This window comes from Populus nigra, chromosome 5 (genome assembly GCF_951802175.1).
Source record: "Populus nigra chromosome 5, ddPopNigr1.1, whole genome shotgun sequence".
NCBI lineage: Eukaryota > Viridiplantae > Streptophyta > Magnoliopsida > Malpighiales > Salicaceae > Populus > Populus nigra.
Window position 1 is genome coordinate 14600387 of NC_084856.1, and position 124449 is coordinate 14724835.

Consider the following 124449-nt stretch of genomic DNA (forward strand, 5'->3'; position numbering starts at 1 on the left):
AGAAACTTAAAATTGCACAGTATATGAAACAGTGGACCATCTTGCTAGAGCTTAATAATGCATCGAGAGCTCAAGTTTATACTTGTTGTCATGAATTTAGCATTTGTGAATCTCATGCTCATTCGGGATTTTAGATTTGCCATTTTTTTCTCAAAAAATATATATAAAAAGACACCTTCTGCATAATTGTTGCTGCCAAGCAATTAAAATCTGCAAAATTGGGAGCAAAAATTCTCACGAGGGCCCTTATAACTCTTGTGATTGTACTTTTTGTGAATCAAAAAGAGATTTTCCAGTAAGCTGTACTGCTTGGTCACTGAAGGAAGTTAAAGCTGTAGGCAACCAATAAAATCCAGGACGACAAGGCTTTGTCTTGCACTCTGCAACTTGGTAAACACAAAATCCACCTTGGTGAATTGACCTGCCTTGTATTTTCTCCGTATTTACATGCCAGTAGGCATGACGTCACCATGTTAGACCTCTTGGAGTTCTCACCCCTGCAACCACGCCGTACCTCCCCCAGCAGATTAATAATTTAAGTAAGGAAAGCAGCCAGATCCATAAACCAACCTATTTTAAAACCCCACTTTTTTTCTCTTCTATTTTCACGGACTTCGACCCCGCAGCTCTATTAGATTCTGATTTGGGTATGCCATTAAGATTATGTTTTAAAGTGTTTAGCATTTTTTATATATTAAAATATATTTTTTTATTTTTTAAAATTTATTTTAATTTCAATACATCAAAAAAAATTTAAAAATACTAAAAATTAATTTTAAAATTTTGTATAAACAGTGTTCTCACCGTGCCACCAAACACCACCTTGTTGGGATAAATACAAAAATATTCCTAAGATGCTAATTAGGATTAAGGATTGTCCCTATGACTTTGCTTTGTAATTAATTTATATAAAAATAATTATTTTTCAAGAAAAAATAACAAAAAAATATATATAATCCATTAGACTGACCAATTATCAGAATCCACCGAACTTATATTGATGGCATGATTGATTTTTCTTGTAATTCATTTCTGTAAGTTTTTCTTGTGAGATCACATATTCTATAAACAAACATAATTAGATTAACTTACAACCGATTATTTGATGCTAATCATTTTTATTTTCATCATTAAAATTAAAAATTTTAATTAATTAAATACATATTATTAAAAAATAATATAAATTATATTTTGAAACCTTATCTAACAGTTTAAACTATTGAGTAAGGTTTTAAAATATGATTTATATTATATTTTAACAATAAATTATATTTTGGGACCTCACCTAATATAAATTGTCATTTAAATCGTATAAACAAATGTTGGTTTTATATGTTGATGGTAAGAAATAATACAAGTCGCTCTAGGCAAACTATCAAATTCAACCATAACGAGAACTAAATAGAAGAAAAACAAATTTATAGGATTCAGATATAAAATTAAGTCATCTTTTGAATACTAGTATCCATGCAACGTTTGAATTAAAGAGAATTCTTTTTAATTTGTATGAATTAATATTATTTATTTTTTATTTAGAAATATATTAAATACATTTACTATACAATATCAAGACAATGAATAATCTGATAGTATTCAAGATTTTTTCGAAAAATATCTATGCAATCCGATCTATAGTGAATGGCACACGGTAATAAAGACAATTATTTTCTATTTTTATTTTATTTTTTAATCTACGTGATGGGCGATTCTATTTCTATCAGAGCTCTCACTTTTAATGCAAGGAGGACCGAGAGTGAATGTGCTTGCTGACGTGGAGAGGCAGCTGTAACGGTCGAGTGGTCCTGCAGTCTAGAGACACAAACGTAAAGGAAGTGACCTCTCCACTCACATTTTTTCGTTTTCTTAACTTGACAGTAGTTAAGTTATAGACTTGAGGAAGACTAGCCGAGCCCCACCAGCACCCTTCTCTGTCTCAACAGTACAGTAGTAGTAGGGTTGCAGCAGATCTCTGGCTTATAATTCTCCTTTTTAAATCCACAAAGCACGTTGGATGGGTTAAGCTCATCTAGCGCCCATTTGTACTCTAGGCTTGGTCTTTGAGGGGGGAATGGGGGAGTTGTGATTGATGTTTGTAATATGAGATGTGGCTTGGTAGTTTTGAAATTTGTTTTTTTTTTTAAAGTGATGTGGTGAACTGTCCATAGTATGTTTGTCGTATGATATTTTGAGTATGTTGGTAAATAAAGTGATCATTTCTTTACCTAGTGGTGAGGATGCATCTAGGCATCTAAATCTTTTCATCTCTTAGCATATTCTTTTATGCTTTATTTGTTTAGTTTTTTTAGATTAGACAAGTTGGTTCTGTCTTAATCAATATTTATATTGTACTTGTATTACTTGATAAAAACATCTACCAAATTCTTCGAATGAAAAGTGGCAATGGTTGTATAACAACAAAACTCCCCTCTTTGTTGTTTTTTTGTTGTTGTTGAAATGCTTCGTGCCATGACATAAATCACAATCTTTGCAAGAGCAAGGTGTGAGTTTCTTCAACTTAATCATGTTTACAATGTAAAAATAAAAAAAAAACAAAAACAACCACGTCAACTCACTTAACCATAACCTAAATTATAAGCCATAATCTAAATTATAAGCTCTACAAAATCAAATTAATTTTTTATTTTATTATATAATAAAACAATAAAATTTAATTTATCATGAAAAATAAATTTTAATAAAAAACCCCATACCAAAAATAAATTAAAAAAAAAGACCAAAAAAAACTGCTGCATCACAACTCAAGTGTGTGAGCTTGAGGGAGGCCCACACCTTACCCAATTTTTTATTTTTACTATTACTTGTTTTTAGTAATATAGGGAATGATTTCTGGAAATGCGAAGAACCACGCAATTACATAAGTCAACTTGTCCACACCATATATTTTCTCATCACCCACAAAACAACGTGGCAGAAAAACTTACGGGGTCCGTTTCACGTAGGTCACGACAAAGGCTGGTGAGAACCCAAATGATGAAAATGGGTTTGTTTTTAATCTTGGCTGGTGATTGTAGTAGTAAATTGTTGTTTTTATATAGCTAGCTAGTCTTATAAATTTTGGTTTCTTGTATAAATTTAAGTTCCATGCCTTTTGTTTTTGGTTGGCATGTAAATTAGGGATTTAATAAATAATTGTTTTTTTAAATTAATTTTTTATATTGTTTTAATATGTTAATATCAAAAATAAATTTTAAAAAATAAAAAATATTTTTAAAAATATTTTTAAATAAAAAATATTTTAATAGGCAATTGACAATATAGTATTAAGCAAGCGCTTAATCACTCAACGATGCTTATACATGTAAAGAGTTGTCAATTTTTTAAATCTTTTTAGGATGAACTTAAAAAATATATTTTTTTCCATTTTATCATATTCCACATGACTTAGTTGTTAGCACTATGTGTTTGTTTTAACCTTAACGTTGGTATTGTGAGGTCTATTTGAAAATATAGTTTTGATTTTTTTTAAAATATATTAAAATAATATTTTTTTTATTTTTAAAAAATTATTTTTGAGTTTATCATATTAAAACAATCTAAAATATAAAAAATTAATCTTTTAATATTTTTTTAAAAAAACACGAATTCACCGGTGTTTTCAATCTCTTTTAATGTTTCTTTTAGAATTTTTATTTGCACCAAATGGTAAAAATAATGAATAGTTAATTGGGATAGGATAGCACGAGCATTGTTTTCCCCGTCTTTAATTCAACAATTTGTACGGTGATTGAGACTTTTTTGCCCTAAGAATTTTCTCCACTTGATGTATACCCTAAGTCCCGTTTAATGAAAACTAATTTTTTACAAATAATTTTTTAAACTTTTTTATATTTATTTATCATTAAAAAAATTAATCAATAAAAAATATTTTCTAATTAAAAACAATTTAGCTTAGTTTTAGAAAAATATTTTCTTTTTATTTTGAGCGAAAAATGTTTTATAGAAATTATAAAAATTTTAAAAATATCATGTTATTTATTAATTATATCAAATTTGATCCTTAAACTTTTTTAAAAAAATTGACTTGATTTTAGGCAAGTATTTTCCTTTTATTTTGGAAGGAAAATATTTTTTTAAAGTTGTGAAAAATTTAGAAAGATCATGTTATTTACTGATTATATCAAATTTGATTCTCAAACTTTGATTGTTATATATTTTGTTTTGATTTTTTTTAATTTTATCCCTTAGAATTTGATTTAATTTGATTATTATATTAACTTCGGTCCTCATTTTTATGATTGTTATTTGTTTTTCTATTATTATTTTTTTAATTGAAATTTTTTTATCTATCATTCTCATTCTTTTAATTGTTTATTTTATTTTATTTGAAATAATTTATAAAATTATAATTTTTTTAATTTCATCATCTTTCATCTTTTTTATCCGTTAGATTTGATCTTTATTATTTGACTGTTATTTATTTTATTTGAGATAATTTATAAAATTATATATTTTTTTAAATTTTATTTACTTTCAACTTTTTAATTTGTAAGATTTGTTTCCTTTTATTTTAATAAACTTGAATAAAATATTAAAATTGATTTTTCAACTTATTTTTTATGATATAATTAAATACTGGAAAATATTTTTAACTTATTTTTTATGATACTATCAAAAATCAAAAAGTAATTCACTTTCTATAAATTTATTTTTTAAAAAATATTTTTTAGGAAACAAACTATTCTAAAATTCAATGTGATGAATTAATTTTTAATTATTTTATTTTAACTGTGATTTAACAGTTACAATTTCATCATGAATTTCATTTGTCGTGCCTGGGTATTGCTAATTATTTTTTTTAACGGTTAGGGTATATTTTAGTCCAATCATAATTTATTTTAAAATTCAAGGTTTTTACTGTGATCACTGCATTGCTAAACACCCCTAGATCTACAATTATCGTCCCCAACAAAACAAATCGATATCTCTTATGATATTTGAAATAATACGGTGGGTGGACTATACTGTGGGATCTGCCAATATGAGCATTCACAAAAATAATTCATGCTTAGCCCAATGGGCCTTAATGAGTCCTTGTCTTTCTAGATCTTCTTCCTTGTGGTGAACATCTTCACACAATGTTGCCAAACGTTGGAAATCGTATTTTATAAAATTTTATTTTTTTATATATTTTTAAATTGTTTTAATTAGATGAATGTTAAAAATAACTTTTTTAAAATAAAAAATATTTTAAAAAATTATAATAATCTCTCCAAATTTAAGATTTTAATACACACTACGATGTTTGTTTATATGTCACCATGCTTAAATAAACAATGGTAACTATCAATAGATAAATTAAAAAACCATCTAGTAGGTTGTCCAATGATAAAAGCTTAAGACCAAGAGGTTTTTTTTTATTGTGACCTCAGGTTCGAGCCATGTAATTTCTAATATGATGACACTGGAGGTTTACATGATCATTAACTTCAAGGCCCGTGAGATTAGTCGAGGTACGCTCAAACTGAGCTGGACATCCACGTTAATAAAAAAATAAAAAAATTAAAATATTCTCTGATAACCCACATGACTCTGTAGAAAATAATCTTATAAATGTGTTCATATTATAAAATTTAAACCAAGGTTGCCAATTCCGTTCTGTTTCGTCCGGAATAGCCGAAACATTCCATACCAATTCAAAAAACGGAACAAAACGGAACAAATTTCATCTCATTTTAAATCTCGGTCCGTTTCAGATTTTTCAGCTAAATTCCGCCCGGAACGTTCCGGTTTCATTCCACATGTTCCGTTCCGCTCTTGAAAAGCAATTGAATCAAATTGAACCTTGTTCAATTTAATTAATTAAATCACCCAGTTATAAAAAAGCTATTTTTCATTACTACTTTCAATAACAATGATATTAATAATAATATTAAAAATTATTATTACTATTTTCATTACCAATGATATTAATTTTTTAAAATTAGATTTATCACTAATATATATGGTTTATATTCATGTTGTTTTTTTCATGTTTATACTTTGTAGGAATTTGAGCAAAAGAAGGGATGCTTTAGATTCCATTAGCCTTGATAACATTAACCTAACTTTATATTTAAAATATTTGTGTTAAAAAATTTTACTTTATAATATTTTAATATTTTATTTAAGTTGAATTACTTTAAGTTAAAGATCTATTTAATCTTAACTATTTAGAAATATTTTAAATTTTGAAATTATATTTGTTTGGCATTATGTTTGTATTGCATAATTTATAATTAATTTATCTTGAATTTAAATTATATTTGTTGAATATATATGAACAGTACAACTTTGAAACGCCACGCCGAAACACTTCAAAACTAAAATATTTTATTTTAATTAAAAAAACAAAATACCTATCAAAATAAAATGTACAACCTTGATTTAAATAGCTGTAAGCAGCCTGGTTGCAGATAGAAGGGTTTTGTCTTCTCAACCAGCGAGGGAAGCCAAAAGTTGCAGGTAGACGTGGCACAGGGCGTGCTGGCAGAAGTGGATTTAACAAAGATCAAATATGAAATAACAGAGAGTGAATTTTGTTTTCAGATTTTTAGGGTTTAGGAGAGAGATCTCGTGAATTTTGTGAGCGACAAAGAGAGTGTTGAATGTGGGTATCTCATGAATTATATATGAAGATAATTTTATTTTAAATTTTTGTTTGAATATAAAGCGTGATTTATTGTATCGTAACAAAAATAAAAATAAAAACATCATCAAATTTTATAAAGATTTTTAAAATTATTTTTAATTTGTTTATGTTGAAAAACATTTAGCTATACACTTGTAATCCACTCTTGTTATGAGCGACGATCACAGAAAAACAGAAATGTGAAGTAAAAATACAAAGAAAGTCACAAAATCACATGCGTACACCAATCAATCTAATTTTATAACTGTCGTTCTTGTGGAATTATTTTTTAAAATATTTTATTGTTTATAAATATATTTTTTAAAAAAAATTTATTTTTAATGTTGAATATTAAAATAATCAAGAAAATATTAAAAAAATAATTTTAATTTTTTTAAAATTATAAATGAACGGTGTTTAAACTATCCACCTGTTTGGGATTGTGATAATAGTTACGATTTAAATTGTTTTTTATTTAAAAATATATCAAAATAATATTTTTTATTTTTTAAACATTATTTTCAAAATCAAAACATCAATTTTTTTTAAAATATATAAAGAATTTTTGAACAAAAACAAAAATTTAAAAATTTAAAAAAACATAACAAAAGGTCTCGTAACATTCTTGACTAATTATAGAATATTCTAAAACGCGTGGGTTTTTCACTGTAGCAGTAGGTTTTTTTTTTTTTTACTTTTGTTTCTTCTGTTTTTTACCTATAATGTATCACTGTGCACATAGTGCACAGTGAAACACTTGACTTTTTCTTTTTTTTTTGTTTTTTTTTTCCGTCTATGGGTTTTTTTTTGCTTTTTTCTTTGTATTTCTTTTCCTTTAATGATTTTTTTTTAATTTAGTTTGTTAATGTGAATTTTTTTTATTTAGTTATCATATTTTTATTACACGAATCTCGGGTTTGACGAGTTAACTTGAATTTTTTTTGTTTTTTTCCTTTTTAATTAATTTTTTTTGTTTGACCTATCGATTTTTTTTCCTATTTAGTTATCAAACTTTTATGACACAAATCCCAGGTTTGACGGATTAACCTGATTTGACGGGTTAACTCAGTTGATTCAGATTTTTTTTTCTTTTTCCTCATTGGTAATATGCTTATGTCTTTTGTTTGTTTTTGTTTTTTTTAATTAATTTTTTTCGTTTAGTTTAGATTGTTAATGTTTATTTTTTTTTCTATTTCTTTTAATGAATTTTTTTGTTTAATTTAGTTTGTTAATGTGAAAAAAAAAATTTGTTTAGTTATCATACTTTCATGACACGGATCTCGGGTTTGACGAGTTAACCTGGTTTAACGAGTTAATCTGATTTTTTTTTTGTTTTTTTCCTTTTTAATTATTTTTTTTGTTTAGTTTAGTTTGTTAATTTTTTTTCGTTTGATCCATCGATTTTTTCTCTATTTAGTTATCAAACTTTCATGACGTGAATCCCAGGTTTGACGGGTTAACCTGATTTGACGGGTTAACTCAGTTGATTCAGATTTTTTTTCTTTTTCCTCATTAGTAAAGGCTTATGTTTTTTGTTTGTTTTTTTATTATTATTTTTTATTAATTTTTTTCGTTTAGTTTAGGTTGTTAATGTTTAATTTTTTTTCTATTTAGTTATCAGACTTTCATGACACGGATCCCGGGTTTGACATGTAACCTGGTTTGACGAGTTAGCCCGGTTAATTCTGGGTTAACCCGTCAATTTTTTTTTTTCTATTTAGTTATCAAATTTTCACAACACGAATCCAAGGTTTGACAGGTTAACCCAGTTAATTCAGATTTTTTTTCTTCATTAGTTTTTTTCTTTCTATTGGTTTTTTTTTTTTTAATTTATTTATTTAATTATTATACTTTTATGACATGACCTTACAACCAGATTCACATCCAAGACTATTGGATCTGGTATTAAAGCTAGACCTAGACCTACTGGGTCATGTAAGTTTAATATTATTATTATTATTATTATTATTATAAATATTATTTTTGGATTAGATGTTATAACTAAACCCAAAATTTTTAGATACAGTTTTATAAAAAGACCTGACATTTTTAAATTTTATTTTATTTTTAAATTTTTTATATAAAAAAAATTAATCCGCAGTATTGTGCGTGACTAGTGTATCTTAACCAGCGTGATTATTACGAAAATGATGAAGTCAATATCTTGCCAGCTCGTCTATACCTTCATCGCCACCTACTTTTCAAACAAGGCAACCACTCAACCACGTAAACTAAATCTCAGCCCTCAATCATTCAACTAAACTACCAATCCTGTCCGTCTATTCTCCCAGATCCGCTATATAGTGTCACACCCGCCCTTCAATCTTTATCTGCCTCATCAGCTAATCCCTAATATTCGTAGATCCACTCTACATGGTACCCCATTCGATCTTTTCGATTCTAGCTTCGCCTAGATCGCTCTGCGATCTATATATTGATACCAGATTTGATATTCGAAGCTCATCCGATGCTTAAACTCTATGATTTAACGGTCTGCTATCTGGTTTGATCGGAGATCGATGTACGTATCAGTATTTTTCTTATGTTTTCCTTTGCTAAAACTGATTTAAACTGTGCTTCCGAATTATTGATTAAGCTATTAATTTGATCTTGTTTTGTAGATGCAGCGGAGATCTGTTTCTATGGCTCTAATTTTCAGGGGACATATCCCGTCGGTGTGTGAGCAGAAGATGACTCGAGATATCATTTGAAGGTGGAGCGATAAGCAGTTACAGAATCTCCGTTGCTTGATCATGTAACCTGAGCAGTGATTTATTGATTGATTGAGGAGTGATGGAAGGAGATAAGGGGTGGGGCTGTGTGTTTTGTTTATGAGGATGATGTATAAGATACATATATCGGGACTAGAAGGCCAGGAGGCTGAGAGGTCTTGTTTATTATCTGTCATCCGACCTTTGCCATGACAGGTGCGCTTGCATGGCAGGTCACCCATCATCTTAATAAAACTATTATTTTCGTGTTTTTGAGGGGAGATCGCACGGGGAATTGCCCGGGTTCTCCCCTCTGCTGTCCGTGTCCTGCTTTCTCTTACTTCTCGTTGACTTACGATCCTTGCCTGAGATCACGCGGCCCTTTCACGAGGAACTCCAACTCCAGCTTAGCAATCAATTCACATCTTCTGCACACTGTTGCAATTTGTGAAGCTGTCTCTAAGGTATTCTCTCTTTTATAACTCCAATACGAATTTCTTATTTTTAGAAACAGCCAGTCATATTTCCTAGACTTAGAACAAACACAAAACAAAAGAAGAATCATATTGTTTTTTATTATTATTATCATCGCAACCTGTTTTTCATTTCTTATCGGATATTTGGTCCCGTCAAATATAAATCTTTGATACAGTGGGCTATCAAGATAATGCACAACCAAAACTGGTTTCAACGCAAGATTGGCAGTTACTATATAGCACCAAAACTAAGAGGTACTGAATCTTAGGTTTGATTTATCAGGGTTCATTTTTAAGTCTGTAATACACGAAAGCACTTGCTCATTACAACAACCCGTTGTTGCGTGGTAACAATCAAGTTTATTTCATTAACAACGCGACCACTGCAACGCAACCTAAGCATATCTGTGATTCTTACAAACCAACCATGGGCATGAGGTTTGTTATTTGGATCTAGTTCATCGGTTTCCTTTTCCTGTTATCCTGTGCAAGACTATTGTATAAACAGCTTTGCTTTCGCCATTTACAATTAAGATCTGGTTTTCAAGTATGTAAATTAGAATATTGTGCCCTGTGATATCCTTACCTTGGAGCTGTTTTCAAGTGTTTCTACTCTGTATTGTTATTTGCAACTGGCTCCTGTTGTTTGGTTCATTGGATCTCAAGTGATGTAGCCTGAAGATTGTGGTGTTGAAGATGGGATCTGTAGGCCCCATTGGATGATTGTTGGGCTGCTCGACTTCAATGACCATGGCTTTTAGGGAAAAAGAGAGAGCGCAGGACCCTAAACAACATTCTTTATGAAGCTGCATCACGCTAAATCAGCTATTGAGGTGATCAAGTTTTTCTCAATGGTTCAAGATTTGCGTTGCTACTTTTTGATTATTTTAGTTTGAGGTTGTTTTAATGCAATTTGCAGTTGGACATTAATATATTAGATACAGACCTCGTTCTAGTCGTCATAATGCTAGTTTTTGGAAGCTGGAAATGCCTTGTTTTCTCAAGCTTTGACATTAGTTCGAGATGTTTTATCCGACGGTGTTTTCTTTCCTTGTATGTGTTTGCTCTCTAGACGTCGCTGTTTTGTTGAAAATGTGTGGAATTATCTTCCCTTTGATCGATTTGAAGAAAGCGGCCGTTCTTTTTGAAGCATTTCCTGGAATTATGTATTATGTCCAAAGCTTTATCGTTATCTTCTCTCTTTACTTGTTTGTCAGGTTTACAATCGATCCTGATAGTCTTGAATTTGGCAGTCAAGAATTGCGTTTCTTAAACCACGATTTTCTTACAGGAGTTGGAGAAATCATTTGTGTAAATTCACTTTTATGTTATATATGCACAAGATGTTGGTTCCAGTCATTTTATGGTCATTCCCAGGTGGGTTGATGACGAGTTGTGTTCTAGGTGTTGAACGTGCTTGTAACTTCAAACATTTAAACATGGTTAGCGGGTAGGATTTCAATGGCATATAGATCATTTCTTTAGACATTTTGTCAAAAGCAGGGGGGGGGGGGGTGATTGTCATCTTCTACCTAATATTGCTTTTGTTCAAGCGCCATATAAAAATGCCATTAATAATTGTTGCGGTCATGTTTCATCTTGAAATCAAAGATCTCTTTACATTCCATTGGGTTTTTACGTCAAAGAGCACTTTTGAGAATTTTTAAGATTTTTAATTTAAATTATTTTTTATGTTTTTTTATTGTTTCCGTATGAAAGTAAAAAAATATTATTTTTTCTATATCTAACAATAATTAATATGCTGACCTTGTTAAATCATTATTAAATTGATGTGCGTGTGTGTATATATATATATATATAAATATTGTTATGTATATATATAAAAAATATTAAATTAATATTTTATTTTAATATATAATTATTTGGTAACGAGGTAGCGGTGGATTTGTGGATTAAATTAAAAAATGACGAAAGGAAAATAAAAGGAACGGAACTTGGCTGTTTTTCGGAAGGCCACTCTTCAATGTTGAATAGATCTGTAAGCTCAAAATGGTAAGAGCGCTCAAAGTCCCATTATGATGGTGTTTTGAGAGGTTGGTGGTTCAAATCCACCCAGGTCTTATTAGTTCATGTGGTTCGTTCTTTTCTGCTGTTTTTATGTTTGTTTTGTCTTTCTGTCTAGAATTTTTTACATAAAGACGCTTAATAACGTACGTAGTCATAGAATTATTTAATTTATTTTTTATGGTAGCGATGTATTAGTTATTTTTTAAAATTTATTTTTAATTATAAAGACATTACTTTAAGTAAAAAAACAAAAAAATTAATTTTTATGAAATACTGTTGGGGTCAGGGTTAAAATTTTAAAATGACATCATTTTCCATGCTTTTTCTTAAAAAGTTAAAAGCAATTTAATGTGAAGATTTTACATGATGTTCATTATTATGCAGTTCCGCTGCTTTGTTTAAGATCAAATCAAGGGCTAACAGGCTCTTAGCTGAAAGGCCCTCCTTTTGGGCGAAAATCGTTCTATAGAACAAGGCATTGCAATTGTAGGGTGACTTGGTAAACAAATGAACAATTTTTCTTTTTTCTTTTTGAGTTTTTTAATAGAAAATTCAAAAAAGGACAAATTCTTTCATCAAGAGAAAGAATTGCAGTTATTTTTTCATAAAAGATCAAAATCAATCACTTTAACAATCCTTTTTAATTATAGAATATTAATTTTATTTCATTTAAATTGAATTAAGTCTCCTAGAAAATTATAGAGGGTCGGAAAAAAATTACATGATTTTATCACTATTTTATACCGATATAATTATTAACAGGCTAAATCCAGTTCTAGAAAATTAAAAAAATTATAAAATTTTATCATTAAAAATTTAAAAATGAAATTTGGAGGGTGCTAAAATAACTTTAGTGTTGATTACTAATAGATTTATCACCGGACTAGAAAAATTATTAAATATTCAACTCATCGTTTATAATTTTATTGGCAATATTAATTATACTATAAACGGACCCCGCCAAAATCATCCCTAAAACAGACATGAACACCTGAAACATCAACATGACCGAAAACCCATCATTTTTCAAGTCGTCCTTAGGTTCCAGCAACAACGTGTAAGGAGAATGGGCCGCCACTGATTTTGGGTTCAAATCTAACATTGTTGCCAAGATTATCTTATAAAATATAATGACAATTATATAAATAAATTTTTTTATGTGTATATATAAAGATGAAAAATATTATGCATTCTCCCCGTATCTCGCCAGCTCAAATGTGCCGTCCATCTCTTCATCGACACCTAATTTTCAAACAAGGTAAGAACTCAACCACGTGAACTAAATCTCAGCCCTTAATCATTCATCTAACCTACTAATCCTGTCCGTCTATTCTCCCAGAGCCTCTATATAGTCGCACACCCGCCATACACCTTTTTCTGCCTCATCGGTTCAGCTCTAGGATTCCCAGATCTACCCTTCATGGATTTCCCTTCGATCTTTTGGATTCCAGCTCCACCTAGATCGCTCTGCGATCTTTATCCTGATATCAGACTTGACAATCGAAGTTCAACACCGTGATTTCACGGTCTGTTGTCTTATTTGATCGGAGATCGCTCCTGAGGTATGTATCAGTATTTTTATTGCGTGTTCCTAGGCTAAAGATGATTTAAATTCAGTTTCCGGATTATTGATTAAGCTATTAATTTGATTTTGTTTTGTAGATACGGCGGAGCTCTGTTTCGAAAGCTCTAGTTCTCAAAGGATATATCCAGTTGGTGTATGAGCAGCGGATTATTCGAGATTTCATATGAAGGTGGGGGCGATAGAGCAATCACAGAATCTCTGTTGCTTGATGATGTGACCGTGGGCTGTGATTTTGTTGATTGATTAAGGAGTGATGGAAGGAGATAGGGGGTGGAGTTAGTGTGGTTTATTTATGAGGATGATGTATAAGATATATATATCGGGACTAGAAGGCCAGGAGGCTGAGAGGTCTTGTTTATTATCTTTGTCATCCGACCTTTGCCATGACAGGTGCGCTTGCATGGCAGGTCAACCATCATCTTAATAAAACTATTATTTTCGTGTTTTTGAGGGGAGATCGCACGGGGAATTGCCCGGGTTCTCTCCTCAGCTGTCTGTGTTCTGCTTTCTCTTACTTCTCTTTGCCTTACGATCCTAGCCTGAGATCACGCGGCCCCTTCACGAGGAACTCCAACTCCAGCTTAGCTACCAGTTCATCAATTGCACAATATTGCAATTTGTGAGGCTGACTCGAAAGGTATTCTCTCACTTATATCTCCAATGCGAATTTCCTTAATTTTTAGAATCAATCAATCAGTCATACCTACATAACTTAGAATCAGTCATTTGCAAGAGATCATGATTGTGACTTGGGTTATTCGTTGCTTACCGGTATTTGATCCAATCCAATGTTCATGTAGATAATATGGGATCCCTAAGAGATTGCGCATCTAAAACTAGTTTCAGCTTTGGAAATTAACGGTTCTTGGAAAAAAACGCCACACACACAACACACATCCTGGAAATTGATTTTGATATTTTATCGTGATAACTCTAGTCTCCGATCAGGAGTTTTTGCTTGCACCAAGCATCTGTTCATTCTAACGCCCCACTATAACTAGTAATCATTCTTTCCCGACAGTGCAGGTTCATTTCATTTTCAAATGCCTTGAAATGCAAATCATATTATATTTTGTATCCACTGAATCTGTCAGATTTGCCATTACAGTGCTGACCTGGGCATGAGTTTTATTACTAGATCTAGTTTCTCAATTTCTAGCTCTTATGATACTCTAAAATCCCAGTTCCTTTCTTAATCAGGTCCTTTTTACTACCATAATTGTGGTTGCAATTATGTATTATGGAATATTGTGCTCTTGATATCCTTGTAAAACCTGTGCTCATGGATGATGCTGGTGTTTTGTACTTTGCAATTGGCTCTGTTGTTTGGTTCCTTGGGTTTTAAGTGATTTAGCCTTCGGATGGTGGTTTGGAGCCGCCTGACTTCCATAACCATGGCCTTCAACTCTCTCAGCTGTGCCAGCTCAGCAGGTCTTCACGACATTCTCAATTGAGCTGTCCATGCTTCGCCAACGATTTAGGTGATCAAGTTATTATTCAATGGTTCGCTCTTAAATAAATAACTCAATATGATTTTATCACCCAGTTACATTAGTTTTGAATTGTTTCATCATTCTGCGTAATTCGTTACGTTATGTTTAATTCCTTACTGTTTGCCGGGGGAGATGAATTTCATATTGTTAATTCATGATGGTAGCAGAAGGTTTCTTGTTTTCTCATGTGTTAATGGTATTTCGATATTTGAAGTAATTTATCACTGAACAATTTGAAGTTCTTACTGTTTAAATATGGCCCTTAATTTGGTCTTATCAAATATTGTTTGCTTTCATGACTCAAACCATTTCTAACCAAATTCAAAGCTCATTGATGTTTTTGAAATGGTTCAAATAACGGAACAGAACAATGACCACGTGGACCCTCGTCCACCATGATTTCTTGAAGAAATGGTATTACAAAGTCTTGAAGAAATAGAATAGGCAGAAAAAGAAATTGAAAAATAGCATGGCTAACGTAAAATCGCGCCTGCGGTTTTTTAAAATTTGTCGGTGAAAACTATGATATTTTAAATAATTTGTGAAATAGGCTACAATAAATTTCAAACAGGGGAGAGATTATGGGTGCATCGAAGCTTTAATGATGGCTGCTTCGAACATGAGAAAGGTTATTTATTGAAAAGAGCTCTTTGAACATCAAGTAAAAGTTAAGAGACGATGATCGGTGAAATTCAAACTTGTTTAGAGATGGTGGATGTTTATTTGGCTTTAGGCAATGTGTGTGGATCATTCGGGATTTTTGTCTTCAAGTTATTTTCTTGATCCTGAGGTATGTTTCAATATCGTTCTCTTGTTAAATCTTTATTATTTGGAATTTGTAGCAATCTATTTTTATTATTTTTCTAAATATTGTAATTTCTAATTGTGGTTTTTTGAAATGCATGGGAATTGAAATATATTTTTTTCAATTTTTTTCGCTTGTATTAGTGTGTTTTTTTTTATAAAACAATTAGCTATTATATATACATATTCTCATATGTTAAATTTATATAATAGTTTCCATAAACACAACATGCTTTATAAAGGCTTTCTTTATCGAAGTTTACCTGGGCTACCAGCTAGTTTACTTTCTATTTTTTTATCTAAAATTTGAAGGCTGCAACAATATTGTTGAAGTCAGTAAAATCTAAATTGTTGCGGTAATTATGTTGCTGTCACTATTGAGTGGTAGTTATGTTGGTGTATTTTTTTTCCCTCGTCATGCCATGACATTTGCTGTAACAAAGAGAAATGTGTTTGTTTTAATAAATTTTTAATTGTGCTATTTTTTTAAAATGCGACGTGCTAGTTCTAAAACCATGATTATGGGTAGGTTGTTCAAGGGAAATAATGTACATATGAACATTGCAAGCATATCTTATTTTTCTCGTATTTTAATTTTTTTTATTGATTTGTTTTTTAATTTGATGATTTTGAATATATTTTTATAATTTGTTATGTTTGTTTTCTATTGAAGTTATAGTGGTCAAACATATTGATATTTGATCAATACTTAATTTTACAAGTATTTGTTTTATTATCATGTAATTAAGTAAAATAGAATTTTAAAAAATAAAATTATTAAACCTAGTGGCTTACATATGGAGTTGATTCAATATCATTTTGGAAGTTTATTTTTTTAAAAAACTAATCCATGTTTTTACTATTAATCCTAATAGTTTTTAGACTTGACAAGTTGATTGAGTCATCTTGAAATATTTTAATATTAGCAAAAAAAAAAAAGATAGTGTATTTTTTTTTAAAAACCAAATTATATTTTTTTTGCAGTCATTTAATTTTTTTTAGGTCAAATTAACCACTTAACCAAGTTAAGGGAATTTTTACATGGTTTAGTGTCTTTCTCAAAGTGATCTTTAGAAATGTTTCAAAATAATTATTTTAGATTTTTTTTATAATAATTCATTAAGGATTAAAAAAACATCAATTTAATTTTTTAAAAAGTAAATACACTAAAAATGCAGTTGGAAACACATTCTAAATAGACACTTTATTCAAAACTTGAGTTAGTCAACAAAAGTTTTTAATATTGACTTGTTTAGCTAGATTTAATAAAAAAAATCTTTAACATGACTAGAAGACTAAACTAGTGCCTCTTTAAATAATTTGGTATCCAACTCTTTGAATTTCAATTGTCTCGAGTCATATGGAAAAACTTGGTTCTTCTGTTAGAATATTTATTCACGCAACAGCATGCACGAATGTGCGTATTATTGTAAATTGTACAGCAATGCAGAATCTTTACTTCATTTTTTTTAACGCTTTGTTTGATTCAGAGTCAATTTTAATGATGCCTCTTGATGAAAAGGTGAAATATAAAAGACTTGTGAGGTTGATCTAATGTGGGTTAATGCAGACAATTTGTTTTATCAGTTGCCTGCCCATTCTTTTTATCAATCCATGAGGTTCTGTTCCGACTTCAAAATAAAAATAAAAATTAGGAGTGATGGTGGACTTTTAGGTACAATATTTTTTTTTAAACAGTGAATGATTCTTCTTGTCCCTTATTCGAGTCCATTCTTCTTTGATGTCCACAAGATCTATAAGCTCATAATGGAAGAGCGCTCGTTATCCCATCATGGGGTTTTGAGAGGTTGGTGGTTCAAATCCACCTAGATTTTATTAATCACTTATTACTTTAGCTTGATATGTTTGGTAGCTTCTGTGCTTTATCAATGGCGTAGACTGGTTGTTTAACACAGTTAATGTAAGAAAAGGCTGTTTAAGTGTATACCTATTTCATTTTACTTTGATATTTTCTTCAAAGTAGATCGAATTCCACCTTCCAAGTTGGACATTTGGAGGGAGATACGCACTCCGGTAGTTTTGGGCCGGATTCATTCCGTGCAGCAGGGGCATTGCAAGTTCAAATTGCACAAGGATGGACATACTTTTGTCCTTGAAATGTATTTGGAAAACTAGCTTGGTGGACTCGAAGCAACTTTGCTAAAGGAAGATCCAAGTATTATTTAAAGTAGAATTAATTAATTTTTTAATGTACTAATCTATATATATTTTTTTATCTGTCATAGGTCCAAACTACACACTAAATGAAGTAGCAATGGGCTTTGGACAACACAAGGTTCAAAGTTGCCTGACATGGGTATTGTGGCAAAGTCTCGGAGTAGAGTTTGCTAAAGAGAGGCTTAATTGCTATTTTACCCTTTGTTAGTAACTTGAAGTAGTTTGGCCTAAAATAACCCAGTTCCTTTTACCTAGTTTTGCTTCTTTTTTTTTTAATGTGTCTTCCTTTTATCATATAAGGAGTACAACACATTATCATTCGATTTATTTTTCTGCGTTCTACATTTCTTTCCTCTTGGGTCCAATTTCCAATAACAGACTATAAACAAACATATAAACGATATATAGTTATTGCCCACCAGGAAATATTGATTGGTGTTAGATGATTAAGGGACAAGGAATGGTGGCATTATATATTATTGTCAAATTGCCTGTTAATATGGGTAAAAGGGGGGTAATTATGTGATCCTTGAATTTATAGATCTAATTAATGGGGGCATTATATTCAAGGTACATTACTGTCATGTTAATTGCTCATTGAGCCTAACCAAGTCCCATATGACAAAAAAGGCTCAATATGCTAAATTGTGATGAAGAAAAACACAGATGCGCAAATGGTTGTATTAGAGGGTTTACTCCTTCTAAGAAAGGATACATAGTTGGTCTATAAAGAAGGGGAGTGTATAGTTAGTCTGCCAAGAGGTAAGGTTGGTCCGGATAGGTAAAGCAGTGAGGTCATCCTGACATCTAGTGAAGAAATGAGATTAGTCTAAATATTTATTACATAGGTGAGGTTTGGCATCCTAATGAGAGGTGAGGTAAGGTATGTCAAGTTTGGGTATCATCAATTTAGAGACATATCTCTCATTAATTGTTTAATTCAAAGTAGCTAATTTGGTTAGAGAAACATGTTAAAAAGTGATTTAGAAATTATTAATAACTAGGGAGATGCACCTCTAATTTTAAAATGAGGTTCACTTGGTTTGAGATAATATGACTTTCTTATACGTGTGATTTGAGTAGATCATGGCCTTGGAGATGTTAGTCACAAAGTTTGAACTATTTGGACATATTGTTTAACAAGCCAGTGCTTTCTAAATTGGTTATAGAGGAGTGTTATCTTTATATTTGGACAATACAGGTGGCCTGTATAATTAGGTAAGGTGATTTCTTATAGACTGTTTAGTTATTGTGTTAGAAATACATGTTACATTGGTCTATATAGAAGTGTCTTTCTTGTTATGTTTGGGCTAGGTTGTCCCTCGATGTCAATTTTAAAAATCACTGTTTTCGAGACATGTGTTGTCTTATCTTGAATTGAGAATGAAGAACACATTATACCTAGGCAAAGGTGTTCTTTCGTCCTGATTGTAAATTCATATAGAGTAAATACTAATTGATGGATATTTTATAGAGATCATCCTTGGCAACTCACATGGATGTTTTCCACAAAGACTTTTAGTTGAGATTTATCATGAAGTTGTCATGTGGAGATTTTATGGAAATTTATTATGAAGGTTTTTATAAAGATTTATCATAAAGTTCTCATGTGAAGTTTTTCATGGAGATTATGTAGGGAGATTATCATAGATAAGTGGTTCTGTATTTAGGATGGAAAAAAACTTTGCTCTCAGGTAATATTGTGCCTTATACATGAGAGTGGAAAATGCTTTAAGCTTAGGCGAGGTTGTTCTTGTACCTGAAATGAATTTTTTAATAGATATTGTATTACACCTAGGTGGACAAGAGAAGCTTTAACAACCAAGTAAAGAAGAGAAGTTTTTGCCCATGATAGAGAATCTCATGGGGAACATGTCATGGTAAGTACTCTATGAAGATCATTGTACAAAGACTATTTTATGGAGATAATGCTTAGAGATTTACTATAAAGGTCATCGTATAATGACTATTTCATAAAGAGCATTTATTGAGGTAGCTTATTAAAGAATAACATATGAAGACAATTCTATCTCTTTTCTATCTAAATATGGTTTTTCATAATCTGTTTCATCTATACGAGGGTCTTATCAGAAAAGGATTATAACTTCATCCATAATGTTAGAACATGGACCCTATTGGCTTTAGTGGTGACTAGTTCTAAAAGGCTTTCTATCTTCAACATTTCTTCACTTAATCTTTTTAAATATGTTATAATGCTCGCATTACTTTCCTAGGTGATGGTGGATAACTCAATATAGTTTTGTTTGGCTAAGATATTTGTGTTAAAATAGATTATGAGCTTTGAATAGATATCCTCGAAACTAAAAATAGATCCAGGATCTAAATGGCGATATCGTATTTGGGCTAACCCTTAAAATGTGGTTGGAAAATATTACACATGACATTTGTGTCTTGTATGATCAATTCTAGATTGTTATGCATGTTTTGTGCATCATAGCCCTTTAGGTTCTTTTTTGTGGCGATGAAGCTTTTAGAAGACGAGTTTTCAACACTTGTTTGGTCAATATAAAAACCTTTACCTAGTGAAGGCTATACACCACCATATTAGAGGGCCCATATAACCATGGATCTAGCTTATCTTCAGGCTCTTTGTTTTTTTGTTCAGGATACGAGAGGATGTCCTTAATAAGAAGTGATAAAGGTGACTATTTTGATAACTACAATTATATGTTGGTTTGTCTTTTGTGTTTTTCTAATCATGTTTGAAGTTTCCACATGGAGAATGCTTCTTTTTTTTATGATAAAAACATATTTTATGAGGGTTATAGGAGTGATGGTTCTTTTTTTATTCACTTATACGTTATTTTAACTTACTTTTATCTTAAAATAAAGCTGTTTTTTTTTCTTAGATTACTTTATCATTTTCAAGAATTAAAGAACATGCATTATAAAAAAAATTATAGCATTTATCACATAATTGACTAATGCTAAGCAAATTATGCTTTAAGCTATTAACAAGAAAAAAATTCAATGGAAGGAGAAGATTTACCTCCAAAATTGTCAACTCCAATTATTTTTCCTTTTAAGTTATCTCCAAAAGTGACATCTCCTCCATTTATTTTAGTAATGCTTGAGAATGATGGGTTATCTCTGGTCATATGTATTAAGCAAGTGCTATCCAAAAACCATTAATCATACTCTCTTGATTCTTACACATAAAAAACAAGTTGAGGTTTTTGGTGCCTATACCTTCTTGAATCCTTTGTTGTTAGAGGTGATTCCTTTTGGAACCCAAGTCATATTATAAACTTTATTCTTCTTAATAGGACACACCTAAACTAAATGACCTATAGTTCTATAATAAATGCATTTATAGTTAGGGTCATTTGATTATTTGGCTTTAACAAAATAATTGCTTAAATACTTTTGGTTCTTTTTAGGTTAATAACCTAAACCTTTTTTGTTAAACACATATTTTTTTTTCTTGAAAGCATTGTTTCTAGGATTTTGATGCTTTATGTGAATTTTGTTAATGTCGTATTTAATTTGTTTATGTTTTCTTTTAAATAATTATTTTTATCTTAAGTTGATTTATCTTATTACTATCATCAATCATAATGCAAGCTTTCTTTTCCAATGCTTTTTTCTCTACAAGTAAGCATACATATTTGTTTTTTCAATAAACTATATTTTGAATCTAATTTTTTAAATTCATCATATAATGACTTAAGTGTATCTTGCAACTCATTATAAGTAAGGTTAGATTCATCATCTAAAGATTGTACCTCATTTTCGCTTTTGATTGTCATAAAACACATATTTGCTACATGCTCTTCTTCACCACTTGAGTTTGAATCTAAATCATCACTTCAAGTGGCTTCCATTTCCTTCTTGTGATGATGACTCTTCTTCTTGTTTTGAAGAAGTGGACAATCTATTTTGATATGCCTTGTTTTGTTGTATTTGTAGCATCTTAGAAGTTCCTTACTTGAATCTTCCTTGTTCCCATATTTCTTGAAGTTTGAGAATATTTTATTACCTTGCTTCTTTCTTAGAAAGCTCTGGAATTGCTTTGTAATTAGGGCAATGCCCTCTTTAATGCCTTCATGATCTTCATCGTCATTATCATTATCATCATTTTTAATATGATTAATGGTTTTGAATGTCAAATTTTTCTTTGGCTAATCTTTTAATTCTTGTTTCACCATAGCAATCTTATGAGTTATTAAAAAACCAATGAGGTCATCCAATAGAAGTTTGGTGAGATTTTTAGCTTATCGAATTATCGTTACCTTTGCTTCTTAAGTTTTTGGTAGATGCCTAAGAATTTTGCTTACAATTCCCGTATTAGTATATGTCCTATCAAGTGCATCCAAATTATTAGTTATGGTAGTCATTCTAGTAAATATGGTAGTTATAGACTCACTATGAAGCATTTTAAACAATTCATACTGGTGAACTAACAAATCAATTTTAAACTCTCTAACTTGGCTAGTTCCTTCATGAGTTACTTCTAAAGTATGTTATATATCTCTAGCATTTTACATGATGTAATTCTATTGAATTCATTTGGTAAATATTAAAGTTGATTTGTTGTGAAAAGATTTAGACAACCAAAAGGTTTGAATTATTTTGATACATATTCACCTATATTAAGAATAACTTTTATACTAATATTAATAGATATTACAACTATTAACAAGCTTAAAATACATCAAATAGATGTAAAAACAACTTTATTAAATTGTAATCTAGATGAAAATGTCTATATGGAACAACCCGAGAGGCTTGTTGTTAATAAACAATAAAAGAAAGTCTATAAGCTAGTTAGATCTTTATATGATCTGAAATAAACTATGAGTAGCTTTACTAATAATATGAATTACACAATAGCTAATATTGTTTACTTGGTTAGCAAAATGAGTACCTTTACTAATAATTCAAGTATGAATCATTAGATAGAAATAAAAAGGGTATTTAAATACATTAATGTAATGAAAATAAATGCTACTATGAGTAATTCATGAACTATAAACATTCATCATAGTTAATAAAAAAATTATTAATTATAAAGATTAATTAATTATGAGTATCAATGTTTTTGTTTCCAAGTCCTATAAATAGATGTCTTGGACAAGTGAGAAAAAATCTAAGAATTTTCTTGAGTTTTTTTTTTCTCTTAGTTGTTGGTTTTTCCATTCTTTCTTTTTACTCTAGAACTTAGATTCAGTCTTTGTAGAGAGATATTGAGTATTATTGCTTTGAGTTTGCTAGACCTTATTTAGGATTGCATCTAAATAAGAAGGAGTTGTTTGAATCTTTGAAGGCTTATTGAATAAAGTCGTTGTGAACCAAATAAGGAGCAACAAAGCCTTAAAAACAAAGGATTAATCATCAATATTGACAAAATTTTAAATTAAATATCTTCTAAGGACTTCAATAAATATTCTAAACTAGTTTTGTTTAAGTATAATTTCAATATTTGTTTAGTTTACATGCTATGATTGTTTTTCTTTTTTCTTTTACAAGTTTATATACTTGTATAGTATACATGCTAGATTTTTGTAATGATTGCATAATTATCATGTTTTTTTTTTACGTTTGCATGATCATAACTAAACATAATTTTCTTACTTGTCTAATCTTCACTTATAAATTTTTTAAATAGCACAAGTGACTAATCTTGATTATCTCTAAAGATAATTCTCATCCAACCAGTCTTGTTTGATAGTTCCAAGAAACATTAACATTGCACCTAGTTTTACTACTAGGAAGAGGATACTAACAAGCACTGGAATTAGAAATGAGTAAAATATCATATTTGATTCTCTTATATCAAATTTCATAGATTAAAAGCACCAAAAAAGCCTAAGCAAGGCAAAGGAAGGATCTTTTTTCAAGTTTCTTGGTCATATGTTTTTTTTCCTACTACTAGGTTCTTGATTTCTATCTGTATAAAAAGGCAAGCAAAAAACACTTAACATTTAGGGTTAAGATTAATTAGATGTAACACTTTCATTATTCAGGTTTGATAAAGATAAATAAATAAATCAAACAAATTGATATAAAGATTAAAGATACAGGGAAAAAAATTCAAAAAATCGTAGAATAAATGGCTAATAAAGCCGACCAAAAAGTAAAAAAAGTATCATTGTCTTAAATAACACTTGTTTACTTGTTTATATTATGCTAGAAATCGGATCAACATGTTTTTTTAACATAAACAAAAGTCACAGTTAACAAGGAACTATTTGATATTGTTATTAAACCCGATCCAACAAGTCAATTTTAAAATCTCATGATCCGACTCTTTGTTCAGCTCAAATTTAAAATTAAACTACACGGGAGTTGGCCATACATGATCTAGTTAACTTGGTCGATCCAAAAACAACTAGTAAAAAACTTGATTTGACTGAAAAAAATTCAATATGATATTTTTTTTAATATTGAGGCGGTGACATATTGGATCGATATGAACTTCGCTGTTTAACCCGTCAAACCAGCGACTTAAATCAATGTTCATAAATCAAAAGTTAAAAGAATCACTTGAGGAAAGCAAATCAAAACTTACATTTATTTAAGTCAAACCATTTCTATTCAAATATATTCATCACTTATCTTTGATTAAAAATAAGTCAAAAAATAACTTAAGTTGGACCAAACAAACCTTATTCATCATATGACATAACAGGAAACACTAGACGGTCTCTTTCTAAGAAAAACAAACTTATTCATAACAAACTATAAAAAAAATTTGCCAACAACAATGCCATGTCATTTATAAATCTATTCTTTTGGAGGGGTTAAAATGGAAATAAGTACAATATTACAAGGGTAATTTTAAATAAATAGTCATACGTGGCCCCCACTTAAGTTTCGCTCTTATAATCAGCCGGTTGAATTTTATAAAATATGTTGAATGATGACCTTCCCTCCATCACTCACAAACAAAAAAGACACCAGGAAAGCCGAAGAGGGTATTTGAGAAAATAATAGAAGTTTTTTTATTTTAAAATATATTAAAATAATTTATTTTTTACATATAGTGCATCAAAATAATTTTAAAAAAATAAAAAATAATTTTTTAATAAAAAAACATTTTTTTATCTCTTACCAAACATCCCAGGACAGGCCGACAGGGAGGATCTTTTATCTGCAAGTCACTTGGTCAAATATTGCTACCGTGTTAGTTTCAGTGATGTGCGTAGGCAGGCAGCGAAAATAAAGAATTTTCAGCGGATGTGCTTGCTTCAAACAGGACATGTGAAAAGAAATCCTATGGGGTCTTTGGTCGTCGGCTTATTCAAAATCGCCGGCCAAGAAAGTGAACCACAGAGACCTCTAAACTCTGATTAATTCTCCCGCCCTCTTGACCCTCCGAGACATCAGAACCACAGAGCCCAGCTTGGATGTTAATATTTTTAAGTCGACTTGTCATGTGATATTTTTTTAGAAAGGAAGAAAAGACTAAATTATTAAAGATAAGAATTACAATAATAATAGAAGTTAAAAATAAAAAAATCATTAATGTTAAATGACATTGCAGCATTTGAATATTTAAATAACTTTTACTTTAAAACTTTAAAAATATTTATTAGTATCTAATATTTTAAAATAATTTATTATATATTATTCATTGACTCATTCAAGTCCAAATAAAAAAAAAAAACTCCAATCACTCGCACAATGACATGTTGGGATGTTAACTCATGTTCTTCAATATTCATGTGAATAATAAAGGTGGATGTTTTTTTTTCTTTATTTTTTTTAATTTATTTTCTACGATTTTATTGCAATATCCAACAAGCATCCCGATATCTAATTTGTGTTTGATTTGTTCTTGATTTTACAAATATCTATTTTTGTTATCATATAATTAAGTAAAAAATAATTTTTTTTTTAAAAAAACAAAGTTCTTAAAACTAGTGGAATCTATACCCGAATCACAGATTTAAAAGGTTAAGCAATGAAACCTGAGTTGATTTAATATATTGTTATCTTAATATTAAAAAAAATAAAAGTCATCTTGATTTATTTTTTAAGAAAATGCCAAACCACGATTTTTATAGATTATCCAGATCATCTTGGGACTCGTCAAGTTGATTAGATTATATCGAGACAACTCATACATGGTTTAATTTTAACCTAGACTCGGTAAGCTGTTAGATCGGGAGATTTCAAGATTAATCTACTGAATCGAGTTTAATAATAATACCAAATAATTTCATGCAGCTCGAACATCTTTTCTTCTTTCAATATTTTTTTAGCTCGAGCGTAGCGTAACCAACCCGTAAACCAACAATACTAATTTACCTAGATAAATTTGTGTCCGTTTGGGAATGCGGTGCAAACCGCGTTCCCAAAAAATTTAATTTTTTTTTGTAAAAAAATAATTTTTTTATATGTTTTGAATCGTTTTGACGTGCTGATCTCAAAAATAATTTTTTAAAAATAAAAAAAATTATTTTAATATATTTTGTTATGAAAAGTTATTTAAGAAACAATACCACCCGCCCGATTAAGAAAGAAAATCAACACAACTCAAGCGTGGTTTGATGCGGTACCAGTATTAGTTGCTTTCAGAAGGACAATAATTTTATTGACAAAATAGTACGAAAGGCACGGCTTATAAAAATATATGGTCGAAATCTCTTCGAATTTCCAAATGAATGGCACAAAATTCGGGTCAAGTAGAGACCGGATGATTAATATATGGGCCAATTATTGTTTCCCGTTGTGAGGTTCTGATCGGAACTGACCTCAATCTTGAAAGGTATTTCTTTCCTTCAAACTGTGTTAAAAGTTAATTGCCCCAATTGACCGTCATGTAGCTAGCTGTCAAGAAAGAATTTGAGCACAAATTGAGGAGAACCCGTCGCGCCCTGCTTGGAATTCTTATTGGTTTAGGGCTTTTTTTTTCCCAACTTTTCTCCCATAATCCGCTACTTGTACTCGAATATATCTAGTTAGTCTTTAAAATTCTAACAATGATTTTTTTAAAAAATATATTATAATAATATTTTTTATAGTTTTTAAATTTTATTTTTGATTTATGTACATTAAAATAATTCAAAATCACAAATAAGATTTAAAACAAATACACTCTAAAAAATTAACCATACTTGTATAACAGTGTTGTTTTGATAAAAGAAAAAAGATGATAAAAATGACAATTGAAATATATTTAGATTTTTTGTTCGAAAATATAGTTTTTCCTTGAATAATATATTTAAATTTATATAAATATTCAGTTCCAGATATGGTACTGAAATATTGGGATGATTGGATGAATAAGTAGTAATTAATGAAATATATTCATGCAATTGAAATTATTATTGCACCATCTATCTCTGTGGATTGAGCCTAATTTAATAATCTTTTTTTAAAAAAACTGATTTAATATTTTTTTTGTAAAAAAAAAGAAGAAGAAAAAAGTCCGGCTTCCTCTCGGAAGATGGTAGAAAATGTGGCAAAAGGTCCCTTCCTCGCTGCCTTCCAAAAGAATACCAAGTCATGTCTAGTGGCTGTTGGCTGTTGGCTCTTGTGCTATTCCTACTATAAAATTGGAAATATCTAATTCCACTGAACAAATCTCCCTCTCTTTCCCTTTCTTGCGTGCTATACCTTTTACTCTCGAGGACCATTAAAACATAAAAGTCACACCTTCATTGCCTTCTCCGCAGAACTCGAGTCATTTCCCTTTGCCTGAAACAGTGGCTTTTTAACAAGCTCACCAGTACAGAAACTGAGAGACCTCTATTTGTTTTTCTTCATCATTCACCAGGTTTGTTAAAGTCTGCATTTCATGACCAAGTGGCTTTTTGTTCACTTCGGGTTTTTTGTGTATGAATTTGGTGGAGATATGTTACTCATGAAAGGCTGTATTTGTGGTCTTTTTTTGTTGTTTTCTATGTGATATGGAAGCTCAAGATTCTAGCTTTTTTCGGGAATGATTAGGTTATTTGAGATCTGCTGAATTATTCTTTGGTGGGATTTCCATGTTTTGATTAGTCATTGAGTTTGGTTGAGTTTTAGGTTGTACATTCTGTGCTTGATAATTCCTAAGATTGCCTGTGAAGTGTAGATGTTTGGATATGCTGGACTTTCAAATAATTCAGAGTTTTTGGTTCAAGGAACTGAAGTAATCTGAAATCTCTTTGTGTTTATGTTAACACTTATGTTTAGAAAAGGTTTGGCTGGATTGGGGGGTCAGCCATCGTGTAGTCTTAGTGATCAGTGTTTGATTGAGTCATGGATTTTGTTCTCCCTTTGTTTTGCTGATAGATAAAATAGATCAACACACCGCTAACAATTTTTTACGAGTAGGGTAAAAATAAACAGAAGAAAAAGAAGTTTTGACCAAAGATTTTTATCTTGTCTGCCATTAATTTGATTATGTGTGGTGGAATACAGCCTATTGTTCATGAAAGTCTTTTTGATGTCAAGTTTAATTTTTATGTATCAAATAAAGAAAAAATATTCAATATTGTTGGCCTGCCTATGAGTTTGCTACAAATCCTGCACTTTTTAGGTGTTGGTTGTCTTTCCATTGCACTTATGGCCTTTCAGTGGTCTTTTATTCGGCGTGCTTAATTGATTATGATAGAGGCCATTATTTCTGCTGCAAAATAAACTGGCGGTAATAATTTTCCTCAACAAAACTTTTCTGTTGAAGATTACTTACCATAGGTTGAACTCTGTTGGCAGTCAACATGTTTCGAAGAAAGCAGTCTCAGAATCATCAGGAGAATGGCATTGAAGAACAAGAAGCGAAGGTAGTGTCAACATCTTCAGACATTTAAGTAGAAAGCTTTGTTTTTGTTTCACCCTGTAATTGTCATGTCATCAAGAAATGAATTTATAAATTTGCAATCATTCCAAAGCAAAGTTTAGAGGACAACAAAGGAGAAACACATTTCACACGTGGTTTTGTCTGAACTAGATAAGATTTCCGAGTGATTTTAAGACAGATGCTGAAAACTTTATCTGCAAGCAGGTCAGTGAACTCAGGGCTGCCCTCGGACCTCTTTCTGGTAGAAGTCTGAAGTACTGCACTGATGCATGCCTGAGGAGATATTTAATAGCACGGAACTGGAATGTTGACAAGGCAAAGAAAATGCTGGAAGAGACACTCAAGTGGAGAGCAACTTACAAGCCTGAAGAAATCTGTTGGGTGTGCTTTATTGCCTACATATTTTAATAATTTCTATAATGTTTTTCCATTCTTTATACCTTCGATACTTCATTTTATGATATCATTTTCATTCCATTAGATCAATTGAATCCCTTGCTATTGTGCAGCATGAAGTAGCTCATGAAGGTGAGACGGGTAAAGTCTCCAGAGCAGATTTTCATGACCGCTCTGGGAGGACTGTGCTCATATTGAGGCCAGGAAAGCAGGTTTGTTCAAGGATTTTACCTTTTATCTTTATTGATGTCTTCTTATTGGCCTTTTTCCCCATTAAGAAAGTTTCCGTGACATATCATAGATTGACCTTCGACTTTTTCTTTCATTTTGGCAGAACACAACATGTGCAGAAGACAATATCCGCCATTTGGTTTATCTAATAGAGAACAGTATTCTTAACCTTGCTGACGGCCAAGAACAAATGTCATGGTTGATAGACTTCACTGGATGGGGTTTGAGCGTCAAGGTCCCCATCAAAACTGCTCGTGATTGCATCAATATCTTACAGAACCACTACCCTGAGAGACTTGCTGTTGCACTTCTTTACAACCCGCCTAGAATTTTTGAAGCTTTTTGGAAGGTGCGTTATGCTTCCTAATGTCCATTGCAGTCCATTTGATATTTGAACTGACCAAAAACTCAGGCAAAATCTTATAATAGGTTGTTCGCCCTTTAGGACCGGGCATGTCTTCTAGATATATTTCTTAGGTAGATTTGAAAATTCGTCATAGACTAGAGTTTTTTCAATTGTATGATGACATAAGTGCTGCATTTATATTGCTTGAGAATTCTGACACCGTTATCTTTCGTATGGTGAACCTTGTATTAATTACTTCATTTCTATAGGTCGTCAAGTACTTCCTAGATCCATTAACTTTCCAGAAGGTGAAGTTTGTTTACCCAAAAAAAGAAGATAGTGTGGAGCTCATGAAGTCTTTCTTTGATGTTGATAACCTTCCAAACGAGTTTGGGGGAAAAGCCACTCTGAATTACGACCATGAGGAGTTCTCAAGACTGATGTCCCAGGATGATGTAAAAACAGCCAAGTTCTGGGGATTAGATGAAAAGCCAAGCCACATTGCTAACGGTCATTCAGGTGCTCAGGTGGCACCAGAGCCGACACCTCTTGCTCTGCCAGCTTGCTAAGTCTGGCTTATGCTTGGACAGGTAGACATGGACAGTGTAGCCCGGATACAAACTTTATTACCAGATCCCAGAATGGAACTTGAAAAAACGTTGAGTGAATAAGCATCAATTTGTTAAGCTAATTGTTATTTCTAACTATTAAAAATAATAGACATCCTCTGCCTCTTCTTCTCCTTTTATCCTCATGTTCCCCCACCTCATTGCTCTAAACCAGAAAAGAAACAAGAATACTGTTAATGAATTAAAACTATCCTTGATCACTACACTTCTTCCCGGTGGATTCTCTCGTCGATAATATGAAATTGTTACACCTCCATTGCCTTGTGATCTAAAATTAGGCAGCATCGAGGGTGCAATTTTTTATGTAACAACTAGAGTGTTCATAGTTCGGTTTGGTTTAAACTCAATTTTTTTTTAAAAAAACTAGGTTTAAGCTCAAAAATTTTAAAAAAACTGAGAAATCTAATCCAATCATATAAGTGTTTTTTTTTTTGTTGTTTTTAAATTGGCTTAGCCTTACATTAAATTGAGTTTAAATTTTACAACAACTTGATAGCTAATTTCTTTTAATATGAATTAAAATCTGGACAAGAATTAAATCTTAAAGATACTAATTCCTGATCAGCTAATTTCTTTTAATATGCTTCCCAAAGTGATAAATCAATGCAAGATGCATGATCAAATTTAAACATCTCAAATTAAAAGTTTGTTCGCACTAGAAAAGTTAACATTAACAAGCGAATATATTGGCAACCAGCAATAAATTATCATAAACATCCGGTATAGTTTGAAGAAAAAAACCCAGCAACACCAGCATCCAAAAATTCTAGCAATGACAGCATCCAAAAATTCCAGTAAGAATAATGCTATAAAAAAACATTAACAAATTAACAACATATTAGAGTTCTAACTATGGAAAGAATTAAATATGCAAAATGTTAAAGGGGAATTAACAAGGTAAAGTAAATTAATTACCCAAAACAATTATATTCCAAGATTGCACCAAGCCACCAATACTACTTACAAACAATTAGTTGAAATTTTTAAACTTTCACCAAATTCTACAAAGTGTTCATTATCCATCTGAAATTAAAAAAACAACAACATGAATCAACATTTGACTACAATCGAGAATTAAGCAGAAGTTGAGCATCATGTTAGGTTCATATAATTGCAAAAAAGCATTTGTCACCTCTGTATTCTAAAAAACCTGGATACTGTAAGTCTGGAATGAACCTAACATGAACCTAACATTCTGACTATGCAAAATGAACCAATGGTTTATAACAGATCATACATGAATGGTTTACAGTGTAATGAACCAATTAACAGATTGTAACCTTTACATTAAACTCTACACATTACACTGTAATGGACCAATAAACACTGTTCAAAACTTCAAATCCATTGAACAATGAACAGTTATAACAATTAACATATCAATAGATTGATACATCAGACATATATAATAATTAAGATATCAACAAATTCATCCGACAATAGATTCACTTGAACAATTGAACTTATTATTGAACAATGAACGGATATAACAATTAACATATCAATGAGATCATCTGTCAGAATTGATATAACAGACAACATATTGATAGCTAAATAAAGCAATCAAGATAAAATAGATTGATAGCTGATAATACAGATAAAAAAACTGATAATACATATCAAATCAATCAAGATAAACCAATACATATTAAAGTTATCAATGCTAAACAAAGCAATCACGAACTCAATATCAACACAAATCAACAGAAAGGAGAGAGGGCCAGGGAAAGGGGAGCAAACCTGAAAAAAGATGCAAAAACCCTAGCTGCAAGATGATAGAGAAAGGAGAAGCAGAGATCAGAGAAGCATCAAAGTTTGAAACAAATGTTACAAGTATAACTTACAAGCACATGAAGGCTAGAATTAACACATGGATAAACAGTAAACGTTACCTTGCTGTCTTTTCTTTAATGGAGGAGCCCTTTCTTTCTGCTACAAGTGAAGAGAGACATCAAGGGGTTTTTTTCGGGTTGCAAGTATACTAGATGGATGTGAACATGTGGGTTATTTACTTATTGATCGGCTAAAAAAGAGACAGAATCACAAATACAGAGGACAAGACACAAAGAGGATGAAAATTGAAGGGGAAAGGAAGAAGGCAATAAGACTCTGGTCTGGTGTGGGTGGCGGCTTCACATGTAATGTCATTTAGGGTTAGGTTTTACTGTACTATTTATACCAGGTCATTTTTAACTTTATTTTATGGGTGGTTCAGTTCGGTTCACCAGTTTCAGTGGTAAAACCGAAACCGAACCGAACCGGCGAGATTTCTGGTTTAAAAAATCAGTTTAATTGGTTTTTCATCTTGGTTCGGTTTTCTCGGTTACTCGGTTTTTTTGAACACTCATAGTAACAACAACTTAGATTGAAGGGAGATGCAGCCACCTTCACAACACAATCTTTTGTTCTACCTTGGTAAAGGCATGTTGCTAAGAGGTGTTGTTTTCACGAATGGACACAAGAAATGTCAGCTGGAACTAGGTCATCTTTCAGAAACCAGCCTGACTGTGTGATGAAGGAAGCTGTAGGTGATTACAATCTTAATGACCAAACAAACCAGGACAAAGTTATGCCTGCTCATGTTTCTCCGAGTAAATGAACACAATCATACCAAAATGCTGCCAAAACTTTCCTACCTCTTAACGAGACGGAAGTGATCGAAGCTTTGCTTAATTGACCGAGTGCAGAGATTGCTTGGAAGATTCGTACTGCTCTGTATCTCAGCTGACAGAGAGCTATCAAAAAATCCTTCCACGGTATTAAATTGCTAGCTTTCCATTCAGAAGCCATGACTGCGAAGTTGGAATGGTAACCAACTTTACAGACACCCAACAGACCTGAGCCCCAAGTGGCGTACATGCCAAAAGACAGCCGATTACTTCACCTGAATTGCTCATGTGGCTAGCATACCTTAACCAGGAGCCAATATTACAGTCATGAGCTCGGGTTCAATTAGGTGTCTACAAGATGATTGACCCGTGTTATTATCCTGGTCAAGTTAAATTTTTTTTGAATATAAAAAAATATTTAAATATTGTTAATGTATTTTATTTAACAGGAAAAAAAATTAAATTATGTGAGAGTTTACCCGATATAACTCAATTGACTTTATTAGTTCAAAAATAACTCATACAACCCATGCAAATAATATTTGACTAAACAAAATTTCAAAATTATATCTTTTTTAATATTAAAATAATAACATATTGGATTAACCTGGGACAACCTAGGATAACGTGTCAAATTCATGATACAGTATATGAGATTATGATAACCCTATAAAAAACAAATCAAAACAAATTACGAATTCAAATCCTCAACCAGCCCAAAATTGAAGGATGAGATTAACAAATAAATTAATTAAAAAAAGAACATAAAAAACAACAGGGGTTAATCTACCAAACTTATGACCTGAGTCATCAAACCAAAATGACCTTATAAAAAAATAAAAAAAATGATTTGATTTAACCTGGATTAACTTTTCAAATTCACGACTTTGATCTTGAGACTGAAATAACCTCGTAAAGAGAAAGTCAAAACAAATTATAAAGCTCGATTCTCAATCACTCATGTCGGATCTAATATTGAACAATGAAATTTGTAAAAATCTTAATTAAAAAATGATATAAAAATAAGCCAAGTCAACCCTAGTTAACCGTTAAGAACTATTTTCGGGTCATGCAACCAAGATAATCTGATGAAAAACAAACCGAAACAAATCATAAAACTTAATTCTCAATGAAACACAATATTAAATAAAAAAATTGAAAAAAAAAGTCAATTAAAAAAAGTTAAGAAAACCAAGTCAATTGGGTTAACCTGTCAAATTTACGACTCAGATCATAAGACAGGGACAACCCAATAAAAAAACAAGTTCAATGTTGAAGGATTCGTGACTCGGGTCATGAGACCGATATAACCTTTTAGAAAGAAAATAAAAAAAAAACAACTTGATTTAACCAGGGTTAAAATATCAAAACTCGTGACCTTGATCTGGAGACTAAGATATTCTCATAAAAAACAAAACAAAACAAATTATGAAACTCAATTCCCAACCAACCCAATATTGAATGATAAAATTAAAAAAAAAATCAATTAAATAAAGGACACAAAAAATAACCCGAGTCAATTCAGGTTAACCCATTAAGTACTATTCTTGGGTCATAAGACCAGGATAACCTAATGGAAAGCAAACAAAACAAATCATGAAGTTTAATTCTCAATCAAATCAATATTAAGGAATGGAATTGAAAAAAAAATTAAGAAAAAAAAATGAGTCAACCGGATTAACCCGTCAAACTTGAGATTCATGTCATGAAAATACGATAACTAAATAAAAAAAATCTAATAATAAATAATAAAATTAAAAAAAAATAGTGATGGAAAAAAAATCAAAGAAAAAATGAACAAAGTAAAACACTCCCAATAAGTAGTATTTCATGGGCAAAGGTACAGTCCTCTTTAAGTTTATAGTTAATAAATTACCAGTTCTGCGATATCTGAAATGCCCGAAAGAGCTTAAATATCAGGGACAAAAGCTTCCTATCCGGCATGAAATGCCAAGATTTAACTAAATCAATACAACTTATCACTAGAAAGGAATAAGATGCAGCATACTGCATCACAAAGTTTCTTTGTTTAAAACTGAGCCTCCTAAATACATCCATGCAATTTATCGAAAGAATCACAGCATTCAGAAGATTCAGCAAAAGGTCAGTTTATTGCATTCAACCACCAACTGAAACTGTACAAAGTCTTTTGAGCATGCGAGTGTACTTGGTTAAAGTTCATTGGAGTAGAGGCACTCATCCACAAGTTGACGGAGATTGGGATTCTCCAAGGCAGCAGCAACTCTTTCCTTGTCATTTAACTGCTTATTAACTAAAAAAATTGCAAATTTCAGAAGTGATATTAGTCGGGGAGGCCTAGAAGAATGGAAGGGATCAATATATGCTCCAAATATGGACTCTCATATGCTGAAAGCCAGTATAAAACATAGGTAAAATCATAAACAAGACATACACTTCTATTATCTCCTACATTTATCAAGGTTGAGATACATCAGTCATGGATATAGTTCTGAAAATATTCGATGACAATAACTAGAATGGTTGGATGTACTAACATCATGCATCCATTCTTGCATAGGAAGTGCATAAACGGCCAAGACCAAAGATACATGGGCTAGGTTAGACCCATAAGAAATCAGAAAACATAGTACAGCAAGATGAATTAAAGTAAATGTCAAAATCAGCTTCACCTGCTTCTTCATCAGCATGAGATCCAGGAGCGACTTTAATGTCAACCTGTGGAGAAGTATCATCAGACCCGTGAATGGGTGAGAAATTATCTCATTGAGTATCATTTATATCTTGAAAATTATAAAATGTTGAAGGCACGACGCAGATGAACTTGATTAACCAAATATCATAGCACTTCCAGTTTTTTTCTCCAAGGTACACTAAAGATGAAAAGCCAATCATTAATGGAAGTCGATAGAGATCCAAGGCAGCTAGCCATCCTGAATCACGAGCGAGCCGTCTATGACATAACCACATGACAGCAAATCAATTGGCCACAGATTCAAATACAACCTATACTCTTCAAGGTTAAGTATAATATCATCCAATCTTGGCATTGTAATTATGCAACAATTTACAAGTCATTCAAGGAAATCAATAGTGTTTCCAGCATCCACGATAATAGCACATGAAGATACAGATCAGGAGGTTGAGTAGCAGAGCTTTAAGTAGATGTTAGTTAACATCATCTACATAAAGGATCCAAACTTGAGCCTCTTCCTACAACTTCAAGAGTAGTAGTATGGGTTTTCCAAAGTTTAAGACACTGGCATAAAAGTAACATTAAAAGCCTTGTTCATATTGAAGTATTCTATCAATTCGAAATGAATTAACGCTTCTTCACACACACAAGAACAAAGTAAATTCCCGGTTCAATTAAGTATCAAACATAGTAGATGCTTATTACCAACTAATAATCTTCTAGGAAACTATATACTGCCATATTTACCATAAAGAATCATATGCAAACCAAATTCTTCAGTTTTCGGCCAAGAAATTATATTCAACTCCGGCATTTGAAACAAAAACAAAAGCCTTCAACTTTAAGAAGAAATTAAAAAAAAAAATGAATGAATTCACAAATAATCTAAATCAACAGTGAACCACAGTAAGATATTATATAACAGAGAGTGAGATAAAGAAGAAAATAGCCGTACTTGAAATCCTAACCTTATAATGTGGAGGGAAACACTCTTGTAGTTTCACTCTTAGACACAGACCAATAACTGTGGCCATACTGCAATGTTGTATTGTCGGAGTAAAAGTAATCCTAATAATAATAATAAAAACGTCCATTACATTAAAAAAAAATAAAAAAAAAATTGTAATTCAAGCCCCCATAATTCGGTCCAATAAATAAAAAGCCACTGGCACGAACTATATTGAGCTAAAAAATACTTACAAAATACGACCCAGTTTGTCATCGACGGTGATAGACTCCTCTGATAAAACACTAAGCTGTTCAAGTGAGTATGGATGCTCTGGATCTCTTATATCTCTGACAAAATTTGCTAATTGAAGTCAAAGAATACATTTCTTTAATTCAAAACTTCATTGGCACATAAAGATTTCAAATACATATAAATATAAGAAAGATCAAAAAACGAGGGAAAAAAAGAAAGAAAGAGAAAAGGATATCATAGATATCGAGTGGATCAACAGAATCATCACAGTGAAGATCTTCAGTACGAGCAACCCTTTCTTTCTTGGCGTGAACCACTGGGTTTGCATTAACTAGACCCAAAGTCATCGGTTTCTCTTTGGTTTTCCGTTCGTGTATCTTCTTGTGTTTTCGCTTCTTGTTGCTTTATTCACGGGCTATTTGTCTGATATAGAAAATAAACAGGTGGTGTGATTAGGAGGATTATTATTATATTATTATAATTAATTTTTGTTTGTATAGATTTTTCCTAAAGATTTAGGAATATAAATTATATTTCTCATGATAAATTATACATTAATGATTAACAGCAAAATTCTCTATCAAATGAATGACGAATAGAAAAAAAAAAGGTAACAAAAACATACAAATAAATGAAGAAATAGAGAAAAATAACTAATAAAAAAATTGAATGTTTGTCAATATTATAAAAAGATACCCTTTAAATATTTTTAAATAGTCTTAATGATATTATTTGATAACAAAACAAAAATTAAAATGAGAACGGGATAACCTCATAAAGAAAAAAATAAAAAACAAAATTTGAAACTCAATTACCAACATATCAAACACTAATGGATAAATTAAAAAAAACAAATCAATTTTTAAAAATTATAAAAACAAATTTGATTCTAGTCAGTATGTCGAACTCGTGGCCCATTTGCGAGGTTAGGATAACCTCATGCAAAAAAAAACAAATAAAATAATAGAAGTCAACTCTCAAGCAAACTGAGTAATGAAAGACGAAATTGAAAAAAATTAATTGAATTTTTTTTGAAAAAGACATGAGTCAATTGAGGTTAACTCGAAATATTTGCGACCTGAGACATGAGATTGAGATAATCTTATAGAAAGAAAAGTAATAAAAATCATGAAGTTGAAAGCCCCATAAACTAATGTTGAATGAAGAAATTGAATATATATATATATATATATATATATATATATATATATATATATATATATATATTAAAAAAAAACAATTTAAAAAAACCGAAGTCAAATCGAGCTAATTTTCAAAACTCGTGATCTAGGTTATGATATCAGATTACTCTATAGAAGGCAATTTGTAAAAATCACGAACAAAATTCTCAATCATCCAAAATTAAAAAAAAACACACAAATAGCAATAAAAAAAACAAGGAATAAATATGGTATAAAAATTAAATGAATTAAAACAACGAGGAACAAATTTGAAAATAAAATAAATCAAGAAAAGGGTAAAAATGCAAAAAAAAAAAAGAAATAAAAATAATAAGGATCAAATGTGATAGATAAAAAAATTGAAAAAAAATAAAATTGAAAAAAAATCCAATTTTATAAATTACTTTAAATAAAACAAATAGTAATAAAAAGAACATTGACCAAAATCGAAGAGAAACTGAATTAAAGATATGGATTGAAAAAATTAAAGGGTTTGGCGTGAGAATAAAGAATGATAGAGAAAAGAAAGAAAGAAAAAAGGTTGTTGGCACCAAACCGAAAGTCCATTACCCACACGCGTCATCAAGGAGATCCTAACACCGCCCTAGAAGCAGGCGTTTGGTCATCAGGCAACATTGTACACACATTCCAAAGTGCGCGAGCACTGCCCACACACTTACATATACAATACAACCTCAACCACCTTTTTTTATAATATTTATATTTATTAAAATAATAAATTGTCCTTAAATGCACCTGATATAAGTTAATCATTTGACGTTGTATTTATTTGAGATTGAACTTTATAATTTGTTTCGATTTGATTTCTATAAAATATCACAAACTCAAAAAAATATCTCATCTTTGGGTTGATGCTTGATTTTATGGGTAAAAATTTGACTTTATTGAGAGATTGAGAATTAGGGGATCAAATTTGAAAAAAAGAGAAAAATAGTAGCTCTTTTTCTTAAAAAAAATAATTTATATAAACACCTTTTAGCCTTAAGATTTGTTGAAAAATCTTCTCTACCCTTTAGTTTAAAAATTATATGTTTTGGTTCAAAACTTTATTTTATTCACATTGTAATTACTAAGTTTGAGTGAGAAGCGAAAGAGTTGTTGAAAAACAATAAAGAAAAGAGAAAAAGATTGATTGGTCGAATTCTGCTGATAAAAATGCCAAATTTGGCATCAAAGTGTTCTCATTGAAGAGAGTGATGCAATTTGTGGTGTTTTTGGGCTTCCATGTTGCAAAATAAAAAAAGGATGAGGGTTGAGATAGTTTTTTTTCCTTGAGTTAAATTTGTGTTTCTTTTACCGATTGTTTTTGAGGTTATATGAGTGTTTTTAGGTAAAAATAGATTTAAAATTGAGTTTTTAGGTAAAAACTTATTGAGAGTGATTTTTTTACCATCTATATGGTTGTCAAAAATTAGGTTTTAAGGTCAATTTCTTTTTATCATTTGATTTTTTTTTAATTTAGTCATTTGACACTATGTCTATTGGATATTTGTCTTTATAATTTGTTTTACTTTAGTTTTTATAGGGTTATCGCAACTTAAAAAAAATATCATGACTTTGGATTGGTGCTTTATTTTGCATATAAAAAATTGTCTTTATTGTTTGTAAGAGATTGAATGTTAGGGGACCAAAACCAATAAAAAAAAAATCATAGCCTTTTTTCTAAAAAAATAAATTATGTAGCGCTTTTTAGCCTTAAGATGTGTCCAAAAATCTTTTTTAGTCCTTTTAGTGTGAAAATTATATGTTGTACTCCAAAACTTTATTTTGTTTACATTTCAATCCTTGAATTTGAGTAAGGAGAGAGAGAAAAAGAATCACTGAAAAACAATAAAGAAGACAAAAAGAGAGTTAATTGGTTGAATTCTGTTAACAAAAATAATCAAATATGATATCAAAGTATTTTTATTGACAAGAGAAATGTGATTGTGGTATTTTTAGGCTTTCATGTTATTGAAAAAGGAGATTAAGGTTGAGAGAGTGTTTTTCCCAGTTGATTTTGTGTGCATGTGGTTTGTTTACTAATTTGAGGTTTTTGTGTTGGGGGATTAGTTTTATAAGTTTATAAGTGTGTTTTAGATGAAAATATATTCAAATTTGAGTTTTGAGATAAAAAATTACCAATGATGATTTTTTTTTTATCACCTCAGCGATACGATGATAAAAAATTAGGCAAATAAACAATACATTGTCTACTATGGTAGATGATGTGTTTTTTATGTTATTTTTTTCAAAAATATTTGAGGTCAGGATTAAAAAAATATAAAAGGCTAAATTTATATAATTTTTAATTTATTTAATTAAATGTATGTATTAAATTTTTTATTCAATATTATTTTGTTTATGTAAAAAAATGCATTGAACATGTCTGCGCATTTACCTTTTCGTGTTAAATTTTTTTAATCCGACCTCCAACAAAATACGGGTAGAGCGTTGGTCGTATGAGCCGGCGCGGGTTGAAGCCCCACCGATACCGCTTGGAGGTTATATTCCACGCAGTGTTTTCCTGGTCCAGTAACTTTAATCTGCAATGAAGCAAAATAAACTAATCAATCTCCAGGATATATTTATATTTTTAATTTCAATTGAATCCTTAAAGTTTAAAATTAAACAATAATAGCGTAAAAGGAACATAAACAGATAATACTATCATGCTCCAATTATAATGGCAGATGCTAAGTAATATCACGTACATTTGACGATATTTAATTTTATTTCTTTGCATAAGATTCTTGAAAATCATGTGAATATGATTTTATTTTTTCTCATTCACTGGTAATTAGAATTATAATTCTAAATTAAATTTTGTTGCAGTCATAATAAAACACGTGAATCCATATATAATGGTCGTAGTTATGTTACATATTGTTTTTTAAAGAACTCAAGTATTTATTAATATACATAAATTAAATAATATAATCAATATGCCATTGAAACCTATATTTGTATAAATATATTAAACAAAGATTATTTTTTTTGCAAAATCATAACATATATAAAATTTAAACGATATAAATACTTTCTGAGTTATTAGTTATTTAAATGACAAATCCTTTTTTTTTTATTATTGTTTATATTGACATCTTTTTTACTATATTAAACTATTAATATGCATCTTTTTTTTTTTAATTTGGATTGACTTCTTTATATATTTTTTATGTTTGGATAACAACCTTTTTTATTATCATTATTATTGAAACTCCAACTTTATGAACACTAAATCAATCTAAAAAAACAACTAAAATAATTCTTTAGACCTTCCAAATAACATTTTGATATTAAAATTTATTTTTAAACTCAACTCAAACTCAGTTTATTTTTTAATTTTTAAATATTCAAACTACCCTGGTTGTTTTTGAGTTTTAAAAGTGTTTTTGAAAAAAATTAATTTTTTTTTATTTTTTTGCTTCAAATTAATATTTTTTTGATGTTTTTAAATCATTTTGATGTGCTGATGTCAAAAATAATTTTTTAAAAATAAAAAAAATATTATTTTAATATATTTTTAAATAAAAAATATTTTAAAAAATAATCGCAATCAAACGCCCAAAATTTTTAATTTGATAAAGATATCTTACTAATGTTGATTGAAACTTAATAAAGGGATCTCCAATCATGGTTCATGTGTTCAAATTAAAAGAAAAATTATAAATAAAGGGTTTCAATTTAAAAAAAGATTTATTACTCGCTTAACATAGTAAAAAGAGTGTAAATTAAAAAAAAAAAAAATCTGCATTCAAATGATCAATAATTCAGAAAGTGATAGCATGTCTTATAAGATGATAATTTACAAAAGAATAGAAAACTATTTTTTTTGAATATTAATGATTATTATACAAACAACTAAAAAAAACTAAGGTTTGTTATGAATTTTTTTTTTCATCTTTAGAGTTTTTTTCTTTTTAATTTGATATGTTTTTAGTTCTAATTTTATAAGATAAAGTTTTAAAATTTAAAATGAAATAATTACAATATAAAATACAAAAAAAATACATGATTAATCTCAAACTTTTTAAAATTTTAATCCACTTAAGTGTAATTTTTAAAATAACAAAATAAAAAAATGAGCAAATTATATTTAATTTACTCTTATATTTATAAATGGGGATCAAATTGTAATTAACCGATGTGCTCTATTATGGAACTCTTCTCTGTATTCGCGGAAACGATCAAAAGCTGAAACCCAATAATGGTACACAATGCCTACGATTCCTTCGAGCTCCTCACAAATTGCCCAGACAAAATTGATGCAATCGAATCCTACGGTTCAAAGCTCCTCATCGCTTGCTCCGATGGAGCTCTCAGAATCTACGCTCCAGTGTCAACTATCTCCGACAAATCTCCACCGTCTGATTACCATAACCACGGTGATCAACTTCGAAAGGAGCCGTATTCACTGGAGAGAACGGTAAACGGATTCTCTAAAAAGCCGATTTTGTCAATGAAAGTATTGGCTTCAAGAGAACTGCTCCTATCGCTCTCTGAAACTATCGCGTTTCATCGATTGCCAAATTTGGAGACCATTGCGGTGCTTACTAAAGCTAAAGGTGCTAACGTGTTTGATTGGGATGATAAGCGAGGGTTTCTGTGCTTCGCCAGGCAAAAGAGAGTCTGCATTTTTAGACATGACGGTAATTAGTTCAAAATTTGGTGTGTTTTCTTTCGTTGTTGTAAATGATCATGAAAGACATATAAAAAAACTAGGAGGATTTATCCTTTGTTAAATTACTCGAAAATTTAATGTTATTTTGGCTAATTATAGTGTAAATGTTAGTGAAAGCAATGGAAAGTAGGATAATTTAGTGATTCTTGGAGTTAATAAAACTTCTTTAAAATTTGATATTGTTTTATATGATTATATTGCTACTTAGATAATTAAGGTTTTAGTAATGGTTCTAATTGATTTGAGTTGCAGCCTTATAGTTTTTTAGATCGTAAATTGGATCACATTATTTTTTTTATAGCGGTTATCAACTTTGATTTTGATTGTTGATATTAAGGTGGTAGGTAGTTAATTTGATTGTACTTTTTGCCAAGTAAGGTGCTAAATGTCTTCAATTGATAGTTTTAAGTAGACATTAGGTTACTTGGATTGGAAATCGAGTTGCATGATTCTCTTTGTTTCTTTCATTTCTCATTAACTGATGGGATGTTTTTTCATTAGCTTTCATTTTGAAAGTATATCTTGTGATGTTAAACCAGTATTTTGTCTCAAGTGGAGCTCATTGTAGTGCTGAATGATTGGAACTAATGTTTCTTTGTTAATAAATGATTGGAAAAATACATTTATAAAGTTAATATTAGGTTATTTGGATTGTAAATCGAGCTGTGATACCAAATTTGATTTTGCTAATGTGATAATGGGGTGATAATTTTCTCTTTGGTGGAGCTGAATTCTGAGTTTATTTTTCAGGTGGAAGGGGATTTGTGGAGGTGAAAGATTTTGGAGTTTCAGATACAGTGAAGTCAATGTCATGGTGTGGTGAGAACATATGTTTGGGAATTAGAAAGGAATATTGGATATTAAATTCAACAAATGGTGCATTGAGTCAGGTTTTTCCTTCAGGGAGACTAGCTCCTCCATTAGTGGTATCTCTTCCTTCTGGGGAGCTTCTTCTTGGGAAGGTACTCTCTCTCTGCTGCTGACATTTTCTTGGTTTTATTTGGCTTTTCTTTGTTAATAGTAACTGTTTAATTCATTCATTTCTGCCTTTTAGTTGTTTAATTCATTAGTTAATTATGTGCTTATATTGGTGACTAGATACTCCTGCTGATTTGAAAAATGAGTATTTGTTTCCCCTTTAAGCTTGCCTATGGCTTTCATCTCATGTTTTGATGGCAAGGGTTATGCTGTTGGCAGTTATCGTACGTAAAGCAGAACTGTGTCACAATGAACTTGATATATGTCAATAAGCTACTACTTCTTGAATGTTCATGTTGAATAATGAAGGAAAAATATTGGAGTTACATCACTTATTTTTGGGCTGTCCTGCTTGATTACTTTAATCTCCTTTCTAGTACAACTTTTAGGAACTGCTTAAGTCGGAACATTATTGTTGTTTTTTTTGAAAAACATAGCGATGATGGACTTTAGTCTTTAATGAGCTATGTCCTGCAAGAACACCTGTGCATCATGGGCTTTAGTCTTTAATCAGCTGTTGAAGGTTTTCAATTATCATTGCTATCTCATTGCATTAACAAATGGAATGATTTTTATAACCCTGGACATAAGGAACTTCTTTGCTTGAGAGTTGCAGGTATAACTCTTAAGGGGTTATACATGCGCAGGATATACATAGCCCGTAATATGTATGTCCTGAGCATATTTTCTGTTCTCCCTTGTGCTATTTATTGTCTTCTCTTCCTACACAACAAGAATGAAGCTAGAAACTTTTGTTTTTGTTGCTGCCGCAGGATAACATTGGAGTCTTTGTGGACCAAAATGGCAAGCATCTCCAAGCAGAGAAAATTTGTTGGTCAGAGGCTCCATCTCTTGTTGTCATTCAAAAGTCCTATGCAATTTCTCTGCTTCCAAGACGGATTGAGGTAGCTTAACCACATCAGACACAAAATTAAAATGGAAATCCTCCCTTTCTTTTTTATCTATGTGGCTGTGGATTTGTTCAGAATTTGCCATTAATGTTTGCAGATTCGGTCTCTCCGAGTTCCATACTCATTGATACAAGCTTTTGTTCTTCAAAATGTTCGCCATCTTATTGAAAGCAACAACGCGATAATTGTTGCATTAAGCAATTCTGTCTGTGCGCTGTTCCCTGTTCCTCTTGGTGCACAGGTATTCCCTATTCCTGTTTGTAAAATATTTATATGCTATCTTCTAGTTACTAGCAGTAAAGACATACAAGGTCCACACCTTCCCATTGCTGTCAAGTCCAAATTTTGACAGTTTTTAAGATTTTAAACAAACTGTACAAGACATCTCTCTAAATCTTGTATTCTTATGTGCAATAGCCTTGTCTATAATTGAATCATGCCTTTTTCCATAGCCTTAGCTTAAGAACTCGAAAAGATTATGAGGACATGGTACTTTGGACATAGAACTAAGGGCTGTATTATAGTGCAGATTGTACAGTTGACAGCATCTGGAAATTTTGAGGAAGCCTTGGCCTTGTGCAAACTGCTTCCACCAGAAGATTCAAACCTTCGAGCTGCTAAGGAGGGTTCAATTCACATAAGGTAGATGTTCCATATAGGCTTTTCAAACCAGCATTAGAATCATGATAGTTCCAATCTTAGTTTTACATTTGATTTGAATAAGCTCATGGCATTGCCTTGCAGATATGCGCATTATCTTTTTGATAATGGGAGCTATGAGGAGGCTATGGAACATTTCTTAGCATCTCAAGTAGATATCATCTATGTGCTTTCTTTGTACCCATCCATTGTTCTCCCCAAAACATCTTTGGTTCCAGAACCCGAGAAACTAATTGACATTTCTCAAGATGCTCCGTATCTCTCAAGAGGTTCCTGTGGATTGTCTGATGTTATGGAACCCTCACCTCCAATCCACCTATCAGATTTTGATGAGCATTCGGCACTAGAGTCCAAGAAGATGAGCCATAATACTCTCATGGCTTTGATCAAGTACTTGCAGAAAAGAAGATTTGGCATAGTTGAAAAGGCCACTGCTGAGGGAACAAATGAGGTTGTTTCAGATGCTGTTGGAGATAATTATGGACCTTATGAATCTAATAGGTTTAAGAAATCCAACAAGGTAATAATAGTTAGCTTTTATTCTTTGTTGTTTCATGATTTTGGTGTTACTGTGTTCTAAATATGGTATCAAATGCAATACATTGGCCTTGAATAAGTGTTATGCAGAGATCATATAGAGGGAACTACTTATCTTTGAAAATCTTATTTCTGTGCACGCGTGCATCCCTGTGTTTGGGGGCTTGGGTGACTGAGTAGGAGAGACTAGAGAACCTTGAGCATGTTCGTTGATTTTTTACAGAGATCGAATTCCTACATAACAGATGGTGTTTATCTATCATCTATCATTGTTGTTTCATGCCAATCTACATTCATTCTTTCCACGAATACACTTGTCAAAGCAAGTCTCGGTGTCATGGCTACTTACTGAGTTTAAGTTTACAACCTCCTTCTCATATTCCATTTGGCCTCTCAGGGTCGTGGTAACATTGCCATTAACTCAGGTGCCAGGGAAATGGCAGCAATATTGGACACGGCTCTTCTTCAAGCTCTTCTTCTTACAGGACAGACTTCAGCAGCTTTAGAATTATTGAAGGGTCTTAACTACTGTGACCTAAAAATATGCGAGGAGATTCTTCAAAAATGGAATCATTATACTGCTTTATTAGAACTCTACAAGTGCAACGCCATGCACCGTGAAGCTCTTAAACTTCTGCATCAATTAGTTGAAGAGTCAAAATCAAACCAGTCAAAGCCCGAGCTAAACCCAAAATTCAAGCCTGAATCTATTGTTGAATATCTCAAGGTAAGATCTCGCATTTGGTTTTCTAGCTTGGGTGCTGTTTTTTGTTTAACTGGCGAAACAAGAAAATAGCATTAGACATAAGATTGGATCAACTGCATAAAAGAAAGATCTGGTGTTTTGTGGAACTGATATGTAAAAGCATGGATATGACTGTCAAACATATCAGACAATGTGTTTCTCATTTTATTGTTCCTGCATATTCCTTCAGATGGTTTTGACTAGTTCAACAGTTATTTATCAACTAAAACATGTTCCCTGGCATCTTTGTTTTTACAGAACTTTCTTTTCTAGTCTTAAATTTTTGTTTGTCTTAGCATCAATATTATTATCGTTTTGTGCTTTTAACCATTTGTAATGACGCAAGCAATCTGATGTTTTGCACTAGGAATATCATAAAAGTAATTTTCGGTGTTTCTTTCTGTAACCAGATTATTACTTGAATGAATGAATTAAACCTACAGCTTCTATATGTTCAGTGCTGAATGGATTCTGATGGATTTCTGTATGCAGCCTCTGTGTTGGACTGATCCCATGCTTGTCTTGGAGTTTTCAATGCTTGTTCTCGAAAGCTGTCCCACACAAACTATTGAGCTACTTTTGTCTGGGAATATTCCTGCAGACTTGGTCAACTCTTATCTGAAGCAGCATGCTCCAAGCATGCAAGGCAGATATTTAGAACTGATGCTTGCGATGAATGAAAATGGGATCTCTGGAAACCTACAAAATGAAATGGTAAGAACTCTTGCATTTATCTTTTTTCTTATTCATTCTAATTCACATGGCAAAACAGATGGTGCTGCCAGCCTCACTGTGTTTCGTTGGGTATTGGCAGTGCTCCTGGTAATTTTACTATAAATAGCAGTATTTATCTAACAATTTATTTTTCACAGGTGCAAATCTATCTCTCGGAAGTGCTTGATTGGCATGCCGAGTTGAATGGTCAAGAAAAATGGGATGATAAGGCTTATTCACCAACACGGAATAAATTATTGTCTGCTTTGGAGAGCATCTCAGGGTATAACCCAGAGGCTTTGTTGAAACGGCTTCCAGCAGATGCATTATATGAAGAGCGGGCACTTTTGTTGGGAAAAATGAACCAACATGAGCTTGCCTTATCTCTGTATGTTCACAAGGTATTCTGCATTAAAGATCAATCTGCTTGTTCCTTCTTTTTCATGCATACAAATAATGTGATTCTTTGTTCTTGATCACTATTGGTTGAAAAAGCTACCCAGCTTTAACTAATTTGGGATTTGAGGCTTTGTTGAGTTGAGGTTAGTTCTTACAAGTTCCTTTTACCGTACAGCTTCATGTTCCTGATCTGGCATTATCCTACTGTGACCGTGTCTACGAGTCTGCAGCTCATCTACCATCTGCAAAATCTTCTGGCAATATATACCTAACTCTCTTGCAAATTTACCTCAACCCCAGGAAGACAACCATGAATTTTGAAAAGCGAATAACAAATCTAGTATCCTTTCAGAATACTAACGTTCCCAAGGTAAGTTCTGTGACCGCAGTAAAAGCTAAAGGAGGTCGTGCTACAAAGAAAATTGCTGCTATAGAGGGTGCAGAAGACTTACGAGTCAGTCCCAGTGGCACTGACAATAGCAGGAGTGATGGTGATACAGATGAATTTGGTGATGAAGGGGGTTCTACTATTATGCTTGATGAGGTCCTCGATCTGTTGAGCAAAAGGTGGGACAGAATCAATGGAGCTCAGGCCCTCAAACTCTTACCAAGGGAAACTAAATTACAGGTAATTAATATATGGAAATCACCTATCGACCAACAATTCCATCTTGCTCTTCCATTTGATATTTATTTGCTTTAAAATCTCCTTTGCAGAATTTGCTTCCCTTTCTTGGACCTCTTCTAAAAAAATCCAGTGAAGCATACAGGAATCTCTCAGTAATCAAAAGCTTGAGGCAGAGTGAGAATCTGCAGGTATCCACAATATAAAACATATGCATTCAACTGGAGAATTATCCGTACCGGGAATCTTAACCAATCATGGGTTTGATATAAGAAGATCTAATAACTTGAAGGAAGGTTATATTTATGAAAGATGATGGTAGAATTACGCCATTTAGCTTGCACTGATCATAACTTCTGTTACAGAGGCAATATTGATGCTGGGGTAATGCTTCTACTGTTGCTATAAATCAATGCTCACTGGCATGGCTGTTGAAAAGCAAAACATAATCGACACATTGAAATAATCTACAGAACAATTATTGAAGCATCAATTTGCATAGCTTCTGTGCAAGAGTCAATCTTTTCTTACAATTTTCAGCATAACAGTTGCTATGATGCGCTTGTTTGCATATTGTTGCTTGCCGAGTGCCACTTTACATCAAACCAAGTTTTTATATCAAATTTCTTTGTAAGAGGCAATTTCAATTAGCTTCAAACTGAAGTTAATGTTCCTAATACATTTCATTCTCAAATCAGCGTGATGGTCTTTATCTACAATTGCTTAGTTGTGTATTTTCTTTATGCATTCATTATCCATTCTCATGTTGTTTAATTGGTTCTTTTTTTTACAGCATGGTTGTTGCATCCATGTACTTGGAACAACTATCTGCTCACCGTTCTATTTTTCTTCACAAATCATGTAAACAGGTGAGAGATGAAATGTACAACCGTAGGAAAACAGTTGTCAAGATCACCAGTGATACTACCTGCTCTCTTTGCAAGAAGAAAATTGGAACGAGCGTTTTTGCAGTCTACCCCAGTGGGAACACAATCGTTCACTTCGTTTGCTTCAAAGATTCACAAAGTATAAAAGCTGTGGCCAAAGGATCGGCTCTAAGGAAGCGATGAGGTATTTTTAAGTGGCAAAATGAAATATATTCCTTTATGAATGAAGCTCGGGAATGGCAGTCTCTTTTGATCAGTTTTGAGCACATGTAAGCCTGCCATTGGTTTGCCTCCTGTCCATTCCCAAATCATGCAACTTGAAAACTGCAAGGTGACTTCTCATTCGGCTGCTAATATTTATATTTGAATGTGGACAAGTGTAGACGGCGGCTTGCAATTTGAAGGGCTTGAGATGATTCATATTTACTGACAGGAGCATTATAAACCCTTACTGAGGGTTTCTCTGCTGTAAAATAGTTGTGAAAAAATGGCTTCATGTGACGTGGTATTATGATAGCCTCGTGTAATTCTCCTATGACTTTGACAGTGATGTGCTTGTGAATCATCTGTTTTGTTTCCTGGAATGACAACATGGTAATGATAGCATTGTGTAATTTCCCGTGGTCTAAAGATCATTCTTCGATAGTACTGCAATTTCCCTTCTGAGATTGATGTGTTTGTTGAATGATCTGCTTTCTTTCGTTTCTCCTTTATCCTGCAGTTTGCCTTTCTGGTTCATTGGCTGATGGAAACTGTATTAACTATTTGACTTGTGTGTGGGTTGATTTTTTTAAAAAAGAATTATATATATAGGTGTTTTTGTTAAAAAAATAATCCCAAGCAGAATTTAAAAAGTCCATGAATATATCTAATTAAGTAAATTGAGAATTATTTATATAACAAAAAAAAAATTATGAAGCCTGATCTCTATTTAATTAAAGTTAACTACTTAAATTTATGACCTAGATTATAGACTTAATAGGATTTAACAATTTTTTTTATATAAATTTTTTAAAATTTAAAATAGATATCTATAAAATTGAGAATTAACTATATATTCAAGAGATTGAAAAAAAAAAAATCAAACCAAAATAAATTACATTGCCTAGTTAATAATCAACTAAATATTAAGTGTTGAAATTAAAAAAAAATAAGCAAGAAAATTTTTAAAAATCCAATTATAATAGATAAAAATGAGAAAAGAAAAAAGACCCTAGGGTCTCGAGTAGCCCACACATTTGGGCCTTATTGTTTTTTTAATTTTCCAAGTTGATAATTAATTTATTTTAATCATCTACCTCTTAATTGTTTTTTAAAAAATTAATAGGCAATGCGTACCTTGCCCCACTAAGGCAGAAGACACTTCAGCTATCCTACTTAGGATATTTTAGACCAAGAAAAATAAATTTTTAACCATACTCTGATCCATCAAAATACAGTAAACATATTGTAAAACATATCTATAATCTCTAACAACTCAAAAATTAGCTCCAAAACCTACAATCAACCAAAAAACAAAACATTTCGGGCTCAAATCTACAATTTCAGGCAAGATTAAGGGTGCGTTTATTTCCTGGAAAGTGGTTTCCGGGAAACCATTTTCCAAACTTTCCTGTGTTTGTTTGCATTAGGAAAGTTGATCAACGAAAAACAGTTTCCTGTCAAAGAAAAATTTGGCTTGATTTTCATGAAAGTGTTTTCCTTTTATTTTGGGCGGAAAACACTTTTCAGAAATTGTGAAAATTTTAGAAATATCATATTATTTGCTAATTATGTCAAATTTGGTCCTCAAACTTTTGATTGCTATATATTTTGTTTGAAACTTTTTTTTTCAATTTCATCGCTTAAAATTTGATTTTTATATTAACTTTGGTCCTTATTTTTATTATTGTTATTTACTTTTCTCTTATTATTTTTTTAATTGAAATTTTTTATTTATCAAATTTGGTCCTCATTCTTTTGATTGTTACTTATTTTATTTAAAATCATTTATAAAATTGTAATCATTATTATTTTAATTTCATCATCTTTCAATTTTTTTTATCTGTCAGATTTGATCTCTATTATTTTGATTATTATTTATTTTATTTGAGATAATTTATGAAATTAGATTTTTTTCAATTCCATTCTCATTCAACTTTTTAATTTGTAAGATTTGTTCCTTATTATTTTAATAAACTTGAAAAAAAATAAAACATTTATAAAGTATTTTTCAGCTTATTTTTCATAACATAATCAAACACTGGAAAATATTTTTCAATTTATTTTTCATGACACTATCAAACATCGAAAAACAATTTACTTTCCTAGAATTCACTTTCCAAGGATACCACTTTAAGAAAAAAAACTACTTTCCTGCAAACAAACGAGGACTAAGAAAAAAAAACACTCAGGATAAACTTTTCCCATCGAAAGAAACTCATTGACACTGAAATCAATCTTTTTCATGGTTGGAATTGGTCACAACTGAGATTTTCTCTCTTTACCACCAGAATCAACCTTTTTTCCTTTCAATTTGGTCCTCCACAATTTTTTCCTTTGTCCTAAAGTGTTACAATCTCTTCATATTGCATGATATCACGTGTTCTAGGTGTCTATAATTGTTTTGGAATTGAATGAAATGTTGATTTTAATTGGAGAATTTCTAGTAATTTTTTCAAGAAAAACAAGGATAAGAATAGATGTTGATAGAAAATGGCAGCCCATTTAAACCTACACTTTAGTCATTTGATATTTTTTTTACATGTAAATCTACATTTATTCCTTCTATTTTTGCATTTTTATTTTATGTCCTAAACTTCACTTATTTTATGTTTCATCTCATAGATCTTAAGAAACGAGAAAAAAAAATCATCGAGAAAATTAGAGAAAGAAAGCTCTCGAGTGGTCAGATTTCAGTCATTAATAACTTTGATTTTGGTTTCTATGGGTTTGTCTTTGAGACATGAACTTAATGAAGGTGGTTTCTATCTTCAATGGTGTTAGAAAAAAGTATATTAAAACTATGAAGTTTTTCTTGTTTGATTTGATTTTAAATTTTTAGGCCGATTAGAGTTTGCTTTGTTATTAAAAATAGGATTATAAAAGTTCATGAAATGTTTTTTTTTTTCAATGTGATAGGTGAAAAAATGGTTGGAATCTCAGTTTTTGAGACCTAATAACTTGAATCTTGATTTTCCAGTCATCAGAGTCCCCTCTAGTGATCATAAAAGATGGTAAATAGATGACACATTGTCTACCTAGACAGGTGACGTGTCATTTGCTTAAAAAAAAAAACCAGGCTCGTGGGCTAAGCGTGCATGTCTAGCCCATGTTTCCCTGACCCTTCATTTTTTTTTTTATCTCATTTAACATTTTATAATTATATTATGTTTAGATAATTATCCAATTATGTTATTATGTTCATTTTTTTTACTTTCTAATTTTCAATTATTTTTTTTCATGATGTTAGAAAATACATCACAATACCTATACATTCTTCCTTGCATTAGAAATTAACTTGGAATCCTATTTGCAGCCTGTGTTGAGCGGATAATTGGATACTATATACTATATAATTATACTTGCATATTGAAAAACTTGGGATCATATTGATTAGTACTTAAAAGTGTATTTTTATCAAGGTTTTATATTATCATTTTACACTTGAAGTATCAATAACTCATTAACTAGAGCATGTTTTATAATAACATGTCTAATAATATAAGATACCTTTAATTTATAGTAAATGTTCATCTTAAATGTAGGCCTATCACATAAATCAAAGGATTGATTGATGAGTTTAACTACTGAAATTAAAAAGACAAAGAGAGGGTTAAGCTTAGAAAAGAGATGCTGATTCAGTCCAAACTGGAACACCATTCGGTTATTGAATCATAACTGGAGCTGTAGAACTTGGACTTAGGTTTGGTTTATATGTATTTAAAGCTAAGACATAAGCCTAAAACTTTCATGAAGAGTCCAAGATTTAAAAGTGTCATTTTCAAGTTCAAATGGTAGTAACAACGGAGAAGTCAGAATTTGTTTTGCAGCCGAGACACTGTTCAGTGTTGAGTCCATATCTCGAGTTCTAGAATTCCAAATGCACCAATTCTTGTTTTGTTGAAAAGCTGAGACAATTTCCTAGAACATATATGAAGACTATCTGTTCAAATTCTGATGTTAGCAAAAACATTTTGTTTAGACAAGAAGATAAGGATTGTCACCAAGTCAAGATGTGACCACCCACTCAACAATTAGTCATCAAATCAATAGTTCCGAATATTGGCCTATAAAAGGAGGCATTTGCCATGCATTTAGACATCTTGGTTTTTAGATTAAGATCATTTCCTTACTTGCTTTCTTTCTTTGTAGTTTTAATGTTCTAGTTTTATTTCATGTTATAGTTTCATTAATCTCTTGTTTATGCCTTTCATTTCCTTTACTATACTTATATAATCATGTTCTCCTCTTATTTATTTATGTTTCTCATCTTCATTATGTTTAGCTAAGTTTATTATGTCAAGGTGAAAAGGTTTCACTAATGGTGTTAGGATAAGTATAATATAAACTCAATATAGACTTCAATGATTATATCCTTAACAACTTGCTATTAACATGTCTTATCATTTTTTATCTTATTAATTCTTAATACCTTACTTATTAAATGATTAATCTAGATTTGTGTTGTATAACACTTGGTACAACAAATGCTTGACACTTTCATAGCCAACTGTATGGTATAACCTACACTTGTGCTATGAAAAGAACTTGATTTGTTGTTAACATAAGTTAGCATCATGAATTCCTGACAATATTTAAAAGTGTTGTGTTACTTGAATAAGATAATTAATATGATCATGTTAATAATTTATAATGAGCTATTAATGACAAATCATCCGATTGGAACCTTCTTTGTGTGTGGTTTCCAGTTGAGTAATAAAAAGAGTTTATATTATACTTATTTGAAATACCATTAGTGGATCTTCTAACATTGATAATAGTTTTATATTTGTTTAAATCCTTACATCAATATCACATCTCAAAACTCTTTTAAACTCATTTTCTGTTATTATCTATTTCTTTATTTGTAGTTTATACAGTTAACCTTTCTGTGGTTCGACCCCGGTCTTGCCAGGTTATTTATTACTTTGACACTCCTACACTTGGGAGAAGACATCAATATTTTGATCGTGTCATATACACTCCTGCTTCACTGTTCATTGAAACCAATTTTTTTTTCCATTTCTTTTTTTTTTAATTTCAATTTTCTCTTTTTTTTCCTCAATTTTATGCTCAGATGTTTTTAACTGGTCGTCCAGGTCGCCTTTGAGCTAGAAAAGTTGATTGGGTCACGTCAGACAAATGTCACATGTTTAATTTTAAACTTAAGCTAGGAAAAGAGTCTAATTAAGAGTTTTTTTTTTCAATTTCATCCTCACATATTTTTTACTGGTTGTTCGGATTGCTTTTGGACCGACCAAATCCATTAGGTCATGTTTGAGAAAATTTCACACGTGTAATTTTAAACCAAGCTAGGTAAGGAGTCAGGTCAAGAGATATTTTTTCTTTCAATTTTGTCATTTTTTTTCTCAATCCTCAATTTTTTTTAACAATTATCTGGGTTGTCTTTGGATATATCAAGTCAACTGGGTCACATCAAAACAACTCTTACATTGTTTAATTTTAAACTTGGGCTAAACAAGAAGTTGTGCTAGTAGGTTTTAAGATTGATCTACTGGACTAAAAAAAACAATGCCAAATAATTCTCTACAACCTAAATATTTTTTGTTACATTTTTTTAAATCTAGCTAGTAGTATAACACGTGCCTATAAACTAATGGTTACTAATTTTTCTGATTTAATACAAATTCTATAGAATCCTTCCTTCTTATCCTTATAAATAAGTACATTGACATACATGTACATATTCTTTTCTCTCTTTTTATATTTAAATCATGAAATTTAATGAAATATTTTATATTAAATATGATATATTAATGAGAGTGATGTAAATCTCTCGGATAACAATCTTGAAACCCATAATTAAGTTGTTAGACAACCCAATAAAGTTGAAATTCAGGTTTGGATAAAAACCTTGATCCAGAGATAATTTTGTGCTTAAGAACCAAAGATGTTGGAAAAGAACTTGGACCCGTTTCTTATAGCAAAACAAGAACCCGAAGCATGTGAAGATGTTACAAGCTCAATTATACCTTGATAAATCTATTGTTAATCCATGTCTGATCAAAGAAAAAAAATGTTGCATCACACAAAACACAAGTTTATTTAAAATTATCATGGCTGCTAAATTTTGCATCAAAGTAATCCTCCTAAATAACCTTAATGAAGCCTTATTGGGTTGCAAATCATTAGGCGCAAGCTAATAATTAGTTAACACAAGCCTGATGCCTAAAACAGTAATAAAAAATTGATTTTGGGCCAAAACAAACCCAAACTAAAATACAAGCCTAAACTGAATGTAAATATCTAAATAATAAAATAGAAAAATAAATAAAACCTTAAAATAATTTAAATTAATACAAAGAAATAATTTAGCCTAAATATAATCTACGATTAAATATTTTAGCCCTCATTTCTTTGTGTAGCTAGGATAAATAAAGATTGTATGCATAAATTATATCGTTATTGAGGAGACCTTAAAGATAAGTTTGATTTTGATGAGACATGCTCAAAGGATGAATCAAGATCAGCTCTAAAAACTTTTGAAAAGAGGGAAAGAGCCATTAAAGATTAGAGGACTTGAAACAAATAAATTTGGGAATATAAGAGGATCAATGACCAACCTTTATTAGTGTTTTATTGATTCTAGAAGAAGAGGCATGATACTTTCAACTTTTAAAAGACTACAAATATGTGATTGTATGGTCTTATAATGAGAATTATGGGCTAGATTCAAGGATTGTTTTCCATAATCTTATTGTTAAAATGAAGTGTGCCTAATAAAATAGTCTTAGTGTGGGATTCATCTTGATTTATTCCACAAACTAAAGCAAAAGTTAACAAATATTGTCGATGTTGTATTTATTTGAGAGGTGTATCCAACATGGATTACAAGCATCATGCTTGTAAGAAAAGAAAAGAAAAGAAAAAGAAAAAAAAAGGTTTGCATTGACTTTTAAGATTTAAATCAAGTACATCAAAAAGATGATTTTTCATTTTCTATCGATAAGTTAATGATTGGTGACTCTATGGATCATGAAGTTTTATCCTTTATAGATGGTTTTGCTAGTTATAACTAGAGAGATGAACTTACAATATTTTGCACTTTAAAAAGCATTTATTGTTAGAAAATGATTTCATTTAGCCTAAGAAATGATGGAGTAATATATCAAAGGTACATGTAAAGGATTTGGTTATAAAGATATTTCATATATAAAGATTGAGTGTTTTGTAGATGATTTGGTTATTAAAATTGTAGGGATCTTTAGACAAACTAAAAGGTTAAAATAGAAATAAAGGACTCTATATAATTTTAAAGCTAACTTAGGTATATATTATAAGATAAGATAATGATTATACCAAGAAGAACTTAAATATCACACTTAAATATCATATCTAAGATAAGTTGTAAGTGTTTTTCTAACTTAAAAAACCATGTTGAGTAGTAATAAATCAATTTAATGAATAATAAGCATATAATTTGATAATATAAACATGATTGTTAAATATAGATAATATTTTGAATTATATATATATATCACTAATAATTTACTAAGTCATATATATCATTTCATGACATGATTTGCTATTTTTAAATTACATATAGTACATAGTTATTAAATTTGGCCTAGCAGGTCGATCTGGGACCCGATCGACATAGTGGTTAGATTGGTCCGAGTAAAGCAAAAGACCGGGATGGAAAAAATAACTCGACAAAACCTGGTTGACCTACCGTATTGACCTGTGACCTGGACGACCCAATAAAACCCGGTTGAGACATGTTTTTTTTTCAAATGTGTTTTTTCTCCTAGCCAGAGACCCTTTTTTTTTAATATTTTTTAGTTGGTTATTAACCATTTTTAAAGTTCACTATATAAATACTAGAAGAATATTTTATTTTTTCAATGTGAAATTTGAAACCCTTTTAATATATATACTCTATATTCACAAGAAAAAAATTATTTTTTCAATATGGGATTTGAATCCCTTTATATATATACTCTATATTCACAAGAAAAAAGTTATGTTTTTTAAATGTGGGATAAAAAATCTTTTTGTTTTAAATACCTCAATTTAAAAGGATAACATACTAACATAATATTTTTTCAATGTGGGATCAAAAACCTTTTGAAATAATCTTTTAAACTTCATTATTTATAACATGTATAACATATATTCACACGAATTGTTTTTTAATTTTTTCATATAAAATATTAAAACTTCAAATATTTTTTTTTTAATTTTTTCTGGCTAACCCGGGTCAACTCATGTAACTCGAGACCCGATTTCTTGGATGGATCAACCCTCAGATTGGGTCTCATAACTATGATATATATAGTATTAATATTTTTAACTTGACTTAAAGAAAAAGATAATTAAGTATAATGGATTTTTTATATTATTTTATTAGAATGTAATTTCATGAGATGTTATAAAAACTCCTCCAATTTCTCTTGGGTCAAAGGCGAGAGTAAGTGAAAGGATCACTCTTACCATCATATTTTTATTATAAACCCTATAAAAATCCAATTATCCAACCATTAATTTTTAACCTTTTACTTTATATAAAACACAAAACCAATCCTTTAAAATGTTTTAGATCTAAAATTGTTATTATAAAATTATATTTCAAACCCTATAAAAATCAATTCAAGTTTCCAACTTTGCTTTATTATTTGAGTTTAATTATAATTATGAATATATGATAATAATGATAATTTATTATTATCAATAAATTATATAGTGTTAGCATCTTTTATTATTATATACAATATCTATATATCATGTAATATAGTTGATGTATTACCTTTTTTAAGTACAACAATATAAATTAATTTAACAAATAACAAGGATGCAATTCGAGAACATAAACATGATTCTAAATATAAAAATATTTTGAATTGTTCATGTATGTAAAAGTACTAATTATTTATTATTTATTATTTAATAGTTAATAAATATTATTTGATGACACAATTTTATAGTTTTAAAATTTCATCTAGTATTAATATTTTAAATACAATTTTAAAATAAAATAATTAGATATATGAGATTTTTTATATTATTTTATTAAGATGTGATTTTGAGAGATATTGTAAAACATTTAAAGAGAGATGTTTTTAAAAAGGATTTAAGTTTGTTCAAATGAGTTCCACGCTAGATATATTAATTAATTAATTATTAATAAAAAGACTAAAAGAGAAGAGGGTTCAATATTAGATTTATCATGAAATCAACTTTATATTTTTTTCAATTTATTTTTTATAAGATTATCCTATATTCATGATTCAAACCACTAGTTTGATAGATTAACTCAGGTGACTCGAATTTTTTTCTCCTTTTCTAATAAACTTTTTTTTTTTAATTTCATTATTCAATATTGAGTTAATTGAGAATTAAGTTTTGTGATTTATTTTGGTCTGCTTTCTATAAAGTTATCCTCATCTCATGACTCGGATTACGAGTTTGGCGGATTGTTTTTTGTGCTCTTTTTTAATATTTATTTTTCAATTTTATCTTCAAATGCTGAGTTGATTGAGAATTGAGTTTCATAATTTAGTTCGATTTGCTTTCTATTGGATTCCCGATGTCATGACCCGAGTTGTGGGTTTGAAAGGTTGAACCGTATTGACTCATATTATTTTTTTGGATAATTTTTTTAATTGATTTTTTTTTCAATTTCATCCTTAAACATTGAGTTTATTAGAAATTGAACTTCGTAATTTGTTTTGATTTGCATTCTATTGGGTTATCATAATCTCATAACTTGATAAATAAATTGATAGGTTAACCCGATTTTACCCGAATCGATCTAATATATTGTAATATCAATTTTTATTAAAAAAACATCATCTTAAATATTTATTTCGAGTTAAATTATATTTTTACTGATTATTCGGGTTGTTTTTGGAATCGCCAAGACAACCGAGTCGTATCAAATTAATTTTTATATGATTTAATTTTTTTATACTAAAAAATATATTAACAACATCAAAATATTTTTTTACATTAAAAAAAATTAATCCTACCCATAACTATCAATTATCTATTTGGATCTATGCGATGTACAAAAACCGTATTTCGACCCGACGCCTTACCATTCGTGCTTCTCATTGCCGGAAAACTGTAGGCCCAAGTATAAATAGTAAATTCTCCAAGGACATAAACGAAACACCTCTTTTGGATATATAACAAACTTTATTTCGAGAGGGAGACAAAACATTAGATACAAATCACAGGAGCAACAGGACTCAAGCTGTAGACTCAGAGATCAAGTATGATAAAAGCTGTGCTGATCATTAACATCCAAGGCAAACCTCGCCTTACCAAATTCTACGATTTTTTGGTAATAATTCCTCTCTTTAACAACAATTCAATCCTTCTTTTTCTCACATAGGTGCTTATCGACCCAATTGCTTACAAAAGTTTTTTGCCTTTTCTTCTCAACGAGAACAGACTGTAGAGAAGCAGCAAGAACTTATACGCAGTGTATCTGGAGGTTATGATTGATCTGATCACTATTTCTTTGCACTTCTGTTAATGATTATGTCATTTCTAATACCCAGTTTTAATCTTTACATGCCACAGTGTTATGTAGGAGAGCTGATAATGTTAGCAATTTCATGGAGGCTGATTCAATCTTTGGCCCAGTAATTTTTCTTGTTTCGTTTCGTTTTGGAATCTTGATTTGATTTACTTGAGGTTGATCGTCTTTGCATTTGAGAATTTCTATGATTTTCTTGTTCTACGTGGGCAGGGTAGTCGTCTTGTGTACAAACATTATGCAACATTGTACTTTGTCTTTGTGTTTGATAGTTCTGAGAATGAGCTTGCGATGCTTGATCTCATACAAGGTACTACCTTCACTCACTATTATCATGATTAAAATGATATTACAAAAATGGATTATTGCAAAATGGTTGATTGATTGCTCTAGTTATTATCAAGTGGAGGGTAGATGATAGAGAGGCTCGTAAATTTTGAAAGTTTTGGAATATTGAATAAACTTATGATTCAGGTGAGACAAGGATGGAAGGAGATGGAGCTGAATGGAATTGAGTTGTATAGAATTGTGGACAAAGGCAAAATCACTTAAAAAAATAAAACTGGATGTTTTGATATATTGAACACCATCAACTGATTTAGCTTCACTTTTTGTTAATTTGGTAGGCTGCTTTATGCTTTATGGTCTAAAGATTTGTTGTCATTTGAAGTGGGTATTGTTTTTTAGATAATCACAAGGCAGTTGCTCATTTAACCCTTGAAACTGTTCGGTTGATAACTTTTAGCACCGTTTTTAAATTGTTATTTACTTTTGGGACCCTTTTAACCTGTGTTATGAAGGACAGAAGATTAAGTTTATCAGTTATGTTCCATCTGATTATATAAATAGTGTGCAGGTCAATTCTTGTCACAAATGTAAGTGCTTCCTTTGTTTTATTATTTCATTGCTTGGCGGATTTTGCTAATGTAAACCCTCCTGCCTTCAGTTTTTGCGGAAACACTGGATAAATGCTTCAGGAATGTATGCGAGTTTGATGCAGTGTTCAATTACAGCAAGGTATGTGGATTCCCTATCCCCTCTATGCACTTGAGCTACATTTTCTACCAATAGTGCCTGGAAATTTAGGTTTTCTACTTCTGAGTGGGATAAAGAAAAACTTTACGATATACTCAACCAACATCATTGTTTATTATATTTCACGATGCATAGCTTGAAAAATCTCCAACATTGGATCAACTTGACTATTTTTTAGGAGTTTTCATTTGATCATGTAACCTGAAGCTCTTAATGTTCTATTTGCCACTAATGTAGATGCAAATAATTTCCATTGAACTTTTTTTTATGAAAGATGTTTTTCCAGTAAACTAAACTTCCTTCATTCTTTTTCAGCTCCATACTATTTTAGATGGGATAATTTTTGAAGGTCAAGTGTTGGAAACAAGTTCTGCAGAAGTTATAAGGGCCGTTGAGGAAATATCAAAGTGCTCTCCCTCCCTCCCTCCTGTATGTGCACTTTCATATTATATTTTCTACAATGAGTTGATGGATTGTACCTCCTCTAATGCAGGTTAGAAGCAGCCTCAAATTCTATCTCATTAGTCCCCAAAACAGTTTCTAGTTGGCATCGCCGGTAATCCAGTCATTAGAACGATGTTGGAATAACAACGGGTGCAATCTTCAGAATGCTATTGTGGCCGTCAAACTCGAAGTGTTTCCCAAGTGTTGTATTAATTATGCAAGCTCTTACAGTATTTGGAGTTTGATGCACTAGCAATTCTTTCAATGCTACAAACAAAACTTCAAAATCAAGAGTCTTACACTACGCACGGGTCAACAATACTATGAATCTAAGAGGTACCTCTCCGAACCAATATGAATAGTGCCCACTTGCGGAGGCCAGCATCTGGATGATTCAACTTGCAGCATTGAAATTGGGGAAGTTATTCAACAACTATTTCAGTGAGCGGAACAAAAGGATTAGAACTAAACTACATCCTTGACATATACTACGCTATGGGTCATGTTTTTTTTTTTGCATAAAAAACATTTAGGAATTGTTAATAGTTTTTTAATAAATATTATTTTAAAACTATGTAAAAATTAATCTGATATGACTCAATTATCTTAATAGATTAAAAAATAACCTGAATAACCAGCTAAAAAAAAATGTGAGTCAAAATAAGTATTTAAGATGAGATTTTTTTTTAATAAAAATTAAGACAACAACATATTGGATCGATTCAGGTCAACTCGAATTAACATGTCAATCTGCATACCTTGTTATGAGATCATGATAATCTTATAGAAAACAAATCAAAACAATTTACGAAACTGAATTTTTAATAAATCCAATGTTGAATGATGAAATTGAGAAAAAATCAATTAAAAAAACAAACAAACAAAAATAACTTGAGTAAACCCAGGTTAATCTGTCAAATCCACAACTCAGATCATAAGACCAAAACAACCCAGTATAAAAAAAATCAAAATAAATTATGAAGCTCAATTCTTGATTAATCTAGTGTTGAAATATAAAATTAAAAAAAAATTGATTAAAAAAAGAATAAGAAAATGACTCGAGTGTTAACCTGTCCAACTTGTGACCCGAGTTATGAGATAAGACCTCATGAAAAGTAGACCAAAACAAATTATAAAGTCTATTTTCCAATCAACCTAATGTTGAAGGATGAAATTGAAAGAGAGAAAATGAGACAATTAGGAAAAAGGAAAAAAAAAAAACTTAAGTCAACTGAGTTAACCTGTTAAAGTAGCAACTTGGGTCGTGAGTTTCGGATAATCTCATAAATAAGTAAATTGAAAAAAATAATGAAACTCAATTCCCTAATAAACCTAATGTTAAATGATGAAATTAAAATTAGAAAAAAAAAACACCAAAGGAATGAAAAAAACACTATTATAATAATGTTATGTGAGAAGGGATTTAATAAAAAAAAAAACTCCCTCCATTAGTTTTTGTTAAATAGATTTGTGGGTTCGCGTTGCACTGCGGGCTAGAATATTTTTGTTATTGGTAAAGAAAAGATACTCAAGAGATGCAAATGTGTTTTAAGAAACTAAGACTCGGCATAGACCGACCAAGAAAAAACAATGGGAAACCTATAAGAAACAACAAATAAAGATAAACCAAGTTGTTTTGAAAATTTGCAAAAACATCATATAAAAGGCAGATAAAGAAAAAAAAACAGAGCCTAATCACTAATAACATAAATAATGAATGATGAAATTGAAAAATAAATAAGTTTAAAAAAAGAAAAAAAAAATAAATCAAGCATACATGGACGAACTTTCTAAACCTTGGTTAAAGTGTCAAACTCACAACCAAAAAAATAAGGAATAAATTTGAAACATAAAAAAAAATAAAGGGGGATGAAATTGAAAAAAAAATTAATTTTATAAATTGTTTAAAAAAAATCTTCAAATATTAAAGGATGAAATCAGAAAAAATATCAATTAGCAAAAAAAAACAAAAAAACCCAATATAGAACCACAAATAAAAAGATTTGAGATAACTAGAGTCATTTTCATGACCAACAAAAAATTCTATAGAAGCAAATAAATAAAAAGAATGAACTCAGTTTCCAATCGAATAAATGCTAAAGGATAAAAAAAAATTAGCATAAACAATGGAAAATAAAAACCAAGCAAACCCGATGCAAACTTCCCAAACTTTGTTTAATCTAGAACTTTAACTTGTGAAATCTTGGATTTGAGTTCAATCAAAAAACTTAATTCTCAACCAATTTATTGTCAAATGATGAAATTGTAAAAAAAAATATTAATTTAAAAAACCTGCTAAAATAATATAAATAACTATCAAAATAAAGAGGATTAGATTTGATAGGAAAAAAAATCCTTAAGGAGAATGAAATTGTAAAAAAATAATTTAAAAATGATCCCAAACAAAACAAATAACAATAAAAAAAATAAGGACCATATTTGAAAGATGAAAAAAACTAGAAAGGGGTAAAATTGAAAAAAAAATTATAATTTTATAGATTATTCAAAATAAAAAATACTAATAAAAAAAATAGAAACCAAATGTTAAGTAAAATAATTGAAGAGATTGGTTTGAAATTTTAAAGAAGCTAATGTAGAATTCAAAGTGGATTGAGAGAAAAGTGAAAAAAAAATCCAGAAATTACTGATGGTGCCAAGCTGGAGGTATGTTTGGAGCATGCACTACATTATTGCAGATAAAGCGTCAAGACCTTTCAGATATTTTTGAAAAAGACAGCATTTAGGAACCATACAAATCCTCATATGCCACCCAAAAAGCACGTGAACTCCCCATCTACTAGCGTCTGTATGACAAGCGATATCAAAGTTTTTTTTTTAAATATTAAACATGTAGTAAAATATAAATTGCGCATGAGTTAACTTGACATTAATAATAATAATAATAATAATAATAATAATAACATGATGAAAAGACCTAAACATTTATGTAAAATAGTTTTGTTAATTTTGAATATAGAGGTAATTAAGTAATTTAACTTTAATAAAAAAAATTAAAAAAGACATAAAATCCCTTACCCTTAAGCTACCTTTTTTTTTTATTCCCGTTGTATTTAAGTAATTTAACTATTTAAAAAAAAATAAAACAACTAATATACCCCCAAACAATCTAAAAATGATATTGAATTATGATAAAAGATTATTTTGCCCCAAATCCTAGTTCAATGGTTTTTTTAGCTAACATAAATTTTTTTCAGAACAATATTCCATTATATAGTGTTCATTGGCCATCTTGCCTCCAAATCCTAATTGAAAACTAATTGCTTTTGATTTTTTAGGCAACAGTGGAATTGAAAGGAAAGGGACTCAAATGAAAAGGTGTTAAATATAGGTGGCGTGTCATAAAATTTTTTAAAAATACACTTTGATCCTCAAACTTCAAGAATAACACAAAGTATATAGTTTAGGTACCTTTAGATTTCACAAAAATCAATTTTGGTATAAAAATTTATTTATAGTATTTTCCAGTCTCTGATTAGAGAGAGGAGAGAGATAAGAGTCGTTAGATTCCAGCGATGAGATAGAAGGTCATCGTTCAAGCCATTCCTAGCCACCAAAATAGTTTTTTTTGGTCCACAGGTTCCATGAGATGAGATGAGCTTGATAGTTGTTTAAAACCTCAATGTTGCCTGAACAAACATATCTAAATCAAGGAAGATAAATCTACCCTAGTTTGATTTCATGTTTTTGGATTTTTTTTTGGTATTATGAGTTGATGAATTGGTTCATGGGTGTTCCAAGAATGTTGGTAAAGTGTTTTTTTTTGTTTGAAATGATTTAAAAATTAAGTTTATTTGGACAAAAAAGACGTTGCCCCAACACGTCATTTGCCTTGGCAGGCGATGTGTCACTTTCATATTTTTTTCTCTAAAAAAGGGATAAATCCCTTTAAAATATATAAAAAATAAAACCACGCTCCGATACGAGGGCATGAGCTTGAACACCTACCCACGCGCCTAGGCTTTCCTTGCAAAGGCCTAAACATGTTGGGCCATGGAAAGCCTCCTCTTTTGTTTTTTTGAAAGATTAAATATAATTTAAGAAAACAAACTATTGAATCCGGTTGAGTGCATGCCACATAGTATAAATTTGAAAAGTTATGCCACAATATCTGGATTATTTTTTTCTAATTTTACTTTTTTTAATTGATATATTTTTTTAAAATCCCTTTTCTTAAATAATATTTGAATTTATATTTGAATTAATATCCCTCCTCTGTGATTTTTATTTTCTTATTTAATCTTTTTTTTTAAGATAGAGATTGTTTTTTAATAGTGTTATGAGTATTTAGTTTTTAAAAAGATTATTCTGATTTATCTAGATTTTTTTTTATCTTTTATATATATAAAATTTATTTTTTAAAATAAAAATATTTATTTTTAGATAATGTTTCTAATATATGCAGCCTTACATAATTTTTTTTTCTTTTATTTTATTCAATCAATTTATTGTATGTCTATTTTTTATTATCGTTTGATTGAATAAAAAATTAATTTTAATAACAATTTCAACAACCAGGTAAATATTAGAAAAAACCGTGACGTTTTCAATTTCAACCAGGTAAATATCTCGTCTTGTGAAATTGAATACCGTGATTTATATCTGTCTCTTAATTTTTTTAATTTTATTTTTAGTTATAGTTAATGATTTCTTTTTCTATTTATTAACAGACATAATTTTTTATTCATTTAATTACATATATGCACAAGATTTTTAATTTATACAAAAAGTTAATATATATAATCATTATATATATATATATATATATATATATATATATATATATATAAATCTCGTCTGCAATGAAGCATGGATTAAATAACTAGTTTTATCTCTGTTTGGTAACAGAAAAGAGCTAGGTATACATGCACCTTTAGCCATACCAAAACGGCAAGATCTCCAAGAGGAGTTAAGGCCAAGGAATTGTGCAATTTTTTCAATTTCATCTTAATCGATAAGATATTAAGTTTGAAAACTTGATTTTTTTCTTGATGGTAAGAGAATTTCTGACTAGTTTTTGTGTCAATTGAGAATAAGTATAATCAGATCAACGAGAACGACAACATGGACACGTTAGAGATTTTTCGGAAAAGCAGAGAGCTGAGGGGAGTTTGTGATGTTTTTAAAAAATATTTTTTTTATTTAAAAATAGGTTAAAATAGATTTTTTATATTAATATATTAAAATTATAAAAAGAATATATTAATTTAATATTTTTAAAGTTAAAAATAGTTTTTAAAAAATTAAAAAATACAACTAAAAGCTGTGCTAAACACCGAAAAGTGTGATCGAATTCTGGGCTGCCGACTTGCTTGTTTCCTCGAACCAGCAGCCTCCGAATCAATCTAAGAAACGGTCAAACCCCAACAAAATCAACCATCAAACAAGAAGGTCAACAAACAGCCTCGTACAATCGTTGTTGATCAAAATCAAGCCTCCCGAAATAATAGAGAGAAAGAGAGACAGACAACAAACCGCATCTAGGAATCACAAAAAAAAATGGGGCTATTCTCAATGACTTTAGCTGGTAGTGGTTTTATTCTGATAGGTGCATGGGAATCTCTCACATCCTCAACCGCAAGCCAAAACTTGAACTCAGTTTCAAATCCATCTTCACCGCTCAAGCAAACACCAAAATCAGCGACTCAAAGAAACTCAAACTCATCTTCCTCTTCTGCGAACTATATCACTGTTTCCATCTTCTCCCTTCTCTTTATTGTCAACTCTCTAATCTCCTTCTTCAACGCTGTTAACTCACGAGATCAAGTTGGCTCAGCCCTCCAACTACAAATCCTAGCTGTTGCGGCTCTTTTCTTGTTATACTCAGTTTTGGGTCTTTTATCGAATTTTTCAAGTTTTGTTCGGTTCCCTTCTTCGATCCTTAATTTGATTGTTTTGTTCGCATTTGTTGAAGAGTTTCTGCTGTTTTATATGCAAAGAAAGGACCCAAGCGGAATAGAGAACAGGTATTTCGATCTTATGCTTGTGCCCATTTTGATATGTGTGGTTTCCACGACTCTTGAACTGAAATCACCATGGAAATCGAATGATTATCCAAGAATAGCACGTGGGGTTGGGTTGATTTTGCAAGGGATGTGGATTGTGCAAATGGGTCTTTCGTTTTACACCAATTTGATTGTTCATGGTTGCTCTTTGCACGAAAAGAGTAGAGGGAATTACAGTATCAAATGTAAAGGACATCCTGAGTATCATAGAGCAAGAGGAATCGCTACTCTTCAATTTAATTGCCATCTTGCTCTGCTAGTGATTTCCGCGATGAGTGTCTACTCAGTCATGGCTAAAAATAACGGGGCTCGCGGTGATTCGTATAAACCTCTTGGAGCAGAGATGCAGCAAATGGAGAATCATGGCCTGTTCACTTTGGATTCTGATGATGATGAGATTAGAGAAGAAGAGGATGTTACTATGAAGAAAGGCGCTGTGGTGGCTGTTAATGGTTTTGGATCTCATGAATGAGGTAATTTATTTAGATTTAGGTAGAGATTATTCGCTCATGTTCTCATCATCTTTGCTGGTTTGTGGTTTCCTTAGAAATATATTGTTGTCCTTGTTCCTTTCATGATGTCTTGTCATTATCTTTTTTTCTAAAGGAAATTTGGATATGGAGAACGTATTCCTTTTCTTTGTGATTGATGTTTCAATTCAACATTGGCATTGAATAGTTGTTAATATTATTTACGATTGTTAGAATTCCTAATCTTATTTGCTAATGTAGATGGTTTTGCTTAAGATAAGTAAGGAAAATCATGGTGTTGTTCATTTGAACATCACTAAAATTGAACACCTAGCTCCATTGAAAATGTCAAATTTGCCTGCGAGGAAAATGATATTAGGATATCTGAAGAAAAGGAAAAGCTATTAGGATACAACTCATATAACTGCTGTGAAAGATGAACAGAGAAATACCAAAATCGAAGTCAAAAGAATTGAGTAATGCTTAATTCCTGCATGAGGACATATTTGTTCAGCTGTACACCTTTATTTTTATGCTTATTTTACATACAATGTGGCCATCTTGTTGACGAAATGCTTTCCATGGCTGAGAACCGTAGATAGTCCTCTTATCACGGTAACCAACCTGGCATGTAAATTGTCATACTTGGGCCAGCAGTGACCACTGCTATAGTGTCAGGCTGATATCTGCAATTCAAAATTAATTTGTGTTGAGATGAATTCAACTCATCCTCTTAGTAAAACAGCAAGGAGTAGACAGAGCAGACATATCCAAAGGATGAAAGGATCCATCACCTTGGGGTTGACAATGTTATCGAGCATAACCCACATCTGCTGCACTTGGATTCAACTAGATTGAATTTACTTGGTAGCTTCCAATCAACTGCAAATTAGCATATATTCACCAATTGTCATTATATTGATGCTATTATTCATTGGGGAGATCAAATCGATTGGACTAATTTATGTTCAATCTGTGAAAAGGAACTTAATGTTTAGCAGTAATTTAATTTTAGGGGTTTCTTGTTTATAAACGAACTTCTTCCCACCTAATTAGGAAATGCAACATACTATTTTTCTCAGGAACATTATCTGCAGTTAGAATGTGTTCCCGCATGTAATGTTGGGGTTAAATATAAAGAGCTAGAAAAGAAAATCAATGGACAACATGGAAGCTCCAGAAGTTCTGATACCTTTTGCTGTAGATCATTGAGCTGATCAATCATGTATTGGGTCTGTAAAGCAGCAAGAGGAATTATGAAGTTGATATATGTACTGCTGAGTGTCAAGTGTTCTTTTACATATAAAAGTACTTGTGTGCGATGAAGTCAAATTTATAACATGTAACCAGTTTTAACTGCAACTGTCTCTGCGTATTTTCCTCAGAATTAAGAATGCTAACTGCTTGATTTGATAACATATATGCATCCTTCTATCTTCAAAATATACTCCATAAAATTCCCTTGTTGATCTGATCTGCTTCAATGACATACGAGCTTCCTTTCAAGTGATTTAAGCTCGTTGCTGCTCCGAGGGCCGAGGGCCAAGGGCCAAGGTCCCCTCCCAAAAATCCTGTGGGGCGACCGCAATGACATATTAAAGGTGAGATTTCAATAAATGTGCGCAAATAGATAAGCTCTGTCCAATTAGGGTCACCCTTCAAAGACTACATTTTAAACGAATGCTGCTCAAGGCATTCTCACCCTTGGGTTCTCAGCAGGGCTCATAGCGTGCTTTGAACTTCATGTATTCCTGCTGAGCACTCAGTTCCTGCAGTCAGAGCAGTACAACTCATTTGAGCATGACTAATACAAAATACCACCAGATTATGCTAGTAAGATTTGCAGGTTGTTTAGAATTCAATTCCAAGGTTAAATCAATTGTGTTTGCAATTCTTTTGAGGGTATTGATTTGAATTCTAAATAGAATTTAAATTCAAAAATAGTATTCAAATTCAAAAAGTAGTCCAAAACAAATCAGAAATGAAACCTCCGGTTTGATGTAGTAATTCTAAATAAAAAAATATTATTCCAAAAAACCCTACAAAGTAGAGAAGTGGAAGAGGGCCTCCCATAAGCGTGTGATAAAGAATGGAGCACTGTAGGCTCTATTCACAACTCCACTTAATTTACTATGGTTATATGGCTTGGGATGATCGAATATTCAAGCTTTTCAGTGATGGGAAGAACAAAAACCCTGTCAATTAGTTAATTCAAGTCTCAGGAATGCTGGCATCTCCTGTTTCCAGATTTGAAATTCAAAAATTTCCACGAGATAGTATTATTCCTTTCGGAAACAACATTTTTTTACTCCTTTTCAAAATTAAACATCAAATAATAGAAACTTAAACCCAAAACAGGTTAATCAAAATCAAATCATCAACCAGGCAGTTTTTTTAAAAAAAAGAAGAAAGAAAGAGGGCACTTGAAATCACATTATCATATAAAATTTTTGAAATAAATTTTCAAGTTTTACATTTAAAAAGCAAGAAATCAAATATCAACATATCCGAAACAAGGAATTTTTAACATTGCTTATCTAGTTCCCAAGTTCCAACCTCAAATTTTTAACATTGCTTTGAGGTAAATTTATGGATTCTATTTTTACATTAATAAAAAAGAAATGTTTTTTTTAACAAAAAGAAAAGATTCATGAATTAAGGGTAAAATTATCAAGTTTATTAATTCAATTCAATTCCACATGTATTCTAAACAACATAATTGATTTCAATTTTGTGATTTTGCTTTTTATTCCAAACTTTAAAATTATAATATGTCATCAATTAAAATTAAATCACATGTTTAATTGAATTCAATTCCACATATAATTTTATTTCAAATAAACGGACAGTAATGCAATTGGACTGGACTAATACTACTCTTGACCAAGCAATAGCCATAATATATTATCATAATTGATAATGTTCAGTGTTATTCTTGCAAAGCTCCAAATTAATATAATACTTCAAATTTCTTGTTTCTGGAGCGCATATATATATATATATATATATATATATATGTGGCTGATAAATGTTATTTTCAATCTTTTAGTTGTTTTTTTATACAATTTTTGATGTGAACCTCGTAGTTATAAAGATTTAGTAAAGTCAAATCAACCATTTTCAAGAAAACTAAATTCAGGTTTGTAATTGAACTCGACACAATAATAATGTATATCAAGATACCGAGACTATAAGTAAACGAACCCCCACCCAACACTTATAAAAAGACACGAATGAAAAGTATAGATGACCTCACAAAACTTGGTTAATTCTTTGATAGGTCAAAGTAGTCAATGAAGAACAAAAAAGTATAGACAAAACTTTTCACACACAATAATAATTTTTGAAATAATAGTTTATCAAAAAATAAAAAATAAATACATGCTAAATAAATCTATTAATAATAGATAAAAATGTCTCAAACAATGCTGAAAAAATAATATAAGAGTTCTAAATAAAATAGAAAACAAAATCCTAAATCAAGAAGAAAACAATTACAATTCTCACACAATAATTTCCGAACATTATCATAAAACTTATCGATATCCAATTATACATATATTTTAATCTAATATAGAAAAAAACCCTCTAGAAAAGTTTAGTAAAATTGCAGCTCGATCCAAAGATTATATAAAAATTATGTTTTTTTAGAGTAAAATTGTGCATTAGAAAAAATAAGCCTCTAACTGTCGAAATTAATTTTTTCATGAAGTAGATGAATCAGGCCCCTCTTGTGTATAAATTAAATTGATTAAGGTTTGATCTTTACTGTTTGATGTTTTCAACTTGAAACCTATATCGGCCTAAATATTTTGAATAAGTCCATTAAATGCATCTTTGAGTTTCTTTACCCTTAATCTTGTAATTGGCTTAATTGAAACTTGCAACGAATCTTTTAGTGTAATCTTGATCATATCATCCCCTCTCCTTAAAATGATTCATCCACAAATCATCACTTACATCAAACAAAGAGAGATAAAAAAAAAACATTGAAAGTAACACTAACACTATACTTACCAAGTATATCTACTTTATAGGTATTATCATTAATTCTTTTAAGGATTTGAAATTGTCAATCTCCTCCCAGCATCAATTTAAATCTTTTTTGTTCAAGAAATTTCTTTTTCCATAAATACACCTATTCTCAATCGCTTGGTTAAAAAATAACCCCTTTTTTCCCTTTATTAGCTTTAAATGCATATTGCTCTCTCTTTTTTTTTTTTTGTTTATGTTGCCTCATATTCTCATAGAAATCCTTTACTACCTGTGATTTTCTATTTCCATCAAGACAAACCCTTTCATCAATAGGTAAAAGAAACAAATCCAAAAGAATCAAATTATTAAAGTCATATTAACTACTTCAATATGACTATCTATTTGTAGATGACAAGTAATAGAAAATAACAATTTTGTTTCTAAATTCCCTCACAAAACCTTTCAAAAGTAGTTAAGAAATTTAACATCACGAACAAACATGATGCTCATAGGTACCCTATAGAGCTTAACTATCTCCTCAAAGAATAAGTCTGCTGTGTTAGTTGCATCATCGATTTTATGACATGATATGACATGTGACATATTAAAAAACCTATCCACAATAAATAAATAAAAAAATCCCTACCTCTTTTTGACCTAGGCAAACCTAGCACAAAATCCCTAGATATATCAACCCAAGGTTTTTTAAACACTAATAAAGGAGTATGTAAACCATTAGGTAAGAACTAGACTTTAGTTTGCTAAGTTTTATGCATATATCATAAATTCTTTGCACATCTCTTTTTATTTGAGACCAATAAAAATGCTCATACAAAACATCTAAAGTTTCAGCAACCACAAAGTGTACCATTAATCTATCCTCATGAGTTTCATGAACTAGTAATTTACGTATAGAACAATTAAGCACACACAATCTCTTTTCTTTAAATAAATATTCATCAACCCTATAAAACTTATCAAAGGCTAAAAGTTCACATGTAACTCGTACTTGGCCAAAATCAACATCCTCAATATACAAATCTTTTACATACTTAAATTCTAATAATTTAGTGTTTAGAGTTGAAAGAAGTACATATCTTCATGATAGTTGATGCACTATAAATCTTGTGGGAGTCAAGCTATTGATATGCACATCATAAAACCTGTAGTTTGATGGTCAATATGAAAGAGTGAATAAATGCTTAGAAACTTATCTAAGGTATATGACAATGCAAAATCCTAAAAAGTGATATTTATAATTATCATTAGCATAGTGTTGGTATAATACTAGTCCTTACCCAACCATTGGAATAAGTCATTTTCAAGCTCTTTATGGTTATCTTCCTTCCAATCAAGAGAAGGTTAATATGGATCAATTGTTGAAGATTCAATTGGAGACATCTAAGCATAGGATGAAATATATGGCGGATAAGAGAACTAAAAGGGAATTCACATAATAGGATGGGCTTTTTTTTTTTAAAGCTACAACCCTATAAACAAGGCAGTGCAGCCTCAAGGAAGAACTTCAAGCTTAATCAAAGGTATTATGACCCCTATCAAGTCATTAAGAGAATAAGAGTCGTGGCTTACAAGTTAAAATTACCATAAGAAAATTAAATACATCTAGTGTTTCACATTATTTTACCTATCAGGTCATTTGGTACCATATTTTATTTTCCTCTTTTTTTTTGTTCTTTTTTAGTGGAGAAAATAAAGGAGGTTGCCGAATTCTAGCTTAGAGAGAGAGAGAGAGAAAGAGGGAGTTGTGGTTGGCGACAATTCCGGCTACTAAAATGATCAATTTTTGTATCAAATGGCTCCATATGATGAGATGAGTTAATATTAAGCGTTGTTTTATCTTAAAAACACCTAAAAAATAGATCTGAGCTCTGAAAAAGTTTTGGTTTTGGATTGATTATGGGTTTTAGAGCTGTTTTTTTAGGCTAATGATTGATTAAACAAGATTCAAATAGTGCTTCCTAGATGTTTTGGGTAAAAACTAGATTGAAAATAGGTTTTTGAGTTAACAAAACAAGAACTTAGTTTTTCTGGTCACTATAATGACCAAATTCTAGGCAATTATAGATGACACATTGCCTATTGAGACAAACAACACGTAGTCTATTGTTTTGCTAAGAATGAAATGGATGACACGTCGTTTGACCCATTAACTTTAGAAAAAAACAGGCCCTTGTGCGAGCTTTTTTTTGTGGGCCAAGCGTTAGGCCTGCCTTACCAGGCCTATAACATTGGCCTCATTCTTTTCTTTTCTTTTTTTTTTAAATTATTACTTGTTTATATTTATTTTTAAAAATAATTTTTGCATTTATGTTGTGATTAATACCCTTTTTGTGATTTTTTTGTTTATTTAGCTTTTTGAAATAGCAATTATTTTTTAATTATATTGAGTGTATTTAATTTTTACGAGGCTGGTGTTATTCATCTATAATTTTTTTATATTTTTTTATATATATTAAATTTATTTTTAAAAATAAAAAAAAAATATTTTTTTACAACATTTTTAACATTTGCAACCCTGATAAGGGGTTCTAGAATTTCTCTGCCGGCCCCAAACCTGCACAAATATGACAAACAATTTTATTTCCATATCGACTGAAAAAAAAAATCTCATTTCCATATCCAAGGAAAACCTTCCACATTTACATTCAGAATGGAGGAAAAAAATAAATTACTTCACCTTCAACAAAACCAAAGCCTCTCCTAACGCCTTCCATCCAAGAAAAGTTTCCTTGAGAAATTCTGTACTGTCCTCTAAACACATGCCTTCCAAAACACTACTGTTATATCTTGGTGTAGGCAAAGGTGTCGCACCTAAATATTTCCAAAACAAAACTACAGTTTGGTAAGCACATTGCAATGTTTGTTAATAACAATAATATTCCCAAATAAATAAATAAAACTAAACTATAATTCTACCTTTATTCAAATCACAGACATTGCTACGTTTCAAGTCCAACTTTGCAACATTAAACAAAGATTTCATTGTAGGAATTATCCTCACAAAGACCCCGCGAACTTCAGCAAGCTTATCAGCTACCAAAAAGAGTGATCAAAACCTTGCATAAGATATCCATCTGGGCAATCACTGTTTCACTACAACTGGGAAAAAAAAAATTATGGTAAGCAAGCGGCACCTGGATAGGCAAGCAGTGCAGGTTTCCGGGCCTCATTTTGAAGCGTGGACGCTGAATGGAGAAGAAAGCTTCGGATAATTCTTAACTATGCATAAATAAACAAACCTCTTGGCATGATAGCGGTGATGCAAATAATCCTTCTCGTGAAAACGCTCCTGCCCATAGTTACAATGGCAGCCATAATAAAAACTGAGTTTTTTTTTTGTTTACAGAACAAGTGGGCTTTATAGATTGAGGTCCTTTTTTCTTAGGATTTTGGATGGGCTTTCTTAGGCTTTGCAATTTGTTTCATAGTTTTCTACTTGATATCCCATCAACAAACTAAATCATAATTTTAGATTTATCATATTATATTTAATTAGTGTTATAAAAACATATTTAATTGAAAAAATAAAATATATATATATATATATATATATATATATATATATATATATTAGCCTTTTATGATAGTTTTAGAGAAGATTTTTATACTATAAAAGTCAAAGATACATCAATGTCTTTATTTTTTCGGTTTCAATATCATGACCAAACTAAACACATCCATGCATGTTATGTGTATATTTTTTTTATGGTTTTTGAACCCAAACCGCACTTACAAAAATCACATGTAAACATGTTAGTAAGTACGGTTTGTTTTTAAATTATTTTAATATATTAATATTAAAAATAATTTTTTAAAAAATAAATAAATATTATTTTAATATTTTTCCAAACAAAAAGAAATAAAAACATCTAAGAAGTTCTCGGAGCATCCCTTGAAATTCGAATAGAAATACATCCATTGAATAGTAAAGCCTAAGACTTGCTACTCTCGAAAAAGGAGTAGACAGGCAGCACAGCGGCAGGAGCAGTGAGTGGTTCATTGAGTTGGGCAATTTGAAACGGTCAACCCAATGCAGCATAAGGAGAGCCAAGACCAAAAGCTTCTCTTGAAGAACTAAAGTGGGGGCTTGGGGAACACTGGCGTATGAAAAGAACGTGCTAAGTGCACTGCTGCAAGAACACAGAGAAAAAGACTTGAGACACAAGAAGGACAGAAAAGTAAAGAAAAAGAAACCGAGGAGTCAAAGCTATCAAACCATTGATGGATCAAATGAAGCTTTTCTCTCTTTTTCTCCGTCACGAAATGAATGAAGTTGCCTTGAGAGTTTTTGAGATGCGAGTCATGGAATTTTTAAAGTACATAATCTTGGTCCACACCTATGGGCTACACCTATATGAGCCACGCAAGTACGGAAAGTGTACATCTGGGCCCACGTATATGGGCCCTACAAAAAGGCCTCTCCTACCCCAACCATGACTCCGCGCATGCCACCTCATGACTCCTCCCTTCAGCTTAATTATCTCTTCAACTTTGCAAGCATCGAGCAGAACCTATCTTCGAGCTTTACACGCTGATTACTTTGACTTTTTTTTTTTTTTTTTTTTTTCATAACAGCTAACGAGTGGGATTGTTTATCCTCTCGTGAAAATAGTATATACAAATATTTTTGTTGGGATTTTTTGGTTTTTCATTTAGCGATATAATCATTAAATTCCTGATTTTTTATATAATTATTTTTTTTTTATGTTAGCTTGATTAGTACTATATATATATATATATATATATATATATATATATATATATATATATATATATATCATGCAGGAATATTACATAACCAAAAATACAGTATGGTAAATTTGAGACTGTCATAATAAAAATTTTATCAATAAAAACCTAAAATGGTATCCGGAAGTTAATAGAACTGGAGGGTGCTCGATTAATTAAATATGTTGCATAGAAAAGTACTTCTTTTTAATAAAATAATGGCATATGAGCTTTTATTAATCAAGACAACCTTTAATAAATATTGATTTTGTTTCCCTTAGCATCCATCGAAACAAGTAATTTCTTAAATAGTTTCACGTACTTTCAAATACTGTCAAAGTTTTGAACTATGATGCTCTTCCCTGTTATCACTACGGAGAACCTAGACTTGTTGGGATTCTATCATTTTATAAAAATTTTGAAATAAGATTTTTTCTTACCTTTGGATCTTATAAAATCCACTCAGGTCATGTTGGTACAATAATCAATAAATTTAACAAACCAATATGATCCTAGACATTTGAATGTATAATAACAAATAAACATGAGTTTTTAGTCAAATTTTATGGAAACAAAGCATAATGATTCTTTTCCATTTCACAAACATCATATCAAAAACTAGAAACACGATTTCTTTTTCCAAATAAACTAGAATATGGTTTTTTTAGATAACCAAATAAAGCATGCCCCAAACATGAATGTCATAACTAGATTTCAGTCATCTTCTTTTTCCTTCAATAACAATCTACTATTAAAACTTGATATAACCTATCAAATATTTTTAACATTAAGTCTAAGTAATATTGCTTCCCTTGCTTAATACCATAACAAATTGTCTACATGTTTCAAATGTCCTTAAACACAAAATATTCAAGCTAAAAAACTATCATATAAGATAAAGCTAAGGTTATTTAGGAATTTGACAACATGTTATAATCTAATAATGTAACAATTATAACATAATCCAAATTCAAAGTATCAGTAAAGGTAAAAAAACCTTCCCCTATAATTGGGGTTAAAGTACCATTAATAGTAGAAACAATTTTTTATAACAATGAATTAAGATATGATACATGTCTAGATCCAAATATCATATAGTTGCACTAGAATTAATTAATCATGCACTATTAGAAATAATGCATAAATATTTAAAACATCCATTATTATCTCCAACTACTTTCGATGCTAAGGTTTTTTCAACAACAATATCCTTTTTCAACAATTATTGCAATAGAGATCTTCTTGAAATACTTCTTACATGAATTATAGGTATGTTCCACCATTTTGGATATCTTACAAGCTCATAACATCAACTTTTAGTATGACCCAATTTAATTACAATGATTACATTTATAAGTAAACTAGTTCAATTTAAAGTTATTGTATCAATCTCATATGTTTTAGGTGATTGATTTACTATCTGTTTCCTCTAATTACCGCTCTTGAATTCTACTATATACTAATAATAATCACCTTTCATCTTATAGGAAAACGAAAAGGATTTTCTAGCTAGAAATGATGGAATAAGATGCTTATCAATTATAGCTATAATATCATTACAAATATTGATTAGCTCTACTTCCACCTTATTCCTGTACTATTTTATCCTTTTAACATTGGTTTCATTCCCTTTCGACTCCTTTTTTTGCTTAATTAATGAGAAGATTCTCATGATTCCCTCCTCGTACCAATCATATTCTTGTAACCCATAAAGAGTAAATATTTATCCTTTACTATTTATTCAACATTAAAATTTGTTATTTGTTTTATTGAATCTACCATTTCATTGTATTGTTCAACTTGCTTAACGAGCTTAACAATGTAAATAAAGTTCTCGTGATCTTTTGATGAATCCATATTTACTGTTAATCTCTCTCTTTCTCTCTCTCTCTCTCTCTCTAGTTAAGATTCCCAAATCAATCTTAAAATAACATATATAATTTTTTTTCTCTCTTTTTGTGTGAATCACAAAATCATTGTTATTGTTCACAGGAAATAAACACTAGTTAGGTTGCTCTAGATCTAATCTTTACTATTTAGATTATTGAATGTCATGTCTAATTATAAAATCACGAACAACTCTAATCAAATCATTTGATCTAAACTGATGGATCTCCAATCATTGTATTGGAAAAATATGAATTTTTCATATCTCTCTATTATATTCTCTAGAAAATCACATGCAAACACAATATATTTCTCTTAATATATAAAAAAGAGAATGACTCGATGTTTTTTTCTAGAGGACTCAAAGACTTCAAAAAAGAAAAAAAAAGACAACAATAGAAGAAAAATTAAGGGTTCAAAGATTTTAGAAACTTAGCTTTAATACAATGTTTTAAATCACTAAGAAACTTCTTAAACATAGTGATGTATTCTCGAGTATATCAATCATGAAAATAGATACCAATGTTATCATCCTCTAACTCGACAAATAATTATCATAATGGATGTTATTTCTTATGAAGATATCATGTATTTTTTTCTTAAGCCTGAACTTTGGAAGGGTTATCAAAAGGAAATTTAGACTCTAATTATGATTTTTTTAGACATAAATTTATATTTCAAGAGTGGCAATTCAAGCTACACTAGATAATTATGATTTTTATTAGACAAATGTTAGATAATTTATATTTCAAGAGTGACATAAATTTATATTAGACAAATGTTTTTAATCATTAAGAAAATACACTTGTATTTTTTTAGTGGGAGAATGAGAAATGTATAATATATACAATACTAATAAAGCTAACGTAAAAATAAATTATAAAAAAAATCAGGAACTTAATGATTAGAAAATTAACTCTAAATCCCTAAAAAAAATGAGAAATCTCAACAAAAAGTACTTCTCATGCTACGCTGTGTGTCAAACCAAATTTATTTATTTTTAGTGAAAAAAAAAAAGTTACAATCGCAAGGAACTCTTTAGCATTGTCATTAAACCCGACTAAATAAGTCAACCTTGAAACCTTCCGACCAACTCTCTGCTTAGCTTGGGCTTCAAAGTATTTGGGCGCTTGTTATTTTCTACTATTGATGACATGAAAGATGATAGTATTTTAGAACATATAAAACATGAGTCTGACATTATTTTTTCGAGGTCGAGCATATTTCACTCTCTTATTATGTTTGATCAGGCCACACTTAAGAACTTTTGTGCCATTTTATTCCTTGCTTTTCTTGTATTGTCGTCTCTCCCCCATTCGGCCTTTACTGGGCTAAGTTGGGGTAAAATTAGGGATCAAACTTAATAGTTATTATAGAATCATGGATAAAATTGAACCACGAGAAAAAAAATTATAAGAGTTATTTAAGAATCAACATTAAGATTGAAGAAATATTAAAGAATCAGGATCAAGGAGCAGAATCCGATCCATCCATTTGTTTCTTCTCTACATCGATGGCGCATGGCTCCACGTGCTGGTAGTGATAGTGGCGCGTGGAGCACACGTGCCGCCACTATTCCATCACTTCTAGGAGCTTTCCAGTACTGTTCTTGTGTTTCTAGCAATTTCTCTAAATTATTTTGTGAATTTTATGAGGTTCATTTTGCAAATTTTAAATTTTTAATGTGTGTTTGAATTATTGTTAAAAATGTAGTAAAAAAAGAATGTGTGTATGTGTTGCATTATTTTACATTACTTTCTTTTAGAATGTGTTAAATAAATGATAAAGATAAAAGATAAAAATAAAAATTAAATAACTAAATGTTTTAATTGCATATGATAAAAAAAATACTAAAAAATATTTTTGCATGTTTAAAAATACACAAAGAATTGTATGGATTTTACAACCAATTTATAAAATTTTAAAGGATTTTATTCTATATTTAAAAAAATATTAAAAACTTATTTTTTACAAGAAAAGATATTATTTATTTTTAATATAAAAATACAAAATCTCCACATATTATTGGAAATAATATACCTCATTCACTTCTAGAAATGTTGCTAAAATTAGTTGTTGAAACCATAGTTGCAATTTTAAGAGAAAAAATCTTTTCTATTATATATGTTTGTGTCAGTAATTTATATACGAAAGGTAATTGTACTTAAGGTATAATTATTATTAATATAAATATATTATACATATTTGAATTTTATGATAATAAAACCTTGCAAAACTTTCTATGTAAAATTATCGTTAAAATATTTTTATTTCTATAAAACTTCAAAAATAATTTGTTCATACAAAAAATTAAAAAAACCAAATTGGTTCATGGTGTAAATGAAAGTTAGATATTTGATTTATTTTTTTTAGAATTTGTTTTGGGGTTTTAATGATACAGAACTATTTTGATGGTTGTTAGATATATAATATTATTTTAGAAGGGGGATGGTTTGGTAATTATACTTATTTTAATGATACGGAATTAGCTTATGTTTTTTTTTATGCTTTTTAAGAATATATTTGTTTTAAAAATATTAAATTAATATTTTTCTAATGTATTTTAATATACTAATATTAAAAAAAATCTTTTAAAAATTATTTTAATAGGTGTTGAATTAAAAAACACTTCTTAAAAACACGTTGTACATCTCTTTTTAATAGCAAAACATGCACTAATTAACCTGTTGCTTATTCAAGATGATGTCTAGATCCTGTTCTGTTGTCCATCTCTTTTTTTATCCCTTTTTTTGTAATAGGATTTGAAACATATAAATCTCCTTGTAAGAGAAGAATAACATGTAATTTTTCATCGCGAATTCACCCGAGTGAGCTTTTTAGGGCTCGCAGGTAGATAAAAATAGAAATACCATTTCTCCAGATGGTCGAGAATAGAAAGTACCATGGAGCACTGTTCTGTATTTCATCGTTGAGTGATGAAGAAACCGTTCTCTACACACACAAAAACAGAAAAAGAAAAAGGAATTCGGACTCCGAATCCAATAAGCTGGCAATTCTTCAAAAATCCCAGTGTGGCAAGACATCCCAATGACTTGGATATTTGTGGGTTTCTTAAAGAGTGATTCCTGATTCTGCATGTGTCACACTTTGAGGTGCCATATCGGCAAAAACCCACAGGACAAGCTGCCATGACGGGGTACGTCATTGTTAAATATTATAAAGCTTTCTGCCGTCACTCTGACTGTAGGCTTTTCCTTCAAGGGAAATATATAAAGAAACATGCAGGCGGAGGGGGGAATTGGCATATGAGGCAGAGCAGATTCGCCAAGGAAATTAAAGCAATGCAAAATCTGCTGTACATCAAACAATACTTCATGATCATACGTCAGGCATTGGTCCAATCATAAATGACCGAGGAAGCCAAGTTCTTAGAAATGAGAGTGTTTATATATATATATATATATATATATATATAGTAAATTTCAAAAAAATAAAAATAAAAAAACTCAAATCAAAATATCAAGAAGCCAGGAAAAATCAAAAGATTTAATCTAAATATATAAATTCCAAAAACCCTTATTAGATATATATATATAAATTCATTTCCAAGACTTCATCTAAATTTAATCCTTTTTTTTAATAATGTATAAAGTGGTTTGATGATACTTCTTAATATTAAACTAAAAAAATAAATTGTATAAATCACCAATGACATCAATAAATAATATACATAATCATTTATTGATGATTGTAGCATCTAGATTCGTGGCTTAGCGGTCTTGGTAGGGAATTTCTTGCCTCTAAAATCTAGGTTCAAATCTTTGTGTGCACGTCTGTCATCTCCATAATGTCTTATCTATCTACTAGGCTTGCAGGGTGTTCAGTGGGTCCAGGGATTAGTCGTGATGCGTTTAAGCTGACCTGAACACCCCGGGTTATTAAAAAAGAAAAAATAAAAAATAAATAAATGATATACATAATCAGTATATAAAGCAATCAATCCAAAGCTTTTCCAGGTAAAGATAATTAAGATGGACTTTTATGCTTGCTTCAGAAGAAGAAGAAGAACAATAATATATACCGATAATCTTGCCCACAAAATTAAGGTTGGGTGCCCTAATCTGAGAATTAAAATAATAGCCATAAAGGTAAAATACATAGTAAAAGACCATCATTATCTTCAGGCCGGTGACATATGCCCCATCATGAAATTTAGAATTTTGTTTCGGGATTTCAGATGTAGTACTGCAAAAAAGTTAAAAAAGATTCAAAGTATAAAAGAAAAAGAAATTATGGGACTGGAAGAAAAAAAGAGAGGATGAATTGCGTAAAGGGTTTGTACAAGAGCAAGACTAATGATTTATTTTGGGTTTTGGTTGAATTGGTTTTTTTTATCAAATTTTAAAAAATAATAATTCTTTTAAATAAATTTTTTAGTATTTTTAAATTTTTTAATGTATTAAATTAAAAATAAATTTTAAAAAATAAAAATAATATTTATTATTTTGATATATTTCTAAACAAAAAATATTTTAAAAAACAATTTTACTCACACTTCAAAATCAGATACTATAGTACTAGCTAGATCTGAACAAAGATACCTCCCTCAAATTTGGAGCATTCATCATGTTGTTGGTCAATAAATTCTTAACATATTTTCTGCCTTGCACAAAAATGTGTTTAGACCAGTCTTACAAGATCTCTTTTTCTTTATGTTACTATATAATTCCAAATATGATGCCTTTTCATGCAGAGATACTCCCGATCGGTGCTAATTAACCAATAGTGATTAATTAATTAAGTATATATGCTTAATAAAAAAAGTGATCAATTGAGTGAATTAAGAGACAAATCCAATTCTAAAGTTGCAAAGCATGCATGTGTTCGACGTGCATGATTACTTATTGATTCAGTGATAAAAAGGAAAAAAGAAAAAGAAAAAGAAAAAGAAAAGAACAATGTATATTTGGTGGGGGATTTTGAAACGAAAATTAAAAAATAAACAATAATGAAAATTAATCCGTGGCGACTGGAGAAAGAACTTGGAGAATGTCAAAAACAATTTGTAAATTAATACAGATCATCTCCATAATTTGTTTTTACGTCCCTGAAGATAAATTAGTGAGAGTTTAGTTACAAAATTAGAGTGATTTTTTTTTTGTCTCTAGATATTATTAACAAGGATAGCTTTTGTTTCTCGAAGGGGAAGCAACATATAGAGTTTTGCTTGGCCTAATTACATCGCTAGAATTTCCTTACAGGGATTATATTTGAATTGATTTGATTTGATTGGCGCAAGTTTGGATTAAATTCTCTAATTTATTTAAAAAATAGGATTAAATTCTATGTTACACATGTACGTGCAGTGTTAGGATCAAAAAATCACTACCTAATTGTTTGATTCAAGATCACTAGAAAACCCAGATAAATTAGTTTTATCTAAAATTCTAGGGTAATAGACTATATGTGGATAGGTAAGGTATTAATACTTTTAGCGCACCTTACTTAAGGTAAATTGTGTTGTGTGGTTTGAATATAGTTTAAAGGTGTTAAAGAGTTCCTAACTAGTGGTTCATCTATGGCTTAAAAAAGATATTTAGGCTCATGAATAAGTCTGACATTTTAAATTTATTATGAGCTTGTATGCCCAGGTAAATTCTTATTAGAAAAATCCATATAGGTTTCCTGGCAGGATTCACCTATATTGTAAGGCGAAAGTGTTTTTTACAACTCGTGTATCGTGATTAAAATATACTTCCAATTAAAATAGGTGAATATCCAAAATAATTATGAGAGTTTTCTAGTCAACTCCTAGTACTTAAATATCAGCCTACTAGTAGGTTCAATATTTATACCGGAATATTGATCATTAATTTTCATGAAATAGAATTTTTAGAGTTATTGAAATATTAACCATATTCTTAATGAACTTTACAAACTTATTGTAAATTCCAAAAAAAATGCAAACACTTTTTTTCTAAAACAATGCTAAAAACATTTTATTCTCCTATTGATAAATAAAATACAATTTTTGTAAGGATTGAGTTGTATGTAACAAGTTAAAATATTTTTTTGGTTCTTTTATTTATTATTATTATTTATATCTGTAAAGTCATGTTTGACAAAATCATCCTTTTCTTCCTTAGAAAGCTGCCAAAATAGACTTAAGTGTATGTTTGCAAAACACCCCCTAAAAAAAATCATTTACAAAAAATTGTCAAAACAAACAAAGTCTTAAGTACTTTACCCAAAACAAAACCAAACAGGTCGATCCAAAGACATTGGTTCAACTATAAACCGAACAAAAAAACTAAATCAAAACAAAAGTTTAAACTAAAAAAAAATCAAAGTTCTTTGGTTCTTGGTTTCTGATTTGTGCACTTGAATCCTTAATTGACAATCAAACTTTTAATTTTTTTCAATTTAGCCCTTGATTTGGTCAATTACAACCCCTACAATCACACTTCCTTTTTAATTTGGTTTTTTGTTTTGGATTTCTTCAATCGAGTCCTGAATTGCTCATTAAACCGCAATATTCTTACAATTAAGCCGCTGATTCATCTAATTAAACCTTTGAAAAAACCAATTAAGTCCCTAGACTATAATTTATTTCAATTAACACCTAAATTGACTCCAAAAGTGATTTTCCTTGCAATCAAGTCCTTAATTAGTAAGATTAATTAAGCCTTACAAAATTCTTATTGAGTCTTTACCTATCTGAATTTGTATTTTTTTACCTCAAATAAAAATATTTTTATCAATGGAGCCTTTTGTCAATCAAAATTGGGTTGTTAATTTCTCTAATTTTATACATTTTGATCCTCCAACTTTTTCACTTGTCATTTTGGTCCATCACCAGTAATTTGGGCAATCTTCTAAGCTTTCTTTATGTATATGCTCTTGTATTTTATTTTTTTTTCTATTTTTTTCTTGATATTTTATGGATTCAGAAGTGGATAACAAGATTATGTTTGATTTTAATTAGTTTGTAAAAGTACCATCAACTATAATTATTCGGAGCACATTAGTGCTATTGCATGACATTTTAATTTGCATTTGCAATAATTTAATAGAAGTATATAGTAAATACCTATGCAGCAATAATATCAACCACGTACGGTGATCTCTAAGAAGTAAGTACAACAATATGCTATATAAAATCACAATCTCACACTAGCTCCAGCTGGAAGTGGATGCTAATTAGAGAGCGCCGGTATATAGAAAAAGAAAACCAGTATCAGTTAAACTCTCTTTTAAGTCACAGAGCTACAGGCTTTAATTTAGACCACCACCTTAGAGGAGACAATCAGAGGTTACCAGAGGCCAGCTTAGAGGTGATGAATGCTGGCAAGAATTTATCTTTCATAGGACGGCCTATTAGGGGTCTCTCCTCTTGAGCCCTTTTTTCTTAACTGTTGGTCCATCCGGGTTCTTGCATGCCTCCTGCCTTCTCTTTTCTTACCAATTCCATTTAAATATCACAACTTTTGCCAAAGAAGATTCTGCCACCAACAACAGGAGATTCTGCCACCAACAACAGGATCACTAGACCAATCCCAAATACCCTTTCAATTAAAAAAAAAATTTAATTAGGAGTATACTGCTAATTCCAAACCCACCCCCAGAGAGAAACAAACATTCCGGTTGCATCTTGTCGCTTTTGAGGAATTAATGTTATCTTTTACGTGTTAGAAAAACATTGCTTCACACGAGAAATTTGATGGTATATATATATTTCTAATGTAGAGAATGTCATTTGTTCATTGCATGGAGACAGATTTGGAGTAACTTGGTTTCAGTAACTACGTACTATATCATATTATCATCATATAATTATTTATACCAACAATTTTAAAGATTTTCCAATTTTATTTGGCTTTCTCGTTTGTCTTTTTCTGAATCTCCTAATTCCTTAGAAAAATCTTGCTCATCAAAATCCTACATCACCACGAAACACTATCCAAGGGTTCGATTTGATTTTTATAAAAAAGAGTAACGAAACCAAAATTTAAAAAAAAAACCGAAACTGATTCAAACCGACCGATTTCGGTTCGGTTCGGTTTTTTTCATAAAAAACCGGTTCAAACCAGTTTAACTTGGTTTTTTCTTTAAGGCTCGGTTTTTTTCGGTTTGGGTTCGGTTCGATTTTAGATTTATAAAACCGAAACCGAACCGAAAAGGCCAGTTTTTTTAAAATTTTAATTGATTTAATCGGGTTTTTTTTACGGTTCGGTTTTTTCGGTTTTTTTCCAGTTTTCTTGGTTTTTTCAGTTTTTTGATTTTTTTACTCACCCGTAATCATAATTAACAACAAAGATCTAAAATAACAACGCGAATGACAATGATTTTGTTATATATTCTTATATATGTCAATAATTCAAAAACCATGATTTTTCCATATCTATCATGTTCTCAAATTAGTAGTTACAATTGAAAAAACTCACATTTTTTACATTGAAAGAATATATGTGGATTGGTAATAGGAAAGAGGTAAAGATAGGGTTGTGATGTGCAATGATTTCTTAGAAAATTAAGAGATGTGGAGAAGAAAAGTGAGAGACAGCTAGAAAAATTAATTATTTTCTTAGAATTACTGACAATGATATAATATATTAGTTAACGAGACAAAATTATAACTTATATGATGTCACTGCTTATACTTTCAACAACCATAAAATTTTTCGCTTCACATTTGCATGCATGCACACGTGGCACCTCGATTAGTGATAGACATTATTATTATTATTATTATGATTATTATATTTGTTAGAGGTAAATACGATATTCTGCTAGCTTAACTAGTGCTTTACATACCTTGGAATCCAAAGAGGAAGAAGACCAAAAGGGTCCCACCAAATCCAACGAGCCACATAACATCATGATTAGTAAGCATGTAATGCTGTGTATATTTTGTGTGGATTCATGGGGTTTGTTTGCGAGGCGGTGAGCCTTAATTATTTTTTGGTTGGCATGATTAAGCAAATCCCAGGTTTCCACTTAAACAGATATCCTCGTTAATTACTCGGATTTATTGGCATTAGAGCAAATACACTCATCTCCACCGAGGACCACCACTCCCCCTCCCTTAACCGTGTAAACCAAACCTACATCACTGTCACCTTCTTTGTTCTTTCTTTTTTCCCTTCTCAAAACGATTTATCAGTAGCTAGGTTCATTAATCCTAGCTTGAAGCACTGCCTCATATATAAAATTGGATGTAATTAATTACAAACATGGTTAAAAAGAAAAGAATATTATTGTAACTTTGAGAAGACAAAAATTAAGAGGTGTTTAGAAGTGTTGTAGTAGTTATTTTTAAAAATGTTTTTTATTTGAAAATACATCAAAATAATATATTTTATTATTTTTTAAAAAAATAATTTTAATAACCGTATATAAAAATGATCTGATACACCAAAAGTAATTTGAAGAAAACAAAATAAAAATTCAAATCTTTTTTTTTTAAATTTTTATAACGTAAAAACAATCATCATCTAAGCCATGTATTGAAGCAATTTATTATTTATCAACTACATCAAAGAAATCTTAATTATACTGTTTTTTTTTTTATGTATCTAACATGAGTTAAAGTTACAATGAGAGCGTTAAGAATCAACTAAATTACACGAATAAAATCATTTTACTTGTTTTTCTTTAAAGTAAAGAGAGCAAGTGCTCCGTAACTTGAAGTTATGATAACAATTACTATAGTATTATTAAATTCCTTAGTTTGATGTGTTCGTTGTGGGGGTTCTTGACGTGTAAATGAGTCGCGTGGGTAAGTGAGAAAATAATTGGCATGTGCAGTGACAATGTAACACCCTCACACACACACACACACACACACACACACACACACACACACACACACACACACACATGCATAACATATTGTCTTTTGGTAATAGCTATATATCATAGTTTTCAAGTGGGGATGTGTTTTTTTCTTTTTTCGTAATTTACAAAGCGAATAAGAGGAGCATCTTTCGGAAAGCGGTGGTCGTCCCGTTTGTCGAACTATTAAGTCACCAATCTCTAGACGATCTGATTCTCTCTCTCTCTCTCTCTCTCTCTCTTGTGTCTGTGTCTTCATGTTGTTTTTTGAATCTTTTGATCGAATTGGGGTACTCGATATTCCAGAGGAGTTTGTTCGGTTTTGTGCCATAATAGATGTGGGGTCGTTTTTTTTTTTTTGTTAGTAGTAGTATATCATATATTTTTACCTTTTTTTTTTTTTTTGAGTTTCCATCTTTGACTCGAGATCTATGATCTCTTTCTCTCACATACACTTTTCTTTCTTTCTTGTAGTTCTAAGCTAGGAAGAGTTGTTGCTTGTTGCCTGTTGCTTTGATGATTGCGGAGTATCTAATGTGGATACCTTTATATCTGTCTCTTTGCTTTCTTTTGCTCTAATCAAAACTTCAGGATCTTCTACTACTAGCTAGCGATACTTATACCAGCGATCTTCCATCCACTAGCTAGCTTTTTGGGTGGTAGTGATAAGTAGTGTTTTTCTTTTCTTTTCTTTTTCACAGCAAGTATTTTTTTCTCCAACCACCGAAATGGTGGCTGAAAAAACTACATTTCTCATCAATATTCTTATTCTTAAATGATCCATTCATGGCCCGCTAATGAAAATCTTTGTTTCTTAACACAACCTTTTCTGAGAATAAATACGATGACAAGGGTTTGGAGATGGTAGGAACACATGCACGTTATGCTGACAGGGTTATTACAATCGTTAAAATTTTCTTTGGCTTTTGTTTGGATTTGTAGTTCACGTGATTCCTCTGCTATGTGTGGTACGAGTTCTGATTGATCGCTAGCTAGGATGTAATGGGAACTGGGTGTTTGATGGGGTCACAGTCACACACCATGGATTGATTATGAGATTGACGGATGGGATGGCCTGTAACAACTTACGGGGTGTTGAAGGGATGTTAGAGTGCTGCGGGTCAGTGTTCTGCTGAACAACATCTCATATACTGACTGACACATGATTGAGAATATTACATCACCCCAATCGCATATCATGGGATTTGATTAGCACTTTTCATTCAATTTCATGATCGAAGAATCCAAATTTTATATGAAATGTAGTTGATACCAATTAAAAATTATTATTTTAAAATATTATATCTATGGAAACATTAATTAAATTTCAATAATTATTTTAGTTATTTTATAAAATTCCCCTGAATTTAAATCTAATAAAAAAAGTTATTATAAAATTTATTATTTAGTTTGTTAATCTTACATTTAATTTAGTTAATAATTATAGAGAGTAATAAATTTTTCAATTTTAACAAAATTTTGTTAGAGTTTTTTTTATTTAAAAACTACATATATCCAAAGTTTTATTTTATTTAAAAATACCTGCAAATAATCAACACAACAAATTTTTACATTTCATAACCACATGTATTCTCAGGCTTTTCACTTAAAAACACAAATTTCAATTATTTGCACCCATCACATTCTTCAACTGTAATTCTATATAAGATTTGTGTTTCATGAAATAATAATGTATTATGATGATGAAATAACTTATACAATGATGATTGTAGGTTTGTAATGATGATGAGGTGTGGTGGTATTGATAGAGATGATGGTGGCAATAACAACTAGAATTATTAGATGGTATTTTGAATGAATTATTATTATTCAAAAAATATTTTACAAATTAAACTTTATTAGTTAAAAATAGTTTTTAAAAAGTAAATAAGTTTAAAGATTAACCATAAAATATATTATAATAAATAAATACAAAAAATATATATTTTTTCATGTAAAATATACAAAACGAACACTTCGTAGTGTTTTTCCTTATTGTCCTTAAGGAAACAGGTTGCTTTTATTGAAGAGATCCAAACCGAAAATGGTACAACAAAAGTTGTTTCATCCGTTATTAAAGCAAGTAGCATGAACAGCCATAGTTTTAAATATTTTTGGATATGAGATTATACATCTAATTAAATAACTGATTGTGGAATATCGGATTTAATCATACATATCATGAAAAGAATAAAAATTATATTATTGAAAAGTAAAAGACTTAAATTGGACATAAATGTTCAGTTTTGCCTCTAATGTGCTGGCTCTAGTTTTTCCCCTTATAATAAGCATTAATTTCATTTTTTAACAAGGAATAAAAACATAGTTTTTCCTTTTATTTTCTCAAAGAATAGTTATTGCTTTAGAACATGTTTGGGAATGCGGTGCAAACCGTGTTCTCAAAAAATTTAATTTTTTTTGTTAAAATTTAATATGGTTTATATATTTTGGATCGTTTTGATGTGCTGATATCAAAAATAATTTTTAAAAATTAAAATATATTTTAACACAAAAAATTATTTGAAAAGTAACCGCTAACATACCGTAAATTACCTTTTAAAGTGACATGTTAGATACATGATATAATGTATCATTAACATCTTAACAATCTCGAGATTCGAAAATAGCAGCTGTACTTGACTTGTTAATTTCATATATCTGAATTGTTAAGCAAAAAAAAAAATAAAAATATGGGGCAATTTGTATTACGAAATACTTTTAATCAAGCTAGGAGTCCAATTTTCCACGCAAAGGGCCTGACTGGTGTAATTAGCAGTGTCCCAAGCAACAAGAATTATAGTGGGTCCTGCAAACTTTATACTAAGCTAATTATGGTTTTTGAATATACCATGATATTTTTTTATTATTATTAATGTTAATGTTTGGATTATTTTATACATATTATAATTAATTTTATAAATTCTAAAATTAATAATCATATAAAATTTTATTCAACTGAGATTTGTGGGATAATAACCATGTTTATTTGCTATAAGCATTAATGGCGTGCTTGGAGCGTGGTGAATAGAGCAACTAGACGGCGAGTGAATGTGAAATGTGGGACTGTTCCATTTTCCTTGGGAGGCTGGCAGTCCAGTCCAGTGACAGAGGTAGAGAGAGGGAGAGGGGGGGGCAGGCAGAGATACGGATACGGACAGAGGTTTTTGGAGACTGTCTAATACTAATAGCATTACTAAGCAGGATAGAGAGGGTAGGGGGTCCTCGTGATCGGAGAAGGCAGATCCATGGAAGACTGTTCCCGCTAGTCACGTGGGTTCTTTTGACCATGAACACCCCATCTGCCCCCCTCTCCCTCCCCTCACATTGTTAAGGGCGCCCTAATATCTCACCACTCTCTCCATGCCTTGCACTCCATCCCCAATAATAATTTTTTATTTTTAAAAATTATTTTTAATATTATCAATATAAAAACATCAAAAAATATTAATTTTAAAAAAATAATAAAAAATTTTAATTTAAAAAAAAACACTTTTAAATATATATATATATATATATATATAATCTTAAAAGAAGTTGTAGTAACAGTATAATGATGAAGTGTACTGCCTACGCATGAACTTTCTCTCATAAACTAACAGATATATGAGTGTGATTTATAAGCTGACTCCTTGTGTATTTATTTATTTATGGATATTTAAATTTTGAGTGAGTTTTTGCTTCTCTCTTTTGCAAGAAGTGAGATCGGGTCCATGTCTGTCCATGTGTCTTTATAACAATCTTTACTATATACGTATATATATGCTATCTTCACTTGCATTTTACGACAACGTGGACTGCAGGTGCTGACTGGTATTTCACCATTTTATTAGCTTATAAAGCTACCAGACAATGCTTGTTCTCTCTCGCTCTAGCACCATATATTGAGCTCTCTCTTCGAAGTTTTTCCTCTTATTCAAACGCTATATTATTGCATCTCTCTCATTCTGGGAGGTTTACTGTTTTGGCATGTACTCTCTCTGTCACTTGCTAGCTACCCTCTAACAATAAACCTGCCATACTCCCCCACTTCTTCATTGCCTTAACCCTCTCCATTCCTCCTTCTCTTTCAATCTTGCAGAAACACAAGATAACCCATATTCATCTTTCATTTTTCTTTTGGTGCTCCATTCATCTTTCATCTTAATTGGCACCAGCCCAATTCATGTTTTGCCATTAACAAACACTGTTTAAAGAAATCGAGAGAGATAAGATCAGTGAGGTGACCATGATGCATAGGTGCAGTAGTTCTCAATGTAATATGGTAGGTTCTTGTTCGTGTGGTATGTATCATAGCCAAAGCAACTCCTTCTCCATGCTATTTTCCATGCCAGACCATCGCCAATCTTTTGATGAAACAGATATGTATCCTTTCACGCCTCCTTCGTCTTCTGTCGATTGCACTCTTTCTTTAGGAACCCCATCTACTCGTTTAAGTGAAGACGATGAGAAAAGAACTCGTCATGATCAACGCCGTTCTGGCTCTTGCATGTCTAACCATTGTTGGGATATTTTGCAAACCAAAAATGATTCTACACCTTATCCCCCTCAAGCCCATAAAACCAGCCGTGGAAATAATACTTGTCATGGTAGCAACAGCAACTTCGCCAATAACGATCCTCTCCTTGCTCGCCGATGTGCTAATTGTGACACAACTTCTACTCCTCTGTGGAGAAACGGTCCAAGAGGCCCTAAGGTATTTATCGATTCTGTGCCCTATTAGATATAATTAAATGTCTGTAAATTTTAGCTATAATTTATTTAGTGACGAATTCTAATTCTAATGTATGTGACTGGCAGTCACTTTGCAATGCTTGTGGAATTCGGTTCAAGAAAGAAGAGAGAAGGGCAACAGCCGCAAATGCAAGCAATGCAAATGCAAATGCCTCAGGAGGAATGGAGCAGCACTATGGTTATCATCAAAACAATTCATGGGTTCAGAACCAAAAAATGCCATGTTTCTCTCCAGCAAATGAATTCAGTTTCATAGAAGACAATGATCGAGATTCTGATACTGGCAATGTTCCATTCCTTTCTTGGAGACTCAATGTCACAGATAGGCCTAGCCAGCTTGTTCATGACTTTACAAGATACTGAAAAAATCGACCGAAGACAAAAAAGCAAAAGAAAGAACGAACGGTCAAGATCATGAAATATTGGCAAGTGATTTCAAAACATAAAACGATGTTGGTGATGTTGATGGTTATGTTATATGGACCATATATACAATGGTCTTGTCAAATTCTTTTTTCTTTGATTGGTTTTATTTTATTTTTCTTCTTTTCTTTAGCTTCCTTTTCTCCGTTCTTACATGGATGGAGTGAAAACGGGATAATTCTATGTTCTTAGTTGCTTTTCTTTTAGGTCTTCTTCTTGGTAATCTCTAACTTTTTTCCCCTCTTTCAGTTACATAAACCTTTCTGCTATTTCACTTTCACTTCTTTCCCAGGTTTACTAATCAAATGAGATGTTGATACATCACATATGTTTCATGATCGATGAACATGATAAACAAAAAATATTGCAACCTTGAAGTTAATTTGATCAACAATTTATACAGTAGTAGTAATAATAGTAATGATAATAATGATAATAATGTACATGGTCATAGTCATACTCCTATATATTATAGTACTCTAGCTTATGACTATGTAATGTGAACTGAAAGTTTTACCTGAACAAGAAGCTGTGTGTGTTGGTGGCATGTTGATCACTTTCATGGATTTCACAACTGAGAGAGATATTCAGCTGATTGTCCAATTACAACGTTGATCAGGGATCAATGTGCTCTTCTGAACCAGGCAGTACTGTGCTTGTTCAGAACATGGAAATGGGTTTGTCCTCTTACGATAGTGTCTGTTAAATTTGACCGTCAAACTGGACTCTAATGAAGAAAATTGAACACCCAGGTGGCGTTGTCTGATTTGTATTTTTCTGGGTCTTTTTCTCTCAGCACTTAAAAACTGGTTCCATGTCAGTGATAACTGATGATATCATTACGTTGTTCGCAGCATTTTCAATAATTTCAAATCGTATATACTGTGTGTTAACGGGATAAATTGTTGTAAATAAATAACAATTATATTTGTTGTTGTAGTCCTGGCATTTGTTGGCAAGATTCTTACACGGGCCATATCTATCTATTTCAGAATAATTTGATTGGCTGATGCAGAATTAACCTAGTTTATATATGTTTGGTTTATTTTATGTAAGGAGATATTATTTTACTGAATTTTTGGGTCAACAAATATAATGTTAAACTCGTATTTTCTTGTTTAATTCCCACATCAAACAGAGAGAAAGGCAGAAGTTGCATAAAGTAGCTAGGAAGAGTCAATACTGAGAAACACTCTGATTTCTAGATTCCAAAATATTAAAAGAATGAGATCAAGCACTATATTTCTGTAAGTTGTGTATAAATATTAGTAATTCAAACGATCCATCTGATATACTTTTCATGTGATCTACCAGGCAGGCTATTATAATCTTAAGTGGGCATTTAAAAAATGACAGTAAATGAGACAGACAATGTGTTGTAGAGGCACGTAAGACTTGGATTTCAACATTTACGAGGATGGAATTGTTGTCATGTGGTTCACAATGTTTTAAACAACGTCGAGTCTCGAATCCAGAACCTACCTTATAAAAATGGCAGATATCCCTCCCACTTTCTTATCTAGAATGAGAGATGGCAAGGATTAATCTCTTGACGTCGGTTTGAATCGGTTTCTCTCTGTCTGGGTACTCGACAGCTAACTCTTAGCTAGGGTTGGGCAATCAAAACCAATGTCGCCTTTTAAAAAAAGCTAGTATTGTGCGTGTTGGTTTGTAAATTAGGCCCCAAGTTTGAGTCAAACTAAGACAGGTTTTTATAGCATGTTTGGGAAGAGGGTGATTGGATTTGAAGGCCGGGGAAGGAAATTAAAAGAAAAAGGAAAAAAAAAAAATGAGACGTCCATGAGGAGAGAGGAGAAGAATTTACTAATCGTTCTTGCTTCGAGATACTTATTCATGGAGGGGAAGAAAATATTTTTAGTCCCCCTTCTACTCAATTCATTTCTTAAAAATGTCCCATCTCCTAATTGAGGAGTGAAGAAGCAGAATTTTGTGATATTTATTTTATACACACACACACACACACTCTATAAATTATAATCCTACCTTTTCTTCTGGACAACTGATCTTCTTGAGCTTATATATGTAATTTTATAATAAATGGGAGGGGAAAGGGGAAGTATTTAATTCAATTTTGTCAACACCACTCCAGTCATCATTTGGATTTTGTTATTGAAACGAATTTCTGAGGGCTTGATTCTAGAGTGGTATTTATATGTATATACTTGTAGGATCCGCAACTTTAATCGATTCATGTGTTTGATGTAAATTAGACGTGGATCCGTGCAATTTCCACCATTTAGAATATGAGATCGTTATAAAATCATCATGGTTTTATAATCATGGAATCCATATAAAACAAAATTGGAAAACCAACTATTATGTACTAAATATTGAAAGCCAAAAATAATAATAAAAAAGTATTAATTAAAAGATAAAATTGCCTCTAATACCAAATTATTACAATGAAAAAACCAATATAAGTGTTGTTTTGCTTTCAAGGGTATTCTAGTAATTTAACTAAGCAAAAAGGCTGTAAAAAAACATTAATACTCTCAATCAATTAAAAAATGTCTATTACAGAGTAATTGAAAGAAGGTCAGTGGAATTTTCTGAAGGACAAAACAATAAATTTATTATTTCAATCCACAATAATATATCTTGATTAATTTTTTAAATATTGATTAATTTTTTAAATTGTAATCTGTGAAATCGTAAACTCGGGTTCAATTAAGAAATTCAATTCTCAACCAATTTAATATTAAAAGATGAAATTAAAAAAAAATTCAATTTAAAAAATTTACCATAGCAAAAAATAAAAATAAAAAGAATGAATATCAAATCTAAAAGCATAATAAACAAAAAAGGATGAAATTGAATAAAAAATCAAATTGAAAAACCATCTCAAATAGATAAATAAAAAACAACATTCAAAAGAATAGGGATCTAATTCGATAGACTAAAAAATTGGAGGATCAAATTGAAAAAAAATATAATTTTAGAAATTAATTAAAATAAAAAATAGGAATACAAAAAAAAAACCAAATTCAAAAAAAAAAAACTCAAAGGGTTGATCTACAAATTTGAAGGATGAACGTCGATTTTTAGGAAAAGAAAGAAAACAAAGAGAAAAAATGAAGAAAAGATTGTCAGCGTCGAATTGAAGATTTGTTTACCACATACACTGTCTAAGAAGAGAAAGAAGTCTAAGACAAATCAAATGAAGTGTGAGAATAATGGTTTCGACTACCAAAGTAAGTCTTAAGCACCGTGCTATCAGGTTTGTTTTTGGTTTTCAATTATTTATTGAGAAGTATTTTGTGTTTTTTGTGTTAATTTGTTTTACTCGTATTATTAAATTAATCAAAATTCTTGAAAATATTTGAATCTATGACCTAATATCAGATTTTCCTTAATCCATTTAAAACACTATCATTATTTGGATTTTTTTTATATATTAAAAAAATTAAGCTAACATGTCACTACCAGAAATTCGCTAAATACCAACGGATTTACCGACGGAATATTTCTGTCGGAATTTTGAGGTCGAAATTACCGACAGAAACTTTCCGTCTGTAATTCAGTCTGTAATTACCGATGGAAACTTTTCCGTCCGTAATTCAATCGGTAAATACCGACGGAAAATTTCCATCGGTAGTTACCGACTGAATTACGGATGGAAAAGTTTTCGAATTTTAAAAAAAGGCGGGTCGCTGACATGGAGGTTTTGGTTGGTTATTTTTTTCTGACGGCAGCACCAATGGATTCAAAACGACAGCCCGTACAGTGCCCGTACAATGATGCGACCGGTTCGCCGTTTAAATTACCGACGGACTCACCGAGGGATTTGAAATGGAAGATCCGTACGGTGACGTGTCTATGTTTCCGTCAGAATCACCAACGTAATAACCGACAGAGTTTCCGTCTGTGAAACCGTCGGAAAAAGTTAATATATGACAGCTATGCCGACCCTCTCATCCCCTATTTCTCCTTCTTCTTCCTCATCCCAACTCTCCCCATCTGCAAACAACCAGCCCCCCCTCCCAAAAAAAAAATCTTCCTCATATCAGCACAACAAGTTATATTTCTTGAAGTTTTGTGGTCACAGCATCCGTGTTCTGATTTACCGACGGATTTTATCAATTTTTATAAGTAATTATATCTTTTTAAATTTTAAGATTTAATTAAATGTCAATTTTATTGTTTTTTTAGTATATGTATTTTGTTAGTAGATGTACATATTTTATTGTTATTTCTCAAACAAACTTGTAGTATATGAATGTATAATTTTGTACCTGTTATGGTTTGTTTTAGATTTTGTAAGATTGTATTTGTTTGTAAATTGTTATTTCTTTATGGAATTACCGAATTACATGTGCTATTTTGAAATAATTAATAGCTTGCTTAATGGGCCCGTTTAAAGTTTTATCAATGGTATTGCGGAGTGGTAATTTCTATAAATTTATATATTTTAATTCGTATGGATGTTGATAAATGATAATGAATATTTAATATTTATGAGAAGTTGTGATTGGTTTGTTGGATAATCTCGAGGTAAAGTAATATTTTTACAAGTTTATTTACCTAACTTAGTTAATTAATACATGATGTCATCATAATTTTATAGAGGTTCGATATAAGTCATGGATGATCGTTCATGGATGTATCGAGATTCACCCCAAGGATTGCGGAGGATGGATTATTGTAATGAGGTTCAGGGTTTTATTAATTTCACAACATCTATTCCCAGAAATTTTACTGGAAGCGGTATTAGGTGTCCATGTAGGAAGTGTGAAAATAAAACGTATCTGCATCCAGATGTTGTAATGATGCATCTTCTACACAAAGGGTTTATGGAGAATTACCAGTGTTGGTATGCACATGGAGAAGTATTTGTTAGCGAGAGTGAGAGGAGAATGGAAGAAACGGTGGTTGGGTCTACTTCTAGTGCTAGCAACGTGCATGAAACGACAAATGACAACACTAATCCTTACAGAAATATGGTTATGGATACAATGAGAATGAATCAAGGTAATGGCAGTCAATGTCCAATCGTAGAAGAAGAACCTAATGCAGATGCAGCTAGGTTTTTTGATTTGTTGAAAGATTCTGACAAACCATTATGGGATGGCTGCACGAACCACAGTAAATTATCGACCGTAGCATTTTACCTAAAGGGAACAGGCTGAAAGAGAACTTCTATGCTGTGAAGTCCATGATGAAACCCCTCGGTTTAGGATATCAGAAAATTGACATGTGCCCTAACTTCTGCATGTTATACTACCTTGAAAATGCTGAGATGAACGAGTGCATGACATGTGGGCATTCCCGTTACAAACCTAGAACTGGCAGGGGAAAGACTCTAGTGGTATATAAAAAACTTAGATACTTCCCGATCACACCTAGACTGCAGAGGTTATTCATGTCACCAAGGATTGCTGAGCACATGACATGGCACTAAGCACACCATGCAGTTGATGGAGTGATGGTTCATCCTTCTGATGGCGAAGCGTGGAAACGCTTTAACAGTGTTCATCCTCACTTTTCAGCTGAATCAAGGAATGTGCGTCTTGGGTTGTGTACAGACGGATTCAACCCATTTGGGTCATTTGCTGCTCCTTATTCTTGTTGGCCGGTCATACTCACAGTTTATAACTTGCCACCGGGAATGTGTATGAGGCCGGAGTTCATGTTTTTATCTACTGTCATACCCGGTCCAAGAAGCCCGGGGCGGAATATAGATGTTTGTCTTCGACCGTTGATTGATGAGTTGGCGCAGTTGTGGTCCTCTGGAGCTTTGACTTATGATATATCGAGGAAACAAAATTTCATTATGAGAGCGGCATTGATGTGGACTATCAATGATTTTCTAGCTTATGGAATGCTTTCTGGTTGGAGCACGCATGGGAAACTCGCATGTCCATATTGCATGGAAAACAACAAGGCATTCACGCTAGCAAATAGAGGCAAAGCTTCTTTTTTTGACTGTCACTGTCGCTTCTTGCCACTTCATCACAGGTACAGAAAGAACAGAAAAGATTTCTTTGTTGGGAGAGTTGAAAAAGATGTTGCATCCCCGCGTCTTTCTGGTGAAGAATTGCATGATGTTGTCTCAGAGTACGGTGACATTGTGTTTGGCCTTCAATCAGGTAAGCAAAAGTTTCATGGTTTTGGTTTGACCTATAATTGGGTAAAGCGAAGTATCTTTTTTGAGCTTCCTTATTGGAAGACCAATCTGCTCCGCCATAACCTTGACGTCATGCACATCGAAAAGAACATGTTTGAGAATATTTTCAACACCGTCATGGATGTGAAGGGGAAGACAAAGGACAACATCAAGGCTAGATTGGATATAGCTTTATATTGTAACCGTAAAAATATGGAGTTGGTTTATGATGAGTCACGGGTCGCAAAACCAAGAGCAAGCTTCGTGTTAGAGAAAAACGCACAACTGCTAGTCTACAAATGGCTTAAGAGTTTGCGTTTTCCGGATGGACATGCATCGAACATATCAAGGCTGGTTAATATAGAGGACTGCAGATTGTATGGAATGAAGAGTCATGACTGCCACGTGTTTATGCAAACACTCATCCCATTAGCTTTTCGTGATTTGTTGCCAAAGGGAATATGGGATGCACTCACGGAGATAAGTCATTTCTTCAGAGATATATGCTCCAGCAAGTTGAATGTTGATCACATTGAGAGGCTTCAAACGAATATCATCGAGACACTATGCAAACTTGAGATGATATTCCCTCCATCATTTTTTGACTCAATGGAGCATCTCCCTATACATCTACCGTTCGAGGCAAAAGCTGGAGGACCAGTCCAATATAGATGGATGTACCCATTCGAACGGTTAGATATTACAGTTGCACTGTAATTCATATATAAAAGTATTTTCTATGTTTTTCTTAATTGAAAATACTTAATTAATTCAATACAGGTACTTGTTTAATCTCAAGAAAAAGGTTAAGAACAAGGCGCATGTTGAGGCTTCGATATGTGAGGCCTATATTGTTAAGGAGATCTCAACATTTATCTCGTACTATTTCGAACCTCATCTGAGAACGAAAATCAATCGCGTTTTACGGCATGATGATGGCGGTGAAGTGCCTTCCAGTGGGAACTTGTCAATATTCTCCAATACTGGACGACCCACACCTAAAAATGCCGTAAAAGGAAGATATTTGTCGAAAATAGAGTTCAAACAAGCACACAACTATGTTCTATTTAACTGTGATGAGCTGAGACCTTTTATTCAGTAAGTTTATACTAATTAAACTTTGTTAGTAATATACTGTTCATTATATATTGTAATATCATACACTCATTATCACTTGCAGGCAACATCGTCAATATTTGCTCTCCAATAACTCACAGCTGATCGAATCCCAGATCTTTCAATTACAAGATGAGCAGTTTACCACGTGGTTCAGAACACATGTAAGCACTATCACAAACTCATTCTAGCTTGTAAAATTACTGTACGTATGCATGTCATTACGAGATTCTCATTCATTTACTGTTTATTGATGTACATTACATACAAGGTTTATCAAATGGGAAGGAGTGCACCTAAGTCATTGTCTTCACTAAGCCTGGGGCTTGAAAGAAAATGTAAGTGCTCCAACGGGTATTTTGTCAATGGATATGTTTTCCATACTGAAGAATACGGGCAAGGAAGAAAGACATACAACATCGGTGTTTGTGTTAAGGGATCCACTAGTAGTGAGTTAGAAGTTGACTACTATGGTAGATTAGAAGAGGTCGTCGAACTGCAATATCATAACGAGCAGAATATAGTGTTTTTATTCAAATGCTATTGGTATGACACGACTGACAGAGGAATCAGAGTTGATCTGCACTATGGCCTGGTCGAAATCAACTCAAAAGCCAAACTCCGCAACATAAATGATGTCTTTGTTTTCGCAAAGCAATGCCAACAAGTTTATTACACATACACCCCTTCATTTAGAAAGGATCGATCAAGAGTGGATTGGTTGTCCGTTTTAAAAACGAAACCCCGGGGTCGTGTCGAGGTTGTTCAGGATGAAAACGAAGACACAAGTGTGTGAGATGAAGTCTTTCAAGTTAGTGAGGTGGTTGAACCATATCGAGTTGCTCCTTTGATTGAATTGGAAGAAAATTCAAATTTTCATGTTTTCGATGATAGTCTTGTTGATGTTGACGTAGAGGAGTTAAATTTTGTTTTGAGCTCTAGCGGACAACCAAATATCGATGAAGAAGATGATATTCATATTGAAGATTGCGATGAAGGTGATGACAATTCAATTGATGACGAACAAGAAGAAAATTCTGACTAACTACCAAAATGAAGCCCTATGTAAAACCCTTTTTTCATGTAATTTAGATTATGAATGATATATATATTTTGAAACACAAAATATTTATTACTTGAAATAATTAGTTCAAATGCCACAATTATGAGATAATTACTTGAAATAATTATTGATTATGGATGATATATTTTGTGACATGAAATAATTACTTGAAATGCCACCCAATCACCGACGGCCACACCGACGGACTTAAGTCCGTCGGCATTTCACAGAGAGTTCGAAAATAATTACTTGAAATGCCACCCAATCATCGACGGCCACCCCGACGGACTTAAGTCCGTCGGCATTTCACAGAGAGTTCAAAAATAATTACTTGAAATGCCACCCAATCACCGACGGCCACCCCGACGAACTTAAGTCCGTCGGTATTTCACAGAGAGTTCGAAAATAATTACTTGAAATGCCACCCAATCACCGACGGACTTAAGTCCGTCGGCATTTCACAGAGAGTTCGAAAATAATTACTTGAAATGCCACCCAATCACCGACGGACTTAAATCCGTCGGTAAGTTGTCGGCGGGTCAATTTTACTGACAACATTACCGACGGACCGCGTGAATTTCAAAGGGTTGCGCATTAAATGCACCTCTGACCGCCTAATATTGCCGACGGACCACGAAAAATATGGAGGGTCATTAAAAATTTTGGTGCAAAATTCAAAATTTACTGACGGATTTTTAACACATCACCGACGGAATAAATTAAAATAATAATTAATTTTATATCCGTCGGGGAATCCATCGGTAAAACTGCCATATAAGTTCAAGTGACCGCCCATTCAGTTCATTTTTTCTTCTCCTTCGTTTCTCTCCTTCGGTGAATCCTCTCCATTCTTCAAAGCTTTGGCCTCCAATCTCTAGCAAGTTTTCTTCATCATCTTCATCAGTTTAAAAGGTTAGTGTTTCCTCTATTTTATTTTACTTTAATAGTTTCTTTTTGCTATTTTTTTGGTTATTTTTTTTTATTTGGTGTATTTTTTTGTAGTGTAAATAAAGTCTATAGTTTTTTTTGCATAATTCATTGCTAAAGTCTATAGTTTTTTTTTGAATTTATTGAATATTTTTTATTGTTGTATTGGCATAATTATTATTAGTTAATTTGTTGAATTTTTATTGTTAATGTTGAATTTACCATAGAATTAGTAATTGAATATGTTGAAATAATTATTAGTTTTACTTTATTATTGCATGATTTGTGTTTAATTTTTTTCCATTTATTTTGATTGTTATTCTAGAGTTTTTTTTAATTTATTGTTTTGTTGTATTGGCATAATTATTGAATAATTACTTGAATTGTAATTGTTAATGTTGAATTTACCGTAGAATTAGTAATTGAATATGTTGGAATAATTATTAGTTTTACTCTATTATTGCATGCTTTGTGTTTAATTTTTTCCATTTATTTTGATTGTTATTCTAGAGTTTTTTTATTTATTTATTGTTTTGTTGTATTGGCATAATTATTGAATAATTACTTGAATTGTAATTCTTAATGTTGAATTTACCTTAGGATTAGTAATTAAATATGTTGGAATAATTAGTATAGATTGGGTAAATTGGTTGTGGCTATTGTTAATATGTGCAGGTTTGTGGATTTGGGTAGTATCCGGTATAGGGGAGGTGCTGTCGAATTTTTTTTTTACATTTGAATTTAATTATATAATTATTTGTATCAAATTGTATAGATGCGTAGAACGAAAACCAGAGCTGATCGCTCAGGTGCGGTCGCAGCTAGTTCGTCTAGCAGCGAAGATGATATTTCCTTAGGTGCCTCTCAAAAAGAGGCACCTACACCACCTGCGCCGTCAACCGATGCTGCCTCTTCCAGTGGTACTTCACAGCGCAGAGGCGGCGTGCCTTCGTAGCGGAATCAATTTACCCGCAAGTACGAGGCACAGTGGAAGGACGACCTTTCAATGTAAGTTTGTTAAGGTTTTAGTTTTTTTTAGAAAAAATTACAACATAATTTATGAAGTAATCACTATTGAATTTATTTCATTTATTTTCAGGTTCACAAACATTGAAGCCGTCCAAGTAATATCATCGGCGTTTAAATCGTCGATGGAGATTCCATTGTTTCAATGGAGTCAGATATCCAAGCATCCTGAATGGATGCCTCAAATCAATGCATGGTTTAACAGGTTTGAGGTTGGTATTAATTTATAATTTTCAGCTTATTAATATAATTGTAAATAAATTATTATTTTTATTTAAACTTATTTATTTATACAAAGCACAAATTCTGCTGGGACATTGAGCATAACACTGTTGTGAGGAGGGTGTGGGAAAATCATGCGGCAACTATGTAAGATCGAAAACAATACAAGATTTTTTTAAGGCAAATATTTATGTTTCGAAATTTAATTTTTGGTTGCATGAAGCAGGTTGCGTGATTTTTGGTATGAAGCACAGAAAAAGGCAAAAAAAACCGCGAGGGATAGGGGTTTCCAAGGCTGGAACGATGTTGCGGTTTGGAGGGATTTCAAACCGATATACATCCCGGAAGATATATGGCCGCACTATCTTGAGCACGTGACATCTGAGCGGTTCACACGACGCTCACAGTCCGGTGCTGGCAACCGTAATCGGCCAATTCATGGCGGGGTGACAACTCACACTGGCGGCTCCGTTCCGTTTGCTGCACATGTGAAACGGATGGTAAGATTAATTTAAATGAAATATATCGTTAAATTTAGTTGTTGTTAATATATCTTTTTTCATTATAGGCTGTGTCTTTTGGACGTGAGTCGAGCCCGATGGAGCTGTTTGTGGAAACGCACGTGCGGAGTCAAGACCGCCAGAAGGGGGCGCAACAGTTCGTTGATAACCGTGCTCAGCATTTCGTGGTATGTTTGTTCAACCATTTTATTTTGTAAGTTATTATGTAAGTTATTATGTTTATTGTATTGAATATGATGATTTTTTTTTTGCAGGAGACCTATAATAATCAGTTGAGGGAGAGATACGGGGACGATGCTTTGACCCATCCGGAATTCGATCCGGATTTGTGGATGGAGGTTGGCTCATCAGGTGGACTCGATAAAAATCGGGTTTACGGGCTTTCCAACACTACGGCCGACAACTTGCGGTCGACCCGTAGTGTTTCAACCGTTGGGAGCTCCCAATCAATATCAAGCTCCCAATCTAAGGAGTTTGTGGCTTTGCAGCAACTCACCGAGAAATACGATAACCTACAAGTGGAGTACGCACAACTCAAAGTGTCTCATGCACAACAAAGAGCGGAGTCTGAGCAATTCAAAGCGTCTCAAGCACAACAAAAAGCGGAGTATGAAGCGGCTCAAGAACAGCAAAAAGCAGCTTATAACCAGCTTTACGAAATGATTATGAAATTGTCAAATAGCGGAACATGTGCGCCTAATCCTTTTTGGCTGTATAACCACCAGCCTCCGCCAGGATCTCCTCCTCCTCCTCCTCCTCAAGCTCCATCATCTTTATATTAATTTGTAATCAATATTATTTACCTTTAAAACTTCATTTATTATTTTTCTTGAAACATATTCGGTTTGTAATGAATATTATTTAACTTTGTTTTTTTTTTATGTTTAATATAAATTTTATTTGCATAATTGGTTTGTATTACAATTAATTTATATAGTTTTATATTATATATCCTAAATAATTTTTTAAAAACAAATTAAGAAAAAAACTATTACCAAGGATTTTACCGACGGATGAATTCGGTCGGTATTTTAAACACTCACCGACAAAATTACCGACGGAATTAATCCGTCGGCATTTAACACAATCACCGATGAATTTACAGACGGACATATTCTGTCGGTATTTCATACACTCACCGACAAATTTACCGACGGATATTTTCCGTCGGTAAATCACAATATAACGATGGACTAAAAATCCGTCGGTATATTTCAAGCGGGAATATTTTTTTTTGGCGCGCAAATTCCGTCTGTAAAACCATCGGCAAATGGTTTTTTTATTTTTCCGACCTATATAGCGACAGAATGGGGAATCACCGACGAAGGTAAAGCTGACGGACTACTCCGTCGGTAAAATAATCACCGACGAACTTCTAATCACACACCGACGGAATTTGTCCGTCGGTAAAACTGTGAAATCTTGTAGTGTGTGACGCACAAGACACCTATTTACTCATCTTTCTATGTTAATGAAATCTTTTTTATTAGTTTGAATAATTTATTCAAATTATTTTTATTACCCCCTTATTTTTTATGTTTTTTTGTGTCACTTTTCAACAAACAATACAAAAATAATTAAAGGGTATTTTTAATTTTTAATTTTATATTTTATGATAAGTAAAATGTATTTTTAATTTTAGATTTTATAGGGTCGTAGAAGCTTTCTTTTGATTTATCTACTTAAATTCAATATTATTTATTTTGGAGAAGTACATGCCTTTTCTCTTTTCTACATATTAACTCATATAAACAACTTAAAATTAACCATTTAATTAAAATTATACATGTGAAAATTTCTAGTTTTTTTGCGTATCTATATTTATTTAAATTAAAAATATTTATTTGAAAAATGTTTTTTTCACTTAATTAACTTAAAAATTAAAACATTTTAAAAATCCATAATTTACCAAATAGGAGCCCTGCCCATATACGTGAATATTAATGAACTCAGCCCGGTCTTCTCTTTGAGTTATGGGTCATTCCATGTACACTCCTTAGCCCGGCCATATACAGATCCAATCAACTTCCGGCCTTCAGTCAAAAATAGAATTCTGGGCTTTTTTAGGATTTTGTGTATTAAATGGTAAGTGCATGTTTCGTATAATTTAATGTAATTAAATATGTAATATGATAAATTAATTAATTTAACGATTTGATTTATTACATTTAATTTGTTTGGTTGCAACTTTTTTAATAAAATAGAGGCCTGGACAGAGTTTCTTACTCTTCATAATTTCAAAAAACTTATTTTAATCCCTATATTCATTCTTATTAATAAATTTGTCTTTATTTGATTTTGTTTTATCCTTACTTTTATAAAAATTATATTTTAGTCTTCATTATGATATTTTTTAAATGAATTAAGTCCCTAATTACTCCTAATCCTATCATATAATGGCTCATTAACTAACTTTTTTTAAGCAAGGCTTGTAATATAAATAGTCATTAAAATTGTAAGCCTTTGCTGACAAAATGTGAAAACTAAAACTGTAATTGACCCTAAACATTTTTTCCCAAAATATTAATTATTGCTCACTACCAAAATTCTTAAATTTATTGACGGAATTTTTTATCGGCATTTATATTCTTATTTCATCGACAATGAATTTACCGATGGTTCCATGTACAAAAATTATGCTTTGTTGGTAGAACTCTTGTCGGTATTTTTTGGTCTATAGATGAGTCCGTCGATAATAAAATTACTGATGGATTTACTGATGATAAAAGCACGTAAAAAATATTTTACCCATTTCATTCTGTCAATATTTTCCTCACGAAGTTTGTCATATTACTGATAAAAATACTGTATGCATTTCCATTGTGATTAAACAGTGACACAAAGGCGTTTACAGTAATTCTTTATTGACTCTCTGGAATGTATCAACAGACTTAATCCATCGATAATATCATCAGTAATTATTTAAAAATATATTTTTAAAAAAATTATTTAACAAATGTAGAAAATAATTAAAATAAAATAAATTAATATAAATCAATACTCCATAATACTCAAGAGATGAGTTGCTTGGAAAAAAAAAAAGAAAACAAATCAACTTAAATAAATTTGCAACAAATAAATAACATAAAAAATAAACAGAAACAACAAATAAATAAATCAACTAAAAAACATTTTCACCTAACCTAGAAATTACCTATTCAAGAACCCATCTTCCAACAATAAATAAATTAATTTAATTGAAATTGAACAACAAAATTTTAAAAAATCCAACTAAAATGCAAAACAAGATCTCATATGAAAATAACTCCTACAAAAATATTCATACAATTATTTAGAACTGAAAAATAAAATAAAATAATAAATATAATGAAAAGGAAAAAAAAAAGAGAAGAAAAAAAAGAAAAAATTTTACCTTAATTTAATTTTGAGTGAAGATAAAAAGAAAAAATAATTCATAAAGTATGTTAATTAAAAAAAAACTAAGAAGAGAAAAAAAAAAGACATAAGAGAGGAGAAGAGAAGGGGTTGAGGAGGGAAGAAAAAGAAAGAAAAAAATAGACGTTAGTGTTTTTTATAGAAAGGGAAGAGAGAAGAAAAAGATGACAAGAGGAGTAGAAAAGGAGGCTTGTCTGTTATAAAATAAAAGCTTCTAATCTTTTATTTGAGATAATTTATTGATAATTTTACTGATATATAATTAAATTTTAATATTTTTAAGTATTTTGTTAGTGATTTCATATGTAGTATTTTATTAAAATTTTTAATTTAATGAAAAATTTTCAAAAACCCCTAAAATATCACCAATAACTTTTCAATCCATTAATTATTCTATTTATAATATTTTATTAAATTTTCTAATTTAATCAAAACTTTAAATAAACCTCTCAAATATCATATCACGAAGTACTTCGTTTTTAGCCGTCTTTTCTCTTTCACAATTTAAATTTATAGTTATATATAATACTACTGATCAACCGTCCTGTTAGATGTTCATTCCATTGCAGGGGCCATTGATATTGCAAGATCGTGCTTCCTCTTCCATTGATATATCAATCAGTCTCTTTCTTAAAAAGCTGTAAGAATTGGTTATAGACAGCGTCTGATACCTAACAACATAAAAGCCATTTATGATCGCTTCTGTATATCTGACTTCCTTTTTTCCTGGTATATTTGAATATTTGGCTAGCTAAGATTTAAGATCATTCAATATATAATTTTTTAAAAAATTCATTTTAGTCCCTGAACACTTGCAATTTTGGCATATTAAATCCTCTGAGTTTAATGGAATGTTGTTATTGAACTGTCATCGCCATTGTCACCATCCTTATTTTGTTGGTTATGATGACATAAATTTTGTGTTGTTAAGTGTGGACACAAGCTGGTGGTGGTGGCAGCCATGTCAAACATGGCTGCAAAGTTAGGCATGGTAGGTTGCCTACCATTGAAAATGGTGGCTACCATATTTGACTAAAGGAAAGTGTCTTGATTATAAATAGAGCTGCTGAGAGTGAGACGCAAAAGTGAGAACAGATTGAGAACAAGAGAGAAACACAGAGAGAGAGCTAGGGAGAGTTGAGTTGAGTTGAGAAGATTTTTCTCCTCCTCCTTGTTTTGTTGTTTGTATTGTTTCTAAACTTGATTAATACAAACCAGTAGCTCCGTGGAGTAGGCAAGTTGCCGAACCACGTAAATTTGTGTGTGTTTGATTGCTTGAATGACCCAACAACTGGTATCAGAGCTTGTTCTTGAAAAAGAGGGTGTTTGATCCAAACTCAAAAATCAAAGTTCTCAAAACGTGTTTTTGAACATACCATCGTGTAGAGCAAGAGCAGACGAATCCACTGGTGAAAACCAGGCGAAGAACCGACGTCCTGCATGCCCGCACGCGCCCACACGCGCCGACGAAGCCACTTCCTACGCGCGCCCACGCACAGCACGCTCTCCACGCGTCGTCTCTACCCGGCTACCCGTATCTGAACCGGGTTGACCCGCCACGTCATCCGCCACGCAAGCAAACCCGTACAGTCTCCTGCCACGTCACCTGACACCTCAGCAAGTCATCTGCCACGTCATCAGACCAGTCAGCAGCCACGTCAGACACTGCCACGTCAGCACGAAACGCGCGTGCATTTGCCACGTCAGCAAACGTGGGACCCGGTGTACCTACGTGGAAGCCACGTCATCTTGCCACGTCATCGGAGGTGGGTTTTGATCCAGTGCTTCGCAGACGCTATTCTGGACTGACACGCGGCTTCATCTGCACCGTCCGTTGATCCAAAACTTTGACTGTTAAGATCTGAGCCATCCGAAGTCCGATTGGGGTGATCTCAGTGTCGTTTCCAATATTTTTGGCCGTTCCGGACACATCTGTAAGGTCAGATTTGACAAATTCAAATCGGAGATACAGTAAAAATGGCAGATGAAATAAAAGCTGCGGGAATTGAAAAATTTGATGGATCAGATTTTGGATATTGGAAAATGCAAATTGAAGACTATTTATATGGGAAGAAACTTCATCTTCCTCTGTTGGGGAGCAAGCCAGAAAATATGCCAGAAGAAGATTGGTTGCTTCTTGATAGACAAGTTTTGGGTATTATCCGGCTATCCTTATCAAGAAGAGTTGCTCACAATGTTACGAAAGAAAGATCTACTGCAAGACTAATGGAAGCCTTGTCTGGGATGTATGAAAAGCCCTCGGCAAACAATAAAGTGCACTTGATGAAGAAGTTGTTCAACTTGAAAATGACAGAAGGCACCTCCGTCACGCAACATCTCAACAACTTTAATACCATCACAAATCAATTGTCATCTGTAGAGATTGAGTTTGATGATGAGATCCGTGCACTCATTTTGCTAGCTTCACTTCCAAGCAGTTGGGAAGGTATGAGGACAGCCGTGAGCAATTCAGCTGGAAAATCCAAACTGAAATATGATGACATCCGAGACTTGATTTTAGCTGAAGAAGTTCGAAGGAAAGACTCGGGTGAAAGTTCAAGTTCAGGATCAGCTCTCAACATTAACACTCGAGGGAGGAGACAGGATAGAGGCTTATCCAGAGGCAGATCCAAATCAAGATACAGAAGTAAAAGCAAGTCCGGACCCAGAAAGCAGGCTGAATGTTGGAATTGTGGCAAACCTGGTCATTTCATGAGGAATTGCACAAAACCAAAAAAACCTGAAGCTGACTCTGCAAACGCTACCACAGACGAGGTGCAAGACGCTTTGATTCTTGCTGTACAAAGTCCGATTGATGATTGGATTCTTGATTCTGGTGCTTCATTCCACTGTACACCACACCATGAGATGATGCAAAACTATGTTGCTGGAGATCACGGTGTAGTCTATCTGGCCGATGGACAACCAATGAAGATTGTGGGTATAGGAGAAGTGCAGATCAAGACAATGAATGGATCTACTTGGAACTTGCAAAATGTAAGGCATGTTCCTGGACTCAAGAAGAAGTTGATCTCAGTCGGACAACTTGATGAGAGTGGTCATTCAATCCTCTTTTCTGGAGGTATGTGGAAGGTATCAAAGGGAGCAATGGTTTTGGCTCGTGGAAAGAAAACTGGCACCCTGTATATGACCACAAGATGTGAAGATATTATTGCCTCTACTGAAGTAGAAAATCAAGCACAGTTATGGCACTGTAGACTCGGCCATATGAGTCAAAAGGGGATGAAGATACTTCAGTCGAAGGGAAAACTGCCAGAGCTTAAAAATGTTGATCTAGACATTTGTGAAAGCTGTGTTCTTGGAAAACAGAAGAAGCTCAGTTTCTTAAAGGTTAGCAGGGCCTTAAGACCAAGAAAGCTAGAACTGGTGCACACAGATTTATGGGGACCTTCTCCAGTGGCATCTCTTGGAGGTTCTCGGTATTACGTAACTTTCATTGATGATTTCAGTAGAAAGGTATGGGTCTACTTTCTGAAAAATAAATCTGATGTGTTCGAAACATTCAAGAAGTGGAAGGCTATGGTTGAGAATGAATCAGGTTTGAAGTTGAAATGCTTAAGATCTGATAATGGAGGAGAATACATTGATGGAGGTTTCAAGGAGTATTGTGCTGTTAATGGTATCAGAATGGAAAAGACCATTCCAGGCACACCACAACAGAATGGCATTGCTGAAAGAATGAACCGGACCATCAATGAACGAGCTAGAAGCATGAGGTTGCATTCAGGGCTACCTCAAACATTCTGGGCTGACGCAGTTCATACTGCAGTTTACTTGATCAACCGTGGACCATCAGTTCCTTTGGAGTTCAGATTGCCTGAGGAAGTATGGAGAGGAAAAGAGGTACAAATCTCTCATTTAAAGGTCTTTGGGTGTGTTTCCTATGTGCATATAGATTCTGATGCACGCAACAAGCTAGATGCCAAATCCAAGAAATGTTTCTTCATTGGCTATGGAGATGAAGAATTTGGATTTCGGTTTTGGGATGATCAGAACAGAAAGATTATCAGAAGCAGGAACGTGATCTTCAATGAGAAAGTTTTGTACAAAGACAGATCAAGTGCAGAAACAGATATGACTGATTCAGATACAAGTCCACAAAAATCTGAATTCATCAGATTAGAAGGGCTTCCTGATGTTACCGAGCATAACAAAACTCAAGAGTCTTTACAAGAAGATTCAAGCACATCTGTACCCACCACTACACAAGACGATGCAGAGCCAAGTGAACCAATTGTTTATGTTCGCAGGTCTTCAAGGACTATAAAGCCCCCACAACGGTTCACACTTCTACTGAATTATATTTTATTGACAGATAGTGGTGAGCCGCTAAGTTATGAAGAATCCTTACAAGATGGAAACTCAAGCAAGTGGGAGTTAGCCATGAAGGATGAGATGAGTTCGTTGCTGAAGAACAAGACTTGGGAGCTGACCACACTACCTGAAGGAAAGAAGGCTTTGCAAAACAAGTGGGTCTACAGAGTAAAGACTGAGCATGACGGAAGCAAACGGTTCAAGGCAAGACTTGTTGTAAAAGGGTTTCAACAAAAGAAAGGGATTGACTACTCTGAGATATTTTCTCCAGTTGTGAAGCTCACAACAATCAGAGTTGTTCTGGGGATAGTAGCGGCAGAGAATTTACATCTTGAACAATTAGATGTAAAAACAGCTTTTCTTCATGGAGAATTGGAGGAAGACATTTACATGCAACAACCAGAGGGGTTTGAAATACCAGGAAAGGAGAACCAAGTCTGCAAGCTAAAGAAAAGCCTATACGGTTTGAAGCAAGCGCCAAGATAGTGGTACAAGAAGTTTGACAACTTCATGTGTAGTTCGGGATACACAAGATGCCAGGCTGATCACTGTTGCTATGTCAAACATTTTGACAACTCCTACATCATTCTACTATTATATGTGGATGATATGTTGATTGCAGGATCCAACATTGAGGAGATTGACAAGCTGAAACAACAATTGTCAAAACAGTTTGAAATGAAGGATCTGGGAGCTGCTAAACAAATACTTGGCATGAGAATCATCAGAGATCAAGACAAAGGCATACTAAAGCTTTCACAAACAGAGTATGTCAAGAAGGTTCTCAGCAGGTTTAGTATGGATAATGCTAAACCAGTAAGTACACCTCTGGGGAATCATTTCAAGCTCAGCAAAGACCAGTCACCAAAAACTGAGCTAGAAAGTGGATACATGGATAAGATTCCATACGCCTCAGCTATCGGCTCTTTGATGTATGCTATGGTCTGTACCAGACCAGACATTGCCCATGCAGTGGGAGTTGTAAGCCGATATATGAGCAATCCTGGAAAGCAACATTGGGAGGCGGTGAAATGGATCATGAGATACTTAAAAGGTTCATCAGAGACATGTCTTACTTTCACAGCTGGTGGTTTGAAACTTGAAGGTTTTGTAGACGCTGATCTAGCAGGAGATGTTGATAGTAGAAAGAGCACTACAGGATATGTATATACTCTAGGAGGGACTGCTGTTTCCTGGAGTTCTACCTTGCAAAAGATCGTCGCTCTTTCAACAACAGAAGCTGAATATGTTGCAGTCTCAGAATCTGCAAAAGAGATCGTATGGCTGCAGAGTTTTCTGAAAGAGTTGGGCAAGATGAATGAAAAGGGTACTTTGTATAGCGACAGTCAGAGTGCAATCTTCCTTGCCAAGAATCCAGCATTCCACTCCAGGACGAAGCATATTCAGATCAAATATCACTTCATCCGACAATTGCTAGACGAGGAGCAACTAATGCTAGAAAAGATCTGCGGAAGCAAGAATCCAGCTGACATGTTAACCAAAGGAGTTACTCTTGATAAACTGAAGCTGTGTAAAGCTTCAGTTGGTCTCAGAGATTAAAAGACAGATCTAGCACCATTTGTGTCCAAGTGGGAGATTGTTAAGTGTGGACACAAGCTGGTGGTGGTGGCAGCCATGTCAAACATGGCTGCAAAGTTAGGCATGGTAGGTTGCCTACCATTGAAAATGGTGGCTACCATATTTGACTAAAGGAAAGTGTCTTGATTATAAATAGAGCTGCTGAGAGTGAGACGCAAAAGTGAGAACAGATTGAGAACAAGAGAGAAACACAGAGAGAGAGCTAGGGAGAGTTGAGTTGAGTTGAGAAGATTTTTCTCCTCCTCCTTGTTTTGTTGTTTGTATTGTTTCTAAACTTGATTAATACAAACCAGTAGCTCCGTGGAGTAGGCAAGTTGCCGAACCACGTAAATTTGTGTGTGTTTGATTGCTTGAATGACCCAACATGTGTTCCTTCTGGTATTTTGTAGATATAATAGTGTTATATCTACAAAATAATATAAAACTTTTTTTTAGAGTTTTATATAATAAATTAAGTTATTAAGTTAAAGATAATTTTTTAATGATTAAGATGTTAGACGTTGAATCTTACTACTTTCATTCTATTTAATTATGAAACCAAACACAAAATAGCTGTAAACATGTGTAATTTCTGGAGCCTCACTTAGCTGTTTAAATTTAATGAGGTGAAGAGCAGGCAGTGCTGGTGATCAAAATCAAACAGCTGTTGTTTGTACACGAAGTTAAAAATAATTAACTTTGAAACACAGATTTCGATTTCGTGCAAGAAATTTGCAGGAGCACGATTAGCATTGTCAACCACAAGATCATAGGATATGGGGCCTTGGCCCATCTGCCCTGGTTCTCTGTCAAACATCACCACTTTAATGACAGCAGATAACAAACCTTCTTTCCATGGTAGCTTAAAACCCTCATCTGGTTTTCATTCGTTGCTCAAACTTTGCAACAGAAAGAGAGAAAACACACAATCACACACATAGAAAGATGGTGAACCTTGTGGCAGCACAGACGCCATTATTGCATGGCCTAATGAAAATGGCAGGAGTGCAACCTCACCGAGTAGAGATTGAGCCTGGCACGGTCATGAACTTTTGGGTTCCAAATGAAACCGTCAAGAAACCTCAAAAAGGTGAAAAGAACAAGACCAAAACCTTAACCAAACCAAACAAACCTGTAATAGTTCTAGTCCATGGCTTTGCTGCTGAAGGTATTGTCACTTGGCAATTCCAAGTTGGTGCCTTGACCAAAAAGTATTCAGTTTATATCCCTGACCTTCTTTTCTTCGGTAGCTCAATCACTGATAAAACAGACCGTTCGCCAACGTTTCAGGCTGAAACATTGGTGAAAGGTCTTAAGAAGTTCGGAATAGAGAAGTGTATTGTAGTGGGGTTTAGCTATGGTGGCATGGTGGCGTTTAAGATGGCTGAGTTGTATCCTGACCTGGTTCAAGCCATGGTCATATCTGGTTCAATCCTGGCAATGACTGACTCGATCAGTGAAGCAACTCTAAGTGAACTTGGGTTCAAGTCCTCCTCGGAGCTTTTGCTGCCTGATTCTGTTAAAGGTCTTAAAACACTACTTTCTGTTGCTACTTACAAGAAGCTTTGGTTCCCAAATAGGCTTCACAAAGACTACCTTGAGGTTTGTTAATTTGCATCTTCAACGGGACTTGATTGGATTTTCTATCCATTACTATTATTTTTTCTTTTTGGCACTTGTTACATATAATTATTGGACCGAAAGTCTTTATTTTAATAAACAATTTTGCTAGCGAGCTTTTGCAGGACTCCAATCATATATACATGCATGAACACACACCCACACACAGAGGACCGAAACAAGACGGGAGGTAGAGATTGCAAGTTGCAGGCCACTAGGTCCACACACGAATTTACCTTGTACTTTCTTTTTTAATGCTTTGGCAGATTTTTTTCTTGTGTTGCCCACGATTGCTGTAGAATTTTCACCTATACTTTAATTAGGAAATTATAAGAATTTTAACGTGATTTCCTTAATTGCGAGGCCAAATCACTAAGTTACCTTATCCCTTCAATTTCCCTGGTTTTTTTGGGGGAGAATAATGTCGTCAGGGACATTTGTCTCAGCCCCAACCAAGGACACCTTAGTTACGTGTTTCGTTCTACCAGCTCAACCTAAATGCTGTGCTCGCTAGGTAGGTGGTAACAGCAGTACTTGCCATCTCTAACTATGCAGCTTTTAGATGGCCCTTTTATTTATGCATAAGAATTCAAGGTCGATGGAATTGTCAAAGCACAGCTTTTGTCTGTCTCAAAACCATTTTGGCTTCCAAACTAGAGAGTTTCGGCTTGCTAAAAATAACACTCGCACATTCAGCCTTCCGTGCACTGTTTTCTCCCTACAATTTGGTTGCTTTGATTAATTAGTAGCAGTGACTTTTTAGCTAACAAGCACTAACTGAAGACTTACAGGTGATGTTCACTAACAGAAAAGAGAGAGCTGAACTTCTAGAGGGGTTAGTCATCAACAATAAAGACCCCACAATCCCTAGGTTTGTACAGGTAATTTCAGTACTTAATTCCTCATGTTTATTGCTCATAATGCATATGTTTAACATGATCACAGCCACAATTAAATGTTGCAGAAGATACATCTCTTATGGGGGGAGAACGACCAAATCTTCAATCTGGGGCTCGCACAGAACATGAAAGGGTATGCCTTGCAACATCTATAACTACTTGTTAGATATTAACCGCAAATCAATGAATCATACTGAACGTATATGGTGATTTATTAGCTGATACAGACACGAACACATGCAAATTCGAGGACAATCGTCAAAACACAAGCAAAAGAAAGAGTGCAAAGGCAACTAAAAGTGCAGCATACTGATGGATTTGTTTTGTTGTTACAGGCAACTAGGCGAGACGGCAACATTTCAGGGCATACAGAAGGCAGGCCACTTAGTTCACCTGGAACGTCCCTGTGTCTATAATAGATGTCTCAAGCGATTTCTTACTTCGTTGCTTGAAAATGGAGTGCAGAAGTGACAAGACAACAAATATCTTTCATTTTGCCTTCATATTTACTGCACTTTGTACTACTTGTCGGTGTTCTAGGTATGTTACGTCTACTGTAAGGAAAATTTAAATGAATTTTACTGAAATTTTTACTTCTTTTCTCCTTTGTTTATTTCGTTTTTTCCTTTTAACACAACAAATGAACACTGGAAAGGAAAAAAAAAAGAAGGAAAAAAATACATGTATATTTCAATCAATTTTCACTAATAAAATCAAACCAGCACACATATCGTTGAGCAAACACTTCCATCTGAACGACGATTGTATTTCTTCTAGAATTCTTCCTTTGGTTTCAGGGACCCAGAGAGAAAAAATGACAGTGAAAGCACTGACCACCGTGTAAATAGTGAAGGTCCCTGTTGACAGAGCAGTGGATTCATTGGTTAGAAATGTTAAATATAATTTGTAACTTTCAATATCTTTTATTAGCTTTTATAGTTTTGTTTCAGTTGTCTTTTATTAGCTTTTATGGTTTTTTATTAAAAGAAAGTGTTTTTGCTTCTTTATTAATTAAGCTTTGTAGTTTTTTTACTCTTCCTTGTACTATAAAAGGTGATCAAAACAACAAAAAAATATAATAAGATTTGCTTTTGGTATTGAGCTCTATCATTTATCCTTCCAATTCCTCCTCCTTCTTTGTTTACGCTTTTATTTCCAACAAGAAATTAGAATAATAATCGTGTGCCACACACATGTACACACACACTATGCGAGAGAGAGAGAGGGAGACCTGCACTGCTCCAAGTCATGAGCAAGTTTGCAGTCATTGTTACAAGCCAGGACGCCAGCCAATGTTGCAACACTGCCAGCAAGGCCCTTAATGTTCACTGGGAGAACCTGAAACGAGCCAGTAAAAAATCTGCTCACTTTAAGAAAACAATTCATGAATAACTCTTTCACCATCACTAAACACATAAATAAACTTCATAAGCTGACAATCTGACTGTAGTTCCATCGCATTCTAAAACCAACATTGAATGACTATCATGGGTGGAGGGGTTAAGAGCAAAACCATAGCCCTCCACTGGAAGCAGATGGTTGATATAAAGTAAGAAGTTCCGGATACCTCAGACATTATGATCTAAGGAATAGCTCCAAGTCCCACTGAGAAGGAAACCACCACAACCTGGATAAAAAGAAAGAGATTCCCTTGTAAGGAAGGTAACAAACAAGAGCATGGATACATGAAACATCCCACAAGCCCTCCAAGTGCCAGAATTCCCATTATGTGATACAAATATGAATCCTGTGGGGAAATGCCCTAGTACAAAACGAAGAACGAGAGAGAAAATAAGAAATCAAAATTTGATCACGATAAATAAAGTCAGATGCTTGATGAACGATAAACTTTAAGTACACAGAATGAAACATATCATAGGTTTGGTAGTTTTACAAACCTCCACATAAAAAGCAACAGTAACCAGGAATTCCTACGCCCAGCCCAGCCCAGCCCAGCTTTATCCATCAACCATGAAGCGATCCCAGCGGCTACGACCTACAAAAGAAACAGCTACTTATCATATAACCCAGACAAGAATTTCTCTCAAATTTTGGATGCCTGCAAATTAATTTACAAATTCCCTTTTCTTCTGAAGATTATATCGAATAGGACATCTATCCATTCCACTACTTCACCAAGCTAAAGCCCAAGGGCAAATGGAATCATAGCTCCAAGTCCAAATGTAGCAAGATTAATTGCTTGAGGAAATTCCTGTCAAGATTATGATAGTTTAGTAAACCATCAATTTAACGTTTTGGAATTTAGGTCACTAGCATAACAAGATAAAGGAATGTGTAGAGTAGCCTTAAGAGTAATTTTGGATTGTTGACTTTTAAGAACTATATTTAGTTGGGATTGATTGGCCCGAAAAAAAAACAGGGTCTTCCCGTGGCAAGATTAGGTGATATAAAGAGCCATCAAAATGATATGTGCAATCAATCCTTGAAATACTGTCCTGACATGAGACTGTACAAGGACATAACACCTGCAGCATTTGCAAGGATGTTGCTAGAATAGAAAAAGATCCCATTGACACCACTGAATTGCTGGAGCACAAGTAATCCAATTCCCACCTGCAGCATACCCACCAGTATCAACATTAGGGTTCTAAAGTTGCAGAGGTAAGAAAACAGTAATTTCAAACTACCATCAAAGGAAACCAATATCTTCCTTGCTTGAAATCTGCAAACCGAATTGTTGTTCTTTTGCTGGAAGATGCAACAGGTCTATGCAGAAAGCATACCGATGAAATTGTAATTATTGATGACACAGTGAACATGAGCTAAAGGGGAACTAAAACGGAATTGGTGTTGTGGTAGTTTTTAAGTCATGCTTAGAAAAAAATAAATTTTAAAAAGTTATTTTAATTGTTGTTGATTGGATTAAAAAATATGTTTAGTTAAAAATACAGTTGAAGTTATTATTAAATAAAAGTAATTAAAAGGTATTTGGTTAAAATTGTTGTTAAAAATATTATAAATAATAAAATAAAAAGAACATGTAGTAATCTTGAGTTTTTGAATTACATTATTATTATTAATATGTCATTAACATTAAGATTCTATTTTTATTATTTTATTAAACTAGTTACAATCTTGTTATGAATATAATTTATTCAAAAAGGTTTTTGATATTCGTTGTTTTGTTAGCTTATAATGATATTGATTGCAAAATAAAATAAATCAATAAAATTATATACTCAAGGTATTGACAGTTTGTTAGTATCGAACAATATCCAAGAATTACTTTGAATTTTGAAAAAATTATATTATCCAATTGCATAACCATGAAACTTGACAAACATCTTCATTTATGTATTTAGCATGTTTTCCTAGCTATATTTCTTAGTACTTCCTTTCTAGCATCCATCAATTTCTTTTTAATTACCCTTTTTTAAAAAGTTTTTGCTAAAGTCTAGAATATTATTTATTAAGAGCCCATGGTGATATGTGTATTGTAAATGGTTTTCTCTCTCTCTTTTTTTTTTTTTTATCAGCAAAGATAAATTGAAAGAAAGGTAAAAATTAAGGTTATTTTGGTCTCACCATGTCAACAATTCTCTCTTTATTTTAAAAAATAATCTTGCAAAGATAAACTAATAACTAAGATTAGACCTAAGTAAAAGCAAGTTAAAATTGCTTCAAAATAATTGAGGTTAAACCTCAATAATTATTGGTGGGACTCACTATTTAAATTGCAACTTCTTATAATTAACCAAACATGCACTATATTTTTGTGGTTGAGCAAACTCATTCTTAAATGGATTGTAAGCCGCCCCATCGCCAAGTCGATTTAAGTCTATAAACTAATAGAAAAAAAAATCTTAAAATCAATTGTGATAAAATTAAAACAAGAAAAGTATTTACTTGTTAAAGTATTTTAAAATAATAATTTTTTTGTTATTGTTAATAAAAAAAAATTTTGTTCTTTAAGATTTTATTACTTCTCACTTGTATAATTAGGATATATGTAATATGTCTCTCAAGATTTCAATAACACCAGTTTAATTTAGATATACTTTGGATTGAATCTTGGAACTAAAAAATATAGAACTCAAATATCTCTTAATAATATAAACTTAAACTTTAGATCTGGAAGGAAAATAAAAAAAATAGAATAAAAATCAAACACTAAAATATGAGGTGAGGAAGAGTGTAAAACCTTGAAAAATTCTCGGATTAAACTCTTTCTTCACCCTAATTTTTATAAGAAGTTAAAAAGTTTAGAATTAATTCCCACCATTATCAACCTTTAATTAGTCACCATATATTAAAAAAAACTAAATATAAAACACTAAGTGTTATTAATTTATATTCACACATAATTTGTTTAATTAAAACAAATTTCTTACCATGATAATTAACAAATTAAAGTTCATTTTCTGAACTATTTAATTATGGCTAACATTAAATATCATGTAAAAAAGCACTGGTTTAACAAATTAAAATGGTTTACTTCTCCATTAGAACTGTTGCAAGAAATAAAAGATTTACAGACTTCACATAAATTAGTCATTCTTGTTCAGTTATATGCTCAAATTAAGACTTGTCGATAGCATTCCACATTCCTTTTCCGACACCAAATCCTTCCAACAAGCTTCCCATGAACAAAAATGAGGAATCCTATAATTAAAACGAACATATAATTAAATCAGCTCAGATAACAAAGATGTTAAAATTAATTCAAATCAATACAAGAAAAAAAATACAAATATAAAAGAAAAGGAGATTAGAAATTCATTAATTTATTTATTCTAAAGTGCATCTAAATACAAAAAAGAATTATATATAAACTAAACTAAAACTATTTATTAACAAAAGACGCGCACAGCACTCAAGGAAAAGCCAAGCCTTATCATAAATAACTCACTTTAGCTGAAGATATACTTAGCCATCAAGACGTTATATCAGGCACCGCCGCGACCATCAATGATTATTGCAGGGCAACACAACACAACAATGCAGCAATTCGAAGATTCAATTCACAGGTCAAGACTCGAAAATGTATTAGTTCTTTCAAATCCTTAATCATAATTAATTTGATTTTGACAGATAAGTAGAAAATTTATTACCCCTTTCCGACCAATATATCCTGCAAGCTGGCCACTTATTATAGCACCAACCACAGCACCATCACGGAGCATCTGAGCAGAGGAGCTCATTATACTTGACTGCGCCTAGAGCTCATTTTATACCGACTCCCTGTATGGAGCAAAGGTTTCTAAGCGGATCTCTTGCATCTTCCCATTTGTTTATATAATTCATGATTGCTTGATCAATAATAAAAGACAAAAAAAAAAAAAAAACTCAATGGCAGTACTCTTCTTAGATGGTATATATGCCCTCTGCCTGGCACAATTATTCTCCTCTCTGCACTACAATCTTTGTTTGAGATGAAAATCTTCAGACTGCATGGCGTTATGATGCATGGTGAGATAAATTAAAAGAGAAAGGTCTTAAAGCACAAATAATTTCATTTAAAAAGGCCATCGCACAGTTGTTTCAAGTGATGTAAATACAAATTACACATCACCATTGGTATTTCTACTGCCAGCAATGATTTGATGTTTCAAAGGTTATACATCAAATCTAATCTGAAACATGAATATGAATAACCGATGATTAACTAATATCTTGGTTAATTTAATTTAGAGTTTATAAAAATTTTAATATTAATAAAAAAAATCTTAGTTAATATAGAAATTATTGATGAAGAAAGATTTATAATAGATTAGTTTATTAGAATGTTAGATTTTTCATTATATAAAAAATTTATTTAAATAGTTTAATTCTTTAATTATGGAGGTATATTAATACACAAGTATAAAGAATTGCAAGTAATTATTGAGCATTTAAAATACGTATATAAAATTGTAAGCATGCATTTTACTGCGATCGAAAGACTGCATGCTGTTGCATCGATCTATCAAGCAATATAATATATTATCGCAAGAGAATAATTTTTTTTCCTTCTCGCTTTTGGTCTCCTCAAGCAGCATATATCGAGTATTTATTTTTAATGATGGAGTTTGCTAAGATAAGATATGAATTATGATTTTTGGACAGAATAACAGTAAGCTTTCGGTCGGTCAGCTTCCAGAATTATTTTTAACGTGATAAGATGATGGAAGGGACGCCATTAGTGATAAGGAGTTTTCATAATTACTTGGCGTTTTGATATGAAGGTTTAGCTGTACAGTAGTGCTCATCCCACTGGGCCTCCTCAGGTCATGATCAACCCTAGGCTGATCATGAATCAGAAAATAAGCTATGATTAGCGAGGACAATATATATTTGATATCAAGGTACGTATATTACAATTATGATATTGCTTATATATATATATATAAGTATGAATATAATTTTTCTGTTTGTTTTGCAACCTGTTTTCAAGAATTTTGATTTTTTTTATTTAAAATTATTTTATTTTTATATTTATTCATCGTTTTAATTTGCTGGTGTTTAAAATAATTTTTTAAAAAAAATATTAATAAATAATTATTACTACAATATACTTATATTGTTGCATGTAAAAGATTTTTCTTTTACGTATAATTAACTAACTCTATATGTAAGAAAGTTTGATTTTCCAGACAACGAAACCTTAACTAGAGCATTAATTCCTCTCTGGAATTCTTAGCTAATATTCTTGTTTGAAAGAAGAGATATTAATCTAAGCATCATATGTCGTGTCCTAGAGAAGCATCCCTACGCTTTTTTTCTTATAGAAGCCACGTCAACCGTAAATGAATGAGCCATTGCGGAAACAGACAAAGGAGCGGTCTCCTCCACTTTCCACTTTGCAAGAGTGCTCCTTTTCAACCTAAATGCTAATTTTACTATTTTGAATTTCTATTAATAAGACTGGCATTGATTTATTTTATATAGGGTTTGATTTTTTAAAGTAGTTTTTATTTAAAAATATATTAAACAATATATATTTTTAAAATTTTATTTGTAACACCACAAGAATAAAAAACAGAGTAAAAAAAGGAAAATCGCACTTGGTGTGAAGGAGAAAACGGCGACAAGAAAATAAAGAGGGGAAATGGATGAATTGGATCGATGTGATTGATTTATCAGGAATAAAATAGAGAAAGGAAAAGAATTTGAGGGCGGGCAAGTTCATGAACCATGGAGGAACAAGGGCACCCAAGAATCCAAATATAATCTCCCCTTTGGGTCAAACTACCTATCATGTGAAAAGGAATAAATTGATGAGAAATGTGATTAGAAGCTTGGAATTAATGATGATGGAAGCCATCTCCCATCCATTATAATATATAGTGCACAAATCTTAAGTAATGGGCCACGTCCATGACTTTTGTTGCTTTTATGTCAAATCTAACCCCTTTTATATATATATATATATATATATATATATATATATATATATATATATATATATATATATATATATATATGATGGATATGTCAATTATCATAACGAGGATTTGTTCATGGGGTGGTAAAGAGAAAACTCAATCAATTAGTTTTGTTTAAAATTTTAAAATTTGAATCGTCTGATTGATTACTTAGTTTCTTCAATTTATAAATTTTAAATGTTTACATCTAATTAATTTAATACGTATACAATTCGATGCGTGATGAAATCCCCTAGCATGAAAAATATAATGCATCCCTCCATCAAATGTGTAATATAATATGTATAAACACGATCTTTCAAAAACAAAAAAATATTTAACTGGTATGAGCAATTAAAATAATATTTTTTAAATACCTTGGCATTAGCATGATAGTGCTACTAATTACATTTTCCAACTGAGTGGTTTGATGAATGGCTCATGGTCATTGATTGATTGATTGATTTATTTATTTATTTATTTATTTTTGTCATTGCAGGCACTTATTGTAGTAGTTTATAAAACTCCCTTGAAGAAAAGTTGTAAAGAGAGAGTACGCTTATGATGAGGTATGAAATAAACCCTAGTTTGGACCTCTCGATGAAGGACAATTGAGTTGTGAAGTCGATAAAGAAGTGGTGCGTTGAAAGCTTATGAACACATGTAAAACAAAAATCTCAAGATTTGAGTGCTCTTTCATGTTTAAACTAATTAAACTATATATAAGAAATATATCCTTAAAGAATATGTATTGTATATGGCAGAATATATTGAAGAAGATGATGATTTTAGGTGTTATTAAAAAACAAAGAAAATTAAATGGTCTCGAATTAACTCCTTCTTACTTACCTGGTGTTTACTTGAAGTTTTACACCCATCAAATATCATAACTTACATGAAAAAAGGGACATATATAAAAGCACTATTTGACCTAGTTTATGAGAAATTATTCGGGATA

The 124449-nt window shown here is 31.7% G+C and overlaps 7 protein-coding genes, 3 long non-coding RNA genes and 2 pseudogenes across 15 annotated transcripts; 9 read left to right on the forward strand and 3 right to left on the reverse strand.

The window, feature by feature from the left end:
* Nucleotides 1–8776: 8776 nt before the first annotated feature.
* Nucleotides 8777–9608, forward strand: LOC133695276 (uncharacterized). The gene is made up of 2 exons (XR_009842420.1): nt 8777–9149; nt 9256–9608. It is a non-coding gene; the product is annotated as an uncharacterized LOC133695276 (long non-coding RNA).
* A 53-nt stretch (nt 9609–9661) lies between these two features.
* On the forward strand, nt 9662–10967 carry LOC133695275 (uncharacterized). Its single transcript, XR_009842419.1, has 2 exons — nt 9662–9803; nt 9992–10967. It is a non-coding gene; the product is annotated as an uncharacterized LOC133695275 (long non-coding RNA).
* A 2002-nt stretch (nt 10968–12969) lies between these two features.
* On the forward strand, nt 12970–18157 carry LOC133694760 (uncharacterized). The gene is made up of 5 exons (XR_009842336.1): nt 12970–13101; nt 13183–13405; nt 13506–13818; nt 13967–17532; nt 17972–18157. It is a non-coding gene; the product is annotated as an uncharacterized LOC133694760 (long non-coding RNA).
* A 9213-nt stretch (nt 18158–27370) lies between these two features.
* Nucleotides 27371–30377, forward strand: LOC133693447 (uncharacterized). Its single transcript, XM_062114667.1, has 6 exons — nt 27371–27648; nt 28572–28639; nt 28861–29037; nt 29166–29264; nt 29387–29632; nt 29899–30377. The coding sequence occupies exons 2-6, from the start codon at nt 28577–28579 to the stop codon at nt 30196–30198; spliced, it is 885 nt and encodes a 294-aa protein (XP_061970651.1). The 5' UTR covers nt 27371–27648; nt 28572–28576; the 3' UTR covers nt 30199–30377.
* A 4284-nt stretch (nt 30378–34661) lies between these two features.
* Nucleotides 34662–37180, reverse strand: LOC133693621 (protein AE7-like 1). The gene is made up of 5 exons (XM_062114865.1): nt 36976–37180; nt 36742–36845; nt 36510–36609; nt 35519–35564; nt 34662–35139 (listed from the first exon to the last, which is right to left on the reverse strand). The coding sequence occupies exons 1-5, from the start codon at nt 37087–37089 to the stop codon at nt 35039–35041; spliced, it is 465 nt and encodes a 154-aa protein (XP_061970849.1). The 5' UTR covers nt 37090–37180; the 3' UTR covers nt 34662–35038.
* A 4893-nt stretch (nt 37181–42073) lies between these two features.
* LOC133694630 (vacuolar sorting protein 39-like) lies at nt 42074–49693 on the forward strand. Of its 2 annotated transcripts, none has more exons than XM_062116234.1 (12): nt 42074–42575; nt 43358–43569; nt 44359–44490; nt 44594–44737; nt 45026–45138; nt 45241–45676; nt 46091–46420; nt 46931–47152; nt 47311–47553; nt 47727–48179; nt 48269–48367; nt 49046–49693. In XM_062116234.1, exons 1-12 carry the CDS (start codon nt 42134–42136, stop codon nt 49244–49246), a joined length of 3027 nt encoding a protein of 1008 aa, XP_061972218.1. In that variant the 5' UTR covers nt 42074–42133; the 3' UTR covers nt 49247–49693. The 2 variants fall into 2 exon arrangements, with proteins under 2 accessions (XP_061972218.1, XP_061972219.1); XM_062116235.1 differs by having other exon boundaries at nt 48970–49127.
* Nucleotides 49694–59397: 9704 nt separating this feature from the next.
* LOC133694107 (AP-3 complex subunit sigma-like) lies at nt 59398–61538 on the forward strand. The gene is made up of 7 exons (XM_062115548.1): nt 59398–59570; nt 59681–59723; nt 59813–59874; nt 59982–60078; nt 60715–60785; nt 61119–61210; nt 61297–61538. Exons 1-7 carry the CDS (start codon nt 59502–59504, stop codon nt 61361–61363), a joined length of 501 nt encoding a protein of 166 aa, XP_061971532.1. The 5' UTR covers nt 59398–59501; the 3' UTR covers nt 61364–61538.
* Nucleotides 61539–66549: 5011 nt separating this feature from the next.
* On the forward strand, nt 66550–69158 carry LOC133695473 (uncharacterized). Its single transcript, XM_062117488.1, has 2 exons — nt 66550–67743; nt 68823–69158. Exon 1 carries the CDS (start codon nt 66765–66767, stop codon nt 67740–67742), a length of 978 nt encoding a protein of 325 aa, XP_061973472.1. The 5' UTR covers nt 66550–66764; the 3' UTR covers nt 67743; nt 68823–69158.
* Nucleotides 69159–77830: 8672 nt separating this feature from the next.
* Nucleotides 77831–78321, reverse strand: LOC133694432 (14-3-3-like protein D; annotated as a pseudogene).
* Nucleotides 78322–91948: 13627 nt separating this feature from the next.
* LOC133694158 (GATA transcription factor 18-like) lies at nt 91949–93580 on the forward strand. The gene is made up of 2 exons (XM_062115617.1): nt 91949–92839; nt 92944–93580. The coding sequence occupies exons 1-2, from the start codon at nt 92372–92374 to the stop codon at nt 93238–93240; spliced, it is 765 nt and encodes a 254-aa protein (XP_061971601.1). The 5' UTR covers nt 91949–92371; the 3' UTR covers nt 93241–93580.
* Nucleotides 93581–114455: 20875 nt separating this feature from the next.
* On the forward strand, nt 114456–117237 carry LOC133693906 (uncharacterized). Of its 5 annotated transcripts, none has more exons than XR_009842198.1 (5): nt 114554–115210; nt 116020–116109; nt 116174–116260; nt 116463–116667; nt 116925–117237. XR_009842198.1 is itself a non-coding variant. In XM_062115284.1 (4 exons), exons 1-4 carry the CDS (start codon nt 114554–114556, stop codon nt 116541–116543), a joined length of 915 nt encoding a protein of 304 aa, XP_061971268.1. In that variant the 5' UTR covers nt 114456–114553; the 3' UTR covers nt 116544–116725. The 5 variants fall into 5 exon arrangements, 3 of the variants coding, with proteins under 3 accessions (XP_061971268.1, XP_061971269.1, XP_061971267.1); XR_009842197.1 differs by having other exon boundaries at nt 116193–116260; XM_062115284.1 differs by lacking the exon at nt 116925–117237 and having other exon boundaries at nt 114456–115210; nt 116463–116725.
* On the reverse strand, nt 116818–121289 carry LOC133694433 (sugar transporter ERD6-like 4; annotated as a pseudogene).
* Between the last annotated feature and the right edge of the window lie 3160 nt (nt 121290–124449).

Bases quoted from the DNA above. Each gene is read 5' to 3' on its own strand.
- LOC133693447 (XM_062114667.1), top strand. From the start codon at position 28,577: ATGTTTCGAAGAAAGCAGTCTCAGAATCATCAGGAGAATGGCATTGAA. The intron at 29,038-29,165 runs GTGTGCTTTATT...GCTATTGTGCAG, and splicing joins AGCCTGAAGAAATCTGTTGG to CATGAAGTAGCTCATGAAGG. The intron at 29,265-29,386 runs GTTTGTTCAAGG...TCATTTTGGCAG, and splicing joins TATTGAGGCCAGGAAAGCAG to AACACAACATGTGCAGAAGA.
- LOC133693621 (XM_062114865.1), bottom strand. From the start codon at position 37,089: ATGACTTTGGGTCTAGTTAATGCAAACCCAGTGGTTCACGCCAAGAAA. The intron at 36,846-36,975 runs ATCCTTTTCTCT...CAATTAGCAAAT, and splicing joins ATCCACTCGATATCTATGAT to TTTGTCAGAGATATAAGAGA. The intron at 36,610-36,741 runs GTAAGTATTTTT...TATTATTATTAG, and splicing joins GACAAACTGGGTCGTATTTT to GATTACTTTTACTCCGACAA.
- LOC133694630 (XM_062116234.1), top strand. From the start codon at position 42,134: ATGGTACACAATGCCTACGATTCCTTCGAGCTCCTCACAAATTGCCCA. The intron at 47,153-47,310 runs GTAAGAACTCTT...TATTTTTCACAG, and splicing joins GAAACCTACAAAATGAAATG to GTGCAAATCTATCTCTCGGA. The intron at 48,368-49,045 runs GTATCCACAATA...TCATGTAAACAG, and splicing joins GGCAGAGTGAGAATCTGCAG to GTGAGAGATGAAATGTACAA.
- LOC133694107 (XM_062115548.1), top strand. From the start codon at position 59,502: ATGATAAAAGCTGTGCTGATCATTAACATCCAAGGCAAACCTCGCCTT. The intron at 59,571-59,680 runs GTAATAATTCCT...CAACGAGAACAG, and splicing joins CCAAATTCTACGATTTTTTG to ACTGTAGAGAAGCAGCAAGA. The intron at 61,211-61,296 runs GTGCTCTCCCTC...CCTCTAATGCAG, and splicing joins GCCGTTGAGGAAATATCAAA to GTTAGAAGCAGCCTCAAATT.
- LOC133695473 (XM_062117488.1), top strand. From the start codon at position 66,765: ATGGGGCTATTCTCAATGACTTTAGCTGGTAGTGGTTTTATTCTGATA.
- LOC133694158 (XM_062115617.1), top strand. From the start codon at position 92,372: ATGATGCATAGGTGCAGTAGTTCTCAATGTAATATGGTAGGTTCTTGT. The intron at 92,840-92,943 runs GTATTTATCGAT...TGTGACTGGCAG, and splicing joins ACGGTCCAAGAGGCCCTAAG to TCACTTTGCAATGCTTGTGG.
- LOC133693906 (XM_062115283.1), top strand. From the start codon at position 114,554: ATGGTGAACCTTGTGGCAGCACAGACGCCATTATTGCATGGCCTAATG. The intron at 115,211-116,019 runs GTTTGTTAATTT...GAAGACTTACAG, and splicing joins TTCACAAAGACTACCTTGAG to GTGATGTTCACTAACAGAAA. The intron at 116,261-116,462 runs GTATGCCTTGCA...TTGTTGTTACAG, and splicing joins CTCGCACAGAACATGAAAGG to GCAACTAGGCGAGACGGCAA.